Source organism: Sciurus carolinensis, chromosome 4, assembly GCF_902686445.1.
Source record: "Sciurus carolinensis chromosome 4, mSciCar1.2, whole genome shotgun sequence".
In the NCBI taxonomy this organism is placed as follows: domain Eukaryota; kingdom Metazoa; phylum Chordata; class Mammalia; order Rodentia; family Sciuridae; genus Sciurus; species Sciurus carolinensis.
In genome coordinates, this window is record NC_062216.1 from 108,133,325 (window position 1) to 108,259,289 (window position 125,965).

At 44.2% G+C, this 125,965-nt stretch overlaps 3 protein-coding genes and 1 long non-coding RNA gene across 8 annotated transcripts; 1 reads left to right on the forward strand and 3 right to left on the reverse strand.

Annotated features, from left to right (window-relative positions):
- Positions 1 to 30,509: 30,509 nt before the first annotated feature.
- On the reverse strand, positions 30,510 to 65,948 carry Rpap3 (RNA polymerase II associated protein 3). Of its 3 annotated transcripts, none has more exons than XM_047551523.1 (17): positions 64,004 to 64,057; positions 63,056 to 63,236; positions 62,184 to 62,324; positions 58,380 to 58,502; positions 57,558 to 57,685; positions 54,934 to 55,055; positions 54,211 to 54,281; positions 52,675 to 52,800; positions 50,812 to 50,939; positions 42,620 to 42,741; positions 41,147 to 41,217; positions 40,902 to 41,003; positions 36,359 to 36,597; positions 34,912 to 35,098; positions 33,970 to 34,067; positions 33,416 to 33,516; positions 30,510 to 30,850 (listed from the first exon to the last, which is right to left on the reverse strand). In XM_047551523.1, the coding sequence occupies exons 2-17, from the start codon at positions 63,203 to 63,205 to the stop codon at positions 30,765 to 30,767; spliced, it is 1,995 nt and encodes a 664-aa protein (XP_047407479.1). In that variant the 5' UTR covers positions 63,206 to 63,236; positions 64,004 to 64,057; the 3' UTR covers positions 30,510 to 30,764. The 3 variants fall into 3 exon arrangements, with proteins under 3 accessions (XP_047407479.1, XP_047407477.1, XP_047407478.1); XM_047551521.1 differs by lacking the exon at positions 64,004 to 64,057 and adding an exon at positions 63,643 to 63,734; XM_047551522.1 differs by lacking the exon at positions 64,004 to 64,057 and adding an exon at positions 65,811 to 65,948 and having other exon boundaries at positions 30,512 to 30,850.
- A 4,224-nt stretch (positions 65,949 to 70,172) lies between these two features.
- On the reverse strand, positions 70,173 to 87,814 carry Endou (endonuclease, poly(U) specific). The gene is made up of 10 exons (XM_047549965.1): positions 87,611 to 87,814; positions 82,307 to 82,429; positions 79,685 to 79,738; positions 79,106 to 79,243; positions 78,360 to 78,531; positions 77,788 to 77,987; positions 73,857 to 73,970; positions 73,144 to 73,250; positions 72,308 to 72,450; positions 70,173 to 71,444 (listed from the first exon to the last, which is right to left on the reverse strand). Exons 1-10 carry the CDS (start codon positions 87,663 to 87,665, stop codon positions 71,324 to 71,326), a joined length of 1,227 nt encoding a protein of 408 aa, XP_047405921.1. The 5' UTR covers positions 87,666 to 87,814; the 3' UTR covers positions 70,173 to 71,323.
- A 7,057-nt stretch (positions 87,815 to 94,871) lies between these two features.
- Rapgef3 (Rap guanine nucleotide exchange factor 3) lies at positions 94,872 to 118,454 on the reverse strand. Of its 3 annotated transcripts, XR_007108268.1 has the most exons (29): positions 117,924 to 118,454; positions 117,243 to 117,455; positions 111,728 to 111,781; positions 111,534 to 111,640; positions 111,231 to 111,352; positions 110,891 to 111,059; positions 110,235 to 110,319; positions 109,849 to 109,909; positions 109,675 to 109,751; positions 109,358 to 109,504; positions 108,773 to 108,885; positions 108,429 to 108,517; positions 108,060 to 108,138; positions 107,709 to 107,868; positions 107,542 to 107,624; positions 106,652 to 106,691; positions 103,662 to 103,743; positions 103,245 to 103,391; positions 101,163 to 101,260; positions 100,564 to 100,689; positions 100,292 to 100,473; positions 99,954 to 100,044; positions 99,772 to 99,822; positions 98,841 to 98,928; positions 98,461 to 98,525; positions 97,997 to 98,051; positions 97,821 to 97,892; positions 97,380 to 97,661; positions 94,872 to 96,991 (listed from the first exon to the last, which is right to left on the reverse strand). XR_007108268.1 is itself a non-coding variant. In XM_047548884.1 (28 exons), the coding sequence occupies exons 1-28, from the start codon at positions 117,927 to 117,929 to the stop codon at positions 96,974 to 96,976; spliced, it is 2,694 nt and encodes an 897-aa protein (XP_047404840.1). In that variant the 5' UTR covers positions 117,930 to 118,452; the 3' UTR covers positions 94,874 to 96,973. The 3 variants fall into 3 exon arrangements, 2 of the variants coding, with proteins under 2 accessions (XP_047404840.1, XP_047404839.1); XM_047548884.1 differs by lacking the exon at positions 97,380 to 97,661 and having other exon boundaries at positions 94,874 to 97,005; positions 117,924 to 118,452; XM_047548883.1 differs by lacking the exon at positions 97,380 to 97,661 and having other exon boundaries at positions 94,878 to 96,991; positions 117,924 to 118,449.
- Positions 117,797 to 119,451, forward strand: LOC124982356 (uncharacterized). Its single transcript, XR_007108269.1, has 3 exons — positions 117,797 to 118,123; positions 118,768 to 118,843; positions 119,398 to 119,451. It is a non-coding gene; the product is annotated as an uncharacterized LOC124982356 (long non-coding RNA).
- Positions 119,452 to 125,965: the final 6,514 nt, after the last annotated feature.

The following is a 125,965-nucleotide window of genomic DNA, read 5'->3' on the forward strand; positions in this document are numbered from 1 at the left end:
AGAAGGAACCCAAACTAGCAAATATTGTTCTTGTGTATTGGTTTTCATCAAAGTTTAGACAACACTGAAATGTTAAGTCTAATCTACAGAAGTATCATCTCCCCTATGAAATCTGCCCCAGCTTCCTCGAGTTGGTATTGGTTTGGTTCCCCTAGCATTTTATAAAAACCTCTATAGCATACATCTTACCTTAACAAGCCTATTGAAATGACCATTCCCACTAGGGTTTTCAGCTTTGGAAAATAAAACACTACAGCTTACTCATGTTTTAGGCCCAAACCTCACTCCTGGAACAATCAATGTGTGTCCAAATAAGTGAATAGGTGATTGATAAATACCACTGGTATTAAATTCACAGCTCAAACCTGACGAGTCACCTATTAAAACAAATACAGCAGAAAGGAAATAATTTTTCTTTCTTGGACACTGTGGACTTTGAAGGATTGTTTATTTCCGGTTTCCAATCTGTACACAGCTTTAGTCTGCTTATCAGAGAACACAAGTCAGTTTCCCCCAGGGTTCCTGATTCCTTTCCTTAGCTGGGGGTAAGTGTGGAAGCCCAGAGCCCCTCACAGAGACAGCGGTTCCCAGAGAAGGTCCCACAACTCAAACCACATCTCCAGACACTAGAGTAAGTATGGTTTGTGGGGGGTTCTCCACATCCAGCGTGAATGAGGGAAAGAATTTCTGATAGAGGATGGTGCTGACTATCGATTAATTACCAAGAAACTTATGTAATCAAATAAACTCAAGAGCCAATAATCTTTTCAAATGGAAGGGTATGTGACAGATCAGGCCATGCCAAGATCTGGCCTCCAACAAGACAGAGGAGCCCAACTTCACCTCTATTTATAGTTCCACAGGTGAAAGAGCCTGGACCTGGAGGAGCTTCTTCTGTGAGGAACAGGATGGGGTGGAGTTAGGGAAGCCATGTGCTTAGAGAATCAGCATTTCCTCAGATGGTGAGCCACCTCTACACAGGGCCACCTACTCCCCAGCTCTCTGAAACAGCCTCCCATGACTGCCAGTTCCTGGGAGTCAGACCTCTGTATCCCATGGCTCAGTCAGGCCTGATTCTACTAAACATGGATGGCTCCCCTCAGTGGTTGTCACAAGAGGCCTCTCTACTGTGCTCTTTCTTCCTCTCTCCATGATCTTAGGAGCTGCACTTCTGGCAATTCACTTGTTCTTTGAAATTTTCATTACATTCATGTTAGAGTCCAATCATTTAACCAGAAGTCTATATTAGCACAATGTTCAGTTTTGATGACTATGGTTCCCTTTCTGTCCCTAAGGAGGGAAGGTCTTAAACATTAAGCACTTGCTTACCAACGATACGCCTTAAGAAACCAAACTGTTGGGCTGGGGAGATAGCTCAGCTGGTAGAGTGCTTGCCTCGAAAGCACAAGGCCCTGAGTTCAATCCCCAGTACTGAAAAAAAAAAAAAAAAAAAACTGTCTTTCTAACAGTCCCCTTCTCAGTTGATGGTCATATTTATTCTGAGAAATATTTTAATCTCTTTTGAAAGACAGCATGTTCCCATGACAGAGTTACCAGAAGAATGGTTTGTTTAAAATGCCAGGAGCCACAGCTGCAGACCAAGCTGTGATGACAGTTAGATAAGTGCAGTTACCTCATTGATAAAGTAACCTAAAAACATGTGAAGATGGTTGCTCTGGACTTGAGGAATGCTGCTCTGCATGGTAAGAACTGCATTTGTTACATCAGTATTCTTTTCTTTCCTGTTCCCTCAAGTAGATTTATATACTTCTGTTAGAACAGTGAATCAGTTCTAAACTATCCACTGTGACTTGATTTCCTTTTTAATTTTAGTTCAAAATCAAAGACGCTAGCTAGATTTCTGGCTTGGTAATGAAGAATGTCAGGCTATCTCATTTGAGAGGCAAAAGAGCTTTTAAATGTGATGAAGTTAAAGAAAGGAGAGAGGCAGGACGGTTCTGGCGCCCACCTGGCTCAGAGACAGGTAAGCTGACAGAAGATTCTAAGGTGGCTTCCCAGTACTGCTGTGTACCAGCTTCTGGCCAGGCAGCTAGAAATGCCACCACAAACTAGTGCAGATGCTGCCTGGAAAGCAGAAAGTGCAAGAGCTCAGAGCACAGCAGCTCTTACACTCCACTAGTTAAGAGGTCTACAGTTTTGTACACGTAACTTGATCTCTTGAATTTCAGGTTCTTCTCCTGTAACATGGAGAAAACATAACTTTGCAAGGAGATCAGTCTGTGTGCTCAGCATGTGTCCATACCAACAACATTAACAGTAGCAACCAAGAACTGAGCTCTCCATGTGAAATAGGCATTATGCAAAGTGTTTTGCATCTCTGGGCGCAGTGGTGCACATCTGTAATTCCAGCAGCTTGGGAGGCTGAGGCAGGAGGATCACTAGTTCAAAGCCAGCCTCAACAGCTTAGTGAGGTCCTAAGCAACTCAGTGAGACTCTGTCTCTAAAAAAAATATTTCTAAAAAGGGCTGGGGATGTGGCTCAGTGGTTAAGTGAACCTGGGTTCAATCCCCAGTGCCCCAAAAAAAAAAAAAAAAAAAAAGTACATTGCATCATTCTTTCATTTAAGTCTCTAAATAAAGCTATGAGGTGAACAGTATTGAATTGAATATTGAATGACCACTTCACAGATGAGAAAATGAAGCTGGGAAGTGTCATGATTTTTTTAGTCAGTTTTTTTGCTGCTGTGACTATAAGACCCGACCAGAACAACTGTAGAGGAGGAAAAGTTTATTTGAGGGCTCATGGTTTCAGAGATCTTAGTACATAGAAGGCCGGTTCCATTCCTCAGGGCTCAAGGTGAGGCTGGACATCATGGAAGAAAAGTGTGGCAAAGGGAAGCAGCTCACATGGTGATCAGAAAGCAGAGAGAGAAACTAAGTACATCAAATATATACCCAAAGCCACACCCTAACACTTCAGTTACCACTCAATTAATCCCATCAGGGGATTGATTCACTAATTAGGTTAATGCTATAACTCAATCATTTCGCCTCTGAACCTTCTTACATTGTCTCACACGTGAGCTCTTGGGGGACACCTCGCATCCAAAGTGGCATCGCTAGTAAATAGCAGGAGCTGACTTCAGTCACACTGGCAAACCAGCTACTGTGGGGGTGGCAGGAGGCCCAGTTGTATCAATGTCAATTTCTATAGTGTAAATATCCCTGACATGACTGATTTCTAGCTACCAATGGCTCATCAACCAGTTCGCAAAATTCCTGAATACTAAACACTGGACTTCAAGAGCCTGTATAAGCTGGTTCCTGCCGACACTGCTTAAAACCAAGTCTGACTCTGAAGCCCTTTCTGCCCAAGTCTCCTGCCTTCTCTGCCACCTAAGAGTGGCACATTATAGGGTTTTGTAATCATCTTTCAAGCAGAAAAAGAGGGAGGTTTCTGCACTGAAGAGCACGTCAAGCCAGTCGCCTCCAGCCATCTTTCCTCTCTGGTCACTAACCTGCAATAACTTGATGTTTACCAATTACTTATTTTTCCTTGTCCTCACCTTACAAGAAAAATAACTTTGAAAGGACCAATCTGCTCTTTGTTCTTTTCATTTGTTTTTTTCTTCAACCTTTTCCTGTCTATAAAACCCACCTCTCCCGCGCATCCCATTGGAACAGTTTTACCATTTCATGGAAAGCAGTGTTGCTCAATTTTAGATTGCAAATAAATGCAATCAAGACCTTTAAACTAGATTTACTATAATTTTTTATTTGACATATGAAAATACGAGTGAGGCCCATATCCTCTTCCCAATGCCCCATAATATATAAAAGGCCCTTTTTCTACCTGAGCTTTTCTGCCTTCTCTAGTCTCATTTCTCACTTCCTCCCTGAACATGCCTCCTCCCTGAACATGAACCTAAAGATAAGTAGAGTTACCCCACACCTAACACATCACTTGATTTTTTCAGTTGTGTATTTGCTATCTTATTATCCATTTCCCCTTAGTAGCAAATAAGGCAATGAGACTGAGAAACTTGTCTTTCTTCTGTAGAGTTGTATTGTCAACATTTGAACTGATTCCTCAACATCTGAAAGGCAATTTTGTAAAAATTTGTTGAATGGATGAATGAATGAGTGAGGAAATGCCCCAGGCCTTTGCATGTTCTATTTTAAAATTTCTATTTAAATGTCCTTGCCCACTGCCCTTCATAATTTTACTCGTATTTTTCTTCTAAAACTCACTTTAAGTATCAATTCTCTGGGAAGTTTTGCTATAATTTCCCCTTCTTGTCCCATCACCCACCCACACTCACTAACTGTATACACACCACACACAGTGCACATGTGCACACACACACACACACACACACACACACACAAACTCTCATTACAGTTGAGACACGAGTTTTAGAGACAACTGGCCATCCACCAAAAACTAATATTCCCCTTCCATATTTCAGAGCTGTTGCCAGAAAGTGGCTGCCTTAGCCACTAGTATAGTTAAGCCCTGCAAATGGATCATGGACACCACTTCCAAACCTGGTCCAAAAAAATCTTCCTAGGCAACACTCCATTTTCCTCTTTCTTGCATCAGCTGATGGGATACAGCAGATGCAGAATAGAGCCCTGAGGCTCTGGGGATTGTTGGAGCCACAGCAAAAACTGTCTGCCAAGTACCTGCACCTCTCAGTAATACAGGAGGGAAACAATATCAGTACCCCAAGCAGTGGGGCCTGTCATAGCCGCTGGCCTTCTTGGTTTACACAGCACACCTTCACCACGGTGCAGAGGACTGTGGTTACCCTGTCTGACTGTCTGACTCCTTCTCTGAGGTCAGTGCTTCTGAAGTCAGGAACTACGAGTCACTCTGCATTTCCAGGGCCTAGTTCAGGATCTGGCAAACAAATGTGTCATTTAACTGTCTGGCAACTGATGCATGACTCCAGAAAAAGAAAAGAAAAAAAAAAAAAAAAAAAAAGACAAAGCCAACCCTGCCTTTCTCTTTCCTCCCTAGCAAACTTTCTCCTCTGAATTTCTATTCCATTTCCACTATGGAGAATTTTCACCTAGGATGCTTCGCCTGGGAACATCACCTAATCCCCTTCCCCTCCACTGAGAAACCCCGCCATCCTGCCTAGACCTCCATCCTGCGGGTTTTACTGCCAAGCTGTTCGGTTTTCACCGCTACCCAAAGAGCTAACTGATAAGAATTACTTTTGAAAGAGCAATCTATGCCTGTGATTAATTCTACCCTTCTCCAAAATGTTTTGTTTTGTTTTTGTTTTAAATGGTGCTTCTTCTTGTTAAAAATGAAATAAATGGTGCCTAATTTCTCTTCTCCTTTCCAAAGGAAACTAATCATTACTGATTCTGACTTAGGTGAATTTATCCTAGTGAGACCAACATTTCATTGAGATCCTTAAACTCCTAGGTAGAAGTTAATTACATTTCTGAAACAAAGAATAAAACCTAAATGGATTCTGAAGTGTACAATGGAAATGGACTTTTCCATTCTAAGCTAGTGCCCAGACTCACTAGCATTGTCTCACTCCATTTTGTGGTGCTATAACAGGATGCCTGGGTAATTCTTACAGACCAGAAATTTATTTCTCAAAGTTCTGGAGCCTGGGAATTCCAAAATCAAAGCACAAGCAAGTTAAAGCCTGGGCTCTCTGCCTTCAAGATGGAGTCTTGAACACTGTGTCCTCTGGAGGGGGGAACACTGTGTCCTCACAGGGCAGAAGAGAACCCATAAAAGCCCTTCTTGTAGCAGTATTAACACACCTCCCCAAAGGCCACACCCCAACACTGTAACACTGAGGATTGTGTTTCCAGCACATGAATTTTGGGGGATATATTCAGATCACAACACATTCCTAATTTCCTTCTAAGACCTTGTCAGAATGTCCCTTCCTACCCCTATGTCTACCAACATTCTGTTCATATTTATTTATGTGTTCTCTAAGACAATTGAAACTTCCTCTCCTCCTCTCCTGTTTTCTTTCTAGTCCCCAGAATCACTTTTAACAGTCCCTTCACGTCAACATTGGCATTTCCTAGTATGTCCCTCAAAACCCATCCAGCCTCTACTCTAACCAGTTCCAAAGCCTCCACGTTTGTATTAATTACAATGGCACTCCACTCACAGTACCAATTTCTATTTCAGCTAGTTTGAGCTGCTGTAACAAACTGCCATAGATTGGGTGGCTTAAAACACAGAAATTTCTCAAGTTTCTGCAAACTGAAAGTTCAAGATCAAAGCACCAGGAGCTCAGTATCTGGTAGAGTGCTTTTCCTGGTTTGAAGATGGCCAGCTCATTATATCCTCATCTGGGAAAGAGCAGACAGAGAGCAGGCTCTGATATCTGTTCCTTTTTTTTTTTTTTTTTTTTTTTTTTTTGGTACCAGGGATTGAACTCAGGGGCACTCAACCACTGAGTCACATCCCCAACCCTATTTTGTATTTTATTTAGAAACATGGTCTCACTGAGTTGCTCAGCGCCTCGCTGTTGCTGAGACTGGCTTTGAACTCAAGATCCTCCTGCCTCAGCCTCCCAAGCCACTGAAATTACAGATGGGCACCAGCCTGATATCTGCTCCTATAAGAGCAATAATTCCTTTCATGACACCTCATGACAGTGACCTCCCCAAGCCCCATCTCATAATACCATTATATTAGGGTTAGGATTTCAGCATATAAATTTATAGGTGGGGACACAAACATTCAGTCCATAACACCATTACATATGCAGAAGGGTTTACATGAGAAGCCTTCTGTATCAGAAAATATTTATCATTAGTTAAGAAAATAAATCTGGCTTCTGTGGGCTATACTCCTTCAAAGCAACTGCTTTTTAAAGAATTGATTGACTTGTACATTTTAAATTCACTGATATGCCTTGATTGCCTCTGAACAAATATAATGGGAAAAGAAATGACAAGTTCTTCAACTGGAAAAAAAAAATCAGTCACTCCCAGGGGCATCTTACATGTCAGTTCATACTCTGCAGCTTGATTGATGTAAATCTTTTTATCACCCTTCAAGTGCTATCAACAGATATTTACTTCTCCACACTCTGGCATAGCAGTTCTGTTCAGGAAAAGGCATAATTATTTCAGCAATTAAGCCCTACCAAATACTAAAAGTGACTAACAAGACAGCCACATGGAAATTGAATTTTTGAAGTCTTTAGGATGGAACGGCTTGGTAAAGAAACACAGGAGAGAAAATTTAGAAAAAAAAAAAGAAAAAGAAAAGAAACAAGAGAAAGCAGCTTAAAGAAACCTGTAACCCAAGCCAGAGTGGGTTCCAGGACCACAGAGAAGAGGGACTGGGGAGGAACCTGCTGGCTGGAGCGGCCATCAGCCCCTCACTCTTTACCTGTTGGTTTTTCCATCAAACATGAGGTCTCTGAAAAAATCACTGATAGTCCATGAAATGCAGTTAAACAAAAAATCATATTTTTTCAACAAATTCAAAAATTGTTTAAAGATTGCTGCTGGCACTACTCACATCTAGCTCCTATTTCTACCTTTCTGTGTGGTTACATCTTAATGTTTTCCTATTTTAAAAGGTATCACAGCCGCCCCTGAAACTCCCCTGCCAGGCTTTGTTTGATTAATTCTTTTTTCTCCCTCTGTGCTCAGGGATCTTGAGAGATCTGGCAAGGCCAGCTCACCATTTGCTAATGCTGTGACCTAGATTGGGTCTGTTTCATTTAATAAACAGGGAGAGTTTTAGCCGCAGGCTGTCAATACATCTAAGGCTGCAGAGGGCCCACAGTTTGTTTATGAGGGATGTTTTTGCCTGGAGTAAAACATAAGCATCAACTGTTGATTTCTTCTGAGTTCACAGAATTGGGCCGAGATTTGGGCAAATTTTTTAGACTCTTCAAAAATGCTCACAAAGGTGCTATCTCTGTCTTTTTACATACTCAGAAAAATTTGTAAATTTCTTCCCTAGATAAACTTGGCAGTCTCTGTCCCCTTCTGATAACTAACTGGAAGAAAAAGATATTACATCAGGATAGCTCTCAATAAATCATTCTTGGTTCAGTGAATCATTTCCAGATCTCCTTGATTCATTTGGATAATGTTGATGGGGACAGACAGAGTGGAGGGAACATGCAGTTAATAATTCTATAAACTGCACCCTCTGTGCTGACCCCCACATGCCTTCTCTTTTAAAAAACAATTTACCTGCATCCCTGATTGGCTGAAGTTCACAGGATATATCACATTCCTCAGTAAACTACCTGTTATCCACAGGAGAAATGCAAGCCCTAAATGCCATAAAAAGAAAATAAGTTTCTCTGCAAGGGAGGACTTTCATGACCCTGATGCAGACCAGATCAGAACTAGAGAGACAAGGATAACGCCCCCTAATTATAAAATCTGTAAGATCAGATTCCAATTAGAACTGGTCTACATGGGCCAGTGACCTAGAGTTGTCATGCTCAGTGGGGCCTCGAAAGTCTGATGTCATCCTGCTGTCAGTCAAAAGTCAAGAGGTGAAGCCCAGCACAGTGGTGCACACCTGTAATCCCAGTAGCTCAGGAGGCTGAGACAGGAGGATCACAAGTTCAGAGTCAGCCTCAGCAAATTAGTAAGGCCCTAAACAATTTAGCAAGACCCTATCTCAAAATAAAAAAATATATAAAAAGGGCTGGGGTTGTGGCTCAGTGGCTAAGCACCCCTGGTCTCCAAAGTATGGTTGCCAGATTTAGGGGGGAAACACATGTGGGACATACTTACACTAAAAAGTATGTGTTGCTTATCTGAAATTGATGATAAGTACCAAATAATATTTTTGTGTATGTTCCAATTATTATTCATTATCTGAAATTCAAATTTAAATGAATATCCTATATTTAGATGACAACCTCATCCTAAAGTCACACTACTAATGTGAGACAATGTTGGGACTGTAAGACAGGTTTTCACTCCTAAGTCCAAGGCTTTTTTCACCACACCACAATAAGGAGTCTAAACGCTCCACCCAGATTTACAAATGGACTGTTGAAAACTGCCTCTAACCAAATACTCAAATAGTCATGTAAACCAATATTTTTTCATCTTAGCTAAATCAACCCTCTAACAAGCATGACTTTCAGACCATACATGCTAATTAGAGATTTTTCTTTTACTAGTCCTTGAGAAATCACACTTTGGGGGCGGGCTTGGGGACAATATTGGGGATTGAACCCAGGGGTGCTATACTACTGAGATAGATAGATAGATAGATAGATAGATAGATAGATAGATAGATACATACATACATACATACATACATACATACATATATACATACCTATAGATAGGTAGGTAGGTACAGGGTCTCACTAAATTGCTGAGGCTGACCTGGAAATTAACATCCTCCCACCTCTAGTGACAAGGATTACAAGCATGTGCCACAACCCTGCTGAGAAATCACACTTCCCTTCAGTTTCTGGTCAGGACCTTTATTGATTCTTCAGGATCTTTTCCCTGTCCCTCAAAGTTTGGACTTTCTAAAACAAAATCCAGGAAGCTTCCCACACTTAAACCTCTCTACCACATTCCCTTCCCTGGGGTAAGGAGCACAGCACCAACTAATTACTTGAAAGCATCAGAGACAGAAGGAAATTCAGAGAGAGAGAAAAAAATTCCATTAGCATCCTAAAGAATTCTCCTGCTACAACAGAAGAGTCATGCTTGTGCAAACAAAACGTTCATGTGTTGCAGCCTCTCCATTTAACATACTGCGGTCTACAATTCACAATTAAAATTAATATAACCATCCTACCCACTGTGGTCAGATCAATTTCCCAAAGGCAGGTTCATCAAATTACTTCTTAGCTCAAATTCCTCTAAAGTCTTCCTTGTTGTCTCCAGAATACAGTTTAGCCTCCTCGACTTGATGCTTGAGAGTGTCCACAATTTGCCATTCTGTTTCCAACTCCATCTTCCACGACTCCTCAACATGGGCAGTCACTCCCAAAAAAACCGCCCTGCCTGCAAAGACTTCCTTCCTCCTATGCCCTCCAAAATTGCCCAACTGTTGCCATAGTTCTTGAGTTCATGTCCCACCATCCCTCTGCCACACCAGCCTATACCAACCCATTTCAGTCACATCAACCATCACCTCCTCCAAGCACCCTACTCTGTGGCCTTTTGGATCTCCAGCAAAGACTCGCTGCTATTTCAAACATGAAAAAAAAAAATTACATGTGCAAGTAAAGCATAGGTTAACTAATATGTCCAAATTTCTTTGCTTGCTGTTGGAATTATAGAACCTATTTGTAATAATGCTTGCTATGTCATAATGATGGATGGCTGACCAGCCCCTGGGTCAAGGAACAGCAAAAAAGCAATGCGTTGTTGTTGTTTGTTTGTTAATGCTGTTTGGTAGAATAATAAGAGGCCCACTGAGATATAAAAGATATCAAAGTTGATTTTTATAGTGAAGGTGAAAAACAACCAATCCAGACACTTCTTCAGCATACATTGAGGAAATACCTTCCACCTCACCCAAAGGTGGAAGAAACATTCATCCAATGTGGGAAGTTACCCCCTACATTCATATGTTAAATCCTAACACCCAGTGTGATGGTATTTGAAGGACATTAGATCTTGACAGTGGAACCCTTGAGGGCACATGAGTGGGATTAGAGCCCTTATGAAAGAGCCCAGCAAGTTCCTTTGCAGAGGCCACGTGAAGATGTTGGAAGAGATAGCTATGAACCAGAAAGTGGATCCTCACCAGATACCAAATCTGCTGGTGCCTTGGTCTTGGATTTCCAGTCTCCTGAACCATGAGAAATAAATTTCTGTTATGTATAAGCTACCAGTTTATGGTATTTTGTTATTCTATTGTAGCCCAAACAGTAAGCTACCTACTTGTTGAGAAGTTTACAAATGCTCACAGGAATAATCAGCAACAACCAATAAATGCATGGATATGATGAATGACACCAAAATACATATATTCTGAGAAAGAAATTGAGGAAGAGGGAAAAGTTCCAAAATTAAGTCTTTCCAGGACTTCACTCCAAATGTCCCCCACTGGAGTACTATCTATCAGTGAATTCCTCCAAAAAAAAACATAATTGGATATTTCTCATGGGCAATCTTCTGTGTGTGGTTTTACTCTTGGACATGTTGAGAACAAAACTGCCTGTCTAAATACAGAAAAATTTTCTTGGGTGGCTGGAGAAAGGTCAGTCTTTACCCCAGAACCTAGAACTGAGTGGGAAGTTCTAGGCAAGAGACAGAATTAGCAATTTTCCCTGACCTTGACTTGGAAGTACCAAAAGTATCCAGGAAAACCAGTACTGACAGCAGAGCAGCTGATTCTGGCATCAGGGAAGAAAGTGCAGATGACATGGAGGTAGTGGAGGAACTGAGGCCAGTGGACACCTATGGTTTGGATGTGTCCCCCACAAAACACGCATTGGAAAACGTCACCAATTCACAAGTGTTGGGAGCTGAGTCCTAGTGGGAGACATTAAGGTCATAAGGGCTCCACTGACTAAATGTGAGGGAGTCTCGTACCCTCTCTGGCCATGTGATGCTTTCTGCCATATTATGATGCAGCAGGAACGCTCCCAGAACTGTGAACAAAACAGACTAAGACAGGGACTCAAGGGGACACAGCAGGATGGTGCAGGTCTAGGAGTCCTGGGAGGGAGCTACTTGGGATGGCATTAAAGACCTGGATTGTGTACATTGAACTTCTTGTGTCCCTAGTACCTTCTTCATTTATAGTTTATGTTTGCTCTTGAAATTTGCAAAAGTCCTCTTGGAAATGCCAGCTTTCTAAGCTTTTTTGAAGGCAACAAAAATAAGGGGGGGGGGTTTGAATCCACTCACAGATTGAGTTTCCGAAGTTCAATCCCCCTACCCTAGGAGCCAGGTCCACAGGTGTCAGCAGCCAGTGCTCTAAGGGGAAACAAAGTCACAGGTCCTTGGTCCCACCACACACCCTCATCTGTCAGGTCCCTTGAGTCCTACAGGAGAGAGGCTCTATACTTTGCCCACAGGAAAACCATCAGTTCTCCCAGTATCCCCAACTCTGCTGAAAATAGCACCAGGCTTCTAGACTATTAACATCTGACCTTCCCAACAGTCTCAGTCCCATGTGCAAATAAACCTGAACTTCTAATCTATTTCCACCCCTAGGAGACCCCGAGCTTGCTATTGCATGCCATTCTTTGCTGAGAATCAATTTACTTATCCAAAAAAGAGTCAAACGTTCCTGAAAGGCTGAGACTCAATGCCATCATCTTTGGGACTTAGGCTTCAGAGCCCATGGGGGAGGTCTGACATTCCTGGTGGATGAAGGCTAGGCTTGAAGACAACACTGGTGTCACTGGCTGCGCCATTTCCCAGTGGCAAAGAGAAAGAAGAAGGCACCCTCAGAGCCATGGAGGTCTGAGTGAGTATGCAGAGCAGCCCGTGCCTGGAGGAGTCCAGTCCACAGGGGCTCTTTTTCAGGAGATTCAAGTTTTGACTACTATTCCAAAAATAGGACTTAAAAGCCAGAGGGCTCCCAAATGGAGTGGAGATTTCATTTAGATAGAGCATGCAGAAAGAAGCATGAAATCGGAACTGACAGTAGATAAAGGGCCAGGATATTTCCTCCAATACGTGACCCAACTCTGAACAAGGGAACGTCATTCTCCACCATATCAGATTATTGAAGCCACTCATCAGCATCCCTGACCATGGTGTGCTCACTGCCAAATCACTGCTGCCTCCACTGTAACCAAGAGCCTGATTCTAGGCTCTAGTGAATAGACAAGAGCTGCTGGGCCAAGGAAAACCTGGGTATGATCCTCCTGGTACGAGAACCCTCGGCCCCAATATCCTTCCTTCATATTGGCTTGTTGATTTGGGTCATGAGCTTAACTGGATGGGTCTGGCTCCTTAATGAAACCTGTCTGAAATGACTGTCACTTCATCTGGTGCAGCTGACCCTCCACTTCCCCTCTGGTCCCACTAATATTTTATTGTATTCCTTCACACAGTCTGTTATGCTCATATGGTATGCTCACTGCCCAGGAATAATAAAAGACAACATACATTGTCACTATGTTGCAAATCCAATGCTAAGCACTTTAGATAAATTATCTAATCTTCACTCTGTGAAGTAGGTGATATACTTATCCCCTTTTTAAAGATGACAGATTTAAAGTCTGGGGACTTTGAGTCGTGAGCTGCAGAGCCAAGACTTAAACCCCCCGTGGCTGATTCTTCGTCTAAGCTCTGGTGCTATTCCACCTTTCTAGACTATAAACACAAAGGCAGGGATGCTATTCATCCATTCAACAAATATGCAATGAACAACCGCTAGAGACTATTCCAAGCTAAAGGGTTAGGAGTATGGGAAACAGACAATGTTGCTGTTTATAAGAAGCTAACATTCTAGAGGTGGAGAAACAGAAAAGAAACAAGAAACCCAATAAGTGAAAGAGATATCAGCTCATGATAATGCAATCAGACAAGGACAGACATGCCACCTGGAGAGTGACCAGGTGCCTGTGTGTGGCCGAGAGGACAAGTATAGCTTCGACCTGGAGGCCTGGGGAAGACCTCTCTTAGGACGTAGCATTTGGGCTGAGACCTGCAGAATGATAAGGAAGCAACTGGGTGAAGATCTGGGGAAAGGGAGTCCCAGGTTAGGGGCTGAGGCCTGTTCAGGAGGTAGAAAGGAGGCTCTTGTGACTGGAGTGAGTAAGGAGTGATTTCCTGACACTGGCACCGAGGTTTGATTTCCATGCAGCAGTGAGTAGTGCTGCCTCCTTCCTCGCTGCATCTGCAGCCTTGATGATGTGTCCAAGGCTTGTGTCAACAGTCACTGAATAAGATGTCTGGGGAAAAGGTGAACAATGCAGATTCCAGCTCTAGGGAAGAAGGTACAGAAGAGTATGCCTGGTAGCAAACCTGAGACCCTGACACTGAGCCAAGGCTCAGAGTTTTTCCTTCACCTCCTCTGTACTCTGTGAGAACCTGACTGGGCAACCAGGGCTCCAGAGAACTGCAGATCGGAGGCCTTGTCACTATGCTGCATGCCTGCAACGCAAGCAGTGGATGGCCACACCATTGTGGGAGTGTGCGTGGTTCCCCTACTCACCATCTGCACAGTAGCTTCCTTGCTTGGCTGAATGCATGATCCTCTTCAGTTTCTAGAGGACAAAACGTACAGCACACAGGAGAAGCCACATCCCTGTGGACTGGAGTCCTCATTCCTGGGTGACAGATTCTTTTTTTTTTTTTTTTAACTAGGGATTGAACCCAGGGTGCTTAACCACTGAGCCACATCCCCAGTCCTTTTTATTTTTTTATTTTGAGACAGGGTCTTACTAAGTTGCTTAGGGCCTCACTGAATTGTTAAGGCTGGCTTTGAACTTGCAATCCTCCTGCCTCAACCTCCTAAGTCACTGGGATTACAGGTATGTGCCACGACATTCAGCTATGGTGATGAATTCTAAAGAGTCATGCCAGCTGCTTCCAGGGGACCCAGGTACGAGTAGGGAGACAACTTAGCAAAGAATCACACCAGTCATCCCAAGTGATAACTCTTAGCCTGGTTCATATTTTGCCCTCCCTCATGCTGCTAATGATAGCAGACTCCTCCCCAAAAAAAATAAAAATAAAAAAACTTTTCTGGTTATCTCCAAGCCATGGATTCACCATAGGAAGCAAGTATGCAGGCCACTTTAAATAGCTGCTTGGCACATTCTTATTTTACACATTTATTTTTCTTATTGCTATCAGCCTAACTAGACAATGCTTCTACCCCTCCAAGTGCTATAGAGAGAGACAAGGTCAAACAGGCCACACCTGGGTCAGAAAGGCAGTTCTATTCTCAAGGTTGAGTGTGACTTTCATGCCCCACATCTTTTCCATTTTTTTCTTACCTTGCTCCCACCCTACCTCCCAAGTGACCCCATACCACTGCAAGAGGTGGGTGAAGAGAAGCAATGTAACTTCAGAAGTAGACATGTTTTTTAATTCCAGTTTTGCTACCGTTAGCAGTGTGCCTCAGTGAGTCAATCTGTAAAATAAAAGACTCGAGTTGAGAAGATCAAAGTTCCCAAGGACTAGAGCATACAGGTCCAAATCTGTCATCTATTTGGCATTCATCCCTCTCCTTCCCATCCTTCTCCCCACAACCAAAAGTCCTGTGAAGAGTGGGCAGCAATCGCACAGAGAAGACACAAATTATTTCTTTTTTCTTTTTCTTTTTTTTTTTTTTTTTTTTTCTGGTACCAGGGATTGAACCCGGGAGCACTTAACCACTGAGCCACATCCCCAGCCCTTTTTATTGTTTATTTTGAGACAGGGTCTCACTGAGTTGTTTAGGGCCTCACTAAGTTGTTGAGGCTGGCTTCAGACTTGAGATCCTCCTGCCTCAGCCTCCTGAGTCACTGGGATTACAGGAATGCGTCATGGTGCCCATCGACAAATTATTTCTTATGAAGATGTTAACCTCCATAATTTCATGTGTTTTCCTTCCCAGTGATATTTGTGATCCAAAAAATCAGGTTTAATTCACAGTAAAGAAGGCCTAGTTCAAGGATTTCATGCCAGGTGGTCACATTGGCAGAGAGAAAGAAAGGTTTGCCCAAACACAGCACAAGCAAACTTGGGCCATGTGCAGGTTCACTGTGCCAGTACCCCCATTTCACCAAGTTGCCATCACAGTTCATTCAAATAGAGAGGCAAATGGAGGGAAAGCACAGAAAGATCAGAAAGTACCAATATTAGGCAAAGTGAACTTTTACTGACCCTTGGAGATAGATCAAAAATTCATTTATTCAGAAAATTAAGCCAGAAAATTAAGTTCTACAGCCAGATTCACTTTCATGCTGACTTTAATAAATGCTGTAAAAGCCCAGCCTGCTCTCGAACAGTTAACAACCCAGGATGTGTGTTCTTTCCAGCTTCTCTGCTTTCATATCCCTCTTCTCTCTGTCTGGAAAGCTCTTATCACCGCTTCAGCACCTGGAAAAATCCTATTCATTGAAGGCCAAGTCAAATGTCACTTCTTTGCAAAGCTTTTCAAAATCTGCATCCTACAATCCAGCAAAATTAGTCACATAATTCTTTATCTGTTAGTGTTTTGTTTCCTACTTTGGAACAAGGTTTAAAGTAGGTGATTCACATATGTTGTAGTTCGGCTGGTGGTTTGTGCTCTGTCTCTCATAGTAGACTGTGATCCATAGAAAGGCAGAGCCCTAATTCATTCTCATCTGTATTCCTACTGTCCAGCACTGTGCCCAGCATCTGAGTGCCTCCAGGCAAGTTGGTGGAATTGAACTCATTAACTTGGGAGAAGTGCTGAATGAATCTTTCCAAGTCTCAGTTCCCTCCTCTACAAAAAATCACAAAGGTATCCACAACAAAAGTCAGTGTCCAGATTTAAGGGTGTGTCAAATGTAAAATACTGTCTTGCACTCAAATGTAGATCTTTGTATATAATTAGCTCATTAGGAGTTTATTAGACCCATCTATTTAGTAAGATTATTTAGAAACTTTTCCCAGTGTATCCCAATAAACAACACAGGCAATTACAAATCCCTTGTTTATAGTAATTTGTTATAGCTGCCCAAAGGAAGTAGGGTGCTCTTCAGTGCCCTTGATTCATCATCTTTGAATCTTAATCTCATGGAGTTTGTGACTCAGAGAGAGAAAAAAAATAGCTAATGGCTAGTAAACAATAACTGTGCCAGAAAATATTAGAGATGAAGACTTTAAAGAAAGTTAAACAGGATATTGATTTTTTAAAAAAAAGGTACTTAGGTAAAGCAGGTGATATGTAAGCTGTTTCATCCATATGACTGGAAGTAACCTCATGTGATCTGGGAAGAGAATAGTCTAGGCTCTGCAACTTCAAGTGCAAAGGCCCTGAAGCAAGTATAAGATTGAAGTACTCAAGAGAAAAATGAGGCAAGTGTGATGGGAATGTTACTTAGGGGAGGAGTGGAAGAGATGCCATAGCAGAAATTGGGGGTAGATCCTATGAAGGTTTAATGGACTATGATAAAGAGTTCATATTTTATTCAAAGTGTGAGGAAAACCTATTTTAGAGGTTTCTTTTTTTTTTGTGGTGCCAGGGATTTGAACCCAGGGCCTTGTACTTGTGGGGCAAGCACTCTACCAACTGAGCTATATCCCTAGCCTTTAGAGGTTCTTAATCAGGGTAGTACAAGGATTGATTTATGTTTTAAAAAGTTTACCCTGACCATAATGCAGAAAATGAGTTGTGGGGGCAAAAATGGGACCAGGGAGACGGATCAGGAGGATCCTGTAGTAAACTATGAAGACGGTGAGTTGACCTAGGCTTATGAAGTGAAAATGAGAGGAAAGCATTTGAAAATGTTTCAAAGATACAAGAGGACTTAGCATGGAGAAGGAGGGAAAGTAAGGAATCGAGGACAATGCAAATTGTCTTAGTCCATTTGTGCTGCTATAACAAATTATTATAAACTGAATGACTTAAAAACAACAGAAAATTATTTCTCACAGTTCTGGAAGATGTGAAGTCCATTATAGAAGTGCTGGTGGATTCCATGTTTGGTGAGAGCCCATTCTCTCATAGATGATTCCTTCTCACTGCCTTCTCACTTGGTGGAAGGAGCAAAGTGACTCTCTAAGGCCTCTTTCTAAGGACATTAATCTCATTCATGAGGGTTCTGCCGTTATGACCAGTCACCTCCCAAACTACCTCCTAATGCCATTACCTTGGTGACTCAATGTAAGAATTTGGGGCACCGGGGTAAACATTCAGAAGATAGTATGGAGTTTAAAAATAAAATACATAAAATATTTTAAAACAATTAGTGGTAGATATACTTTTCCCTATTTTCTTGCTAAATATGAATTTAAAACCCTGAATACTACATATAAATCAAATATAAGATGATTCTGAAAAGCAGAAGGAAGAAGTCAGATGGACTAGGGAACATGGAACACAAAGAACATAGTATGAATTCCCTGGAATTTCATTTTGCCTCACATCCTAAACAGAGCTATAAACCCAGCACTTTGAAACATCAATGGGCATGTACTACAAAATAAGCCCCCCAAGAGCCTCTCTCTCTAGATAAAGGATCAGCTGATCATGACAGAAACTTTAACAATTTCTCTACTCCAAACAAATACCACAGAAAAATCTGTGGCCCTACCATCATTCACATAGCAAAAGTCGATGGGCTCCCACCCTCATAAGTTTTTAATGAGGACCTCCAACACCTAAGGGGGTGGTATAAGAGAATGCCAAATTAGGAGCACAAAATTTATCCCTGTTGGCAAATAACAAACACATCACCCTTCATGGTATCAGTGGACACCACATGGGGCACCTGGACTTCTACTCCTTCCCAGCAGTAATGAAATGCCCATTCCACTCCCAGATAGGGTGGTGTCCAAGGAGGCCTGTTGGAGAGTCAAGACTTTCACTCCAGCAAGAATAAGACCACCCCTACCACAGTGTCAGTGGAGACCCACACAAGGAAACAATCAGCAGTAAGGAGCCTCCAGGTCTCTTCCTCACAGATGTCAACATAGATTGAGGGGGGCCATGGACATCCACCCTTGCTTAGCAATAAAAACAGGCTGGTTTCTCCCCTGCCAAAGAAGTGTCACTTTAAATCATCTTTTGAAACAAGATTTAAGATCCAAATACCATATAATATGAAAATGTCCAGGTTCCAATTTTTAAAATCACTTATTATATAAAGAAAAGGGAAATTTTCAAACTATATGAAAAAAAGACAATAGATATCAACTCTGAGATGAGAGAGATGTTAGAATGATCTTATAAAGATTTTAAAGCAGCCAGGACAAAAATGCTTTAAAAAGTAATCACAAATCTGCTTGAAACAAATAAAAATAGGAAATAGAAGTTATAAAGAAGAACCAAGTGGAAATTTTAGAACTGAAAAATATAATAACTGAAACAAAAATCTCAGTGAATAGGAAGAGGAGGAAACATAGGGGGGAAGCAGTGAATTGAAAGATACAATTGCAAATTACTCAATATGAAAAATACAGAGAAAATAGATTGAAGAGAATGAACAGAGTCTCAAGGGCCTGTGGGATTATTAAAAAAAAACAACTATATTAATTTGTTCAGAGTTTCAGGAGACAGAAAAGATGGCAAGCCTGAAAACAAATTTTTTTAAAATATGGCTGGAAAATTCCCAAATTTGACAAGAGACAAAGACCTACAAATTCAAGAAACTAAGCAACCCCAAAACATGATAAACCAAAAAAACAAACAAACAAAAAGAATCCATGCCATCTCACATCACAATTAAATATCTTAAAACTAAATAAAAAGTAAAACATTTTAAATGTAGCCAGAGAAAAATGACAACTTACTTGTAGGGGAAAAAAAAAAAAAAGACAGATTTCTCATCAGAAAGCATGGAAGCCAGAAGGAAGTAGCAAAATACTTTTCAGTATAAAAAGGAAAGAACTGTAAATCAAGAATTCTATATCCAATAAAAATGTGTTTTAGGAATGACATAAGCCAAACCTCAACAAACTTAAAAGAATTGAAATTATACAGAGAAAAAGAAGACACAATTTGTCAATATCAGGAATGAAGCAGTCTATCCCTATAGAATCTACATTAAAGAATAATAAGAGAATAATAAAAACAATTATATGTACAAAAATTTGACAAGTAGATCAAATTTAGATTAAAGACTCAAAATCTTAAGAAATGCAAACTACCATACATCACCTCATATGAAACAGATAATTTGAATAACCCTATAATATTAAGAAAATTGAAACTGCAAATTTAAAACTAAAAAAAAAAAACTATAGGCCCAAATTGTTTCACTAGAGATTTGACCTAATGTTTAAATAAAAATTAGCATCAATTCTACATAATCTCTAACAAAACATAAAAAATATTTTTCTTTTTTTAATACTGAGGTTTGAACCCAGGGCTTCGTACATTCTAGGCAAACCACTGAGTTACATCCACCACCATTTTTATTTTATTTTGTTTTGAGACAACAGTCTCACCAATTTACTCTGATGACAAACTGGCCATCCTTCTGTCTTGACCTCCCAAATAGCTGGGATTACAGTCATGAGCCATGAGTCACAACATTTGACTCCCAATTCATTTTTGAAGATTATATTATTCTGACATAAAAACAGATCCCCCTCAAAAAACTACAGATCAATATCCTTCATGAATATAAATACAAAAAATTCATTTTAAAAATTAGCAAATAAAATTCAGCGCTATAAAATGAAATATAAACCATGACCCACTGGGGTTTATTCCAGGAACGCAAGACTAGTTCAATAGCTGAAAAGCGGGCTGGGGAGATAGCTCAGTTGGTAGACTGCTTGCCTTGCAAGCACAAGGCCCTGGGTTCGCTCCCCAGCACTAAAAAAAAAAAAAAAATCTGAAAAGCAATGTAATCAGTCATAGTAAAGGCTAATTTTAAAAATCATCCGATTAGAACAATTGTTGCAGAAAAAGCCTTTGAAATGATTCAATGCTCATTTTTTATAAAAAGTCTCAGAATAATAGAAATTGGTCTCTCCTCAATGTAATAAAGAGTATCTGCAAGAAATTACAGCTAGCATTATGCTCAATGGTGAAAGAATGAAGTCTTCCTCCTCCTAAGACTGGGTACAAGGCAAGGGTGTCGACCTTCACCACTCTTACTCAAGCAAAATGCTAGAAGACCAAACCAGCACACTCATCAGAGAGATTTTTCACTATAATTAACTCAAAATGGATCAGAGGCCTAAATGTAGAACATAAAACTTCCCAAATGGAAATTCAAAGAAAAAAAGAGCGAAAAAGACAAAATATTGAAGAACTGTAGGACAATTCAAGTAGATATAACATACACATAAGAAAAAGATAAAGGAACAGAGGAAATACTTGAAGCAATAATAACTGGGAATTTCCCAAAATAAGTAGTAGACACCTACTCTTTACTGCACCTGGTGTTCCCTAGCCAGAGCCTAGAATATCCTCTGCATTCGTCTGCTAGGGCTGCTATAATGAAGTACCACAGATGGGGTGGCCTAAAGTACAGACACTTATTTTCTCACAATTCTGGAAGTTAGAAGTCTGAGATTGCCGGGCAGAGGGGTGCACACCTGAAATCCCAGCAACTCAGGAGGCTGAGGCAGGAAGATCTCAAGTTCAAAGTCAGCCTCGGTAACTTAGTGAGGCCCTGTCTCAAAATAAAATTTAAAAGGACTGGGGATGTGGCTTAGTGGTTGAGTGTCCCTGGGTTCAATCCCTGGTACCAAAAAAAGAAGAAAAAAGGAAAGAGGGAGGAGGAAGAGGGAGAGGAGGAGGAGTTGTCATCATCATCTGAGATCAAGGTATAAGCAATTTCTTCTCAACACTTATCTCCTCAGTTTACAAATTTCTGCTTTCTGCCTGTGTCTTAACATGGCCTTCCCTCTGAACATGTGTGTCCTAGTCTCCTTTCAACGACAATAATCATGCTAGGGTTCACCCCTCAATGACCTCATTTTAACTTCATTACTATTTTGAAGACTCCATCTACAAATAAAATCACATTCTGAAGTCCTGGGGGTGAGGACCTCAACATATGAATCAGCAGAGAATTCACCCCATAACATCAGTATATGCTCTTTCATAAAAAATCCTTTCTATAATTCCCTCATCTCTTTTCAAAGCTCACCAGTCTCATTTCCTAATGCTCTATTCTCTTTTTGCTGTTTGATTTATCCTTTTGTGATTGTTTGCTATTATTTTAATAGGATCCAAGGAGAGAAGAGAAAAATGAATACCCTTAGTTCACCATCTTCTGTGAAGGAGTCCCTACCAATCCTCTTAAATGCCAACTGCAGCTCAGAAATCTTGCTGATGTCAGACCACAGTAATCACTCTTTTCTCCTAACTCCTGATTCATTTGACACATACTTCTCTTTTATTTCATTTTTATTAGTTCTTCAAGTCCACGTATAGATTTTAAGTGATGATGGCTCTTTATATTTCTATTTTACCTCCTGAATATCCAGTACCATATAGCATTCACTATTTGATAAAAATAAGTAACTTTATGAATTTATGCAACCACCTTACTATAATTCAAATTTGATTTTTGTTAATGTTTTGATATAGCGGGCCAATGAACACATTACATCATGAAATTCACAATGCACCCCTTATTCTATACAGCAGCTTATGGGAGTCAGCAGTGTGAAAATTCAGAGCAGTCCCAAAATGAAAAGCACAGTGCCATCTCCTGGACCATAGCTAATAATGCAGCCCTTAAAAAAGTCTCCAGCTCCAAGCTAAGTAAACAGCAGTGCCAGGTCTATGAAGAGGAATTAGACATGAAATTGACTCTTCGCTGTACTTATGACCTTGCGCATCAAGGGTGAGGTAGTTAATCAATGTCGATTACAATTGCAATGAAAATTTTAATCCTGAATTCAGGTCATCTACAGCTAATTAAGCTGACCTGTTAATAGGATCTTCCAGACTGGGATCAAAATTCTCTGGTGGCTAATGCTGTCATGTGGTTGGCCAGTGAAAACTTTATGCAGCTTTGCTGTATTAAATGCAGTGAGAAACCAAGTATTGAAAAATGAGATTGCAAACATCAACGCCACCTAATATCTCAAGATTGCAAAGGCTGATTTACGCAAGAGACCAGAGACCTAATTTGAACATTGTGACTATCTTACTCTGGTTATTCATATTAGGCTTTCTCGGGTGGGAAAGGTGAAAAGATGAGTAAAAAGGGGGAGGGCAAAATCCTTTCCTAGGTGCCCATTAAAATGGCATGCATGAAACAAAATGAAAGCATTAAGAAAGCACTTGGGGAATCAGAAGCATTTTCTATATTCTTATGTGCGCTGGATTTTCTTTTTCCTTTGGAAGATTCTCCCCTCGTCCTGGGAAACAGTTTGGAACACAGTTTGGTCAAGCAGATCTAAGGTAAATGCCTATCCATTTCAGTGGGAGCCTGAAACCAGGGAGCCATCCCAGCATGGAGGCTTCAGGCTGAGATGTTGATCCTTCAGACCTGAGGCCAGTCTTCATGGAGAACAGGGGAACCTCTGCAGAGACTATAGGCTGGAGGGGAGAGAAGGAGAAGAAAGAGAGAAAAGGGACGGGAGGTGTTGGGTGGGAGGGGTTTTCACTTCATCTAACCTAGGCCTGTTGGCTAGGAAGTCTGGCCTTGAGGCGGAGTGAAAAGTAGCAGCCAGTGAACCAGGGGCAGCAGTGCCTAGCTCTAACATTCTTTTATGTCCCACAATGACTGGATGGCATCCCCAAGTGTTGGGTAAAACCTTGTTCAACTCTGCCTTCTTGTCTCAGTTGTGCTGGAGAGGTGAGAGGGGTCAGGCGAGGCCCATACCCATGCCTAGTGATCAGCAGGTCTGGGAGGAGCAGTCTAAGAAACCACAGGATGATCACAACAGGGAGACTGGGGAGCCCCCAGGCAGAACTGACAAGAAACTAGTCAGGACAGATCTGCGTGTCCCAGGACTCAACAAAAGACCAATAAATGTCTTCTAATGACCCAAGAAAGGGCAACACTGGGAAAGATGACTCCCTCAGGCTGGAGCTCTTGAGGATATGCTGGTAAGGCTGTAGGGAGTAATTTGAGTCTGTTTCTCTCTCTGGATTTTGTTTCTGTCTTTCCAACATATTGGGGGTTTCGGATGACCTTGCTATTGGGTTTGCAACAGGGGCTTAAAGCAGATGGGGGTTCTTTTACAGCATCATACCCTCCTCTAACCTCAATCTAGTTATTATTGTTAAATAACTAGACCTATAAGTTAGTTATGAGTACCTAGTACTGAATTAATTTAGGAAAATGCACAGCCTGGACACTCAAAAAGACTGTCAATGCTGTGAGCTTGGGGCCTCAGCCTCTCTAGTCTGACTCAGGCAAAACTCAGGAGGTAGAAAACTTGTCTCCCTTTCTCTTCTCCTTCTCCATTTCCCCAGTTAAATACCCTTTTCACTTCTGGACTGCCTCAAATCCTTCTTTGGCTTTGGTCTCCCAAGGCTGTCTTTAGACCCCTTCAGGATCCTACTTTCCAAAGCATGAGGGTGAAAGAACTGGATCAGATAAATCATCTCTGCTAATGCAAAATTAGCACATATGCTGCCATTTTTGAATTACAGTAATGCCTGGGTTAATTTTAAAATGCTTGTCTAAGAAATCTAGGATAGGTTCTTCAAGTATTCCAGCAACAAAGCAGGGAAATGTATCTGGCCAAGGTGGCTAATCTAGAGCCAGAGTTGAGAACACAATCAAGTCTACAGTCAAGCAGAGCTTCCACACTGCCAGACTCTAGTGGTAATACTGCCCTGGGTCTTGAACTGTATAAGCTGTTAAGGTTAAATTAAGGTCAATGGCAACTTGGGCTGGAAAACGGATTGACACCTCTGTCACTGCTACATATTGTTGGGCACAATTGTGGATGTCCTTGGTTTTGGTCCTCACCATTCTAAAATGTTAATACCTGTCCCACCAACAATAACTACTCACAAAGAATTCGAGGATGTTCAGCACTCACAGAAGGGTTGGTTCAAAAGAGTAGAAAGGATAGGATTGAGTATGGAAATCAAAACCAATGGCCACAAAATTATGACATCTTGTCTTGATTTGGCTTTTTGCCATTGCAAATATACCTCTCCATAATTCAGAGCTATCGGGACTGTGCTCTGAATAAGCCCAGTGAGAGTGAATACCAAACTCACCATGTTTTATTACTTAAATGGATCCCATAAAGTAAACATCAAAACAATTTGCTGATGTTGGAAGCTGAAAGGAAAGGAAGTAGAGGAGAAACTGGTGTCTCTGGGTGCTGGTGTTTAGAACAGACCTGAGTGTCAGACAGATGCTTAGCCACTGCCACTATACACACACCTCCCTCGTTCTAAGAACACCCTTAACTGCATTTTTGTGACAACTCTTCCTCTTCAAAGTTCAATCTGGTATATTTTTAACCGCTAGAGCTCATGTGCTAAAGTACTGGGAAAAGGACTAATGCTTCCCATATTCTTTGTCTTAGATGAAATTGCATTAAAAAAAAAAAAAAAAAGACTGGGTAGCTTTTAAAACAAACATTTATTTCTCTCAGTTCAGGACACTGAGAAGTCCAAGATAAGGACACCAGTAGATTCAATGTCTGATAAGGGCTCTCTTCTTGTAGATGGCCATCTTCTCACATGGTCGAGAGTAAAGAACAAGCTCCAGACTGAGAATGAGAGGGAGAGAGAAAGCTCTCCTGACTCTTCTCACAGTGGCACTAACTTTATGAGGGCTCTATCTTCATAGCCTAATTACCTTCCAAAGGCACCACATGCAAATCCATCACACTGGGACGTAGGTTTCAACACATCAATCTGGGAGGGTACATTCACTCCACAGCACCCCTGAATCCACACTCCAATGGTTTGAGGTACTAAAATGGTGACAGAATAAAGTCTACAATTTTCATAGGGAGACCTAACAAAGGTTTCTGAAACCATCAGAGTTCTGAGTTATGTCACTTTCATGTGTCTTCTGGCAAGTAACTTAGTCTCTCTGGGTCCAAGTAACAATTGCACTAAATATCTCACTGGATGGCTGCAAGGGGCAAATAAAATACACTGAGTCAAAGTGTCAATACGGCACAGAGGATATTATTGCAACAAAACTCTTCTACTATGTCCCTGATTCTTTGGGACAGTTTCAAATGTATTCTCAGTGATATTGCAAAATCTGTTCTAGTGCATGATTGATGGAATGACTCAGCCATCTGCCCTCATGTATTTCCACCATTCTAGCTACAGAATGTTTTTTTTTTTTTAATCTTTACTGTCCACAAATGGTATTTATTTGTTCTAATTAGTCACACATGACAGAATTCTTCTGGTTGTACATGATGTAGAATCACACCAGTTGTGTAATCACATATGTACATAGGGTAATAATATCCGATTCATTCTACTTTCTTACTGCCTCACTCCCCCTCCCTTCACTCCCCTCTGCCTAATCTAAAGTACCTCTGTTTTTCCCTAGCCCCCCGCACCTTCTTATTGTGAATTAGCATCCACATATCAGAGAAAACATTCAGCCTTTGTTTTTTTGGGATTCACTTACTTCACTTAGCATGATTTCCTCCAGCTCCATCCATTTACCTGCAAATGCCATCATTACATTCTTCTTTAAGGCTGAGAATGGCTATATTTTCAGTTTTCTTTTCTTAAAATCAAACTGAGAATTACTTTTGCCTTATGTTCAAGTTCAAATCACTGCCAAGACTGAGGTAATCACACTGTACTTACCTCTTACTCAGCATACATGTACGTCTAGAGTGCCTACTGGAGACTCTGCCCTGTGCAAACTGGTCTCCACTCTGAGGGAGGAAAGGACTGCGGCAAGACTCTTTACCAAAAGAGAACTCGGCCAGGGGTTGGAAAAGTATTTAATATATTTCAGTAACTTCTTAGCAGCTGAGAAACTTTGAAATGATGACATTTGTCATGCTTTTCAATATTTCTTATTTGGCCCTACCCTAATCTGTTCATTTTTTCCCTGATTCCATCTGCTTTACCCAAGGGTTTTATAAAAGGACATTTTCCCCCACCATCAGCCTCAGGGTCATTACTAATATATTCACTGACTGGGATAACTTAAAATATCAGTCAGTAGAGCAAATCACAAGTATTTTAACAAAACCCCTAGAACTCGGCTATATGTTCCTCATTTACACTATCCTCTAAAGAAAGAGTAAATGCAAAGAAATCTAATGAGGCCTGAATATTTAGTTTTATCTATGTCAATTCCAAAAGTGTCTGCTCCCATTTCTCCCCCTAGCTTTTCAGGTTGATATTTCAAAAGCAAAACATTTAAATATGAAAATGTCCTCATACAAAATATAAGATCCTCCAGGAGACAAACTAAATGACAACTAGTTCTCCTCCCCAAGATGTCTCCAGGGCAAATAGCTCTGGGCCTTGTATGTGTCACAGTAATTTCCACCCCACCATTTTGTCACCCACCAGTACCTCCTGGCAGTTAAGATGGATCACTTGATAGAGAAGCCTTACTTTCCTCCACCTACCCAGATCCTACCTATACTGATAGGACTGCTCACACCCCATCTCTTCCAAGCCATCTCCAGTCTTCTACCCTAATTGCCAGCTTCAGGATTCTTTCAAATCCCTCCATTAAGTCTTTCATTAATCACCATCTGGCTCCTCTGCAGTGATCAGCCCAGTGCCAGTCACTGCCCAAGCACAGGACTGATTGTGTCCGCTCCAAGGAACTGTGTCCTACCTCTAATATGTTTGACTGGCATGTTATGATCACAGAAGTTAAATAAACTGAAGGAACACTGTCATTTTAAATACACTTCCTAGACACATTTCTGGATTTCAGTGTAAAAGAAGACCCCAGTGAACCTAAAAGGCCAGCCCTTGGGAGGTCCCCTCAGCACTAACCATGGCCTCCTCCAAAGCTGCCCATCCACACAAATCCTGCCTTTATTGTTTGGCCTACTACAAAATAAGGTTATACTAAAGCTTTAATCTGATCAGGATGCTGTAACAAAATATCATAAACTAGGTAGCTTTATAAACAACAGAAATTTATTTCTCAGTTCTGGAGAATGGGAAGTCCAAGATCAAGACAGATTAGGTGTCTGGTGACAGCTTGTCTTCTTCTTATAACCTCACATAACACAGTAGGGCAGGGCAGCTCTTGGGTGAGTGTCCAAATCTTGAGCCCTCATGACCTAATCAAAATAGGCCCCACCTCTAATACCATCACAGTGGTGATTACTTTTCAACATATCAACATTGGGGAGACAAAATGGCAGACAGATATGAACATTTATTAAATAAAATTATCTAGAGACTTTGTTAATTTTAAACTCCACAGTTAGCATCAGCATCAGATTTCCAGATACTTCAGTTGTTCTGATGTTAGACACAGCCTTTTTCAGAGAGGAGGGGTATTTTAACCTGCTGCTACCAAGTTAAAATGAGGACAGCATTTGAACTGCTTTGCGAAATTAAAAGGTATCACCTGCCTTGTTAAAAGTCTTAAAGCTAGATGGGTTGCAGTTGGGACTAAGCTGAAGTGAAGTTATTCATTCTTATGGTTCAGGGTTGGGGGGAATTAAAGTTTCAAATTTAATAGAACAAGCATGTTAAAATGATTTTTGGCTAAGCCTTTCTGCTATCCCAAATTATTCAACAAAACGTCATCAAGTCAGTCAAGATAATCGATACCATGTAAAGCTTCATCTTTCCTTTTTAAGTGATTACACTGAAAAACTTATAAGGGGTAAAACTCTCTAGAGAATTTGAGTTAAAGATCCAATATAAAATACCCACAATGGGAGAAGACACCCACTAATTGCAGTCTAATCTACAGAAAATGGTGGTAATCTAAACAAATTAATCAATAAACCTAGCTGAGCCTCTGTTGTGACCAAGGCAAATGTTTACACTAATAGCATATAAAACAACTTCACAACCCTCAAGAAACTTAAAACTTTGATTACATAGTCAGGATGTGCACACAAGAAAAATAAACAAATGAAAAGCAAACGGAAGGAGAATGTGGCCAGTCAACTCAAACTATTCCACACATAACCCTCCACAGTGTGTGTACTGCCACAACCACTACAGCTAGTCAAGGAGCCCTTAATTATGCCACATGAGCTTCACCTGTGCCTGGACAGGCTCCTTCCCATTGTGCTCCTGGATCATCCGCCAACTGCTGCCCCCTCCTTCCCTGCCCCATTCGGTCTGACTCAGAGTTGACCTTCCGTGCTCCATAAGCACCCTCTCCAAACCTTTTCAGGGCACTCATGACACCGTTCTACAATTGCTCATCTGACTCCCCACTGCACCGGGAGTTACTGGAGAGCAAAACTGTTTTCTCCAGGGCTTAGACCCTCAATGGGCACATTATACACACTCAAGAATGACCGAGTGACAAATGAATAAATACCAATCCTGACTTTCCCTCTTTAAACATATTTAACCCATCCTTTGAGTGACAAATGAATAAATACCAATCCTGACTTTCCCTCTTTAAACATATTTAACCCATCCTGCCTTCTCCATAGCTCCAAGGAGAGAATACAGTATAAAACAGTCACTGGGTATGCAGACTCTGAAATCAGACTAACTGGTACAATATCTTTGCTCTATTGCTTGTTAATAAGGTGACAATGGGGCAAATTATATAACCCATATATACTTCAATTTCCTCATTTGTAAAATGAAGCCCATGGTTCCCCAACACTTTCAGAAAACGGACCTCTTTGTCACTTTAACAAAGTCCTTCCTGATCTGGCTCCTACCTCCTCACCCATCTCCCCACTGCCAAGCCCCAGACACCCTCCTACCTACAAATCCTTTGATGTGCCCTGTTCTCACGCTCTTCCATTCCAGGCTGTTCTCTCTACCAAGACCATGATTTCTGCTTGGTCACCTGGATTATTCTTTCTAATCCTTCATCTCTGAGCCTAGATGTCTCCTCCTCCATGGTTACACCATCACCTCAGGTGAAAGGAAGGCCTCAGTTTAAATCCTGGTTATATCACTTACAGTTTACATTACCTTGAGGAATTAGATAGCTTCTCTTGACTTTCTGTTTGCTACCTGAAAAATGGAAGTAGAAACAACCTACCAGGTAGGGTTGCTGTGAGGATTATGTAAGGCATAAGCATCTCTCCCTAAATAAGACCACAGAAAATCTTAATACTTGCTAGTTGCTACTGGACCCAGGAATCCTAAGCACTTCTCCTATTTTAACACTCATATGATGCCTTGTAAGAAATAAGAGGCTTAGAGCTGTCAAGTAACTCCTCCAAACCTTAAACTTCCAACATCAAAGTCAAGACTTGAACCCAAGTCGGGCACAGTGGTGCACGCCTGTAATCCCAGCGACTCAAGAGACTGAGGCAGGAAGACTGAGAGTTCAAAGCCAGCCTCAACAACTTAGCAAGGCCCTAAGCAACTCAGCGAGACCCTGTCCCTAATAAAATATAAGAAAGGGCTGGGGATGTGGCTCTGTGGTTAAGGGACCCTGGGTTCAATCCCTGGCACCAAAGGAAAAAAAAAAAAAAAAAAAAAAAAAACCCAAACCCAGCACAAGCAAAAGGCTTGGCAAACAGGATCAGGGTTACAGAATGTGCAGGACTTGTTCAAGGACTCATGATCAGTTACTGCTCTATGCTCAACCAGATCTGATTCTAAAGTGATAGCTGAATTGTGATTTGAAAGGCTATGAGCTACAAGCATCATAAAATAGGATTTGGAGAGGTAAACAGGGTAAAGTCCTTCAGAGAAGCTGAGAAACCTGGCTTGATTTCCACCTGTGGATGAAGCAATTCTTTAATTTAGACAAAAGAAAGAAAATCTCATTATCTACCTAATTCCCTGTATATAAAGGTAACTTTTATTCACACACTAATAAAGCAGCTTTGTCACAATTACAAAAACTCATGAAAATATAAAAATGTAACATTTATGAGCACTAAATAATGTATCTAAATAACATTTAAAATGATTTATTAACAAAATACTGATGCTTAAAAATAAATGTCATTATTATATTTTTATTTTCAGAAAGACTTACAAATAGTTTACCAGAATACATTTCTCACTGGTTAGACCACAATTCACTTTAAATTAATTAATTTATGTCCAAAATGAGTTCTTTCCTATATGATTTTATTTTCTTAAAAACCAAAACACTTTATTTTCAGTAGAAAAAATTTACATGTGGAAGTCAAAAACAATGATTTTAGTAAAAATAGATGTCAACCACCATATCTTTTTTTGAGTTCTTCAACAGAATTATCTTTCAATCCTGATTTGTCTATGTGATTGAACAATATATGTGCAACTGAAAGAGAAAAAAAAAACTCCATTTTAATCTCATTTTTTAAAAACTAAGCAAAATGTGAACTAAAAGGAGTAATCTGATTTGTCACATAATTTTTTTTTATCTTAAAAGCAATAATTAGACTTATTTATAAATTCCAATTCATATATTTAAAAAACCAATCTGAGAATGAAAAAGTACAATAATTCAACAATGTTTCTTTCCAAAATATTTGCTCTAGCAGTACATAATTTCCCCTACATCCTTAAATGACATTAACCTTACAGAATAAACTATTAAGTTTATTCTGTACTAGCCTAAAAAGTTTTTGCTCTAACAAATACACTTTTATTTACTTATTTTTTTTTCAAATTCAGAGCATTTTATTTTAAAATTTTATAGCACTAATATAAATTGAAAATTAGCAAAAATCTATGAAATCACATTTGATGGGCTAATAATACATTTTTAGATTAAATAATAAAATACATAAATACTAAAGGTTAAAAAGGTTTGTCTGTGAATCATGAAATCATCATTCTTACCTGAGTGGTCCACACTCAACTTTGGAAAACATAGTTTATGTTTCTCAATATTAAACTAGAGAACTATTGCCATTATCATTAATAATGGCAATATAAATGTAGATAACAACAGCTATCTTTACTGAATGCTTAATTATTATATGCCAGAACCATTCCAAATGCTTCCCATATTTAACTTAGCAGAAAGTTGCGACCCAAGTATGATACAGTCGGTAGGTCGATCTACAGAGCCAGCTTGCATTCTCTGAGTACACCCTGAACATACTATCACATTAGAGGGACAAGAAATCCATTAAACACACTTTATAGTGAGAAGTTATTATGTACTAGCACTCAGGCCCACTGACCAAGGTAAACAAAGTTCCTGCTCTCATGGAGCTTTTATTCTGTTAGGGAAGGAGAAATAATAGGCATTTCCATGAAACACTCTCAGTTATGTGTTAGGAAGAAAAATCAGGCAGGGTTAGAAAACAGTGAGGGCCAATGATGGGAGGTAGGCAGTCATTTTAACCAGTTGGTGAAGAAAGCGTGAGGTGAAACTGAAAGAAGCCAGGAAGCACCAAGGTGAAGATATGTGGGAAGGTATAAATTCTAGGCTGAGGGAACAGTCAAATATAAAGTCCCTGACGTTAATAAGTTTGGCAGTTTAGCATATTAAAAAATGTAAAGCCAGATAGTTGGGGACAGAGTGATAAGGTCAGAACAGCAATATTAGTGACATACCAGGTATTTCAGGGAATGTTTTTGACTAACTAAAAATAAAGCAAAAGCTTTGGGATTAAATTCTGTTTTCTTTAAATCTCTAAATTACATGTCTACTTCCCAAAGTACAAGAGTATTTTTCTTACTGATTAATAATCATCCAGTAATTTCTAGAAACAAAGAATAAGGAGTCAACTATATTAGATACAGGAGGTTCTGAAAATGATACACTTAGCTTTTGCTAATTTTTAAAACCAAAAACTGATACTCCTGTATTTGAATGATTTCTCTCCTTTCTCTGAAACCAGAATACAGTCCAAAACTCTAAGTAAATGAAGTTTTTACACAGTTTAATTTTACTTTAATTAGGGTTTCCAAAACCCTTTAGGCCAAAGACTGACATGAAAATAAATAAAAGATGTGAAAATATATAAGGGACACAATTCTTCAAGCTCATTACTTGCCACTCTTTACCCGCTCCCCCAAATCTATAATCCAGTCACACTGCACTTTTAATTCTCTGAACTTTGCTCTTCCTGTGCAGGACTTCTAGCACCCATTATTCCCTCAGTCCAAAACTCTCTTCCCAACTCCTTCATATAACTGACTCCTGAACTTCTTTGAGAATTCAGCTGAAGTCAAACAAACTCAAAAAAATTAATTACCTCCCTCAAAATGGATTAAACAGCCCCTGCCTGGCCCAACAGTTACACGCTACATGATGGCAAGAATTCAACTACTATGCCATATACCACACTTCCAAGAAGAGCCCAGACTACAGAACAGGACGGCCAGGGTTCAAATACTGGGTGTATCTTTAACTACGTGATCTTGGTCAGATTCCTTAACCTCTCTATGACACAGTTTCCTCCTCTATAAAAGATGAATAAGTCAGGCATGGTGGTTCATGTCTGTAATTCCAGCAACTTAGGAGGCTGAGGCATGAGGATCACAAGTTCAGGCCAGCCTCAGCAATTTAGCAAGGGTCTAAGTTACTTAGCAAGGCCCTATCTCAAAATAAAAAATAAAAAGGGCTAGAGATGTGGGTCAGTGGCTAAGCATCCCTGGGTTCAATCTCTGGTACCAAAAAAAAAACAAAAAAAAAAAAACCAGCAGAGAGAACAGTAATAGCACCTACACTTGCTAATACTGTCGGGATTAACAAATATAATTTTAATTGTACTTAATTCAATTGTACTTCAATTACTAACAATGTAATTATAATTAACTTATATGTAATTGCATACACCTTATACATAATAAATGTCTGTTGTCATTTGTTGAACAATAAAGAAACATATAAGAATAAATAGAAACAGAAAAGCTTTTTAGAACTTACTCTTTTTCTCAGGTTCTGACATAAACATTACTGCCATATCAAACCTTTTTAGTTCAGAAAGTCTTTGTAAGATTTCAAAGATGAGTGATGGCTTTTCTTTCCTGAAATAATCCAAAAAGTAAAAACCAATAATCAGTTAAAAGTAACTCATTTAATTCTGTTTATTAACACAATATTTCTAATTATACGCAAGTAAGATTGTCATTTTTATATTTTCCCTGGATACTGTTTATATTTTAAGTTCCCAAATAATGAAATTTTTTAAATCAGCTGAAAACATTATAATATTCTTACATGAAAGATTTGCACACAGAAACCATTACTCTAATGCTGGTCATTTCCACATTCTACTTCTCTACAAAAAAAATTAATTCCATTTTCCTCCCACTTAAGCTTTCACCCTTTTGTCCATACTTGTCATCTCTCTATCATTTGTCATGTTAAAATTTACTAGAAAGTTAATTTTGCTATGTACAAAATGTTAATGTCAAAGAATGACTTTTCCAAATCATCACAGTATTACAATGAGAGCATAATTAAAATATTCAACTTACTCAATGTAAAAGTCATGCAGAATTTTAATAATTTGGTTAAATACATCTGGATCTAGATTCTTCTGAAACAACTTAGGGTACAAGGATGGTTCAATTTGCTTGGGAAAAAGTTAGAAAATTAAATTGTGGCAACATTCACTTTTCACAAATTATTCATATACCGTTTAAATAAAAGTAGTAAGAATAATTATAATGCATTAATATCCAATGAACGTTTAAATGCAATTCTGAGAGAACAATAACAGAGGAATTCCAAGATAATCTCTCTGTTCTAGTCAGAAAAAAAAAAAAAAAGAAATCACATGCACAGAAGATATAGACGCCACTCTACACAAGACATGTGTACTCTCAACGAGCAAGAACTAGAACTAAAAATTTTTAAAAGGAGAATTAAATGAAGTAACACATTTGAAATGACAGTTTATTACCTAATTCCAAGGGAGTTAGCTATCACTGTACTTGAAAAACACTATGCTAATCTATCATTCAGTTCTATTATTTTTAAGTTCTAGTCTAATCTATTATTAAAGTTCTTATGATTCAATTCTTTACCTTGAAACAAATAAAAGCTCATTTATTTTCAGGAAAATAATTGTCTAAATATTGTGAATTACTTGGCAAACAGAAGTCACCCAAAGTATTTCAGCTTAAAGGACGAAAGATTAAGCTTAAGCTATATGAGAAATGAAATTATAATTACACTGAGTTATTTTAGAAACCAGAATTTAACACAGAACCTATTTCCAAAGGAGAAAACAAAGGTTCCCTGGTTACAAATATTTTAAAATGTCTGGCAAGGCTGATAATATGTATCCAGCAAGGAAAAAAAGCATTTTTTAAAATTACATCAAATAAAAAAACAAACATCACACTATTATTATATAGTAACAAAAGTTCTTTGACCTTTTATTTCCAAGAGAACTACTAGTTCCTCTCTCTTACCTTTAAATACTGATACAACATATCTGGAGAACTTTTCAGTTGTCTGAAATCAGATTCAAGCTGGAATGAGTTGGCAGGAATTGGAGGCAGAGCAGATGTGACAAACTGAGCAGGTACTTGCTCTCCCTTTGTAGAAATCTTCTCACTCAAAGACTGGCTAATGTCCTGTTTCAAACTGACTTGCGGTCTGAAATATTTCAGTCAAATTAGAAGTGAATCACAAATAGAGCTCAATAGAGAAAACTGCACTAGAGATTTTTACATTTCTAATGTATTATCTATTTGTATTCTACAGGTATTAAATTCTTTTGACCAATAATATATATAGTTTTGACAAAATAGACTATGCCCTTGCAAATTTTCATATTCTGGCTACATAATGACTATTCTCATCTGTTAGGTGACTAGCTTGGTCACCCCCTGAGAACACCATCTCTACTATAAGACTGTGTCACACACACTCACAACTCAGCCTTTCATAAATATGAATTATCAGTTACGAAGTATTTCCAAGAAGAAAAATGCTTCTTCCTTTTTTTTGTTTTACAAAAGCTAGGCATTTACTATGTTTCCACAATCCATATTACCTCTTCAAGTAAAATTACCATGAACATTCAAAGTTTAAAATAAAACAAAAAACTGAAAATTCACAGGTTTGCTAAATGGCAATGTAAAACTATCTATAAAATTATATGTAAGACAAATCAAGCAGGGCACAGTAGTGCACACCTGTAATCCCAGCGGCTTGGGAGGCTGAGGCAGCAGGATCATAAGTTCAAAGCCAGCCTCAGCAAAAGCAAGGTGCTAAGCAACTCAGTGAGTTTCTCTAAATAAAATACAAAATGGGACTGGGGATGTTGCTCACTGGTCAAGTGTCCCTGAGTTCAATCCCTGGCATCAAAAAAAAAAAAAAAAAAAAAAGACAAATCAATAACCCAAAATAAATCTGTATTTATTTGTATCAGTCTGTATCTTCTGTATTTTCATATTCAGGAAACTCATATGAACTATTTAATTCAAAATTTAATTCCAAAATTTAAAGAGTGCCCAATAGTCTTCAATATTAATGGGTATGAAAAAAAAGAGAGTATCTCAATTTTTGTCTACATTTTTTATGGAGCTTTTTAAAAAAATACTAAATTTTTTTTGTTGAATTAAATAGTAAAATATGTATACTGAAGTTCTAGAAAAGAAAACTAAGAAAATCAATTCGATTAGGGCACTTTCTTATATCTACATCATCTCTGAATACCCTCCAGTAAAGGAATAAGTGACTATTGTTAAGCAAAATCTCACAGTAAAAACAAATAAAAAATATTATTAGAACCTAAAGTTGAGCAGTTCAAAAAATTGCAGTAATAAGTCAGAAATCTTCTTAGTAATATCAATTTTCTACTGGAATTATTCTCATTCTAGATGATTATCAAATAACAGTATTTCTACTCACTGCAGTGTTGAAGTATCACTGATTTCTTCTATTTTCAATACTTTTGCTCTTGGAGTATCACTTGGGGGCAAATGGTCATCTTGGCTTGAATTCTTCTTACTGGCAGTGCCTGTGGCTGCTATTATATTTGCTAGATTAATAGGATTACTCTCTGGAGCAGCAGCAGTAGTGCTATCTGGCACATCAATAGTCTGTATCAAATTACCAGTTTCTTCAATAATAACCTTCTTGAGTGGTTTCTAAAACAATTAAAATCAATTCTTTAAATCAACACATTAAAGGTTTCCCATTTTAAGGTCACAAGTTAAAAAGGCTGCTGTTCTTACAGCTAAAATCCCAGTTATAAGTAAATTCAATTTGGTGGCTAGACAGACTTAGGAATTAACACTCTGAGAATACAAAGAATAAAAGCTATGCACCTATCCTACACAAGATTAAATGGAAGAGAAAGACATGAACACATAAGTAATTACGAGGCAAGGGATGTGCACAAAAGGAGAAAACATAAAATGCCAAGAGAACTCAGGAAGGAAAGTAAACAGTGGCATCATGGAAGCCTTCATAGAAGGAAAAAGCACAGGGGAATGGCCAAGTGCAAGCCTGCTGCAAGGGCAGGGAAGCAGTCCAGTGTAGCTGGCACAAGGGAGAGGTGGTACAGACAAAGCTGTCTGGACAGTTAATACGGAGACCTGTGTGCCATGTCAAGGAGTTTGGACTTCATTCTTGAGACGACAGAGCACAGACAATACATGACCACAGCACCGGGCAGTACCATGGTTTAACTGAAGGCAAGCAGAACAAGGAAAGCCAATAACATTGTATATGAAACAGAATAACATGCAAATCTAAGTACATTCTCTGAATAGGTAGCAGATGAATTAAACCAGTCCCAGATTGTAGATTTGCCAAATAATATTTACAAAATTGGTCAGAGTTATCCATAACGGTTTTCTAATTTAAAATAAATAGCATTCAACATTTACTTTGAAGTATCAAATAGTTTCAATTTCTTCTTATACTTACAGTATTCTTTTATATTTAGTAAAATACAACACTATTCTTGACTACATCATCATATCAGACATTAAGGAGTTACTACTATACCACCAGGGGTATTTAAAAATGAAACAGGTAAGAAAAGCTCCTTCTAAAATTGACAAATATTGATAAACAGTTGTCCACCAGGGGTATTTAAAAATGAAACAGGTAAGAAAAGCTCCTTCTAAAATTGACAAATATTGATAAACAGTTGTCGCTATAAGCGAAATGGTTTACTTTCTCTACTTTGTATATATTCCAAATCTGATTTTAAAAACAGAAAAACTTCCCTTAACATACTCATAAGTGTTCGTTTCAAATGCATAGTTGAATTATAAAAGAAAAGTTATGAATATTAAAAACTCTGACATACAAATTAAATTCAATGTCAAAACCAAACATTCTATTAACATAGTTAAGAGCTAATGGTAACAACTCAGTGTTACTACATGAATGTACATAAATGAAAAAGCTAAAAGCAAATTTATAACACAATCCTGTTAGCAATTCTGTTTTTAAAGGACAGTAATATAAGGCCTTTTCTCTACTGAGAACTGTTATCAATCAGTTTTCTATCAAGACACTGACCAAGAATTGACATGTTAGTATTAAAAATGTATGAATATATAACAATAAATTCTACTGCTATGTATAACTATAATGTGCTAATAAAAATTGGATTACATAAAAATAAAATAAAAAACACAATAATTTCTGACAAGCAACAGTAAGAAGTCAATGTGGTCCCATTTAAAGTCAAATTCTTTCATTGACAAAAGATGTATAAACATGATTATAATTAATGCATTTCTTAATGGTCTCTATCCCATGTAGACCAATGGGTATTGAGAGCCATTGAGAACCACTGAAGATGGGGGCAGGGGGTACCAGGTGGAGTATGCTGGTTATAGGAGTAAACCATAAGATACTGCTACAAAAAGAAAAAATTTAAGAAAATATGAAAGGCTCAATCCACTCCTTTTTTAAAACTATGGCTAAGAAGTACAACATTTTATTTAGCTCTGTATTATGGCCATTTCAAGGGAAAATAAAGAACTGAAAGTCAAAAAAGAGAAAATGGGTCCAGGGAGAAAAAGGTGAACTTTTGACATGGAGAAACAAAGATTTTTTTTTTTTTTTTAAGTAACTAAAACAAAATAAAATAATTTAGTAGACTAAGGGATCAGGAAAAACTCTGATTTACTACCACCCAATAGGCCCCTGCAGGTCCCTGCTGAGATTTGCTAAAAGTACTCCCAGACTCCCAGGCCCTGATGCACATTCTCCTGGCCTATCTTCTCACTTGAATCATCCCAAGGCATGCACACTCTTTCTCTCCACCACCCCACATTACTTCCTTCCATATAAACTAATCTGAGTTATTCTAAATTTAAGGAGAAAAACTAAAAATAATAGGGGTTAGATAGTTTGCTCAAGATCTCAAAGTTTATAAAATGGGCCTCAAATCAAGTCTCAAAGGCATTATACCAAACTTCTACCTTCTGTTTTTTTAAATAATCATTGCTCATGTTTTTATCATAGAGATCTATTTCAAAAATAAACAGCAATTATTTCCCTTCTCAGTAGGATACTAATTTTGTTTGTGTTGGATTATTTATAAAATATTTCACTCTTAAATCTTTTATTTTATAAAGATTTTGAGATACTGCCACAAAATAAATTCATGCTGCATTTTCACGATTATTAATATAAACTGATTTTTAAAGTCAAGGAGAGGAGAACCCAACAAATTTATAAAAATCACCTAGGGTATAATGGTCATGAGACATTACATATATTGATATTTGATATACCATATGGCAAAATCTTTATAATCATGGACAGCAATGTCTAAAAAAGGACTTTTGTAAAAATGCAAAATTTTATAAATTTTTATAAAAAAAGTCTTATAAAGATGTAAGTTTCCAGGAATGGTGGCACACACCTGTAAATCCCAACAACTTGGGAAGCTGAGGCAGGATGATCACAAGTTTGAGGCCACCCTCAGCACCCAACTTAGTGAAACTCTTGTCCCAAACTCTTGTCTCAAAATAAAAAATATAAAAAGGACTAGGGATGTATCTCAGCGGTAAAGAACTCTGAGTTCAATACCCAGTACCAAGAAAGAAAGAAAAAAAAAAACGTTGTGAAAGTTTAAATCACATTTAATCACCAAGAATAGAATAGCAGCAAATGAATATAATACATGGAAGCAACTAGAGTTATGCCTAGCACTTGAAAACACATGAAACACAGCAGCAACACTGGAAAAGTATTAAATTAAGGAATCAACTATCTGCTCCAACCTGAGCTATGAATATAGCAAAACAAACTTCCTTTGTCTCACTTTTGTCCCTTATAAAAAGGATAAAAATACCTGCTCCGAATTCCTTATAAAATTGTTATTTCTAGAAAAGACTCATCCATGCACAAGAGTTACTTTTGAGGGTCAGAGAAAGGATTTTTATCAGAAATGGGCACATTGTAAGGTTTTTGAGGAAAGATAACTTTCAATTTCCTGATCTGGCTGGTGGTTTCATGTGTGCTCACTTTATAATTATTCTTTAAGTCTTAATTTGTGTTGTGTATTTTTTGTACATGTTTTATATCTTACAAGTTTGAGTTTACATACACATATACTAAAAGTACTATGTAAATGTTAGAAATTACCACAGTGTCACATCACATATATATATAACATATATATTTGCCTTAAATGAATTCAATTTTAGAGGTTCAGCACAGACCTGCTAAATTCATGCTACTCTTTCTGTTCCAATGTTGCAGGGAAAAACTAACCTTGTTGGACTTAATGATAAACTACACTATACCCAAAACAGTGTGCAAGCTATTATAATAAGAACCCAACTCCAGGAAAAAAAAAGAGCAATAAAAATAAAAAACATTTGATTGTTATAAAATGTAAAACTGGACAGGTGCAGTGAGTGGCACACACCTGTAACACCTGTAATCCCAGTGGCTGGGGAGGCCAAGGCAGGAGGATCGAGTTCAAGGCTAGCCTCAGCAACCTGGCGAGGCCCTAAGCAAGTGAGAGGGACCCTGTCTATAAATAAAACATAAAAAAGAGCTGAGACCAGAGAAACAACAGTTGTACCCTATTTGTGTATAATGAATCGAAATAAATAAATTAAAAAAAAAAAAAGAGCTGGAGATGTGGCTCAGTGATTAAGCACCCCTGGATTCAATCCCAGTACCAAAAAGAAAAAAATATGTAAAACTGTTTAAAATTCCTTTACATAAGAAAACTATGTAGAAATATTTAAATAAAATACTAAATTAAGTTATTCTAGAAAGCTAAACAGTTGACTTTTCCCTAATTTTATTATGCCAATAATCCTAAGAAGCATTTCTTAAAAGGTTCTGAAAAAAAACTCAGGAAAAAGCTTTCAACATTTTTTTTTTAATTTATTAATTCAATAGTGTGCTTCTAATTCTATTAATAAAACACAGATATTTAAACAAGAAAAAAAAGTGCTTTACTTACAACTGATCCAAGATGAGGTGCATTATCAGTGGGTTTTACCACATTTTGTCTTTGTGTGGAATCAAGAAAGACATCATCCCAATGTCCTTTCTCAATTAATTCCTTTAAAATAAATTTGTAACCATAATATCTCAATTAATTCCTTTAAAATAAATTTGTAACCAAAATTGAGTTAATTATGTAACCAACAAGTAAGCTTACGTTTCAGAAAACATGACTATATTTAGGTGAAAGAAATACCTTACCTTTTTAATTTTGGAAAGTTCAGTTACTGCTTGCTTATTTCCAGGCTCCAGAAGTAACACAGTTTCAAAATCTAAAGTGAATTAAAGAAAAACACAACAAAGTAATAAAAATACTTAATGAAGTTCAAGACATGATACTTAGTTAATAATCCCATTTTGGTCTCAAGAAGTTTTACTCAGGACACTAAGAAACACGTGAGCTGACATTTACTATGGTTGACTTAAGGACTAACATTTACTATGTGCTGCTCTATTTATTTTATATAAATTTTCATGTAACCTTCACTCCAATTTCATTTTACAGATAATACAAGTGAGGACTAGACAACAACGAATTTACCAAAGCTTACGCTGATAGAGATGACAGAGTAACTTACCAAACAAGGCAGAATTAGAAAATTCCCTACCCTGGAATATCACTCAGCTTTTTTAAAAAAAATGAAATTTTAATACATATAATGAATGAACCCTGAAGATGAATAAAGCCAGACAAAAAAGGACACACACTATTCTGATTCCACTACTATCAGATATTTAATATAGTTAAATTCATAGATCCAGAAAATAGAATAGTGGTTACCAAGGACAGAGCGTGAGAAGAATGAAGAATTACTATTTAATGTGTACAGAAGTTTAGAATGAGGTGATAAAGTTCTAGAGATGGACACTGGCGTTAGTTGCATAATACTATAAATGTATTTGATGTCAAACTATACACTTAAAATAGTTAAAATAGTAAATCTGAGTTTATGTATATTTTACCATATTTAAACACACACACACACACACACGGGTTGCAGCTAAAGTCAGATTTGGAGAGGAACTGTCATTAAAATGCACAAATTGGAAAAGAAGGCTGAAAATCAAAAGTACTGACCTCAAGAAGCTAGAAAAACAGCAAATTAAATCCCAAAAATAAAAAGTATAAATAAATAAAATCAAAAATACAAAGGAACCATGTCGATTCTTTGAAAAGGCTACAAAATTAATACCTGAGACAAGATTATGGCGTGAAAAAAGCATCAAAAATAAAAAGGAGGGCTGGGGAGATAACTCAGTTGGTAGTGTACTCGCCTCACAAGCACAAGGCCCTGGGTTCAATCCCCCAGCACTGCTAATAAATAAATAAATAAATAAAATAAAAAGGAGTATCACTATAGCCCTCACATTATCCTCCACCCACTACCTACTAATTCTCTTTTTCCTTATTCTTGCCTATTTCTTGCTTTTCCTTGCCATCTATAATTCAAATTTTTCAATAATATTAATTGGCAATTAGCCAAGAGAGTAGTATAAAGAAAAGAATAATCAGGTGCCCTATGGAAGGTGCAGCCCTTCAAACCTACTCACAAGCACAACTGTAGGAGAAAACAAAACTTTCCTAAGTTTAGCATCTTTGAACCATGGGAAAGCAACAAAAATCCCTGTTCCTTTGGAGTCTCAGCAGGATGAGTGTGTGACATAAAGTTTTACCTTGTTTAGCCTCATTTATCTTTCCCAAAAATGTTCTTGCAGTTCCTCTTCTGGCAAAAGCTTTAGAGTAAGAGCCATCTAATAAAATAGCTTGTGTGCAGTCTCTTTCAGCTTCTTCATATCTATCAAACATAATAAAATTACCAACTGGAAAACATGCAGCTTACAGAAAATTTTCACAAAAACTGAGTTTCTAATTTAAAAAACACATATCTAATTTCAATTATAAACTCCCAAATCTGTATTTGAGAAAAAAGACTATTTTTTACATTTTTCATTCTCACTAAATCTTATAACCATCTGGTAAGGAGGGAAAAGGTAACAGATTAAGGGAAAGTTAGAAGAAAGTCTGCTGGAAAGATGGAATTCACAATGGTAAACTATGAGTAGATGTGACAAAAGAATACCACTGCTGGCAGGCCATCCCCTCTCCAACCCTGGATATACACACGTTCTAAATTTATAATTGGCATTAGTCTCCTCATAAAACTTCACTAACCTTATCCATAGTATGTATCACTTGAGCAAAAACAACCCACAAAAAACTCAAGATCTAGGGCTGGGGATATAGCTCAGTTGGTAGAGTGCTTGCCTTGCAAGCACAAGGCCCTGGGTTCAATCCCCAACACCACAAAAAAAAAAAAAAAAAAAACTATACAAAAACCTCAAGATCTATTATGTACATGATAGCCTATCATAAGATACTTTGCATAAATACTACTCAGCAATGCAACCAGTAATCAAGTCAAATTAGGTTCATTTCTATAACAAAGAGCTAAAAAGAGCTTCACACACAAACACACACACACAGAAAACAAAAAACCTTCAAACATTCCTATATATTAAAATGGCATTAATGAATATTAATTTATTAAAAGTAATAATGGTATTGTGATTATTTATGAAATAGCTTTTTCTTTGGGATAAATATCACAATGTCTGTTATTTTCTATATAATAATTCAACAGTAGGCAGGGGGAGCTAAAACGAATATGATGAAGGTCTGGCCTGTTAAAAACTAGATGATGGGGCGGGGCATGGTGGTGCTCACCTATAATCCCAGCGACTCAGGAGACTGAGGCAGGAATATCCCAAGTTCAAGGCCAGACTCAGAAATTAACAAGACCCTATCTCAAAATTTAGAAAGGCTAAGGACGTAGCTCAGTGGTAAAATGCCCCTAGATTCAATCTCCAGTAAAAAAAAAAAAAAAAAAAAAAAAGAGAAAGAAAGAAAATGAACCTAGATGATGCCTACATGGACTTACTACAGTACTTTCATGAGTCTGAAAAATTTCATATTTAAAAAAAAAAAAGAACACCTGGAGATTAAACAATATGCTATTATATGATGAATGGATAACAGAAGATATTAGGAAGGAAATTAAAAAATTCTTAGAGGTAAACGAGAACAAAGAAACAACATATCAAAATCTCTGGGACACTATGAAAGCAGTACTTAGAGGAAGATTTATTTCATGGAGCACATTTAATAAAAGAAGTAAAACTCAAAAAATAAACGACTTAACACTACAGCTCAAAGTCCTAGAAAAAGAAGAACAGACCAACACCAAAAGTAGTAGGAGACAGGAAATAGTTAAACTCAGAGCTGAAATCAACGAAATTGAAACAAAAGAAACAATACAAAAAATTGACAAAATAAATAGTTGGTTCTTCGAAAAAATAAACAAAATTGATAAACCTTTAGCCACACTAACAAAGAGAAGATGAGAGAAAACCCAAATCACTAAAATTCGGAATGAACAAGGAAATATCACAACAGACACGACTGAAATACAAAACATAATTAGAAGCTATTTTGAAAATCTATACTCCAACAAAGTAGAAAAATTTGAAGACATCAACAGGTTTCTAGAGACATATGAATTGCCTAAACTGAACGAGGAGGACATACACAATTTAAATAGACTAATTTCAAGTAATGAAATAGAAGAAGTCATCAAAAGCCTACCAACAAAGAAAAGTCCAGGACCAGATGGGTTCTCAGCCAAGTTCTACAAAACCTTTAAAGAAGAACTCATTCCAATACTTCTCAAAGTATTCCATAAAATAGAAGAGGAGGGAACCCTCCCAAACTCATTCTATGAAGCCAATATTCCCCTGATACCTAAACCAGACAGAGACACATCAAGGAAAGAAAATTTCAGACCAATATCCTTAATGAACATCGACGCAAAAATTCTCAACAAAATTTTAGCAAATCGCATACAAAAACATATTAAAAAGATGGTGCACCATGATCAAGTGGGTTTCATCCCAGGGATGCAAGGTTGGTTCAACATCAGGAAATCAATAAATGTCATTCACCATATCAATAGACTTAAAGTCAAGAATCACATGATTATTTCGATAGATGCAGAAAAAGCATTTGATAAAATACAGCATCCCTTCATGCTCAAAACACTAGAAAAAAGAGGGATAGTGGGAACATTCCTTAACATTGTAAAGGCCATCTACGCTAAGCCCATGGCTAATATCATTCTAAATGGTGAAAAACTGAAAGCATTCCCTCTAAAAACTGGAACAAGGCAGGGATGCCCTCTTTCACCACTTCTATTCAATATCGTCCTTGAAACTCTAGCCAGAGCAATTAGACAGACCAAAGAAATTAAAGGGATACGAATAGGAAAAGAAGAACTCAAACTATCCCTATTTGCTGATGATATGATTGTATACTTAGAGGAACCAGGAAATTCCACCAGAAAACTTTTAGATCTCATAAGTGAATTCAGTAAAGTAGCGGGATATTAAGATCAATGCACATAAATCTAAGGCATTTTTATACATAAGCGATGAATCTTCAGAAAGAGAAATCAGGAAAACTACCCCATTCACAATAGCTTCGAAAAAAATAAAATACTTGGGAATCAATCTCACAAACGAGGTGAAAGACCTCTACAATGAGAACTACAGAACACTAAAGAAAGAAATTAAAGAAAACCTTAGAAGATGGAAAGATCTCCCATGTTCTTGGATAGGAAGAATTAATATTGTCAAAATGGCCATACTACCAAAAGTGCTATACAAATTCAATGCAATTCCAATGAAAATCCCAATGATGTACCTTACAGAAATAGAGCAAGCAATTATGAAATTCATCTGGAAGAATAAAAAACCCAGAATAGCTAAAGCAATCCTTGGCAGAAAGAGTGAAGCAGGGGGTATCGCAATACCAGATCTTCAACTCTACTACAAAGCAATAGTAACAAAAACGGCATGGTATTGGTACCAAAATAGAAAGGTGGATCAATGGTACAGAATAGAGGACACGGACACAAACCCTAATAAATACAATTTTCTCATACTAGACAAAGGTTCCAAAAATATGCAATGGAGAAAAGATAGCCTCTTCAACAAATGGTGCTGGGAGAATTGGAAATCCATATGCAACAGAATGAAACTAAACCCATATCTCTCACCATGCACAAAACTAAACTCAAAATGGATTAAGGATCTCGGAATCAGACCAGAGACCTTGCATCTTATAGAAGAAAAAGTAGGTCCAGAGCTTCAACATGTCGGCTTAGGACCAGACTTCCTCAACAGGACTCCCATAGCACAAGAAATAAAAGCAAGAATTAATAACTGGGATAGATTCAAACTAAAAAGCTTTCTCTCAGCAAAGGAAACTATCAGCAATGTGAAGAAAGAGCCTACAGAGTGGGAGAAAATCTTTGCCACTCATACTTCAGATAGAGCACTAATCTCCAGAATCTATAAAGAACTCAAAAAACTCTGCACCAAGAATGCAAATAATCCAATCGACAAATGGGCTAAGGAAATGAATAGACACTTCACAGAAGAAGATATACAAGCAATCAACAAACATATGGAAAAATGTTCAACATCTCTAGTAATAAGAGAAATGCAAATCAAAACCACTCCAAGATTCCATCTCACCCCAATTAGAATGGCGATTATCAAGAATACAAGCAACAACAGGTGTTGGCGAGGATGTGGGGAGAAAGGTACACTCTTACATTGCTGGTGGGGCTGCAAATTAGTGCAGCCATTCTGGAAAGCAGTGTGGAGACTCCTTAGAAACTTGGAATGGAACCACCATTTGACCCAGCTATCCCACTCCTTGGCTTATACCCAAAGGACTTAAAATCAGCATATTACAGAGATACAGCCACATCAATGTTCATAGCTGCTCAGTTCACAATAGCCAGATTGTGGAACCAACCTAGATGTCCTTCAACTGATGAATGGATAAAGAAACTGTGGTATATATATACAATGGAATATTACTCAGCCATAAAGAATGATAAAATTATGGCATTTGCAGGCAAATGGATGAAACTGGAGAATATCATGCTAAGTGAGATAAGCCAATCTCAAAAAACCAATGGACGAATGATATCGCTAATAAGTGGATGATGACACATAATGGGGGGTGGGAGGGGTTAGTGTTAGGGTTAGAGTTAGGGTTAGGGAGGGGAGCAAGAATGGAGGAAGGAACGACTGTATAGAGGGAAAAGAGGGGTGGGAGGGGTGGGGAGGAAGGGGAAAAAAATAACAGAATGAATCAAACAACATTACCCTATGTAAATTTATGATTACACAAATGGTATGCCTTTATTCCATGTACAGAGAAACAACATGTATCCCATTTGTTTACAATAATAAAAATAAATAAATAAATAAATAAATTCCTGATTACATTCTCCCCAAGGCCTAAATGAATGCCATCTTACCCTTAAAACAAGATTCATGTGTAAAATCAGAATTTCTAAGGAAAGAACATCTTGAATTTCTTTATTTCACTGTAAATTGTGAAAAAAAGAATATGTGTGCACATGCCCATTACCAGTTTACTTCCCATTTGCCTGACTGTATCATTCTCCCATTTTAAAAGACTTGCATGGTCCCCACTTTTCAGAATAAAGTCAAACTCATTCACAGAGAACAGTCAGGGACCTGATTCTCAGGCCTTCTCTCTGCCACTGCCCCCTCCAGAAGAGCCATGAACTATCCCACTCCCAATCTGTACTAGGACAATCACCCTGTTTCTTCACCTCACTAACTCATACTACCATGTGAGAGTTCAGTTGGGTTTGAGCTCCTTAAGTAGCTTTCCATGCACTCCCCTACCCAGATTCATTCTGTACCAGTGATTTTCCTACTGTGAACTCCCATAAGATAAGTCCTCACATCGTTATCACAGTGTATTCTAATAATTTATGGTCTCCTTTCCTGTCTTTTCCTCCAAACTTCAAGTTGCTTAAAAACAACTGTATATTTAATAAATGTACACTTAATATCTTCCATAGTGCCTATACCAGGACACCTGACGAATTCTGGCTTGATAAATGTTTGCTAAGTAAATCAGAAAACTTCCAAACAGCCCAATGCAAAGAAAATTTAGAAGATAAATGTTTAGGAAGCCATAACTGCATATTCAAAAAACATGTTCTATTTTAAAACTGAAGAAAATCCACAATTATTTTGAAACTGTGAATTTAAAAACAGGTAGATTTTTCTTTGACAATGGATTGATATGTCTTTCTTAAATTGTTAAACATCATTTGTGCACACTCAAAGTATAACCTGGATTTAGAAAAATCCAATCTACAAGCACCTCTTAGAAGATTTCAGAGAAGACAAACTAATCAAAAACAGAAATAATAAAGATGGTTAGTTCAGTAAACAGTCCTTTCCTAGTCCCTTCCTAGCTCCTGAGCTCTGAACTTCAGTTAGGTCTGCTTGCTCTATCTCTATTCCATCCCTAATCAGCAGTAGGTGACCTCTATGCTAAACCAAGTCTTAGCCCAGTTTGTTATAGCAGCCATAATTCTACCTTATTTCTGTGACCAACCCTCAATACTGTTTCCTATATCAAGTATCTAATACTACTGGGTCCTTTTCCTCTAATCATATCTCTAAATCTATGCTTTGCTCCCTCTAACAAAAGATATAAAACTGGTTCTTGTTCAATCCTCAAGCACTATCCCAAACTTCTGAGCCCATTTCTGATCTAGAGCTTCTGAAGTTCACCATCCATCAACCTCCATTCCACAACCCACCAGCTCAACCACTGTAACTCAAGGATATCATGCTGAGCTCCCTAATGCCCTACTCATGTAGACTAGCACCTCGGGAAACCATGTTCTCTAGAAACCGTGGTTGCCCAACCTAGGTGAATTTCTTCTTACTCCCTGTTAACCCCCTGCTGCCAGATAAGGCTGACTACACTACTAATTCTCCCCTCCCACCAGTCAATCTCATAAGCCTTAATTTGACAGTTTGTGGGAACCCAAGCTACAGTGTGGATGACTAAAATAAGAACTATTCAAGTTTAAAAAGTTTTTCCTTTGGATGTTGTTCATCTAGTCTGTAATACATGACAAGAGATTCCTTGTGGTGGAGAAAACTTCTGATATGAAATATGAATCTAAAAGACTTTACAAATAAAAGTAACATAATTCTTTTAATTTAAAATAATACTCTGCTAGTTTGTCATAGTATGCTCTAACATGATTGTCAACTAAAGCAATAAAACTAATACAACAAATTAGAGCTCTTATAAATGCAAATATAATTCCTCAACTATAAGAAGGTATTTTTATTGGCATTAATCAAAGCAAAGAATTCAGGCTTTACAATTTTTAAACCAATGCACAACCTTTAAAGAGTAAAATTCAAATTTTCATAAGTTAGCAAGAGATGCAATGATCTCTGACTAATCAACAAAACAATCTATCTAGTTCTAATTTAAATGAGGCTAAATATATAACCAAAATTACCTCTGCAACAGGGTTCCTAACCTGAGGTCCTTTGGTTAAAAACTTGGATGGGGAAAAAAATAACAACCTTTTTTTTCACTAACCTTTTTAGTGAAATTTCTTTCAATTATAAATACAGATAACCAACCACAGTAGTAAAAACAGTACTATAACTGCCACCAACAAAAATCAGGTATTTTCATATCATATTATAAATGCTATAGATACCTCAAAATATTATTTATGCTGACCATTATTTCAGAATCACAGCAATAATTTAACCTGCTGTTTGTCTGCATGTGATTATGGTACCCTATCTATAGACACTTCTGAGACAGCTGGTCAACTCCTGGGCAACTCTGCCCCTATCAGACATTCAGATGCCAAAGACTCAAGTCATGAGTTATCATACTGGTAACTTAAACATCTATATTGCTTTTGAGTATTCCTTATCCACACCTGTTTACTGAGCAATATGGGTCAAAGATCACCCAAAGCCTAGCTTTCATATTCAAACCTTCCAATATATGTCATTTAAAATTTTTAATTTGTCTATATTTTAAGTGCAATTTCTCATTTTATAGTGAGTTAATAACCACAAATTTTAATACTCTTAAAACTGTTATTTCAATACAACTGGTATCTTCTGTAATCCTAGCTGGATAATTATGCATTTCAAAATAATATCCTGAGAATATCATGCAATCAAAAAGGCCCATGGTACTGAATAAATTTCTAATCTCTATTTATAACATTTATAGACTCTTTTTATAAATTCTGGCACTAGTGTGTGAAGTATTATTACAAGAGACACAGAAGTGTAAGTTAGTTTCAGCCATCAGATATTATTCTACTGAGCACTCAACTCAGAGCCCCAAGCACACCCATAAAAAAGTGGTTAATATCAGAGGACCAAGGTTTAGTTACGTCATCCAGCAGCAGTTTCAATGACAGCAGTTCTCTTTTCTTATACATGTGTATATGCATATAAAACACCTCCAAGGGGCTGGGGAGATAGCTCAGTCGGTAGAGTGCTTGCCTTGCAAGCACAAGGCCCTGGGTTCAATCCCCAGCACACCCCCCCCCCAAAAAAAAAAAAAAAAAAACACCTCCAAATAAGACTTTGTCATAAGGGTTTTAAGGTTAAGAATAATTTTAAAATCAATGATTCACAACAACATCCATAAACCATATAATGTAAGACTAAATTGTATAATGTGAAACTATTAAAAGTGGGAAAATACTAAAAAGAACATTTACTGAAAAGTACTATGTGCCTACTACTATACCACATGTACAATTTCTTTCCCTTTTAAATTTTTCCTTTCATTTAGCTTTAACTAAACACTCAAAATTAAATAAACTAAACTTTAACTTATTGGTTAGCTAATATGTCAAATTATGATACATTTTTATCCTGAAAAGCATTACAATATAACCAATACTTACTTCTGAATCTTCAGATAGGCCATAGCTCGGTTAGCAGGAAGAAGGGCATTAGCGCCATCTGCTGCTATTCCTCGAGTATAGCATTCAATTGCTCTTTCGTATTTCCCCTCTTTGAAAAATGCATTCCCCTATGATTTTGAACAGAAGTATACAGAAGAACCAAAAAATATGCAGAAAAAAAAATAAATTCAAATTGTTAGAAACTTTCTTAGCATGTTGAATATTCATCAATATTAAATCAGTATAAGGTACATTTTAGTTGTTAAAAATCTAGTTCTTGAGACATGTTTTAGACTCTAGTGTAAGTTTTCTTTTGCACATTAAGCAAATCTTTTAATGTACTTCAACACCTTTTGTTTAAAACTTTAGTTACTGTTTCAGCTTAAATTCTGAAACTTCAACCATACATCCCCATGTTCTTGGTGCTAACAAATGAACCTCTTTCTGTAGGTAAAGCAACTCTTTTCTGCCATACTCACATACGTATTTTCCCCATGTGGCCTAAATAACCCAAACCAGGATAATTCAAATACAGTTAACAATTTAGGAATGAGACTACAAAGAAAACCTCTATGCTGTCCCTAGCCCAAACTCCCCTGCACAGGAAGGTGGTCCCAGCAAGTCCCCGGGCAGCTGCAGTCCTGTGCAGCAGCACATGGCACTGGACAAGGATAAAGGTAGGTGGGCAGCACTCCTCCAAGCACACACAGGGTAAAGCTGGCCCACATCCTTCCTGGCCTCTCTGAATCTCAAAGGGGCTGCAGAGGATGAGCAGTAATCCTGACCAATGATCATAACAAAAGCAAGTTCATAGTCACCTTCTTTCCCAAGGCCCCAGTATCTCCTTATAGGCACTTAGCTTCTAGTAAGCCAACTCTGAGCTCCGCAAGGTATGCCATCTCACCTCCCGCACCAGAGGCCAGTCTGGACCTCCCATGCCTACAGCACATGTTCTTTTCCTCAATGTCTATTATCAGCTCAATGCATAAGCTAAAATTATCAAACTTCCAAAGTGAATTCTAAACTCCTTACAGATGCTAGGCCCTAGGTCGCAGGCAGCAGAAGCAGTACTGCCCTAAAGCCCTGAAGCTCCACAGCCCTGCCACCGCAGCCACTGAAAACAAGTATAGGTTATTTTATTTTTAAATAGTGTTACCCTCTTTTCAGAAAAAGGAGGGGGGGAATATATCTACTATAATTCTTTGTAGCATTTACCCTTATTCTGAATATTATACAAAACATAAATGTAAAAACACATTTTAATAAAGGTCCAAATGTTATACTGTCATTGATAAATCAGAAACTGTATGTAAGAATTTCATCCTTAATTTCTGTGAAATAATGCTGTACCAGAATTATACAGTTCATTCTTCAGTAACATTAATGTGCCTAAATAGAAAATTAACCTTACTGCAATATAACAATTATTTATAATCATTCAGATATCATCAATCCTTCCATAAATATTTATTACAAATCCTCTGTGGGCTCATGAAAAGCTATAAAGACATCAAATTAAATCTCCTCAACTCATGTATAGGAATTACACTATGTGAAATGTACCCTGTGTACATTACAAGAATGAGCTGTAATTTATTACATTTATAACTATCTATATGTAAATCCTACGTTAAAATGCTCATAAGTAGTTTGTTCTATAATTATTTTAAAATTTATGTATTGTCATCAATTACTCAAATTATGAATTAGTAGGCTCCAGAGGTTTTAGTATATGTAATTCCCCCCAGTTCCTATTCAAGAATTTTAATATAACATTAAAGAAGACAGAAACAACTGACACACACAAAATGTAACAGTAAACGCTCAGCAAAACATATTTATGTTGGAATCCCTTTGGGTTACCAGATCTTTTTCTGAAATGGCCTGCTGCTTATTTTTCTGTTCTTCAATTTGTTTTTTCTCTCTATCAGCTGACTTAGTCACTATAGCAGCTTCCTTTGGATATGAGTTTTCTTTGAATGTTGTAGCCTAGAAGACACAGCAGTTAGTTAAACAAGTAATACAAATGCATACATACTTGGTTTTAAAATGTAAACTACTCAAATACATAGAATTTCTGCTACATTCAGATAACTGACAAAATATTTTTTTTCTACTCAAATTCTCTAACTAAAAAAGAAAAATGTGTGTGTTATTCTCATGTATAACAAATTTAATGTGCTTCTTATTCCCAATTAAAATAGTGTCTACTAAAGAGAGTTGTTCATTTGTTTATTCAACAAATATTTACTGAATTTCTAAACAGGTCAGGCACTACTGTAGAGGCTGTTTTCAAAACACACAGCAGTCAAGCAACATCACATCGGCTGGGTACGGTGGTATATGACTCTAATCTCAGTTACTCGAGACACTGAGGCAGAAGCATCACAAGTTTGAGGTCAACCTGGACAACTTCCTGAGACCATGTTACTAATAAAAAGGGCAGGGGGTAGGGATGTAGCTCAGTGGTATAATGCTTGCCCAGCAAGAACAAGACCCTGTAAACTCCAGTATGGTGGGGAGGAGGCAGGGGGGGTCCTCATTCCAAATTTCTCAAATTTAATATTCAATTATTACTTGACCTAAGACAATGTACACAATAATACAGTTCACATTTATAATGAAGTTGACATATTTACCAGCAGAATTTATGTGTGAAAAGTAATGGTAGTATTTAAAAGCAGATTTTCCCTAATCATTGTCACTTTTTTCTCAATGTTTCAAAGATTGCAAAACAATTGTAAGGTTGATTCAAAGGCAAACTGAAAGGAATTTGCAACTGCTCAATACTATACATCAGAGCGGAATACTGTTTGAATAATGTTACAATTACTAATGTTACACTGAAACTATTTCCTGTTAAAATTAGTATCATTTTTGCTATGATACAAACTATAAGGCTGAAGTAACTTAAAATCAAAGATATATACAAAAGCTTAGTACAGAAATCAGAGCACACACCAAAAGCAAAACAAAACAATGAGTTAAAAAATAATTGTTATTTGGCAAAAAGTAAACAGTAGTTTTAAAGTAGTTAAAAAGTAGTTCTAAAGACCTCAGTCAGCTTTTAAAAATAATGATCAGTTAAGGATCTTTAAATGCCATTACACTGCCTCTAACTTGCAAATTTTTTTTTTTTTTTTTTTGGTTTTTTTGGGTTTTTTTTTTTTTTTTTTTGCGATGCTGAGGATTGAACACAAGGCCTTGTGCCTGCAAAGCAAGCACTCTACCAACTGAGCTATATCCCCAGCCCTGCAAATGCATTTTTAAAACTCTGTTGGTACAAAAAAAAATTTTAAAGCTTTATATTAAGAAATTAGTAGTATAAAATCTATGCAAAAAGCTTTAACTTCATCAAATAAAGGTTGTAAATAATGAACTTAAATGGCTGTAATTTACCTGATTAATTTTCCTGAGTTCATTCATTGCTTCAAAGTTATTTGGTTCCAATTCTAATACTTTTTCATAATCTTAGGAAAACAGAAGATAAAAGAATTTTTTAAAAAACTACAATAATCATTTGTTGCCAAGTGACATATAGATAATTATCCTACAGCAAAATGAAAGCAGAACTAAGAAATACTGACATTAAGCTACTGAACTTTCTTCATTCTTCTAACAGAATTCTATAACAAACCATCTTCCACCAGCTCCGAGAATATTTGCCATTATGAGGTGTACAACATTAAACCAAGCAGCAACAAAATCTATTAGACATCACCTTTATTCAGACTTCGTAATTTAGACTACACATATCTATTTTTATGAACAGAAGACTTAGAATTTACAAATAAATTAAAACATGCTAAGAGCCTTATATGCACTCTCTTGCCTCACAAAAGCCAACAAGATGTTTTCATCTATTTCAGATAAGAAACTGAACATCACAGAAGATAGTGGTCACATATGGTGTGACAGTACACAGTGAAATGAGAATTTGAACCCAAGTCTGATTAATGGCAAATGAAGTTTTCTTTCCCAAAATAAGACACCTTTTAAATTACAAAAATAAGCTTTGTTCAAATATTTCCTGGAAAGCTCTCTGGGTAATTAACTGTAATCAATCATTTAGTATTCTTTTTAAAAGTTTTTAGATAATGACAACCTAAAAAATATTAATACCTTTTTTAGCATCCTCTAATTTTTGCAAAGCAAATCGAGCAGCACCTCGTCTAGCATAAGCCTTTGTATAGCTTCTACTTAAGGCAATTGCTAAATTACAATCAGACTCAGCAACAGCAAATCTGCAATGTAAGAAAATTAAAGTAAGTGAAATTAATAAAAAGCATTTATTAAACCAACATTTTCAAAGTTTGTTTCTGAAATCCCTAAAAAAGGGATATTCTTCCCAATTAAAGTCACATGTCCTGCCTCCTTTTACTTAAGACTACTTAAAAGTCGCAATTCTCTTCCTCCCCCTGCCCCCCCCAGTACTAGGTATTGAACCACTGAGTTACATTACTAGTACTTTCTTCTTTTTGGTGGGGGATACTAAGGATTGAACCCAGGGGCATTTCACCACTGAGCAACATCATCCCCAGTCCTTTTTTTTTTTTTAAGACAGGGTCTCACTAAATTGCCAGGGCTAGCCTTAATTTGCAATCTTCTTGCCTCAGCCTCCCTGGTAGCTAGGATTATAAATGTGCACCACTTCACCTAGCAAGAGCAATATTTCTTAATGGCAAAACTTTAATACAAAAAACAAGAAGGTTCAAAATAGTACTTTTTTTTTTTTTTTTTTTTCAGTATTTCACTAGAAGTCCTCAATGCAATTCCACAAGAAATACAAGGTAAGAAAACTGGGAATGAAGGAAAAAAACTAACATGATTCTCAGATGATATGATAGCCCACACAGAAAATTCAAAGCAATCTAGAGACACTGCTAAAATAATTTACCAAGGTGGCACCTTTACTATAGACCACCCACCACTACCTACCACCACCACCACCAACAAAAACTAGCAAAGACATAAAAAACACTAATGCAGAAAATTTTTAAACCATCTTTAAAGACATTAAAGAAAACTCAAGGCCAGGGATATAAGTTCAGTAGCAGAGCACTTGCCTATCACACACCAGGCTCTGGGTTCAGTATGTGAGAAGTACAATGTCCAGTGGTCCATTTTCAGAATTAAGAATTTAGTCTTAATTGGATTCATTTATAGCCATTTTAATTATAGCCCTACCATTTGCCTGCCCCAATTTTAAAATTAGCTAACTGCATAGGCTGTACCCCAAGTTCCTTCAATCAGGGCAAAGGGCAGCGAGTGTTAAGGATAAAAGCAGGAGGACTGCCCACCCAGGCAGGCAGGCTTGCTGGCCAGGTTCCAATAGCATGCCTTTCTGGCAGGAGTAAAAGGCTTGCCCACCCACTTTTGAGCACATTTGTAAGCACCACACAAACACAGGGAAAAAAAAAAAAAAAAAAAACCCTAATCAAAATCACAACAGGATGCTTCAAGGAATTTGAGGCAACGATTCTGAAATTTAAACTGCTGAGCAAAAAAGTTCAGGAATATCCAGGACACTGCTGAAGAATAAGGTAGGAGAATATGCCCTACACCAAATGTCAAGACTTATTACAGTATAATAATCAAAGATAGTATGGAATGAACAGGAACAGGCAACAGACCAATGTAAAGAATAGAGATGAGCCAGGCATGGTGGCACAGGCCTGTAATTCCAGTGACTTGGGAGGCTGAGGCAGAAGGATCACAAGTTCAAAGATGATCTCTGTAACTTAGCAAGACCCTGTCTCAAAATAAAAAAAATACAAAGGGCCGGGGAATGTAGCTCAATAGTTAAGCACCCCGGGTTCAATTTCTAGTACCTTTAAAAAAAAAAGAATGTCTTTTTTAAAAATTCTTGTGATAGGCCAGCATCCTGAATAAGACAATAACACATTTTATGTTCCTCAACATTAAATATGTCCTTAAAAGGGGTTGGGGTTGTGACTCAGTGGTGGAGCGCCTGCCTCTTATGTACTTTAGCACTACATAAAAATAAATAAATAATAAAAGGTATTGTGTCCATCTACAACTAAAAAAATATATGTACTTATTTCTCTGATAAGTGGATGATGATACATAACGGGGGGGGAGGCAAGAATGGAGGAAGGATGGATTGTACAGAGGAAAATGAGAGGTGGAGAAGGGGTGGGAGGAAGGAAAGATAATAGAGTGAGACAAACATCATTACTCTATGTACATGTATGATTATGTGAATGGTGTGACTCTACTTCATGTACAACCAGAGAAATGAAAGTTGTACCCTACTTGTGTACAAATGAATCAAAATTAAAAAAAAATAATAAAAAATACATACTTAAAGAATATGATTTAAAGATAGACAAATGTTGGAACATACGTTTATCATAATGAAAATTCTCTGGATTAAATAGTGGATAAGTAGTTTTTCAAATAGAGGGAAATTAATTACCAAACATTTTTACCCAACGGGATATTTTTCTTTTATGAATTAGGTAAATAACATCATTATTCAACTTTTAGAGGAGGACCACCTTAGTAAAGTTAGCAATAGGAGCATAGTTAGAGCACCTAGATGTTTACAATGGTATAAATAAAGAGAAATAAATAAAAAAAGAGAATTAAAATGTAAGAGTTTACAGTGGAAAAGAAATGCAATACATTTTCAATCTGTCCTATACAATTTACTATGAAAGACTTTAAAACATCAGTCTCCACATATATATAAGCCATTCGCATACTTTACGGAAAGTCCTTACTTTTTCAACCTAAAGTATGCTGATGCTCTATTTGTTGGCAACACAGGATTATATGGATCAGCATCCATGCCTTTTGTGTAGCACTCAATTGCTTCATCGTATTTCCCCTGTTTGAAGTATTTATTACCCTGAAAGAAAAGAAAATTAAGCAAAATGTTCTTTATATGAGTGCTGAAATTCACCATATAGTCATTGTATGGCAACACAAAACCATGGCAGAAAAACAAGTAAAATATCAAGTAGTATACTTTTATTGACAATATCGACCCAAAGAAACTAACAAAAGAAAGGTATCGAGATGAATTTAATCTGGAAAAAATTCCACCACTTTGAAAAGCAATATAACTGATTTTACAGAAATTAGGCATCTCAGAGGAATTTTAACACTGCAAAAAGTAACCAAAGTTGGCCTGTGAAATGGAGGGGTGGAATATATTATTTATGCTAAGAATCACACACTGACTTCAAGTTTTTCTGTCTACTACCACAAACCATGTTACAACTCCACATATGACCCAAGCACTTTGTATACAATTCATTTCATGCTTACAACAACCCACTGAAGTTTAATAAAAATGTTAATCTCACTGTACAGTTGAGAAAACTGAGGTACAAGCAGTTCAAAGAGCTTGTCACAAATATAACCAAGTAACTAATCTGGATCTAGAGAACGTACTCTTAACTACTATGTACACTGCCTCCCAATTGGGATATAGCCAATAACAACTTAGAACAATCCCTAAGCATGTTGAAGAAGTTTCAGAGTTCACATGATTTTCTATTTAACTTGCTCAACTGAAGGAACCTAAAGCTAAAACGTACCTTTTCTTTTAGAGCAAGAGCCTTTTGTGAATCTACATGAATCCCATCCTCTTCTGACTCTGATTCTTGAGACACAGAATCGCGGGTAGTATCTTCTTTATCAAGTTCATCAAGGATACTGTCCTTAAATTGTAAGGAGAAAAGTGCTCATAATTGCATGACCAATGGGGGGAAATAAATTATCCTTAAGTGAATTTAACTTATTACAACCTAAAGACCTAAAAGGCCAATAAAAGCAGCAATCTGAATAACCTCTCATGTCAAAATTACATCCAGAGAAAAAAGGTGCCCGTGTTTAGAAAACCAAAATCCAAACAGAATCTGACTTTGAATTCATAAAGTAAGCTAAGTCAATAGAATCTACAAATTACTCCTATATCAAATTATTCACAGTGAGGTATTATTGCTTAACATAAGTCTCAAGTAACTCTAAACTAATGTACGTAACACCCAAAAGCAGAGAGAAAGAGTTTTTTAAAAAATTATTCCTTATTTTACAACAAAAACCACTTTTAGAGCACAACTAACTCCTGATCCTCCTAACAACCTATGAGGTAGATACGATTACTCATGTTTTTCATTTGAGGGAACTAAAAAACAAGTTACTCAAGGTCACTCAGCTAGTAAATGACTTGAGTAGGTATCTGAATTCAGGCTGTCTGCCTCCTCCAGAGAGCTCTCACTCTCTATATTACACCATCTACCTATGTATTACAAAATATAGCTAACTCTACCAAAGCAAGTATAAAGACATACTCTTTTTCATAATAATAAATAATTTCATAGACCAACCAGGATTTTTCAAAATCACATTTTTATCACTTGTGCTAAAAGATTGATTTTACTAAAATATTTTTAAATAATTGTACTTTTACTGGACATATCATAAATGTACATATTTATGGGGTGCAATGTAGTATTTCAATACAAGTATGTGTAATGACTAAATTCAGCTAAGCAGCATATTGCACCAAATAATAAGATATCTTAAATCAATAAGCATTAAAGTTCATTAAAGCAAACTTTTTAACCATTATATAAACAAAATTGTGTTTGCATGTAATACACATACTATTTAATTATATATGTAAGAAATATACATTGTCAATAAATTACAAAGCAAAATCAATGCTTGGTTTCACTGAAAGAACTTTAAAACAGACTGAAATTAACTGTGTTTTATCATGAAGATTCTAGAAATAGCATCAGCCTGCTGATACTGCAGCCAAAATTACCCACTGTCCAATGATGACATGTAGAAAACAAAATTAGAGCAAGACACTAAAGCAGTGGCCTAGATCTACACTAGAAGGGAAGGGTAAATAAACCTAAATCACTAAATCACTAGAATCACTAAAATGACACTACAATGCAGTACAATCATGAAGGCATCGTTCACACACATCAAGAGCTTATTCAACACATGTTAAATGAGTAAATGACTATGGGAAGCATCTCTATAAGAAATCTTCTGAGATGCCTTTCACGAAAGAACATTATATGAAGACACTGACTTATAAAAAGGAACCAGCTATATAGGGGCAAAGTGACACAGACTATATGTTACTCAGGAAGAAAAAATTATATGTTCAGAAAATGTTCCCAACAGCAATAAATTCAAGACCCAAAATTATACTTCTCTTACATTGGGACAATACTGAAACAGATGGCAAAGAAACTAGTTAAGAATGTCAGCTCTCTCCTGGGTCAATAAGCCTTGGTTTCATTAAGGAAAATACAACATAACTAATTGGGAAAATGGTTCAGCAGTATCTTCTAAAGCTAAATATATGTATAAACTATGAATCAGCAAATCCCCTCTTGGGTGCTTATCTCCATAAAATGATCTGTATGAGAATGCTCATAGCTGGTTTATTAATATAAATTGGCTACAAACTGGAAACTCAAATGTGTCTCAACAGAATGGATACACAAACATATATTCACAACAGAATCTGGTCAGCAATGAAAAGAATAAACACTACTACTCACAATATGGATCAGTATCAGAAGACAAAAGAAGTCAAAACAAAAGCAAAAGAAATCAAACACAAGAGTGCATACTATATACAATACATATATCAAATTCCAAAACCAGCAAAGCTAATCTATAGTATGAGAAGTCAGAAGAATGGCTGCGTTTGAGAGGTTATCAACTGACAAGGTGGCTTCTGGGATGCTGGAAATGCTGTATATCTTGATGATTCTTATGTGTACACAGAAGCAAAAATTCAGGAGGCTAGCTGGGCACAGAGGCACAGGCCTATAATGCCAGAAGCTCAGGAGGCTGAGGCAGAACGATCACGAGGTCAAAATCAGCCTCAGCAACTTAGCAAGGCCCTAAGCAACTCAGTGAGACCCTGTCTCTAAAGAAAATACAAAAAAGGGCTGGAGAAGTGGGTCAGTGGTCAAGTGCCCCTGATTCAATCATTAGCATCAAAAAAATTAAAAAATTCAGGAGGCCATACTTAAGATTTGGGCAATTCATGTATATTATACTTCAGTAAAAATGTTAAGCCAAAAAGTACAAATGAAATAATAAACATAAAAATAAAAACCATCAATGTCTGGAGGTATGGTGAAAAAAGAAAATGGGATAGGGAAGGAGAGCACATCCACAGCTTTGACACTACTGGGGAAATTATCTTTTAGATGGTGGACTCATGTATTCATTTTATTATGCTTTAGAACATATATTTCCACATATTCTTTTGTAAGAATCAAATATTACATAATAAAAGGAATGCATATTTGGTTATTACATAACTCCCTTCCACACACGCCCCCAACCAAATCAACCCTTAAAGTGGGTAAGAGTCCCAAATAAGGTAGACCAACAGGTTTCCTTTCACCGACTGACATGACTGTGGCTACTTGAAGTTCTGGGTAGAAGGTTCTGAGGCAGAGCGTGCACTAGTGGTAATTCTCTACACTGTGTGTCATGTGTGGGACTTGGGAGGCACACATAACCCACTGTTTAATCTCAGGATTAGAAGGATGAAACACATCTTTTTGGGACTAAGACCAGTTTGCTTTTACTGTCACACAACCTCAGCTCTAAACCTAGACACAAAGGTGTCCCTCAGGAGTATTCTACAGGTCCTTCACTCTATTAAAAAAGTATTGTCAGAGTCATTTTTTTCTTAAAGTATCACTACCTTAGAATTCTGGCTGTTCAGGGGTTACAGATGACAGGGAAAATGGGTGGCTGGAATAACTACAAAGGGGGAGCACAAGGAGATCTTTGTGGTGATGTGACATTTCTGTACCTTAGTTGCAATGGAGGCTTCCTAAATCTAGGCACAATATAATGTCATACAACTATATATACATTATACCAATGTTGATTTCTTGGTTTGATTCTGTACAATGTATAGTAAATAAGATGTAACTAGTGAGAAAAAACTGAGTGAAGAGTACAATGGAGCCTCTATATGCTGTTTTTGCAAAACAGATAAAACAGGTACAGTGCTTGCCTCCCATGCACAAGGCCCTGAGTTCAATCCCCCGTACCACCACCAAAAAAAAAAAAAAAAAAATATATATATATATATATAATAGGAAAAAGGAAACGAAATCTGGCTGTTTTAGTCACCACTCAGTGAAGGAGTATTACACAAGGAAAAACTAATCTACGTAACTAAAAAGCCTTGTGATTAAATTTTTATTCCACATAAAACAGTCTATAATAGAAGACACAAGTCATAAGGACTCTTTATTATTTTTCATTTAATCTATGACTGTTAGCTAACTCCAAGAAAATTGTATTCAAATATCAAGAAGCACATGATTAGACTAACTTACCACATCAAGTTTTGCCCATGCCTCATAATCATAAGATTTTATCCTATTTTTTGTGTTTTCCTCCTTGGTTTTTTTAGAAGACTCTTTAGCTTTGCCCTTCTTCTTTTTCCTAAAATTCCCATTTCGAATAGGAGGTAAATTCTAGGGAGAAAAGTAAGTTTTAAGTACAACTAGCAAGTTGTTTAAAATTCTCACTAAATGACATTTTCATATAAGAAATAATTTATCTATTTAATTTTCAAGTGCTTTGAAATACCAATTTACCATCTTTACTAATAATGATAATTATGCTTGAAAAGTTTAATTCATCCCTTGATGAATGCTGCACATTGTTCAGTCACAAGGAAAGCATTATTACCTGGATATCCTAATTATACCATTAATTTATAATCCTAAATTCAAACTTCAAAAACTATCTGATCTCCAGACTTAGGATAATAAATGAGCAGTCATTCAAAGGCAAACTGAAGTGCTTCCACATCTTTACAAGCAATATAAAAAAAACCTAGCCATATTTAAATACAGTCTTAAGAAAACTATCTGACTGAACCTAGGCACTATCTGCATTTTTATGCCAATAATGAATACTAACATATCATTAAATATGTAACCTATATATGTCATTTTCATATGTGCACACACCCATTCCTATACATTTTATGATGCTATTTATTTACCTTTAAGTATTATCACTGTTCACTAAGATTTAAAATATTATAGTAATACAACAACAAATACTTTTTAAAAAGCAGAATTTCCAAAAAAACTGTTGACAGTGAAGCAAATTGCATCAATTTTCACAAAACACTTTAAAAAGCCATGATTTATTTGAAAATAAAGTTTTGGTAGATACTAAATTAGGAATTCTTTACCTCTTCAAGAACACCACTCTGTCTTCTTAGTTCCATATCCTTTTGTTTAATGTCTTTTTCCCAGTTTTCTAAATCCCTCATAAAGTCTTGTAATTCTTCTGCATTTTGTTTCACTTGCAGTTGTAATTCAATTGCTTTATTTGAAGTCATTATGGCCTGCAGAGCTTTGAACAACCAACCTCTGAGAAGAATTAAATAATATGACAGTTGCATCTCAATTTACAAAGGGGTTACATACCCACACCCATCATAAGTTGAAAATATTGTTAAGTCAAAAAATAATTTCACCCACTAAATTCTAAGTTTTCAATTTTGCAAATATTTTTATGAGACTGAAACACATATATTAAAATAGGTTGGAAAGCACAGAGTTTAGATGTCCTTTTTGTTTAATGAATATTTTTTCAAACTCTAATCACTCACCTATCTTCTCTAAAAATAGAACTCTACAAAAATTGTTGCTCAATTTAAGTTTCTTTTTTTAACAGTTGTTCCATGTGTGCAATGGTGGAACTCCATAGGTTAATAAACCTAACCTACTGAAGTAGCTTAGCAACACAGTACACTATAAAGTATCAGTCCTTTACCCTCCTGGTGGTGGTTGTTTACTCTCCTGGTTGTTCATTGGTCTAATCCCATGGCTGAGTGGGAGTTGCAGCTCACTGGCACCACCCAGCATTGCAGTAGAGTGTTGTGCCTCATGTGCCAATCCAGAAAAAAAAAAAAAAAATTCAAACTACAGTTTCTACTGAATGCATATTACTTCATCGCCATTATAAAACTGAGAAATCCTCAAATTTATGCTTAGAGTTGTAAGTTGGGGACTCTATTTGGTTTATTCTTCTGAAATCTAACTAATTAATCATTATTCACTATTTCATAGATGACCAATATACATGGACAGAAAAGAATCTAAAGAGATGTTGAGTCAGGGGAGGTAGTGCACACCTGTAATCCCAGCAGCTCAGGAGGATGAAGCAGGACAACCTCGAGTTCAAAGCCAGCCTCAGCAACTTAGTGAGGCCCTAAGCAACTCAGCAAGACCCTGTCCCTAAATAAAATATATTTTAAAAAGAACGTAGATGTGGCTCAGTGGTTAAACACCTGTGGGTTCAATCCCTAATACAAAAAAAAAAAAAAAAAAGATGGTAAGCTGATAGTCAAGATAGTCAAGAATCCCAAGAGACTTTAAAACTTTATCTGAAAAAAAAAAAAAAAAAAAAAAAAAAAAAACTTTATCTGGGTTTCACAAAGGGCCAGTCAAGTCACTAACGAGGAGAAGTAGAATGACAGAGTAAGGAACTATGAGGGACAATGAAGGTTAAAGAGGTAGATATGGGAAAAATTTTGAAATGACAGGTCATGAGATCTGACCTATATTCTGAAATATATACTAAGATGGTAAAACGAAAAAGAATTGATGACTGGTTAGATTGGGAAATTGGGGAGCAAATTCAAAAGTCCTAGAATTCTGGCTTAGGAGTCATTTTGAATTAGAAAACACAATTTTTTAAAAAAGAAAAGGGATTTCAGAGTTGAAGGGCCAATGGCCCCAACAAATCTATTTCAGTTTAGGATATGCCAATTTTGAGTGCTCATGGGATATCAAAAGAAAATACCCACAGATAGCAATAAAGGACTAGTGATAAATATGGGTATCACCAGCACAAAGGTTTCCTAATATTTAGGGAACAGAGGAAGAGGTGCCAACATAGTAAAAACCCGGGACAGCACCTGGAGAGCTTGGAAGAAAACAGACAGTACTGCTTCAGAAAACCAAAGAAAATGGGAGAGGTTAGCAGTGTGCCAAATGTACAAAGGGCATATAGAGAAAAAGAAAGTATATTACAGTTAGTCCTACAAAATTACTGAGTTTTAATGGGATTTTTAAAGGGTGGAAATGAGTTAAATGAGATTTGGGGGGATTAGACTAAATTTGTCTTTAATAAAATAAGACCTGCTCTTGAATACGGTCTGGATATTGGAAGTACAAAGAACAAGGAGGAGGAGGAGAGAGAATGAGTGATAGGGAAAGTCCTCCAAAAGATGGAGGGAGATTCAAACCTTAAGGAGGAGGAGAAGGTTGGAGAAAGAAAAAGAAGGGCCCGGAAAAGGAAATTATTTAGAACACTTTAAAAAGACTTCATTTCACAGGGAAGGAGGAAGAGTTACAGATACAGATGGGTCTTCTTAACCAAGCCTCAACAACTAAATTAAGCCTAAGCTGCTTTCAAGCAGTGTCCATGTTTGATTATACAAGTGCCCCTCATTCAAAAACGAACCAGTGCAATACTTTGCTGAGGACTCAAAAAAAAAAAAAAAAAAAGTCAAGCGCAGCAAGCCCCTGAGATGCCATAGGGGGGTCGAAAGCGTTTCCTTTTCACCCATCCGCCCCAGCTGCTCCCGTAGGCCACAACTGCTCACACTGAACCTGCGGCGGAACTAGGTTCTAGCAGCAACCAGAAACTTCCAGTGCCCAGGGTATCACTTTCACACCTAGTAACTGAGCGAACCCTGCACACCCTGCCAAAAGGGGACCGGCCCCTCGGTGGTCCTGTCCCAGGGTGGCCCTGACGTCCAGACCGACGCAAATGGCCCAATGCCGCTGCGAGGCTGTGCAGCACCCGGCAGCAAAACGGAACGCCCATCCCGGGTCGCGCGCAGCGAGCCCCTCCCGAGAACGCGCTCCCAGGGACGCCGCTACCCGAGGCATCGCCGCGCCGCCCCAATGCCGCGCGGCAGTTGCCAGTCCCACCTCGCACAGACCCACGGCGCGCCCTCCGTCCGCTAGGAGACTCCAGAGGGTCCCCGCAGCCCGTGGTGACAGCGGTACCCGCTCACTCCCCAGACCGTTCTCGGCGCAGCGTAGCCGCTCAGACCCGCCGCCACTCGCGCCGCCCCGCCCCCCTGAACCTTCCCATAAGGCCCCGCGAGCCCTCGCCCCGCCCCCGGGCCTGGCCGGAGCGTGCGCAGAAGTCAGACTCGCGACCTGGCTCAGGGGGCAGACGTGCTGCGCGGGACGGTGTGTAAAAGAGAAGTCTGGTCCTTTTTGCCACCTTCTAGTGTGACTAAACTAGCACGAGAGGATCCTCAAACTTCAGAGTCATCCTGACCTAATCCGAGTTCCAAAACAATAAAGCCTTAATTGAACATTTCCTTGGACCTCCCTCAGTCGTATCCCTAGTATTTGTCTTGTGTTGTCTAACGTTATGCCGTGACCTCCGTGTGTATGGTAATCATATGAGAGTAACTGTCTCTGTACAGTGAACTGACCGACGTAAACTGGTAACCTTAGCAGTATTCTGGGATTTGTGTTTTCCTTTAAGTACTTGTATTTGGCAAACCATCTGTCTGCCTCCCTTTTCTTTTTATAAGTAAATTCCCTTTCTAATTGTATGATGTGTGTCAGTGTTAAGGTCTGTCTTTATGCTCTGGCTCAGAAGAGAGAATATGAAGCGTTTAACACTTTTCACTTCTGCTTTCTTTGTGAGTGAGCCATCTTTCACTGCCATGATAACTCTAGAATTGTAAAATAAAACAAAAATAATTTTAGAAATCCACACAAGCCAGTCGCAGTGGTGTACGCCTGTAAGCCCAGCTACTTGGGAGGCTGAGGCAGGATGATTGCAAATTGGAAATCAGCCTGGGGAAAATTAGTGAAACCCTGCTTCAAAATAGAAAGGTTTGGGGATGAAACTCAGGTAGAACACTTGCCTAACATGTGCAAGACCCTAGTATGAGAAGGGAAGAGGGCAGGATTAGAAGACTACCAAAACACAAACAAAACATACTTTCAAATTGGATCAACTCTTTGATCTCAAACATTATCCCCAAAATTCCGATCAGTGATGCTCAAAACTTGATGGAACATTATAATCACTTAGGGATGGATGGATGGATGGATGGATAGATAGACCTTAGAATCTCAATCTCTCTCTCTCTCTCTCTCTCTCTCTCTCTCTCTCTCTCTCTCTCTCTCTCTCTCTCTCTCTCATACACACACACTGATTGATGAATCCTATCCCAGATGTTTTGATTTAATTAGTCTGTAATGTAGCCTCAGTTTCACAAATTTTTAAAGCATAGGATATTGCTATGCAGTTCAGGCTAGGAAACACTAACCCAGGACCTGGTCAATAAAAAACCACTTCAGGGTCCTCCCTCACAAGGTCGCCTGTTTCCCATTGTTTAATTGTTGGATATGTTTGTATTTGGAAGTCTTAGTAGTCAAATCATTAAATGCATTACCAAAATGTTTACTAATGGAATGATTTAGTTGTTGTGTTTGGAGATAGATAAATTGTTTTGAAGAAATCGTACTGTATTTTAAGATTAATAATGTCAGGTTAAAGCAGATATTAATTTATTAATGTTCTTAACAAAGCAATTACTTTATTTTTATTAATTCTTGCAAAGTTGATTGAAATGAGAGAAAAGAGGACCAACTACCTGTTTTAGTAAAACTTCATAGGCCCTTGGGTAATGAAATCTCTCTCTTCCTTCAGCTCCCTTTCTTTTCACATACTATCAAAAGGTCGTTTAGTGAATATAGAATCAAAGAGAGAAAAGTTAACTGAATGGTCTTGATGCTTGATGGTCAAGCATCACCTACTTCTGAGGCTCCCCAAGGCCAGGGGACAGTGTCTATAATGGTAGCCTTCTCCCCTGTGAATTCAGACATGGACCCTCTTCTTTTATAGAGGGTATATAGGCCTCTCAGTTTCTATTGACAATTGTCTTCAAATGGCTTCAATAAGACTAATAAATCATACCTTTCTTTTATATTTCTTTATATATTTTTGCCAAGAATAAACCCCAGTCATCTCAATTGAACTACTTAATAACAGAACAGTCAGTTTCAAAAAGACAATCTCATTTTGTAGTTTACATGTTGAAATCAAAATGATCACTGGAAATAAACATAAATTTTTTTTTTTTTTTTTTTTTTTTTTTTGCGGTGCTGGGGATCAAACTCAGGGCCTTGTGCTTGAGAGGCAAGCACTCTACCGATTGAGCTATCTCCCCAGCCCAACATAAATGTTTATATTGCAACAGTAAAATGCTGCAATTAATGATTGTGAATTGTTAATTTTATGCCAAAACAATTATTAAACTTTCAAATAGTTTAATGTGGGAAGGTTTTGACAGTTAATATAAACCTTAAGAAGTGGGTGCTAATTAATTTTAGGAAGAAAATTTATGCACCTTGACATTTCCTATTTCAGAAATAATATATATGGTTTTGATGCATGTGACAGAAGACCAAAATAAAGGTATCTTAAATATAACAGAAGATTATTTCTTTCTTATGTAAGACCAAATATAAGCAATCCAGGACTGGTATGACAATCTCAGTGTTAGGGCCAGTCTCCTAATACCTTCCTGCTTCACCACCTTCAGCACATGGCTTTCACTCACGATACAATATGGCTGCTCAAACTCCAGCAATTTTCTGAAATCAAGTCAGCAGGAAAAGGGCAAGAATGGGATTATGTCCACTGTTCTTTAAGATATGCCTCCTCTTACATGCCATTGGCCAGAACTTAGGTACCTGGCCACTCCTGGCTATAAGGGAAGTTGAGTTTTTATTCTTGGCAGTCATATGCTCTTCTAAAAACTGGAAATTCAGTAAATAAAGAAGAAAAGAAGATCATATATTGAAGGGCAACCAGCAGCCTCTGTCACAGGCCTTAAGTATTCTTTAAAAGAATAATGATTGAAGCCAGGAGTGGTGGCTCGCATCTGTAATCCTAGCTACTCATGAGGCAGGAGGATAGCAAGTGCAAGGCCAGCCTCGGCAGACTCTGTCTCAAATAAAAAATAAAAAGAGCTGGGATGTAGCTCAGTGGTAGAATGCCCCTCTACCACTGCGAGAGCTCAATGTGCAGTATCACAAAAACAGAATAATGAATAAATGAGTAGGTTCTGCTAGAAATCCAGGCTCACTGCTTCATGAGGACAAGGATTGGATTTTGAAATCCTGATTCTGCTACTTAATAATAAAGTGACTTAATCTGAATCTCAAATGTCTCAATAAAATTAAAATGGTGAAGATAAAAATACCTACCAAATGCAGAGCTTGGGACATGGTAAGAGATTAACAAGTGTTAGTTCCTACCCGCCCCCCCATCCTGCAAAGCTAAGGTCCAGACCCTGGGGTACAGTACTCTCCTACATTTCTGTCTCTCTGTCTCCTACTTATCCTCCTGGAATACCTCTGAAGAGGTCTGTAAGGAGTAACAAGTACTGACACCAGTAGATGAAGAATAAGGCTGATCGCAGGGAAGAGGAATTGCCTCTCATAGTAAAAAATGAAATCTACATAATAAGTGAGACAAATAAGAATGATAAGCTGAGTGTGATGGTGCACACCTGTAGTTCCAGCTACTGGGGAGTCTGAGACAGGAAGATCACTTGAGCCCACAAGTTCAAGACCAGCCTGGGCAACATAGGGAAACCCAGTCTCAAACTACAAAACCACAATAACATAAAGAATGATGAATAGCTAGCACATTATTTTACATTCCTTATCTTACAACAGGGTTAATATTATCCCCAAATTACTGATAAGGATAATGATTGAATAGGAAAGTTGCCCTTGTAACCAGTAAGTAACTGGATTGGTCAGAGATTGCAACTAAACTATTCTCTCCTGACCCCTTGTCCTGTCCTCTGGATTGAAACACCCCAGGAGAGGATAGAACAAGACCCTGTTTGATTCATCTGCACTCTGAAACTTGCTAGAGGTATCCCTTCTTGGCTGACTTCTTCCTAGAATTGTGTCCTAAATTATCTGTCAACAGGTGAGAAGTCCCTTTAACATCTCTCTTCTTATTTTGGTCAGCCTCTGCAGCCACAGAAACTGCATCCAGGATGTCCTTCTGTTCCTTGTGTATGTGATAGAGGAGTCTGGTTACTGCCACTGGGGCCAATAGTCGTCTACCACTCACCTCCCCATTATCTACTCATGATACTCCTTCCATGCTTCACATTAAAAGTGCACCTGGAAGATTTCTCTCCCCCTCTTAGTTAGAGGGACTTGGTGAGCCTTCAGGGACTTCACCCACATACCACTTTCTCCAAGCCATTCTGCAAGGACATGAAGGGAGAAGTATCATTCCCAGCCCAGCTCCAGAAGGTAGGGAGACCGACAGTCAAGGGAGCCATAGAGAAAGAAGAGACACGTTTCGGGTTTTGTTTTGTTTTGTTTAATAGCTTTCATTGGAGACCTGACCCCTCTAAGCCAGGGTGCAGGCCTGACTCTGTGGAGCAGGATCTGGCTCCAAGTGGGCCCAGGGGAGAAATGCATCATTGTGGTGGAGACAGGGAGCAATTTCCCTGGTCTCCCATCTAGAGTAATTCAAATTATAGCAGCTGGCTAAGCCTTAATAGAGAACAGGTTATAGGTTCCTTTCTTTTTCTGATGCTAAATCCTCCTCCTCTTAAGGGAATTCTATAAAAAAAAAAAAAAAAAAAAAAGACTATTTGGGATCAAAACCTAAGAGTGTAAATGCACTAACTATCTATAAACAGGAAGCTTCTGGAAGCAGATACTGAGTTGGCCACAAAACACTCGAACCTGAAGGAAGACGCCCCGCCCCAGCCCACTCACTGCCCCAACCATCACTCTGCTCTGTTCTATGGCAGAGTTCTCCCAGACTCTGTTCCAAAAGGATCTCACACTAGAAAAGACCAAAGGCACACTGGTTGGTTTCTGTGACCTGACGTCTTTGAGGCCCCTGACACAGGGCCAAATTGCAGTTTGCAGAGCTGTAAACAATAACAGCCATTAAAGTACTCTTCTATTTCTATCAGCAGTTCTTCCTAAGAACAATTGAAAACACCTCAGTAAATATATCATCAGGTTTGTCCTCTCGCCAACCCCCAAAATGGGAAAAGGGGTAGACCCCTTCCCTTTACGTTAGAGGGAAGCACGAGGCACTGTGAGGCCAAAGGACTCGCTCGTGGTTCCACCACACATCAGAGCAAAGAGTCATCAAGGGCTTCCACCGCCTCCATCTGGACTTTGTTTCTTAGTCTATGTTGTTAAGATACTGGATGGTAAATGTTTGACTGTTTCTCTGCATTCTCAAATTTGTTTCTTTTCTCCCTCTGTATAGGCGTTTTTGGTTTGGGGGTTCTTTTTCACTCATGTGGGATTTCCTCCCAGCCTCTTCCCTCCCTTTTCCAGTCCAGAGTATACAGCACCTCAGTCCTGCAAGAGCCCCCCCTCTGCCCTCATGGCCCTTTCTGGCTCACAGTTCTGCTCTACTGGGTGGAAGACACCACATAGGCTGTGGCAATGTATTTCCTGCCATTTCCATAGGTAGTCTTGTCCCAGGGATAGGTCTGAATGGCCAAAGGATATCCACCCAGGCTTAGCTGGCACCTGTGGGGAAAGATCATGAAATCAGAGGGGCCCACCACTCCACCCTGCCTCTTTCTCCAGGCTAGAAGGACCCAGCCCAACCCAAGCAGAAGAACTCCATCCTATAAGACAGAGCTGCCACAGATTTCTGCAGCCACTGTGCATCTAGACCTTATTTTCTGTCTTCAGAAGAAGGAGTGCTCCTCAGCATTCCCAGAGCAATATTCTAAAATCCCAGATTCTAGAACCAAAGTGCTCAGAAATTAAATGTTTGCTTCAGCTTTCAGAAGTAGGAGAACCCTACCAGGTGGTGGTGCATGCCTATAATTCTAGCAATTCAGGAGGTTGAGGCAGGAGGATTGCAACTTGAGGTCAGCCTCAGCAACTTATGAGACCCTGTCTCAAAATAAAATTAAAAAAAAGAGGATGGGGGATGTGGCTCAGTGGTAGAGCACACCTTGGTTCAAATCCAGTATTAAAAAAAAATTGAAGTAGTAGAACCCAAAGTCTCCAACTGATATGGAACCTGAGGGGCCAGTTGAATACAGGGGCCAGTTGTTACCAACTGTTCTGTTTCCTTCAAACAGCCTCAAGAATCAAAAACAGAAGCTTGGAGCCCCCAAGACAACCTATTTCTAACTTTTATATATATTAAGATCCTACATAAGATTTCGCTTGAGGGAAAGGAAGGGAGATGGTTCTACAGCTAAAATGCAATTTGGCAGCCACCAATTTCATCTAACCACTGCTCAAGGGATAAAATGGAGGCACAGCACAGTGATCCTCTCAGCCCCTGGGTGGCAGACTCCAGATCTCTTGTTGCTGTCCTGGCTGAATACAGCCTGAGGCCTGTGCCCCAGCACCGTGGTTGGCCCAGTACTTACACTTTGCCTGGCCTGGCGATGAAGCACAAGGAATAGAGTGCAAACTCAAACTCAGGGCTGCTACCAATGAAAGCTGAGCCCACTTCCTTATAGTAGCCATCCCAGTTGAACTGCATGGCTAACACGTCAGGGTAGGAATCCCACTGCAGAGAGAAGGGCAGCAAAGGGGGTTTGGTGAAGGCCACAGAGTAGCATCAGAAAGGTTCCAAATGCCAACTGTTGGCCAGTAGTTGTTGAGGATCTATGAGGAGTCTTCTGGTCAGATTGGCTTCCTTAAATAGAGGTATCTGAGCCCCACTCAGACCCTCAGTCAGGAGCTGACAGTGCCCAGGAGGACAGAGTCAACAGCCATATGACCCACACCAGAGTACCAGGGATGCAATTGCTCTCTGTTGCCTCTGCACATGGAAGAGGACAGTTCATTGTGCCCAGATTATTTGCTGGTGCAGGGCAGCAAAGGTGTCTTTCTTGTAAAATGTATGGAGTTTAGCTCAGACTATCCAGGTTCAAAACTCCCAGCCACATTTGAAGGACATTCAGGTAACGGGTAATTGTATGTCTTTGGTTCTCCCCCCTAAAAATCCTCCCCTGACCTCAGCCTCCCACCCAGATATGGTGCTCTCTGCCCCCCAGCCCTGCAGTTCTGGAGCCTTCCCTGGAAGAGAATCCCATCTTTTGGCTGGCTAAACCTGCTCTCCAACAAATGAGGACATGATATTCACAATCCCCATTGGGCTGCAGGTGAGAGTCAGGGGGAGGAACAAGACTGACTGTTCTGAACACAGTAAGGACAGGAAGTGTGGCACCAACAAATCTTTTCCTGTCCAAGTACTCACAGGTCCATCATAGATATGGCTGTAGTAGTCAACCAGGCCCTCCTTCTCCTGCAGGTAGAAGCGGATCCAGTTATGGAAGCCGGTGACTTTGCCCTTTTTGATTTCACCTATAATACAGAGTACAGGGTAGGTGATCTGGGCTTCTGGAACCACCCTTTCCCTCCAGTCTACTTCCTCCCACCCCCACCAAGGCCATCTTCCTTCTCTGGGCTCTGATTTCTAGAATGATCACCTGCTCAATCCCTTGCCTCACTCCCCAGTCCCTCACATCCCTATCCTCTCCTCTTGGCTGATCCTAGAGACCACTCTGGAATACTCCTCTCAGTTATTTCTCCAGGATCAAGCCAAGCCTAGTGGGAGCCTTATGGGAAAGCGTAGTGGGGAACAGAATATGAACCTCTCAGGAAGCAGCTGGCCAAGTGCTGGAAGCAAAGGACTGCTCAGAGGCAGACAACCTTGCCCCCAAACACTTGTTCATTCCAGATGAACTCCCTTGGGAGCTCCAGTATCTGGTCTTCTTTCCCTCTTAGATACTCTAGAGACTATCCCTCAAAATGACTTCTCAGACCCCTCCCTCTTGGCCTGATAGTAGACACGTCCCTCCCTGCCAGCCAACTTTGCTATCCATTCTTCAAGGTCAGGGCTGCCCTGCTCCTGAGCAAAGTCATTCCTCTTTGTCCCTCCCACTCTTCCTTTCCAAGCAGAGTGACCACCTGAGAAGACATGTTCAAAGCCACTTGAGTCCGCCTCTTCATTGCCTCTTGAATAGAGCCCAAACCACATATTCTTCAAGTCGTCAACAAACTCTTCTTCTGAGCTGTAGCGATCTGCAAAGAGGAACACAGAGAATGATGGAGAAGAGAACAGGGGTCAGGTGCTGGGAAGCAGAAAAGGGTTACCTGCTTCAGGACGTCAAGAGAGACATGGGTTCAATCAATCAATGATGTGTACAACTGCCCATTCAGCAATGATCAGCAAGGCACCCACTGTGTGCCAGCTCCAGATCTAAAGGCTGAGGATTCAGCAGAGAAAAATGAGGACAGGTCTTTCTTTATCTTTATAGTTTACACTACGGGGATGGGGGGCAGGGACGAATAATAAACACTGAAACACTAAATAAGTCATGTGATTTCAGGTAAGTGCTAAGAAGATATTAAAGTGCAGTAGCCTGTGATGATCAGCTAGATGGGTCTGGAGCATGCTGTTTTGAATGTGTCCCCCCAAAACATTAGAAACTTAGTACCCAATATGACACGATTAAGAGGTGGAATTTTTAAGAGTTTATTAGGCCAGGAGGGCTCTGTCCTCATGAAAGGATTAATGTCATTTTCACAGAAGGGGGTTCCTTATCAAAGGGATGGTTTCCTTAAAAAGAGCAAGTTTGACCTTCTTTTGCCTTTGTCTCACTTTGTCTCTGCCTTCTGCCATGGGGTGACACAGCAAGAAGGCCATCATCAGATACAGTCCCTTGATCTTGAGCTTCCCAGCCTCCAGAACCACAAGGCAACAAATTTCTGTTCATTATAAATTACCCAGCCTGTGGTATTCCATTATAGCAGCCTAAAACATACTGAGACACGGGTCTTCTGAAAAGGAAGGTCAGAAAAGCCCTTATGATAAAGTAGCACTAAGCAAGAGAGCCAAAGGATAAGGAGTTCACCACACAAAGATCTGGGGAGAAGACTCTTCCATGAAGAGGAAACTGTAAGTGTAAAGGCTCCAGGCAGATACGATTTTAATGTTCAAAGAACTGAAAGAAGTTCACTGTGGCTAGAGCAAAGTGCACAGGAGGAGAAGGAGCCTGAGAGATAGGCAGGGACCAGATCCTGCAAGCCATAGCAAGAAGGCCAGATCTCAATCACAGAGTAATAAGAACAAAAATATCTTAGATTGATAGAGCACTTTATGTGTGCCCAGTACCATTTTAAAGATTTTCATATAATAATATTGACTCCTTCAGCCAGGCATAGGGGTGCACGCCTATAATCCCAGTAGCTCAGACGACTGAGGCAGGAGGATTGTGAGTTCAAAACCAGCCTCAGCAACTTAGCAAGGCCCTAAGTAACTCAGCAAGACCCTGTCTCTAAATAAAATATTAAAAAGGACTGGGGATGTGGCTCAGTGGTTAAGCGCCCCTGGGTTCCGTCCCTGGTACTGAAATAATAATAATAATAATATTGAGTTCTCATATTGAATCTTTACATTAGTACTAACCTCATGCTACTAAGATAAGTGCTATTTCCAATTTAGAGAGGAGCAAATGAAGCAAATATAGGTTATAAAACTTACACCAGATGATACAACTCATAAGAGGTAGACACAGCACTCAAACCTACGCAGCCTAGCTCCAGAGACCCACCTCTTAAAACTCTATAGCTTCTTGGCAGTAGAGAGACACTGTAGTGTTATGGTTTGGAGATGATGTATACCCAAAAAGCTCCTGTGTTCATGCAGGAATATACAGAGGTGAGCTGATTAGATGATGAGAGCTGTAATCTCATCAGCCCATCCTAGTTTGAATGGATTGACTGGGTGGTAACTATAGGTAGGTGGGATATGGTTGAAGGAGGTGGGTCACTGAGGTCACCCTGGAAGGATTCATCTTCTCTTTGGCCCCTTTCCCTCGTCCCTCTCTCTCTGCTTTCTGATGGCCCACAGTGGAGCAGTGCTCCTCTGACACACCCTTCCATCCTGACCTTCTAGACATAGAGCAATGCACTTACCCGCCAAGGACTGAACCTCTAAAACCATGAGCCAAAATAAACTTCTTCTCCTCTAAATTGTTCTTGTCAGGTGGTTTGGTCACAGAGACACAAAACTGACTAACACAGAAGGAATTCAAGCACAGAAATTATGTGATCAGAGCTTTGCTTTTAAAGGATCACTCTGTGTGTGTAAAAAGGCCAATGCAGTTGTATGAGTGGAAGTAGAGAGGCCAATTTTGAAGCTCATGCTTGTCCAGGTAAGAAGTTAGAGATGGTGTACACTAAGTGGTAGTTGAGGAGAAGGTGTTATGGTTTAGATATCAGGTGTCTCCCAAAAGCTCGTGTGTGAGACAACACAAGAAAGTTTAGAGGTGAAATGATTGGATTCTGAAAACTTCAACCTAATAGGCGCTTAAATCAACTTGAATGGATTAACTGGGTGGTGACTGTAGGCAGGTAGAGTGTGACTGGAGGATATGGGTCGCTGGGGGTGTGACTCCAGGGTTTATATTTTGTCCATAGGGAGAGCTCTCTGCTTCCTGGAGGCTGAAGGAGGAGGATCTCAAGTTCGAGGCCAGCCTCAGCAACTTAGTGAGGCCCTAAGCAACTTAGCAAGAGAGTCAGGGGAGTGGCATTTGGACAGGAAAGAAGACACACTCTGTCTTCTGAGTAATGAAGAGCCTGACCTCACACTGGAACCCAGGTTCCAGAGCCAACTCTGCTTCCAACTCCTTTGTGGCCTCAGTAGTGTCTAGCTGGGCTGGGCCTCCGTTTCTCTCACTGGAAAGCCAAGGGCTCAATCCACTCCCATGTGTTTACTACAGAGAGAACACCAGGGGGCAGCACAGGATCGCATCACCTCCTGGGATCACCCATGTCAGGGACATCACCTAAAAACAGCAGACAGTGGACCAAACATAGCAGCGCCGTGCTAAGGCCGACTCACAGCCAGAGAGGGGGGACCTGGGCAGCGCCAGCCGTGAGAAATCCAGCTGCCTGGAGTTCAGGGAAGGAATCTGGAGGACACTGACAAACACAACCCCAGCCAAGAAGTCCTGCGGTCAAAACCTTTTTTGGTCTGACTTGAATGTATTTGTATCTGGAGGCATTCCGACCAGAATTCTTCTGGTAGGACGGTCCTCTCTGAGCCTTTGTTGATCTTCTGTAGCTGTTCCCCAGAAAAAAAAAAGAGGAGTCAGCCAAGCCCTTCCTGGACTTAGTGCACAGAGGGAAAAGAGTCAGGGACTATACCTGAAACGTGAAGTGACTTGGATCCACAGAGGTAGCTGAGAAGTGCCCTGTGGGGGGATCGGGGGTCTCATGCCCTGCAGAAGACCCTGAGCCTGAAGCCTGAGGATCCACAAGGTTGCTAACATTAAATCAAAAGATGGGGTGACCCAGGTATGGTAGCATACACCTGCAATCCCCTCTATTTGGGAGACTAAGGCAGGAGGATCGCAAATCTGAGGTCAGGCTTGGCAACTTACCAAGTTCCTGTCTCAAAATAAAGTGAAAAGGACTGAGTATGTAACTCAGTAACAGAGCACTTGCCTAGCATGCCCTGGGTTCAGTCCCTAGTATAGAAGAAGAAGGAGAAGGATCAAAAGGAGAAGAAGGGGAAGAAGAAGAAGAAGGAGGAGGAGGAGGAAGAGGAGGAGGAGGAAAAGGAGAAGGGGAAGGGGAAGGAAAAAGGAAGAAGGTGATCTCTAAGCCAAACAGAGGATTCTTCAGCCCCTAGTGGGGTCCATAATCTCTCCATGGCTCCCCTCTGGCCTTACTCAGTCCCTCCCAGGTGTGCACTGGCCTCCGTGTGGTCCTTCTGCTTCCTCACCTGCTCTCCCAACTCCCCCACTGTGGAGTCCTCAGAGGTGCCTGGCTCTCTTGCAGACAGACCCACATCCTCAGCAGTGCCTCATGGGGCCTGGCATGGCTCACTCACTCTGGTGGTGGAGGAAGCTGTAGAGCTCCTTCATGACTGCTGTCTTCATGATCTCACTGAGGAAGACACCTTGCTCAGCCAGCTGCTGGGCACTGAAATGCTCCCCGTGGCCTGTCGCCCGCTGGTAGTTGTTGAGCAGGTTAATGAAGGCTGCATAGGTGGGCTTGGAGAACAGCTGCTCATTGACATAGGTGAAGAGCCTGGGGCAGGAGGGAGACCACAGATGGGCCTGAACATGCAGCAGAAACTCTTCCAGAAACTTCCAGAGAGCCCAGGGGCAGTACACGTGGATTGGAGGGGGACTTCAGGTGCTCTTGAAGGTTATGCATGAGGCCACCTTTATTCCACTTCATCTCCTGGACTTTCTGCCCTGACCTCAACCCAGCCAATTCCAGAAACCCTCCCAATGTATACCCACAGTTCTTCAAGGAGGACTCTTATCTCTGGAGAACTATTTTTTCCCTCTCCCTTTCATCCTGCCTGATTTGAGGAGAAAAGAGTTGAAGCATCGGAAGAAGAAAAGACTGGGGAGAGACTCTGGGGGGAGCCAGAAGAGGACAAGGGGAGCTCACGGCTCTGGGCAGCGATCCACTTGGTCTCCTGACTCTGAAGGGGAGATGCGATTTTGGCTGTTGAGAACGATGTCACTCTTCTGGGCTTTGTTGACATCTGCCTTGTAGATCTTCTCAGAGATGCTCTGAAGCTCCTCTTTGGTTATGGCATCACTGCTGTGGGAGAAGCCCTCTGGGAGGAATTGAGGAAGGGGTGACCTCAGGGCCAGAAGGAAGGAAGGGCAGGCCTAAGGACCCTCCAAATCAGCACATCATTGTCATGAATGTCTACAGAATGTCCACCCTTCCCTAGGAAGATTCTCAAACTGTGGCAGGCATCAGAATCATTCAAAAGCTTGTTAAAATAGAGTGTTGAATCGGGCACGATGGTGCACACCTGTAATCCCAGCGAAGCTGAGACAGGAGGATCTCAAGTTCAAAGCCAACCTCAGCAACAGTGAGGTGCTAAGCAACTCAGTGAGGTGCTGTCTCTAAACAAACTACAAAATAGGGCTGGGGATGTGGCCCAGTGTTCGAGTGCCCCGGAGTTCAATCCCCATTACCAAAAAAAAAAAAAAAAAAAAAAAAAAAAGTGGTGCGCTCACCCCAAAGTTACTATCAGTAGGTGTGGGGTGAACGCCCTAGAGTTTGCGTTTCTTAGAGATTCTCAGATGCTGGTGCTGCTGGCCTAGGGACCACACTTTGAAAACCACTGCACTAGAGAGAGCCCTTGTGTATCTGGGGCTACGCTGAAGGAGCAGACTGACCGTGGTTGGCACACAGGCTCTCAAAATCCTTGCAGCAGTTCCCAAACTCTTGGCAGCGGTCATTGCAGTGGCAGGGGTGGTGCTTGTCGAAGGCTTCGCGGCAGCGGCCCTGGCAGGAGCTGGGTGCCGAGTACAAGCCTGAGAGCCAAGGAGAGGCGTGTCCCTGTCCGACCGCTAGAGGACGCACCGAGCGCCCGCACCGCTCCCTCCCTAGCCGCCGGCTCGCGATCCTTCTCGCTAGAGGTCTCCAGGGAAGGAAAACAAACAAGCCTAGTTCCTGCACACCCTTCACAGTCAGGAAGTTCTTTCTAAGGCCGAACTTTATTTTCTGGCCTGTTGTTTTTATAATCTTCCCACTCTAAAAATAAAATCTCTTCCACTTCCCTCCACAGGCCCCGGACTCTTTCCTGGTTACCCCTCCCCGTCCCTCCCATCAGGCCTCTCTCCCTCTGAGGCTGGGGAGTCCTGCAGCCTCTCTTCTGGCCAGGCCTGGCCCTTAGACCTGGCAGAGCCCTCCCCTCATCGCCCCTGGTGTCCCCTCTTTATCCTGAAGAGTCCCATCTGGGAAGGCAGTCTCACTGTTGTCCGGGCCCTCCTCTTCCAGTTCCAGGAATTCCTCTGGCTCCTCCTTGGCTGCAATTAGAAAAATAAAGTTACCAACCATCCCTAACGACTTCCCTCCCTTAAGGGGCCTGGTGGCCTATGCCTGCAATCCCCACTTGGGAGGCTGAGGTGGGAGGCTCACCATTTCTACCACAATCTGGGCAACTTAGGGAGACCCTCAGCAACTTAACCAGGCGGTGTCTCAAAACAAAATATAAAAAAAGGACTGAGAATGTAGCTCAGTGATAGAGCAACCCTGGGTTCAATTCCCAGTACAAAAAAAAAAAAAAAAAAAAAAAACTAAAATAATTCCTCCAGGTGACAAATTTCCTTCCACTTTACCATTCGGTTACCCAGTGTGCTCCTCCGTAAAAAGGGGAAGGATGAACCTCTAGACTGAAAACTCTGGTTAGGCTCTGACTTTTAAAATCGACAGTTGGACAGTCTTGAAGTTCTCCAAATGGCAAGGCCCTCACCTAGGAGCATCCGTACCTGTAATAATGCCGAGTCAGAGTCAAGGGAGAATTCCCAGGCCTCAAGAAATAAGAACTGTTCCCTGAGATACCAACTTCCCTTCTTCTCTGCCCCACTTGGAAACTGCCACAAAAGCTGTTTGCCGGGAGGGCATGTTCAGGAATGTCGGTTCCCACTGCTGCTCCATTCCTCACCCTACAAACTGAGGGACCACCCTGTACTCTGGTAGAGAGGGGTGTGGTGGGGCGGGGATTGGAAGGAATGTTCCCAGGAATCTGAGCTCCTCTGTCATCACACGGTAGAATAGCCCACCCCCACTGCCGCCCCCAAGAAATGGCCATGGTAGAGTGACTCAGAAGCTATTAGTGAGTTTGCTGGGTAGGGTTGTGTTATTACCATTAGAACCACTAGTCAGGTTATTTGCTCAGTCAACAAACATCTTCTGATCTCATACTTAGCGCCAGGCTGTGTTCTAAGTGATAGAAATCCATAAACTCCTTAATTCAGCCCCAGTTGGTGTGCATGGACTTTTGTGAGCTGAGCTGGAGTTACATCCTTTATAATATTTTTTTCCTGTGGGAAAGAGGTTCTGAGTTGCAAATCAGGAACTTAGAGATGTAGTGTGTCCTAGGCTGGGTATGGGTTCCATCCTGGAGTGTCAGTACGAGCAGGCCTTCCTGTGTCTGCTGAATGGTAACAAAAGAGAGGATACAGAGGCAGCAGAAAATGGGGGGGCTCCTATTGTGGCTCTGAGCACTGGGGTCAGGGCCTCCCCATCTGGGACTGATCATCAGGACTTCTACTAATATATATGCTGTTTTTGTGTAAATTGAATTAAGTTTCCACGTGAGTGAAAGCAGTTCCATGAGCACGACTGGTGAACAGATGCTACCTTTAGGAAAATTAAGAAAAAGGCGCTCCTTTCTCTCAGCAGATATAGATCTGCACCAGAGCATACAACTTGATGACAAGGGTACATATTAAATTTTGGGCCACTCAGCCAGGGGCCCTTGTGCTGTATACAACCTGTGCAACCAGATATGGTATCTTGCTGGCCCATGGTTTCAGTGATCATATGTTCCAAACTAAGAGTTAGGGCACATGGTTTGACAATGAACTAGCAAGCCTTCATGTCTCAAAGCAAAAGATCATTTACCTAAGAGTTTATAACAGTGCAATCACCCAAACAAGGAGACTATTCAAAAATGAGTTTTCAAAAATTATTCACTTAGCCAGCCCTGGTAGTACATGCCTGTAATCTCAGCTACTTGGGAGGATGACACAGAAGGATTGTAAGTTTAGGCCAGCATCAGCAACTTAGTAAAACCCTAAGCAAATTAACAAGATTCTCTTTCAAAATAAAAAATAAAAGGGCTGGTGATGTGGCTCAGTGGTTTAATGACCCTGGGTACAACCCCCAAACCAAAAATATAATAATTAATAATAATAATAATAATAGTAATAATACTTAAGGCTGGACCATGGGAACAGTACAGAACTATTGACTTTTGCAGGTGGTGCATGCCCTGTTTTAATCAGTGGTCTAGGAATAACAGTGTGAAGATGTGGCCACTCAGTCCACTCACTAGAAGAGAAGGGTGCATTGTAACAGTCACAGTGACACCATGCAGCCTTCCTGGGGCAAAAGGATTGTGAGAACTCATTGCCGTTTTTATAATTTTGTGATTTAAAGTGTTGACTAGGGTCTAGGGATGTAGCTCATTGTTAGAATGCTTGCCTAAGGTTCACAAGACTCTGGGTTTGATCCTCAGCACCACACACAACACACACACACACACACACACACGTTGACTAACACGTTGGAGATGTCACAATGCCAAATAGCCAAAATAGAGTTTTTACCATTTTGCTCAAACTTTTGTGATATCGTTGATCCTGATCATTCAGATGCTCCAGGTAAATGGCATCCACTATATTCTAGGTTGGGGACTTCTTAGAAAACCCGAGACAGGTGGCAGCCAAATCCCTGCCCCTGCCCCTCCGTGCTCCCTCACCAGCCCCTCCTCAGCCCTGAGCCCTACTCCAGACCGCTGCACACCAGGGCAGTGGCCCCTCAGGCAGGCTGGACTCGCACCCTGGTCCTTTGTTCCGCGGGAGCCTCACCGGTACACAGATGTTCGTAGTCGTCACAGCAGTCCCCGTGCCGGGAACACCGGCGGTCACACTGGCAGGCAGCACCTCGGTGAAACTTCTCATTGCAACGCGATGCACATGATTCAAGGTTTCCTGTGGGCCATAAATGTCACAAACTCAGCTCTCTGGGGATCCTGTGCTCCTGCTAATGGTGCCCGAGGGAGGGTTCACAGACAGGGGCGGGGCTCCCCTGGAGGGAAGGTCATTGCCCTGGCAGGAGAGAAGCGCATCTCCATGCGCAGCTTAAGCCTCCTCCCACCGCCCGCCAGATGCTCCAGGGCTCAGGGCACTGACCACATCTCACACTCAAACGCCTATTTGCGTAAGACCTGTGACATAAATAAGCCAAGTAGTAGGATATGAGGCTGGAGGAAGAGTTGTGGACTGTGAAGAATGAGTGATGCCCTGTCTGAAATTTGCATTTCTCAGTTCCAGCCAATTGCTGACTTGGTATTAACAGAGGCTCCTGATTTTCAAGAGAAACTTTTTTTTTTTTTTTTGTACTGGGAATTGAACCCAGGGGCACTTAACCACTGAGCCACATCCCCAGCTCTTTTAAAAATATTTTATTTAGAGACAGGGTCTCACTGAGTTGCTTAGACCCTCGCTAAGTTGCTGAGGCTGGCTTTGAATTCACTATCCTCCTGCCTCAGCCTCCTGAGTCACTGGGATTACATGCGTGCGTCACCACACCCAGCTGAAACCTTCATCTTTATGTGAATATTTGCCAGTTTTTAAAACTTCAGGCAGTTCAGTGAGAAAGGTCTATGGAGCCATGACCCACCGGCCCCCATTCACCTGTCATGCTGAAGGGAAGTAACTGTGTTCCAGCGCTGTCCCCTGCCCTTTTCCCTCTGCCCCACCCCTTGCTCTCCTCCTGTTCCTTTTTTGCTCTCTGACTCTGGTTCTTCCTCTCCCTCCTCTGGTCTTTGTGGCATCCACTTTTCCCCCTGTGTCACATCTTTCTATTCCTTCCAGTCTTTGGAATGCATTCAGATGAGTTCAGGCTCAAGGTGGGGAATGAGGCATTGTGGGTGAGAATGGGGCTTTGGACAGATCCTCTTCTGTAACCACAGACCACATCCCTCACTCCCGCCAAAGGGTTCACAGGAGCAAGATTTTGGTTACAAGGGGCGTATGACAAAAAAATTTGAAAGGAATAATACAAACCCGCTACCATTCTTTAAAAAAACAAGCCCCACTATGCCCCCGCCACAGCAGACAGTGCAGCTGCAAGCCAGGGGCCATTTCCTTTCACCCCATCTTCAGGGTCACAACAGTCTGTTTGCATTTGAGGTTCCTGAGGTTTAGATGTTGAGAAAGCTGGGTTTAGGGGTCAGGCCAAGAGGGTTACACAGAATGTCAAGATCAAAGTCAGAGTTACCATGAGAGAGTTACCAAGAGCATCGGGCTTACATCAATGAGGAAACTGAAACCTAACTTGGTTTTAGCTCAGGTTCGAGTTAGGTTTAAATTAAGGGCTACAGCTAAGAAGTGTCCTTGCATCAAATTTATTGATAAAAAAACAATTTTGTACTGACATTTGGATTAGGAATGGGGCGAGATTGAAGGTGATGTTTAGGGTGGGCAAATGCACCAGGATTAGAAGAGGAGAAATAACCCCAGTTGGGAGTTTGGCTCTGACTGGAATTCAATAGGGATCTAGCATGCATATTTGAACCTGGCTTGAATTGAAGGTGAATATTAGGGACACAAGTTTAGTAATGGGTTTGAATTCTTGGATTTATAATGTGTCTAATGGGAGATGGCATAGCAGGGAGGTTAAGAAACTGTTCTCTGCACCAAGTTGCTTAAGGTTAGAATTCTAATTCTGCTGCTTTCTAGCTATGTGGTCTTGGGCAAGTCATTTAAATTTCTGTGTCTTTGTTTTTTTTATTTGTAAAAGTGGGAGGGCTGGAGATATATCTCAATAGTAGAGCACTTGGTTAGTAGGCATGAGGTGCTAGTACTTGAAAAAAAAGTGAAGCTGGTACCTGTAGTGCATGCCTGTAATCCCAGTGGTTTGGGAGGCTGAGGCAGGAGGACGGCAAGTTCAAAGCCAGCCTCAACAACTTAGGGAGGCCCTAAGAAACTTTGCAAGACTCTGTCTCAAAATAAAAAATAAAAAAGACTGGGGGTGTGGCTCAGTGGTTAAGCACCCCTGGGTTCAATCCCTGGTACAAAAATAAAAGAAAGAAAAAAAAAAGATGATAAAATAGTGAAGCCTATCTCATAGACTATTTATAAGAATTATGTGAAAGCCAGGTATGTCGGCATGCATCTATAATCCCAACTACTGAGGAGGCTGAGACAGGAGGATCACAAGTTCAAGGCAAGCCTGCAACTTAGTGAGACCCTGCCTCAAATAAAAACTCTAAGGCTGGGGTTGTAGCTCAGTGGTAAAGCACCCATGAATTCAATCCCTAGTACAGTGATATTAATAATGAGGACAATTAAATGAGTTAGTGTTTGTAAAGCACTTAGACAGTGCATGACACATGGTAAAACCATGTATTTGTTAAGTAAATAAACAGCAGTAACATTCCATGCCCATCTTCAAGGTGACAAATGTTCAGACTGGCGCAGGGACCCTGCCCACATACTCCATCTAGCCGACTCCCTCCCCAGGTTCAGCTGGGCCGTGGGCTGGGCTGTCAACACACACGTGTTGCCTTGGTTTCCTGGCTGACATCATCACAGGAGTGTGTTTTCTTTACATTAGAGAGATGACAGGTCAAGGTCAACCCAGGTCTTGAGACAACTTTTTGTGTGTAGGGCTTCCAAGGCATCCAGGAAGACAGGACTCTGGTCCAGGGACTTGTCCCTAAAAGAGACCAAGCTCCAGGCCCCTTGTCCCTTCAAGCCCACAGGAACTCCTCTGGAATCTTAAAGGATGCTTTTGGCACTTGAATGCCAAGGTCTTACAGAGAAATTTTCAGCCCAGGAGGAAGGCTCCGCCAACAGCCGATGGGGTCAGCCTGGCAGTACACCCAGAATCCAGGGAGAGAATGCAGATGAATCAGGGAGTGCTTTCACGGGCCAGAGCAGCAGAGTGCAGGGAAGGAACTCACTCCATTCCAGCCCTGGCCCCGGCTGAGAAGGGCAACCAGGGAACAGTCAACTGTGAAGCGAGGAGAAGACCCCACTGGCCCGAACTGCACGGACTGTGTCCTCTCTGTCCACGTGTTTTATCCCTAGTAAGGACCCCACACCAAAGGGTCCTCCCCCGTGTCTCTGCGAACTAGTTCTGCTTCAAGGTGACCTTGGGATGTGAGGGTGGAGGGCAGGGTAGGAGGGGCTTTTCCTCCTAGGCGCCTTGCTGTGCTGCTCCAGGGACACTCAGATGACTAGTCACCCTGACTACCCACTCCAGGGCACCCACCCCGCGCCTCCTGTTGACACAAACGCTTTGTGTGAGCCTTCCCACCAAGCCGGGAGCCTGAATCACTGTCCGGCAGCCGCCTGCCCTTGTCCCTTTGCCTCGTCTCTGGCACTCTGCTTTTCTTCATTTCGGCCTCTCTTCTCTTGGTCCTGCCTTCTCCCACCATTCCCCACCGAGAGCTGTGGTGCCCCCTCCCCCATGAAGTGCCACATTTCTCGTCATCCTCTAAGACTCTGAAATGCCGCAGCCTCTACTCCCTATCGCTGGGTGGACACAGGGTCCCTGCAGGCCTGCCCTCGTCACCTCTGATGACTGAGGAGTCCCGTGTGTTTGCCTATCAGGGCTCCAGATGCTGTTTCCATGGAGACCTAGTCAACCAAAAAGCTTTATCCCCAGGACCAGCTTCCAGCCTCCATTCATTTGAAACAACCAACGTCCTTGGCAGGCACCCAGCTCAGTCGTGATGACCTCAGGCTGGCCCTGACCCCCCACACCCCACAACCCAGTGATCCCCATTCTGGCATCCTAGTCCTGCGGCACTGGGGTGGAACAGACGTGAGCAGAGCCTCTCCCCTCCTGCCTTCAGAGGCCTCACTGCTCCAGCCTCCCCGCTCCACTGGCACTTCCCCATCAACCCCACAGCCAGGTGTGATCCCCGCTGGCCCCCAGCGGCCAGGTGCTGCTGCATCCTGAAGCCACTGCTGCCTTGCCCTCAGGGACATGCCCTGGGGATTAAATGTCTCCAGTGCCCTCTCCTGAGACTGGGATATCACAAGGCTGCCAGCCACCACACTGGGCCTACGTGCTCCCCTTCCTCCACACCCGCTGGCCTGATGCTGAGGTTCCCAACCCTTCTCTCCCTCTCTGCCATTCAGGGCTAGGCAGAGCTGGGTCCTGGGCAGAGGTACACAGTCCCATCCAGTGTTGGGGGCCTGGGGTTCTTTCCTCCCAGGGCTTTCTATTCAGGAGTCCCATTAGGGGGCTCCTTATCCACAACCTGATTGGAAATGCCCCCCAAGAGTCCGTTCCTCCCTGAAATATTAATAAGCACAGTCCTAATGAAGTCAAATTCTCTGAGATCTCACCACTCCCTGGGTGGGTCTCCGCATTATCTTATTTGGTCTACCCAGTCTTGTGCAGGAGCAACCTGGGTGGGTGGAGTGGGCATCGGGCTCTGACTCTCCTTGGTTAGGGGAGGATTCTGCCCACGCCCCTCAGCTGGGCCCCCTCCCTCAACACTCCTTCCTCCCCACCCATTAACTACCAGTTAACACATCAGTAGCAGACTTTTGCACAGTTACTAAACAGTAACTGCAACTGTGAGCCAGGTCCCTTCTCTACTCTTCAGCTCCCCTAACACTGGGACCAAGACCCATTCTTCTGACCAGCCTCAGATGGGATATGACCCACCTTCAGGTCAGGGACCCTCTGGGTAAGGCCCATTTCCTAAGGCTTTACCCACAGAAAGGTCACACCTCGGACAACCTCACTGGTTCTCCCGGAGCAGTGGAGGGAATGACCAAGGACAGCCAGGCCACTCACACTCAGCAACCATAGCCCCAGCTTTACATCATACAGTGGCCCCAGAAAATAAAATCTTGGTGAGATCAAAAGTCTACTCTGAGTAGGGATGTTTGGAACTGATCCTCCAAAGTGTCAAGAAGGGGCATCCATGGCATTGATCCATCAGCCCTATCTCCACGCCGTCCAACCCACTCCTGAGAGAGCTCCTATGCTCACAGACAAGGACAGGCCAAAAGTGTTACAAGGCTCCAGGACAAGCTCACCCTCCCTTGTCCCACTTCCCTCATCCACTGCCAAGTCCCCCAACCCCATTCTTGAGGCAAGACCCCTACCCACCAAATTCCCAAGCCCACCAGATAGCAACTTACCAGCCCAGGCTAGGCCACAGAGCACAGCCACTGTCAGGGGGACACAGGCCCTCATGGTGCCCAGTTGTAGGCCAACAGGGGACTGGCTATTGGACTTCCACTAGAGTCAAGGTGAATGTCACAGCTCCTAGATGAGCCCTATTCCCCAGGTCAGTTCTTTTAAAGACATCAGGACTTGTGGATCTGGTGCATCCAGATCCTTCCAGGAAGAAAATGGGGAGGGAGGGATCCCAATGGATAGGAGGTGGAGAGAAGGTGGGGCTTCACTGCTGTTTGAAGCCAGAGAGAGGGTGATTAAGCAGGCAGGTAGTGCCAGATGTTTAGAACAGGTCACGCTAGCTGTTAGTAGCTAGAAAATAGGCCACGCAAGCAGGCACAGCAGATGAACCTAGTTGGGCAGGTTCTTTATCCAAATCAGGGATACCCATGGTTAATCTTTGAGTAATTCCCTAAATACTCGCCTACCTAGAGTCACTTGTAGCCAAAAGGCTGCAAGTCTAGATTCAGATTCAGTGGGATTATAGGCACCTCAGTGACCACCTCGTTCTGCTTTTTATATGATGCTATAACCCTCTCCACAATCCCAAGTTGTTGTCCTGCCTCCACTTGAATGCCTCTGGTGCTGGGGAGGGTGGGGTTCACCCTCTGAGGGCTCCTCCTCCCTTCACAGACCCGATTCCCTACATTAGGACTGCACAACCAAGGCACGCTGATGGAGGCAAAAGTAGAGAGTATGGGGGAAATCCACCAAGTGAACATATATCAACACATTCATGCAACAGTGACTCATGGACAAACTTAGATACCTGTATATATACAGACACAGATAAATAGACTGGATTTCAAGCAGCTTTCTCTGCCCTGCTGGCTCCACTGTTCCAAGTTCTCCCCAGTCGGGGACCACATGGGCTTTCTGCCCTTGCAAGCTCTTCCCAGAGAGCCACAGTGGGGACCAGCCAGCAAGGTGGGAGTTCCAGTAGGTGGGGTGCTAGAGACCTGGGGTGGGAAAAGGCTGGAGGAAGACGCATGAAGGAAGGTGGGGGCGGGGATGGGGATACCAAGAGGGTTGGCTCCTCCATGGCCCCAGAGGGGAGATGGTGCAGTTATGGTGCAGAGGTTTGGAGGGTGGGGAAGAAGCTCCTTGGGCAAGGGTCCAGATTCAGGCAGCTCTCAGGGATGGAAGGAATGGGAATTCTGTCCGCAAGTATTTATTGAGTGCTCGTTGTATGTTAGAACTACTAGAACGACAGGGTTTAGGCCGACCTGGAATATTCTTTTTGGAATTGATTGTTTTCTGGTGGGACAGAGGACAGCTAAGCCCAGCATTAGACAGCGGTTTGAAGTAGGCCTTGCTTGTCATTGGACTACCACTGGTGGTCAGAGGCCTGACAGGATCAAGAGGCTGAGGGAGAAACTGGCCCAGGGGACTGCTAGAGGGGACATATTACCAGGACAGCCTATTCCACCACCCTTGTCCTCTCTAAGAGAACCAGAGCCTGCAAGGGATCTGCAGCTTCCCAGCACAGTTGAGGCCTGGATTCGCCTCCCACTGGGACCTTGGCACTCGAAGATGCTGACACTCCATCCTCCACCCTAGGGGTTCTGTCCTGGCCCCGGAGAGAGGCCCGGGTGCTCAGCCACATCTGATCTTACGGAGGGTGTCATAGAAATGGCCACACGTGCCTTCCTCCCTCATTGGTTTAAAGACTAAAAGCAACATTTGTCTTCCCAGGTTTTCTCTTTTGAAGTTTGTGGGCACCGTTGATATCCAGCATCACACTCACTGCCCAGCCTGCCTGGCACGTTTGCCAGAAACGCCAGCTGAGCCCACTCATCACAGAGTCCCAGAGTCCCTGATGGCTGGATGGCCGTCCACTGCTCACCCCCAACCCACAGGAGCCCTCCCGCCTACGGACTCAGTTCTAGATACTTGTTCTGTGTGCCTTTGACCCATGGCAGCCATCGCTGATCCTCTGCTGCTGCCGCACAGCGTCATCAACCCCCGCGCTGCCATTTAACTTTCCATCCAGTTATTTCTTTAGCTCTGCCCTGAAATTCCTGAAGATGGGGATCTTGCCTCCTGAGTTCCCCCAGCTGCCACCCAATGGGTGTTAGGTAACTGTCAACGTGTGTCTGGGACCAGGAGTGAATCAGTCATAAACGGACGAGGGAACCGGGTAGTCTTACAGTCCCACTTGTACTAAAGACTTGGGTGAAGATGGTTAAAAACAGAGGTGACTAGATGGATCCCCATGAGCTGGAGAGTTTGTGTGTAGCACAGTTTGTACAGAGGGGACTGGCAGGCAGTGGAGTAGGGTCTAGGAATTCATCTCAAAGTTGTTTTTGTAGCAAACATTATTTTCAGTTATGTACAAATGTGCATTTGGGGCCAATGGAAATTTGGGTGGGGACCTAAATCCCCAAACCACCTGCTACAGTTTGGATGTAGAATGTCCCCCAAGGGTTCTTGCGTTGGAAGCTTGGTACTCTGTGTGATGGTGTGGAGCTGGGCCTAGTGGGAGGTCACTGGGAACACTGCCCTAAGAAAGGATTAAGGGAGTTCTCCTGGAACCCTTTGGTTGTTCTCCCCATTTCTCTGGCATCTTGTCTGGTGACACCATCTCTTATTCTCCAATGTGCTCCTGCTCTGATGCCATGAGCTGTTAGGCCCTTACCAAGGGAGCCAGTGATCTTGGACTTTCAGCCTCCAAAATTATGAGAAAAAGAAACCTGTTTTCTTTTTAAAGTTAACCAGCTTCCAGTATTTTGTTATAGTAACAAATCATACTAATACACTATTCTTCAGCACCACCACTGGAAAAGGCAGCCTCCAGAGAGAGGCATCTCCTGGAGGAGGGCAGACGCCCTCTGCTCCCTTCCAGATCGGGGGCTTAGCGCCGCAGAAAAGAGGAGCCACCACCACAGGCAACAGACAGAATTCAGGATTCCAGCAGCTTCTGAAGCCACATGAAATAGATGATTCAACTTCATCCTGCTTTTCTAGGATTCCAGAGTAACCACCTGCCTACACTTTTGCCAGCTGTGCTAATGTTTATTTTCAACTGCCCAATAGTGATGATAAAGTAAAATTGCTATTGCAGGTCCTCAAACTTCAGCAGCTTTGGAGAGCATCTAGAGGCAAGCCATGAATAAAGACTAGTGGATGAGACAGGCAGACAGCGATAAGGAGACTTGGAGAGACAGCAAGGGAGCGAACAAAGGGAGATTGAGAGATTGAGACCTGCCGGAGGCCAGACAGGAGCCAGGCTCTGAGAGAGGCACCTGGCTGACTTCTTGCCCCAAGTGTGTTGGCACAACTGGGCTGCTCTCACCTCACAAAGACAATAACAGGATAACAGGACTGGGAGGAGTGGTTTCTGACCCATGTGTGAAAATCTGCAATCTGTCAAAATCATCATAATTATTGTGCTAAGGTAGTTGGGTTGTGGGAAGCTGCCCCATCTCATGCATGCATTCATTCACCTGACAAATAGTAACTGAGCTCCTGTGTGCCAGGTGCTATGCTGGGCAAAGCAGATGCCAGGGTTAGAGGCTCAACATCCAGAGGGAAAGAAAGACGACCAGCACAGTGCACTGAAAGTCGTGGTTGGGAGGCAGCAGGGCATGATGCTTACACCATTGATTTCGAAGCCACACTCCCTGGGTTCCAATCCCAGCTCTGCCACTCACTAGCTTATAACCCTGGGAAAGTCCCCTGATCCCTCTGTGCCCCGGTGTCCCCTACAGATGTAAAACAGCAAGTAAGAGTACCTAACAGAGCTGTTGTGAATGAAAGAGTTAATGTTCACAAGGCTTTTAGAACAGTGCTAGCTAGACATGGCAAAACCAGTGTTTGTTAAAAAACAGGAACACAAAGGGCCCAATTTAAAAGGATAGTTAGGGAAGGCCTCCCTGGAAAATATGGCATTTAAAACAGAGACATGAAGCATGAGAAGGTGGCAGCTTCTTTAAACTCTCCGTGATGTAATATTTCCTCCGTATTTCCCAAAATAAATTTAAAGTTAAAAACATGCACTCAGTTTTTTCAGTCCTTTGGCATGGATGAGTCGCACTAACTCACCTGGTTTGATGCCAAAGGTAACCTGCTGGTTTCTGGGGGTGTGGCCTGTAGCCTGAGGCACTGTGCTTTGCTGGGGGAAATTAAGAGCTTCAGTGGGGAGCAAATCCATGGCTCCCACCTCCTAAGCCTTGAGCCATTAGATGAGATCACCTGAAGCTGACCCGTGGAAGTCAAGAACCAAGAGGAACAGAGGTGGCTGACCTTGCTGTGAGCCACCAGGAAACCCCTCCCACACATGCCGCCTCTCCCTCTAGGACACAGGATGTTCCTGTGGGACTCAGCCCTAGCAAAGCTGAGCAGGTGAAACTGGCCCCCTGCCTCTTCTTCTGATTCCCACCTTAGGGTGCCCTGTGATCCCCAGGGCCACTGCAACACTCTCCCTCCTTAAGTAACACTCAGGATTTTGTCACCTCGCTCTGCCTTGAAAACTTCCCTAATGCTATTGCCTTAGGTCTTCTTCTATTTTTCTTCTGAAAGTGACCATTAGGGGTATTCCTTAGAATCTTTCCAAGTTGTGCAGCCACATAACAGGGTCCTTGAGTTCCAGAAGAAGGTGAGCAGTCATGCACCTGGGCAGGCTGTGGGGAGCAGTATTTAGGGATAGAGAGCCCTTTAAATAAAATTGCATGCAGTGGGCTCGCCCTTCCACGGGCATCCCTGGCTGGAGACCACCCCTGGGAAGGTGCTCAGAGGGGTCTGCCCCACTTCACCCTTGTGACACATTGAGCTGCCAAGACACTAACAGTAGGAAGCCAACACCAAACACTTGTAGTTTGAATCGCTGTGTGTCAGTGAGAAAGCTGAGGCCCAGGGAGAGAAGGGATTTGCCCAAGGCTGGCTGGTTGTTGAGGACTGAGGCTCTGTCCACCTGCACACGTGCCCGCCTGTGCTGCTGCCAGCTCTGGTGGATGGGACACTTTTCTAGGTGGTTGAGCAAGCTTAAAATGTCCTGTGGTCAAGGCCCTAGCAACAAGTCACACTATCTCTACTGGTCTGTGACTAGAGTCCCCTAAATGCCAGGAAAGCCTCAACCGTCCTCTCTTCAGCAACCCAGAAACCACTCCAGCTGTGCATGAATCATGCCCCAGTGAGAAAACTGAGACCTGAGCACTTCCCAGTGGCCAAGAGCAAGGTGGGTACATGAGGGCAAGGCCCTAAGTCTCTAGCTCCCTGGCCCAGGGTCCACACACACAAGCAACCAGAATCCCACATCTCCTAGCACACTGAGCGCAGCCTTTTTCCTGCTTCTGGAGGTCACCAAGGCTCCTTCTCGGTGTTCTACCTACCCCAGGACCCCATCAAGGTCACCTGCTCCCCAGGTATAGAAGAGAAGACGCTCAGGAACAGCTGAGTCAGACTCGGCTTCTTAGAGTAATCCAGTTTCATCACCAGTGGAAGTGAAGGCAGCCTCCCATCTTCTGGGCCACAGCTCCTTGAACCTCAGGTGCCATCGGACTAGGCTACAAAAGGGCTACAGCACATGTTTTGAAGAGTGTGGGGGGATCTGAAAGAAGGATGCCTGAACTGATCATGCAGACCACCCTGAAAATCTAGCTGGGCAGGCCCAAGTGTGTACTTACTTAGTTTAGGCCCACGGCCTTGCCAGATGCACAAGAACAATACTTTGTATATTGGGCAGGGTATAAGAAAATGTTTTGGAAACATAAGTACTTTCTGGCCTATAGATCTGTGGGAAAGAGGGAATAATTAAGAACAACTGCCAGGTCAGAGTTAGCTCCAGCCAACAGCCACCATTCCTATCTGAAACTTGGGTGGCTTGTACCAGTGGTAAACTGGGAGCACACCAGCGAAAGAGGCAAAGCTGTGCGGGCTGGTGGGGGGAGTGCTTGGCTGGGGCTCTGGACCCACATTCCCAACATGGGAGCAGCTCTAGGCCTTGATGCTTGGGGCTGACATGGCAGCCCTAGGTTTCTACCACCCCCTGGGCTTGACTCTGAAGCATGACTCCATGAGGGCTAAGACTGCCCACCTTGTTCACAAAACCCCTGCCAGGCCCATAGTAAGCATGTGAAAACAAAGGGTCCTGGGAGTGGAGAAGGGAATTTCTCTGACTGCATCTATCCCTACATGAGAAGAAAATATTGGGGTTCAGGGAGGTGATACTGAGTGCCAGGGCACTCCCAGGGCATGGCTGATACACATCCAGTTACTTCATCCAGCCACCCTGTTATTAAAGTTATGTGACCATAAGCAAATCTTCCTGTGCTTCCATTTTCTGTGACTATCAGCAGCATCTATTGTATCATCAGGTTGAAAGTAACACAACAGCTGGGAAAGTGTGAGGATGGAAAAGAACGGACCCACTCTTCAAACCTCTGCCTATCATTGAGTCCTGTGAATAATGGCAACATTAAGATGACTCTGTGCTGCTTGGGAAGCACAGCAGCCTGTTCCATGAGGCCTGAGAGAGCCGGCCTGTCCCCCACCAGCCTAACTCAGTTGAAAAGGGGCCAGTGTTGGGCTCTGGCCATTTCTCTGTACTGATGGAGTTCCAGGGAGAGGGCAGGGCTGGCTCCAGGGAGAGAACTGGAGCATCCAAGGGTTTGGAGCCCCCCAGACTGTTCCACCCCTTCGTCAAGTTCTGTCCAGCCTCCCAGAGAAACATGACCCTCCCTCCCTAAGAGGATATGAACCTAGCCCTGCCTGCCTCCACAATCACGGGGAAGCCAAGCCGAAGGAGAAGAGAGAAGGGTGTGTGTGTGTGCGCGCATGCGCGCGCGCTTGCACAGGTGCAAGAATGACCCCCTCTGTCGTCTTCTCCCCATGTATACACACACACACACACACACACACACACACACACACCCCATTTTCCCTCCTTTTAGGAAACTGGGGTATTTTCAAGGCTGGATCTCCGACTGCCCTCACTCCCTCCCTCCCTCATTCTTCCCTCAATCAGCCCGTGAATGCCTCCACCCACTGTGGCTTTCCTAAAGCCGGGACAAAAACAGGAGCCCCTGCACATAACCTGGGCTGACAGGAAGCAGAAGGATTTGCCTCCCTTCCCTGCCCTGTACCTGGGCAATCACAAGGCCGCCATAACCTGGAGCCTTGTCCTCCTCCTCAACCTCCTGTCCTTGGGTGCTGAGCTGCCTGCGTCCCAGCTTCTCCTGCTCCTGTAACCCTGAGCACTGTTTCCTGGCAAGGCCTCTGTGCCCTGCCTGAGACACAGGCAGCTCGGAGGTTGCAGGGTTGTTCAAGGTGGCAGGAAGACCCATGTGTGGCCCAGAAATTCTGTCAGGACATAGGTGTGACTAAAGAAACTGGGGAAAGACAAAAGCCTGTCACATGTTTGGACTGCTGTAGCATCAGGTGCCAGGCTGGTCTCACCCTGGAGTCTGAGAAGATGGCGAAGAGCCATGGCTGGGTGACTGGCGTGGGTTTGGCTGAAACATGGACAGACAATGGGCTCAGAAGAGAAGAAGGCTCCTGGTCCTCCTGACTCACCGGTGCTTGGTCCTGGAGTCAGGATTGCTCAGCTCAGGAAGCTTTGGTACCCTGTCAGCATCCATCCCTGCCTTCAGGCAAGGGAACCGGCTAGGTTAGCCATGCCCTGGCTCCACCTCAGAAGCTACCTTGGACTTCAGCCAAGGTGACGCTGCCCCTCTGTGGGACTGCCCTCCACAGTCATTTCTGCCGCAGAGGCAGGAGCTACAGTTTTACTTGTGCATCATTAACAGACAGATGACAATCATCACAGCCATCTTGCAAATGGAGAAGTGAAGGCGGAGAACTGTTCATTGATTTACATTCTTTAGAAATCCAAGGTATGATCCCAGCTGTGCTGCCTCCTTGTCAGGACTCTGATCCTTTCTGGGAGCAGCTGGCATGTGCATCCATGACCTCAGGGCTGAAAGGGGTCTGGCAATGGGGAGGTCAGGAGGAGGCAGGGTGTGTCAGGGTGTCCAGCCTGAGCCTGGGTTGCTGGATCTGCAGAGCAGGTTTGGGGGCCACACCAGCGCCTCCTCTCCTGTTGCTGTGGGCCCGCTGCCTGGGAAGCCTACTCAGGTCATCCTGGAGGCCTGGGCCTCTCAGGCCTGACAGTGTGTCTCCCGCTGCCAGCTTCAGGGCAGAGGGTGGGGTCCTTGCCTGGGGCTTCCTGGCAGGAGTTCTGCCCCACAGGCAGGTTCACAGGGATGTGCTGCAGGAGAGGGAAGATAGGACTTAACCAAACAGAACTTGTGTGACCCTTCTCATCACTGATGATAAATCCTGATTTCCAGAAGACTGTTAGTTCTCAGAAGGTATCAGATGTCTTTGGGAGCCTTTGCCCAGCATCTTCTCTATCCCTGGCCACCAAGATGTGGTCAAGGGCAGAGGAACAGGGATTGGAGTTAGGAGGAAGAGGGCAGAAGATGCTAGTTGCATCTGGACTGTAGCAGTCTCTACCATGGAGAACTGGTAGTTTCCCGGGATTGGCTGAGACAGGGCCTCCGGGCCTGGGAGGCACATGTGGGGAGCAGCCAGCCATTCTGGAGCCCTGCTGTGGTCCCAGAGACCTTGCAGGGGCAGTGGGGCTGCTGTCAGCTGCTCTGGGAGCACGCTCTTCACAGCTCCTTCCCAGGGGGCCCGGTCTGGCCTTCTCTGCCACACCCCCACAGCTGGCTTTAGAACACACATATCTTTGTTAATTTATGGGAACAATAAGGCTCCTCAGGGACCACCACTCCCAGCCAAACAGTCCTGCCCACACCCAGCTGTTTATCTCAGAGGCTGTGGAAAGAAAAGCAGGACTCCCCACCCCCACGCAACAACCCGCCACACACATGCCATACATATGCAGTCTCTTTCAGTTCACTGTGAAAACAACCGCCAGGGCCTGGAGATGGCTGGACAACAGGGCCACGAGGACAGAAGCTGGAAAGGCCTGGTGTGGAGAGCTCTCTACTGAACAGAGTCCTGTCTCTGCCCGGCTCTCCCACTCACTCCCAGGGTCTCGCGTCCCCCATTCCTCAGCCTTGGGCCCCGGCACAGATCCACTCTGAGGTCCTCCTTAGCCACCAGTCATCATGGGGACAGCTGCCTCCATGCTGCCCGCTCCAGGGCCTCGAGTCACTCCACGAAGAGCCCTGCCCAGCTGTGGCCAGCCTGCGGGCCTCTTGGCCCAGGTCTGCTCTGTCTTTCCCCGAAGGAAGTGCCTGCTTCAGCCTCAGCTCCTCCTCATGGCTCCAGCTCCCGGGAGAGGCGGGAGAGTTCACGCTGGTTGTCGATGACCTTCAGCTGCTGGACATAAGCCCAGGTGCTGGCTGGACTCCGGGTGCTCAGGGACTGCTCCGAGCCTGGCGGGGGGGAGCTGTCAGGGAGGTACCATGGCAACTTCACAGAACCCACCCCGACCCCACCACGGAGCTTCCCTGTCTCCACCACCACCTGCCACCGCTTGTCACCAAGGCCCAGGACTGCCAACCCTGCACAACCCCCACAGATTTGGGGGACAGATTAACACTGCAATTAAGAGTACAGTTTGAAAAAAGCAGATTTCCATGATTTCACACAGCAAAATATCTCTTTTACTAAGTTCAAAGGTAACTAGAACTAAAAATTACTTTGTCATTTTACACACACACACACACACACACACACACACACAATTTCAAAGGAGTGTGTGAGAGGGATAAGGCTATTCTGAAAAACAGTGAATGATTCGAACTTCAGGATAGAGGTTACCTTGAGGAGGGAGAGGCAAGTGGATGGGGGAATATAAGTCACTGCCGATGTTCTTGTACTTGACTGGTCCAGTGGTATTGAGCGTATTATCAGAATACAAGCACACATAAAACGGGGCAAGGAAGGCACTGTTGTCTGAACCATGGGTCATGATTAACCCCACTTGATGCAACTAAGGTCCAATCAAACAGATGCAGGCTGGAGTCGAGAGCTCGGGTCCAGCTCCATCACTACCACACTGTCCTTCAGCAAGCTGTTTCAACGCTCCAGCTGCTTCCTCACCTTTAAGTTGGGATAACAGCATCACCTGCCTCACAGGTGTTGTGAAGAGGTACCCATACCAGCAACACAAGGGCTTGGCTCTGACCTGGCAGTGGCAAGTGCCCAGGAAACGTCAGCTACGCTAACTGTGGTCAACATCCACCCTCGCCCCACACTTACACGTGGAAATCCTCGATGCCTGGCTGTCCTCGTGGAAGTGGGACACTCGGCTTCTGAGTGGTGAGAGAGGCACTGGGTGGGGTGAGAGGGGGGAGTCAGGGAGACGGGGCCATGCCAGAGCCTGGCAGGGGACATAAGCTGGGGAGGGGTCCCACCAACGGGACCAGCCCTCTCACCGGTGCTGTGACTTCGGCAGTGGTGTAGCATCCTTGCGGCTCTGGCCATCATTCGCTGTGGGCAACACAAGGGCATGGGATCAGGCCTGCAGGACGCCAGCCCATCTTCCCCGTGCAGAAACTAGGAATCTGAGCTCCCTTTGAACTGGGTGCTCCTGGGGACTAGCAGGTGGCTGCTTCACCCTGGTGCACCAGAGAAGGCACCAGGCAGAGGATGGAAGGGAGGTCAGGAAGGCCTTAGAGAGAGAAGGGACTAGAAGGGGCTGTTTGAGGCTGACATTCCAGCAGTTCCCAAGGGAGAGTAGACCCGCCAGTGTGCTATGGAATAGAGCAGGGGCTATTTAACAAGTATTCATCTTTCTATTATTAACAAGTCTCAACCACCTCCCACGCTGCCCCTTCCCAGGCCATCGTCATACGTCCCCATCACACCAGTGGCAGATGGCCTCTCTGCTTGAACTCACCATCTTCTCAAAGTTGATGAGATTCTCCACTAGTGTGTGGTTTCCCTCGTGGATGAAGGTCATGTCTGCAAAGGGATGGTTTTGCTTGTAGGTTCCCAGACTCCTTTCCCCTCTGTAGCCCAGGAAAGGGGAGGGACAATAGCAGGGAGCCTGGCCTGTTCCGCCCACATGGCCCTCTGCCTCTATCTCCTCTTCCACCTGCAGCTCTTTCCTGGTTCCAGGCCTCAGATCACAGCCCTCCAGGGTCACCCTATTTGCCTTCCCATCTCCTGCCTGGGAATTCCTAACCCACCTCTGTGCTCCCCGGGGCATCGGCGCTTGAGAGTCTAAGAGGGCTGGAAGGGCCCCGATGGCTCAGGCGTGAGCGCTGGTCCCCTTACCTTTGAGGAGAAGGGGCATGAAAGGGATGACAGGAGGGGAGAGCTTGGTGAGGGCCAGTCGATACACTCGGTGGTTCCACGAGGGGTCCTAAGAGGAGGGAAGCCATAGAGGGAGGGCCCTGCAAACCACAACCCACCTCAGACCCCAACAACAGAACACCCTTCCCCACCTAGAAGGGGCAGAATGCCCATCCACATGGCCACAGCAAGAGGCTCCAGGCACAGCCTCTCCTCAGGCCCAGAAGCCACTGAGGATGGGCTCTGTGGCAGCCTGGCGGGGGCCTGAGACCACTGTCACTGCCAGTCTGCATGCATGTGGCCTCCCAGGCTCCCACTGGCCTAAGGGTTCTGGGAAAACTCTCTGTTTCCTCTGGTGGGTAAATTCCTCTGCACCTCTTGAACCCCATGAGGCGAGTTGTTTTCTCAAGAGCTCTGGGGCTATGCAGATAACACCTCGGCTGTGTTCTCTCTTGAACACTTCAAAACCCTCAAAAGTTCCTGGAGGTAGAGGGCTCAGGCTCTCAACTTATTCCTTACCCTACTCTTGGGTGTCCTAGAGGGGCCTCTGACCAGGTCTGGTCCACAGTGGGCACTTAGCACCAGACCTACTTCCTGGGTTCTTGAGCAGAAGACCTGTAGCCCAGTGTCTCCCTGACCCCCCCTAGCAACTAAGAGCCAGGCCACGCCATGTGTCCATCCTGATCTTTACAGGGGATCTCCTGTCCTACGTAGGCCCTGAGTAATCTGACAAACCATGCAACCCCCGTGACAGTGCTACACACCCAGTGCCTTAGCCAGCTCCCCAGACTCAGACCAGGGGAAACTAGGCCCTCGGTCAGCATCAGGAACTGAAAGTGACTGAAGACAGGCAGAAAGGCTACTGAGAAGCTGACCTGGGTTTCTGGAGGAAGGAGCAGAACCCAGCACTCACCAGCAGCCTCTCCAGGGCCGAGTATAACTTCCGGACTTTGTGGGGCAGTCGCTGTGGAAGAAAAGTGGGTGAGCTGTCACCAGCGGGATAGGACTCCATGGGGGAAGTCCCACCCCTAATCAGGACTCCCAGAACAGGAAGGAGGCCTGAACTTAGGACAGGGGTCCTCCAGGGGCACCTACCTCCCAAGTGTGGGCCAGGCGACTGATGGCTGAGTTGCTGAGGCCAAACATGATGGCAAAGAAGGAATTGAGATTCTTTTGCTCCTTGAGGCTGTGAGCAGAAGACCCAGAGACCTTCAGGGGAATCAGCCACACCCACAGGGCCCCCAAACAACAGCTAGGCCTGGGCCCAGGACAGAGCAGGCCAGCACGGCCTCTGCAGGACAGGATAGGAGGCAGAGCCTTTGGGGGATCCAGGACCAAAAGGGATGACAGATTTGGCAACACAGTGAGCGGGAAGGGGGGGTTTAAGAAATGGTGGCCTCAGGGCTCCAACCACACACCCAACAGACACTCACTGAGCCGCCAGCTTGATAAACTTCCTGAGCAGCTGGGCCCGCAGGCCAGGCACAGGGCACAGACAGAGCTCCGTGGCCACCCAGTACTGCAGCTCATTGAAGCGGCGCATGAAGCGCTCCAGGTTGGCAGTAGTGACATCCCGCAGGTGCTGGGGGCCCAGTACGTAGTGGATCAGCTCCACCTGGACGGGACAGAGAAGAGGTCGGAGTGTGCCAGGCCAGGCACCCAGCCACGACCTCTTCTCCCTGCAGCTCTGCCTCCCGCGACGCACCTGGTGAATACTGTTGAAGAGGTTCCAGTCGTGGTCTGTCAGCTGGCCTGCCAGGTCCTTGGCGCTCACTGTGTCCAGCCCCTCAGCAGAGCCCACAGTGGGCCCCAGCTGCTCCGGGTGTGGGGTCTACAGGTGGGAGAATACTCAGAGGGTGCCTGAGGAATCCAGGAAAGGGGTGGGGTGGGGAAATGGGGCTTGGGGCAAGACTCTGCTTGTGTTCAGAAGGACTGTGGGGCAGGCAGGGGTACCGCGGGGAGTGGGGGGGTTCTTGGGGCTGCAGCAGGCACAAAATGGGGCTTCCCAAGGAGGCATCTCTCTGACAGTTTCCCCAATGCTGCAGCCCTTCCCTGTGGGGTTCCTGTTCCCAGGTGTACCCTGACTACAGCAGGTCCGCTCTCCTTGGGAGATCCCACTCACATTATCATCTCCCCAATATTTGGAATCTCCCCCATCATCCCCTCTTTTCTCTTCCCCCTGAAGACCTAGTAGCAGTCAGAGCTAGACCTCTCCTTTCCCTATGGCCCCTCCCACGGAATCCACTCCTTCCACCCCGAAAACACAGTCCCCCCGCAGGCTCTGGCTCCCTGCCTGGTCCCTACCAGCTCATGCACTTCCTGTGGGTTGACAACAAAGAGCCGCTCGTTGAGCCCCAGGGATGTGGCCACACCACGGGCATCTGGCTGCAGGCCAACGGCATCTGCAAAGACAGCAGAGGCTGTGCTGGGTGGGGACAGGGAGGCAGGCCAGGGACCAGCTGGAAGCCCCACAGAGGCCTGCCAGGGAGCTTCCTTCTCCCTCGAATGGAGGGCAGGGCAGATGCTGTGAATGCGCAGGTGACGGTGCCCTTCTCTCTACACCACCCATAGCAGCAAACCCAAGGAGGTGACAGTAGGACTTGGTGACAGAGGCTGACCTTGGGCAAGGTTTCAACTTCCCTGGGATTCAGTTTCCTCCTTTGTAAAATGGAGACAATAAGACTTGCCAAGTTAGATGAGTTAACCTATGTAAACATGACTGAGTTAAGTATGTGATGCATATAAAAATCCTGTTGAAAATTGGGAAATGTCATACATGTCGTGGCATTGATTTTTTTTTCAGTTATTTTTATTTTATTTATTTTTAGGCAGTGCTAAGGATTGAACTCAGTACCCCACACATGCGAGGCAAGTGCTCTACCACTGAGTTACAGCCTCAGCCCTTGGCATTGATTTTTATCAGCTCCTTGTAGACTGGGACTGTTTTTAGTCATGTTTGGGTCTTCAGTTCCTAGACCACCAAAGTAAAGAATACTTTATGTACATGGAAAACATTAGCTCTTCTTATATTTATTGTTCTCATCTGTTTTACATTCCTATTTTGTGTATAACTTTATAATTATATAATATTAATGAGGTGATATGTACATATAATTTATAAACAAATATATACCTAGTAGGAGATTTATAATAAAATATTGATTACTGACATGGGTGTCAAACAGTGGTCTCGAGAGCAGTGGTCTAAAATGTGCCTAGCACATAGTAGGGTCTCAATAAATGTGGACCTTGGGAAACTGCAACTCACCAGGTGGCCACCAGAGGGCAGTGCTTCCCAGAGCAGAGCACACGGGTGACCTCATGAGTCTTTCCTCACTTCCTGAAGGGAGAAGGCTTTTCTCCCTTCCCAAGGGGTGGAGATTCCACCCCTTGCCATTATTCCCTGACTGTCCCCAATTCCCATCACCCTGGGCCCTAGCTGTCTGGCCTGGGCTGCACCTTTCACAGAGAGCAGTGTTTTTAATGTCCCGAGTTCTCCAATGGCAGATCTTAATAGACCTGATGCAACCATAGTCTAAGTACCGACTTTGCCAGGACCCCTGCTGCTTGCTTCGCACTTATTATCTATAGTCTAATACCCACCACAATACCAATTGGTAGGTACAATGATAGTGCCCATTTGACAGACAAGGAAATGGAGGTTCAACTTGCCTAGTTAGCAGTTGGTCTGGAATTCCAACACAGACATGGGCGTCCAGACTATAGTCTTAATCATCCAGCTGATCAATCCTGTCTGCCTTGGTATCTCTATCAATAGCTGACCCTCAAAAATGTTTGCTGAATGACTAAATGAACAAGGACTACCTAAGTCCAAAGGCCAGCTACATTCTCAATGTACGTATGATCTTGGGGAAACCACTTAGTTCCCTTGACCTTCAGTTTCCCTGTCTAAAAACAGGATAAAAGTACCTATGTCACCGTTTGTTATTAGGAGTAAATGAATAAATCATGAGAATGATAACGGTAGCAGCTAATACTCATGTGGCGCTGGCAGATGTGCCACGGACCATCCTATTCACTTGTAGATTTGCTCATTTGGTCCTCACAGTTCCTCTAGGAGGCAAGAACTCTTATTATCCCCATTTTACAGATGATGAAATTCATCACAGCAACTTAAGGGCCCTGACCCAAGACACACAGCTAGTGAGCTAAAGGTCTAGAATCAGTCACAGGCAGCAGGCTCCGGAGTTCATGCTCCTAAGCGTTCCACGCAAAGCAGTCTGAAGAGATGGAATAAACTTTCTGGAAATGCTGCCCATCACTAACACTGATGACAATGGTAAGATGATAATGATCTTAATTCAGGGGATCTGGACATGGATCTGAGGGGCACCCTCCCTTGGGGTCCTTCCAGAGACCACTCACCACCTGCAGAATTGACCTTCACCAGCACCTGCCCCTTGGTCCAGCCGTCCTTCTGGGCCAACGCTGCCAGCACCTCTCTCACGGAGGCTGTCACAGGTAGCTGCAGGGTCAGCACGGAGTGGTCCGGCCGGCAAATGTCATAGGGGACTGGAGAGGAGGATGGGGCCGAGCTGTGGGAGGAGGGGCCTGGCCCCCACCCCAGCAGGGAGAGGGTAGCAATTGCCTCAGTGGGAGGGATCCCCAAGAGGTGGGGAAGGGCAGGTGTGGGAGCCCCTGGCGGGTAAGCTGCATGCAGCCAGGTGTGACGGCACAGGAGGCAGACCCGCCAGGCAGCCTGGAACCCCCTCAAGGCACCCTGAGGTCAAGGAGAAGGGAGGCAGAGACAATGAGGGCAGATATCAGGCTCAGATCACCAACCTTTGTCCCCAACTCGAATGGCACAGTTGCTACTGGGGAGTGGCTCGTCCTGGCTGGGGAGCCAAACAGGCACATTCCGGGCCTGGGAGGAAGAGAAAGTGAGGCTTGGAGGACACCAGGGAGAGTGACAGGGAGGGGACAGTGAAGGGTATCACTGGGGGCAGGAACACACAGCACCAGAGGACTCTGCTTGCCACATTAACCTGAGCCCAAGTAAGGCACGGGGACTCCAGAGAAGAGACAAAGCAGGTCTCAGGGTGGACACGAGTGTGCCCTGCACTGTATGCTCTTCCCTCTCTGACAAGAAGGTCCACAGCTGTTCCAAGATGGAAATGCCTGAGCTACTGACCCCGCTTTCTCTTCCTTTCCCTTCTTCAGCTGCCATCTGCCATGAACCAGGCACTGTTCTAAGTAAGTATTCTCAACAGCCCTTTGACAGAAGCATTATTCTCATTTTATGGATGAGACAAATGAGGCTCAGAGGGGTTAAGTACCATATCCAAGGCCACACAGCAGAGTTGGAATTCTAACTCGCCCCTTCCTCCCTCTGTACTCTTGTACCCCATCACTGTGTCAGCTCCCTGTCAAGCCCCATGGCAGGCACACAGTGAGCTGCTACTACTGCGGAACTTCTGCTGCCGGAGCTTCCCTGACGTGGGTTCTTCTCCCCTGCCTGACACTGCTCTTCCCTAGATTCCCCAGTCTCAGCCCCGTCCTGGGACTTGCTCACAGCCCCTCGCACCTGCTACATATGGATGACACAACACTGCCACCGGGTGTGATCACGGTCTGGAACACCTCCTGCACTGTTCCACACCCATGATCCGTGGCCCCAACCTTGCACACACCCATGGCATCCCCTCATCTGCCTTCAAGACCTCACTTCTCCTGGCCGCTCTCCTGGGTCCCAGGATCCTCCCCAGGGCCTGTCACCTTGTTCTAGGGTTCTTGGAAATGGGTCTCCGGCACCCTCTTCTCCCCAGCCCAAGCTGACTCTAGCTCCACCTGCCCACAGGCCTCACTCTGACCTACCATGATGGCCCAATGGTTCTCCTCCCACTGACCCCTCAGGTGCCTCTATCCTTCCTACTCCAATCTGCCTGGTCAGGGCCAGCTTAAGCTCCTAACTGGCTTAGATGACCATGGCTGCCTGCTGGAAAAGCCCAGGTTATTCAGCTGACCTATTCAAATCACAAAGCAGATCTTGTCAGTCCTTGGCTCAGACCCCTCAAGGATTTGCACTGATCTTAGGACAAAGACCAGGCCCATTACCAAGGCCCAGGGAGTCCTTCATGCTCTGGCTTCTGCCTCTCCAGCCTCCCCTGGTGCCCCCCCTCTGTCTCCCTCCTCCAGGGCTACCTTGGGTCCTCTTTCTCCTCAACCCTCAACCTCTGCAGCTCACAACTTCAAGGGTCACTTCTCCAAGGACACTTTCCCTAATCCTGCACATCCAATCAGCTCTTCCCCATCTCTGCTTTCAGAGATCTCAGGCTTCATCTTCATAGATCATGAAGTTGTTTCTCAGATCTGCCCCTCACTCGACTGTGAGTCCCTGGCCAGGGGCAGCTCTCCCAGCCCAACACCAAGCAAGGGCAGGTAGCACAGGTGCTGGAGCTGGGAATGTGAGGCAGTTCCTAAATGTCCTCCAGGAGCTGGGCAGAGCACGAGCACAGGGGAAGCAGGCAGAGACCCCACTCATCAAGCTGACAGGCCAGCGGGATGTGATAGATCAATGGGCGATAGGGAAGTAACAAACAAAATGATTCTACAAGGCCGCATGCCTCAAAGAAAATCATACAGGGCATCTTGGGCATGAGGAAAGGAAGGGGTGCTCTGGATAGGGAGATGGGAGGGGGCCTCTCTGGGAACCCAACATTTTGACTGAGATTTGAAGAAGGATCCATTTAGGCCAAAAGCCAAAAAGAGTTCCATGCAGAGGAATGTACAAAAAAGGCCCTGAGGTGAGATCAAGAGAAAAGGAGGCCAGCTCCCAGGCATGGTGGCCCACACCTGTAATCCCAGTGACTCAGGAAGTTGAGGCAGGAGGATCACAAGTTCAAAGCCAGGTTCAGCAATTTAGCAAGACCCTAAGCAACTTAGTGAGACTCTATCTCAAAATAAGAAAAAAAATTTTTAAAAGGGCTGTGGATAGAATTCAGAGGTAAAGCACTCCTAGGTTCAATCCCCAGTACCCCTCCCCCTAAAAAAAAGAAAATGAGGCAGAAGAAACCTACAGCAAGCAGTTGGGGTGAGACAGATGAGATGGGGCAGGTTGCTGGGCAGGCTGAGGTAAGGCAAGCTTTCCAGCCCTTTCCCCCACTACTCTTCAACAAAATCTCAGCTCCAGGCATGCCCCCTCTGCTCCTCCCATCCACAGTGGGAATGACGCTGACCACCTCCACTCCCTGGGAGGCGGGTGTCACCTTCCTCTGGCTTCCTCCAGTACTGGCGCCAGGAACCCTTAGACCTCAGGGCTGAACTCAGCCACCACACTGCATCCCCTGACTCTGTGAGCATGAATTATCTCTCAAAGGAAACAAAGCCCCTCAGAGTCAGGTGCCGAGGCACATGCCTGTGATCCCAGCGGCTCAGGAGGCTGAGGTGGGAGGATCGAGAGTTCAAAGCCAACCTCAGCACTTTAGTGAGGCCCTAAGCAACTCAGTGAGATCTTGTCTGTAAATAAAATACCAAAAAGAGCTGGGGATGTGGTTCAGTGGTTGAGGGCCCCTGGGTTCAATCCCCAGTAACAAAAAAAAAAAAAAAAAAAAAAAAAAGCCCCTCAGGGTGGGAGGGGGTGTCTTAGAACTCAATGTCTCCCCAACAGGTCCCAGTTTGGGAGCCACACACAGCAAGGACCCAGGAATGTCTATCACAGACTCAAGGGTGTGTCTGTGGGTGGGGAACCCTCCCACATGCAGCCCCTCCAGGCAGGGGCCAGGGGCTGAGGGAAGAAGCGGGAGCCCCACTGAGACGTGATGCAAGGCAGGTACCTTCATCAGAGGAGAAGCATTCCCACAACCATTTTCCAACCTGTGGAGAGAGAAGGGAGGTGAGAGGGAGGTAAGGCATCCCTGGGGGCAGGATCCTTACAGAGTCAGGAGCAGACACCCCGGCTCTGGACCCCACCCCACCCTTACCAGCAGCTCAGAGGGAAGTGAGACTTGGTGAGTAGGCTGGAGTGGATCAAAATGGGCTTGACACCAGGACTGAGTTCCGGGACTTACCCAGGCCAGCAGGGGAGGAGAAAAACTAGAGGGAGACACAGGCTCTGGGCTCCAGATGGAGCACTGTCAATCAAGCTCTCACCCACCTGCCAAACCCCAGCCATCCACAGGAACATCTGGGTAGGCAAAGTCAACTCTAGGAAATTTACCAGGCGGGGCTGGTGGGGACTGGCACCGAGGGGATTGGGTAATAAATGTGTGCTGAATGGAGGAAGTGAGAATTGCAGGTGGCGCTGGGCAGAAGGAGCAAATGAAGAATTGCAGGACGCTTGAGAGCGGATGGTGAGCGTGAACAGCAAGGGGACTGATAAGAACAGCTAGCTGAAGCCGGGCGTGGCGCAGGCCTGTAATCCCCGGCTCAGGAGGCGGACACAGGAGGATTGGGAGTTTGAAGCCAGCCTCAGCAACTTAGAAAGGCCCTACACCACTCAGCAAGACCCCGTCTCTAAATAAAATATTTTAAAAAGGGCTGGGGATGTGGCCCGGTGGTTAAGCCCCCCTGGGTTCAATCCCCAGTACCAAATAAAAAGAACAGCTAGTGGAAGTGAGTGATGCCCTGGGCTTCTAAAACCAAATGCCTGCCCAGAGTGTGGGCCCTGAGTCCCCTCTGCACTGTCAGGCATGAACAGGACAAGCTAACATGAGTCAAAGGGCACCTGTGGTGTCGCCGCCTCTCTGGCCACTGCTCCCTCAGCAGGTTGCTAAGTCGGGCATCCCTGCTCACCAGGTCTGAGAGTTTCTGTAAAGAACCAAGATTCCCTAAGATGGCTGTAGCTGCGCCAACTCTGGGCAGCCTGGTCAGTTCTGCCTCACTCCCGGGTACCTGGAGGAAGCTGGTGGCCACGGGGTCTGTGTGGAGCATGGGGCCATAGAGAGCCACCCATTGGCTGACCAGACGCAGAATCTGCTGCCTCTTATTACAGACGTAGGTGCTGCGCTCCTGCTCGTTGCCTCCTGCAGGCTCGGCTGGCTCCACATGGAAGGTGGGCACCAGTCAAGGGAACCACAGCTGGCAGGCAGAGTCACCCTCCACACCCGAGGCAAAGGAGGGGCAAGGTGCCCAGGGTCCACCCACAAGCTGGGCCTGGCATGAGGCTGGTGCCTGGGGAGTTCATCCCTCACTCCATGCGCCATCCCACCCTCGACACACACCACCCCAGCACCGGAAGGATATTGGTGCAGGAGGGCAGCACAGAGCTGGGCGCTGGGCATGAAGACACTGTGGGTCAGGAGGAAGTCACTGAGGAACATCTCTGTTGGACAGGGTAGGGGGACATGAGGGATTTCAGAAGCCAAGTCCACTGATCACTGCACAGCTGAAGCCTCCCTTCCACAAGTTCCAGCACAGGCAAGGTACCAGCAATACCCAGCCTGTGACAGCGCTCCCCACCAAAGCCAAGAGCATGGGGAAGAGAACTTCCTGCTAACTGGCTGTGTGGACCAATCCAGCAGCCAGTGAAGTCAGGTGCGGGGTTCCCGGCCCTCTCCCAGGCTGCACTGACCCCAGTGAGTCAGGGAATAGGCAGGGTGTCTCCTGCCCTACCTGTTGGGTCATGAGCACTGGAATCCGGTCGCATGGCTTCCAAGAGAAGTTCTAGGATCTTCTCTGGGGTGCCAGACATCACTGTATACCTAGCAGAAACAGCCAATCTATAGCACTTTTATGCCACTCCTCCCCATTCCCACACCCAGGACAGGCATCAATAAAAAAATCATATCTCTCCTCCTAGTTTGCCAACCCTGCCTTACCTTGGGATGTGGGGGAGGTTAATTCAGGGCTTACATCCTAGTCCCTTGATACCTCCCCACTCCCAGGTGCTAGAGGGCAAGGGTACGATACAGAAGGAAGGAGAAAAGTGCAAAGAGGGAGCACGGTGATTGTGTTACCGGTTCCTGCCAGGGGTCGGGGGGCGAGAAGGGCCAGTGCCCTGGGAGGTTCTCTCCAGCACCAACACTACTTTGCCATGTTCTTCCAGCCTCATGGTCTTCGCTTCCACATCCTGGAAAACAAGCCACACCTGGCGCTCAACACAAGCTGGGTTCCTCTCTGGACCTTCTCCTCCACCTCCTCCCTCTAGACCCTGAGCCCAGGAATTTCCCACAAGGCCCCTCGGCACTTCTCTCCCATCCCGACTCCTTACCATACACCTCAGCTGCCCATCCCCGAGCCCGATCCCCCTCCTCCACCCCTCTCCTCTCTGGACCCTGCTTCTCCATGGCACTGCCTTCCCTTGTACCCTAGTCCCCCACCCGTACACCCCACCACTCCCCTGGCCTCCCACACCAAGCCTGAGGTCTCACGGAGCCCCTCAGCTTGCCACAGGCATTGACCTCCTCACATGCACCTGAGGTCCTCACTCCTGGTCACCATACCCCAGAACCTCCTCAAAGGCTCTCTCTGGTCCCTATCCTTTGTCCCACACCAACTCTCTAGGCTTATGTCCCCTGCTCCCCCCATCCCCACAGCGGCACCTTGACAATGCGGTTGAAGTCTTGCTTGTCCACACGCAGGAAGTGACAGTTATCTTCTCTCAGGATGATGGTGGCCGCCCGGGGTGCATCATTCACCAGAGCCAGCTGTCCAAAGTCATCTCCCTCATGCAGTGTGGTCACCAGCCCCTGCAGCCAGGTCTCAGTCACAGCCCATCCCACTCCCAGTCCGTGGGACAGACCCAGAAAGGAAACATGGGGGATCTGCAGTCTTGGGATTGGCACAGGCACTGCCCACAGGACAGGGACCTGGAAACAGTTACAACCAGGGCACTGGGGTGGGCAGGAGGAGGACTCACCTTGCCATGGGTCACCACATTGACAGACCCCTTCCAGATAATGTACCACGAGGTGCCCTTGTCACCCTGGCTGAACACTGACAGACGCACAGATCAGACACAGTCCCTCTGTCACCCCACCACTCCTCCATGGCCCCTGCGCCTGTCCAGGCCCTTATGCCCAGCCCGACTTACACACAGTCCCCGCCTTGCTGTGTGGTTCAAAGAGCAGAACTGCTGCCAATTCCCGCTTCACCTGTGAGTAGGGAGAAGAGGGTCAGTGGGGCAAGCTCAGCTGGAGTGTCAGGCTCAGGGAGAGGTGAGCACTAGGTGACCAATGTGGCCAAGCCAGGCATCCCAAGGATGCAGCAGGAGACACAGCAAGGAGATGAAATGATCAAGAGAGACAGGAGGGTATTCAGACTAAGGGCTGGACCAGAAATTAGGCTGAAACCAAGCCATATGCAGAGGAGAACAGGCTGTCCCCTGGTCCAGCAGCTGGAGCCTCAGAGGAGTCACAGGAAGAGGAGACTCTGGGGAAAAGGCAGGCCCAGCAGGCGGACTGGGGAAAGCAGACTGACCGAGTTGGAGAGGTGGGCCACAGCCTTGATGTGCAGCAGCTCCTCAAAGATGAGGTCCAACTCCTCATCCGTGCGCTGACCTGGGCTGTGGGCACAGGATTGACAGGAGCACATGCTGAACTGTGGCCCAGGGCCAAGAAGGGAAGCCGCCCCACCCAGCCAGCTTGCACAGGGCCAGATGGCACCTCCGTCATGATCGTTATCAACAGCGGGCTAACCTTTGCGGAGTGCACCCCAGGTGCTGGACATGGTGCTAAGCACCTAATCCATCCTCATAACAGCCCTGTGACGTGAATACTATTATCCTTTCTTGACAGAAGAGGAAGCTGGCCTCCAGAGGCTAGGCCACTTGGCAAGTAACTGGTTGAGTTGGAATTTGAACCCCAACCTGACAGCAGATATCAAAGCCTACTCTCTCTCAGCCATGACTGCATCTCACAGTGGGAAGGGTCCTCCAGAGACCCTCTGGCCCAATACCCTCACTGATAGAGGAAGAAGCAGGATAGGGGTGGGGGTCTCAATATCAGACAGCAAATTCATGGCAGAATGTGGGTCAGAGGTCAGGTCTTCTGGGTTTCTTCCCTCAGAGATGAACCTGGAAGCCATTAGGGTCCAAATGTAGTGTGGGACCTGGCATTGTGGGGTGTAGGACTTACGGCTTTCGAAGTGCCACAGTGAGCAGGGCATCAGGCCCCCTCTGGGACAGCAGGGTCATTGCCTCTACCAACTCCTCCTCCATCTCATGAGCTCCCACAGGCTCCGGCTCTGGCCCAGGGAACCGGTAAAACTGGGCATCTCGGTCCTGGAAGGTCCAGTCGTGTTTCACTGGGAAACCAAGGCCCAGGCATGGGGGAGGAGAGGAAATTGAGGCCATATAGGTATGAGGTCCACACTTTGATGCCAGCCCCCTCTGCAATCCCCACTGGTGCCTGATTCCCAGCTCTGCCCTGTCCCATTCCACCCGCCCTGGATGCCCTGTCCTAGGCTCAGGCTCACCATGGCAGAGGGCACCCTCATCCAGCAGCACCTGGCAGATGCCCACAGCCTGGCTCCGAGAGTGGACCCCAAGGCCCAGGGCCAACACCCAGTCCACCAGCTCTCGACCAGAGCAGCACTGTCTGTGGGAAGTGGAAGGAGGTCAGAGAATCAAATAGAAGGTAGGATGGGCGGGCCTCCATCCAGAAAGGCACCATTGGAGGCCCAAGCCCAGTCCTTCCCCTAGAAGCAGGACTAGCAATAGAGTCGCAAAGGAGAGAAAACAGCAGAGGCAGCAGGCAGGCAGGCAGGGCCTCCACTCACCGGTAGAGCCTGAGATGATACTTTCGGTCACGGATGAGGCTCGGGCAGGTGGCCAGGAGATGTCGGTGCAGGTGCTTCCCAGCCCTGAGCACCCGCTCGGTAGAAGCCTTGGAGGGAGTAAGGGCATGGCAGCCTCAGGCCCTGAACCCCTCAGCTGGTGGCCCCCTTCCAGCTCCACCCTCCGGCTCTCATACCTGCTCCAGGTTCACACTGAAATCCAGGGACTCCTCACTATTGGTGAGTGGCGTCTGAGGGCAGTGGGGAGAGTTTGTGGGTCAGTGCAAGGCTTTCAAACAGCTCTGGGATGCCTCACTGCCCCCTCGCTCCCACCCTTGCCCAGCCCCAAATGCACTCGGTTAGCCACACGTGCAACAATTACACATTTGCTGCACACCTTGTGCACCAGGAATCACCTCTCCCCACACGGCCATTCTTATCCCTAGACCCTTTTCTTCCTCCCACTCCCAAGCACTGTAATTCTGCTGGTGAGAGTCCCAAGATCCCCATTCCAACTTCCTGGGGCCCAGTTATGCCCAGGCTCCCAGGTAAACAGACACTGTGTGGGGGAAGGAGCTGGAAAAACATGAGGATATGATGTAAGAAGACCTGAGACTGGCTGGGACAGGAGCAGTTCAGGGGACCTAGGATCACTTGCTTCTGAGCTGCAGCTGCAGGCTGATCCCAACCCCAGGATCATGGGCAGCTCTTACTCCCTCTATGGGTCTTGGTTTAGTGTAGTAATTAAAAACAGAAACCCCAGAGCCAAACTCTCAGATTCAAATTCCTAACTCCTCCATTTACAGGTGGTGTGATCTTGAACAAGTGATTTACCCTCTCCCTGCCTCAGTTTTCTTATGTGGGAAATCTATAAAGCACTGATATTACAGTGTACAAGCCTTTGGAAGGACTGCATGAGTTAATGCATATTGAATGTTTAAGCCATTGCCTGGCATGTAGTTGTATATACATGTTGGCTATTATTCATCTGTGAAGCACAGGGTGGGGTTGCTTGCTGGAAGGCTTCTGCAAGATGCTGCGAGTCCATGACCCTGTGAGAGTGTGTTCAGCCTTGGCAGCACACAGGACTGTTCGGTAAGATGGGGCTTATTGGAGAAGCATTGGTTAACAAGGTTTCCCTGTCCTTGGTATCATCAAGTCCCCCAGACTCCAGATCCTGCATACTCTGCCATGTCAGTCATGAAAGCCCTCACGGCCCTTCTTTTCTAGTCACCTGAGAACTGGAGTTTGTAAACAGCTCTGGACTGGATGCTCTGCCCTCTATGAGCCCTCCCAAAGGCAAGCACTTCACAAAATATGTGAAGTTTACAAAATATGTCCCACCTCCTTGATGTCATTAGAACCTAGGTAAAATAGGATCAGGTGTGAAATAGGCAGAGCAGGTATTATCTGTCCTATGTGCCTTACAGGGACACAGAAGTCTGAGGTGAAATGCCCTGTGTAACTGCCGTGCATGCTCAGGACCACCAGCCAGCTATGGATAAACGGAGTTCCTACCCACAGGGCTCACATCCTCGATCTATTCCATCCACCACACCTGCCTGTTTCTTCTTCCTCCCCCTTCCTCTCACCAGCAACACCTCTCCTGCTTTCATATCTGCACTCTGGGTCCTGGAAAAAAATCTGGTCAGGGAGCTGGGGCCTGAGCCCCCTGCCCTGAGCTGGCAGGTCCCTTGTCACAGGCATCATAACACTGTGCCTAGGCAAAGGCCTGAGGTCTGGCATGCACAGGCGCCTGGCCCAAAGCTGGGCGGAAGTTACTAGGTGTCCCAAGGGTATCCCTGCCCGGGTCATGGGGCCCAGTCCAGTGCCAGACACAGAGCCCTAGAGACTTAATGACAGGAAATGAGGAGGAGGAGGAGCCAGGAAAGGAGGAAGGGCAGGAATGCTACCCAGCCAGACCCCTGTGTCGGAACAAACAGTGCCCGAGTGCTGATGACTTGTTGTTCATGTCAAAATGCCCAGGTTGGCCCAGTCCCTGCCCCAGCTCCCTTTGGTGCCCACAACCCAGGTCTCAGCACTGGCTCCTTCCTGGCATTATTCTGACCTAGGGGTGTGTAGGGGCGGGGGTATTCCAGGTCATGTGAAGAGGCTGGTGTTTCCTGTCCTACCCCAGGGGCTGAGCACAAGGGTCAGAAAACGCCCCTCCACGCCGGCACATGAGGGCTCAGGACAGGACCTGAAGGCATCCCTCTCATTTCACCAAGGAAAGCAGAAGTCCAGAGAGCTGAAGTAACTTACCAGTCACACAACCCCTTAGAAACTTAAGATTCTACTGACGACTGACCCTAGAAGTAGGTATTTGCATCCTTTTTCACTGCTAGAGAAAAGGAGACGCAGAGGTTGCATAACATGCCCTGCAGTTGGTAATCACACTTCTGTCCATCTGACTCCAAAGTTCTTAGCACTGCGCCCCACTGTCTTCTGTGGCGCCTAACCCCAGCTTCCTCTGCTTTGTGGATACAGAGATATAGCAGAAGTATTCTGCCCTCAGGAATGTTCCATGGGTAGGTAAGTTTAAAAAACATTGTGTTAAACAAAATTAGACAGGCTTGTTATGAGCCCCTCTGGGCCCCTGGAACATTCACGTGCATAGGAACCTCTGGGGTCGGGCCAGGAGGGGACTATTACTCAGAAGCAGTGAGTGCCAAGTGTGTGTGCTCCTAAATCAGCCATATGTGTTCAAATTCTGGCTCTTGTATTACTATCTGATTGTGTGACTTTGCGATGATTATTTAAGCTCTCAGTGCCTCAGTTTTCTGATCTGTAAAATGGGTTTGATGGTTAAAAAAATACCCATCCCATAGGGTAATTATGAGATCAAGTGAGTTAATGATGTCAAGCAAGCAGAGCAGTACCTGGTACACAGTAACTGCTTAGTAAATGTTAAGTACAATAACGACAAAACTTTATTTTTTCATGATGGGCACCTATTACCTGGACACAGTGCAAAACAAAACAAAACAAAAACAAACACAGTACCATGGCTGGCCCTGGACCTGATCTGATCACCCTAAGTGTCAGTTTAGTGGTTCTCAGTTGGAAAGAAGTGGCTGGTGTGGGTCAAGGTAAACATGCTTGCCCACCTCCTCTTCTCTGTAATGGACAAGAATAATTCAGGGTGGAAGAGGAGGTGCTAGGTCCCCTGGCACCAACACAATGGCCTATCCTACCTTCTCTCCCTGTCACTGAGTGTCAGAGCAGGGCTGAAGGGACAGGCACAGAGCCAGACAGCATGGGGACCTGTCAGACCAGTTCCCTTCGGCCATGGCTAAGGTCCCAGGCCAAGCTGTGCACCGTGGCCAGGGAAAGGGGCATGGGGTGGGGATGTCATGGGGGTCAGTGCTGGATCCAGCAACTGGAGAAAAGTACAGCAGGGCAGTGTGGGCATGGACTCCACAGCCAGATTGCCATAGCGTGATGCCCAGCTCTGCCACTTAGCAGGAACACAACCCTCCCCTGTCACTCAACCTCTCTGTGCCTCCATTTTCACGTCTATAAATGGGGACAATGACATTAGGACCCATCCCACAGGGCTGAAGTGATACGAGCGTCATTTGATATGACAAAGGCAAGGCTCTTAGCACCCAGGACATAAATACAGTTACTATTAGCCACCATCATTATTTGGGCAGGTTGGATGAAAGTATGTTTTCTGTTTAAGACAAGAGGGTCACTTTCCCCCAAACAGTCACTCCTGGGCTTCCCTGAGGCTGTGGAACCCACCAGAGGTCACCCTGATCTTACCCTGTCCCCCAATCTCAGATTAGATCTCGTTTCTCCCTCATAATTTCCAAGGAAGATGCTCTTCATTCCTTCTATGTCACCTCTGCCATCGTTGCCAAGTTCTTTCTGTATCTAACCTCAAGTCCTCCTGCTGTTTTCATTTCTACTTGTCTTGGTCTACCCAGAGACAGAAAGAGCTCTCTTCAGACCTCTTCTCTGGGAGGTTGATGGGTTTTCCCCTGGGCTTTGTGAGAGGTAGGTGTGTTCCAAATAATTCCCAATCCTGTCCTGAAACTGCAAGCTTACCTCCTTCAGCTCGGTGTGCACTCTCCCTGCTGGCACTTTCTCCTCATGGGATCCCTCCGTGGGTCAAAGGCACCAAGAGATAAGAGGTGCAGCTTTACAGGCACCCAGAGCCCCTTAAACATGGGCACGAGGGACTGAAAACTCCCCAACCCCTTCCCTGGGGATGGACACCAGGAGAGGGTGGGCCTCTACCCCTAACAATGTAAGCTCCCTCCAGTCACCCACTCCCACTACCCCCCACCCCCACCTGGCATGGGAGAGGCCTTGATTCTGTGCCTTTGACCCCATTTACACTCCAGCAACTCTCACCCCCACCCTTCCGGCTTCCCCAGCAGGCCAGTCCTTCATTTCTGGGGGCTCAGGAGACAATGTGGCGGCCTCCTCCGCTCCCTCCCAGACTTTGGATCCCAGGAGATCCTCCAGTGACCTCATTGTCCTAGTACCTGACCTTCCCCCTCCCATCCCCTACCTAGTCTCTACAAGCTGGGAAGGGGACAGGAAATGTACAAGTAATTATAGCCTGAGAGGGAAGGAGGGAGGGAGGAGGGTTCCAGCCCATTGGCTCCAAGCAGTAGCTACTGCTATGACTGGAGAGCCAAGAGGTAGGGGAGCACAACCAGGCCCAGAGGCACCTTATCAGGAAGTTCAGGGACAGAGGAGTGGGGGAGAGCTGGGACAGACACTTGGATTCCCCTCTCAATTCTAATTGCAAATAGGACCCCTCATCTTGACAGGCCATGTTTTTCTCAATTCAGTCTCATGTTTTGGTAAATAGAAATGGCAGTTAGGCAAGGTAGGGGGAGGGAGAAGGTGGTGGTGGTTCTACTTGAAGGGCCTTGCTGATAAGAGATGAGGTCTCCAAGTTTGTCATTGACTCCTGCCTTCCCTAGACCCCTTTACCTGGTACCATCCTCCCTGCCTCCCCTGCCCTGTTCAGTGGGAACACACAATAGACACATGACTGACTCTCAGGTGAAGGGACTCTATTAAGCCTGGGTGGTTGGAGAAAGCCTCCACTGAACAGACTCTACAGTCATTATCCAGCCCCCTTTCCTCCCCAGCACCCCACTTCCCCCCTCCTGATCCCTCTTTCATTCTTTCAGCTCCAAAGACATTTTTTCACTGGCAAAAAGAACTTCAGTCATTCTTGATTATCCATATTTCTCAGAATCCTCCTGAATTGCCCAAAGCCAGATGCCAAGCATTGTCCACATGACCCCAAGATCAAAAAGCAGAATCAGCCAAGTTCAATTGTTCACTAAAGGAGAATGTTGCCACGGTGATGTCAAGAGCGGTAAGCAAGCTTACTTCACCTCCCACTTGAGCTGGCCCCCATATTTCCCACCCCCACCTGCAGAGAACACACAAGCACCTACTCAATGCCTGGCACACACAGGTTACGGATGTGTGACAAGTTTTCTTTCCTTTATCCCCATGCCCAGGTGGGGGTACTTGAGTACCACAAGCACACACAGACACAGGTTGCAGCTGTGTGAGCACCCACGCACACTGCAGCCAGCTTCCCCACCCTCCATCTGCCCCAGCTGTACCACGCTGCACCCCCAGAGCAGCCAGACCACAAGCAGCACTTGGCATTACAGCCCAGGCCCCCTCCAGCCCAGGCAAGGGGCCTGGCCTATGCAGAAGGAGGACACTCACCCAGCGAAGCCCCTGGATGCGGCTTGGGCGCCGGTGCTCAAGCAGCAGCTGGTAGGAGCAGCTTCTGGGCCGGTGCATCCTCTTCAGCACCATGTTGAGCAGTGTCCCCTCCGGCACCAAGTCGGGGAGGCCCCCCACCTGCGGTGCTCCCAGAGCTGGGCTATCCTCCACAGCCGGGCCCACCTGCCAGCGGCTTTCACCTGGCAAGCCCACCTGTGAGGAGGGGAGGAAGGTAGACAGCCATAGATAGGGGCTGGGGCAGCTGGATCACTGCACAACTGCCCCAGGCAGAAACGCTTCCTTAGAGTCCTCTGGACTGGTCAGGCGGAGGTGCTGCTACCGTGCCAGGAGCCGGGGGAGGGACAGGAAAACCTTCACGGAGCCTGCTGGTCTGGCGTACTAAGGGGTCTCCAGCTGGCTTACTGAGAAGACCCGGCCCTTCTTCTCGGTCTCTCTGGAATTCTGCCCCACCTCACTGCTCGACCCTGCAGGGATCTCCACTCCTTCCAGTCCGAGGCTGTAGACTCACTGGATCCCCCAGAAATGCAGTTTTGGCTCAAATCCTCCTCCCCCTTCTCCCTCCCCAACCAAAGCTCTTCCCCCTCAAACTCCCCACCGTGTCGGCTTCCTCTCCCGCCCTCTCCAGTTCCTCCTCCCTGACCCTGACCCCACCTTACCCACCTTCATGTTCCTTCTCAAGCTCGCACAGCCTTGCAGGCTCTAGCCGACACTGGGGGATCACCAGTCAGCTCCAAAGGGGGATCCTGGACGGGTGCCGGGTGCCGGCGCAAGTCCGGGGGACAGTGAACAGGGCCAGTTCCCGACTGGAACCGGCTCCGAGGACAGCAAAATGCAAGACTGGGTGCAGAGGCTCGTCTTGGGTGAGTAGAGGGTAGAGGGTGTGGGGGGAGTACCCCCCACACCCCGGTCAGCGACTAGGAGCCCGGAGCCTCCGCCTTCGTCCCAGACGAAAGAGCCAGCTGGCACAGGGCGCTGAAGCGAGGCTGCAGCTGGCACTAGTCCGCGAGGGAGCTGTCACACCCCCTGCGCTGCCCGCCCCCTTCCCCTCCCTAGGACCGGCCGAGGGGGTGGGGAGGAGGCGCCGGGCCTGACCGTAGTGGAGGACGCGGGGGAAGCGGGCGGGCACCGGCGTGGGGTGGAGTCGGCACCCGGGGGTACGTACAGAGGGCACCAGCCAGAGCCCGGAGAAACCCCGGAGGGTAGGAGCGGCCCTAGGGTGTGTGCAGGGGCCGCGGAGGCTGGGGTGTCGAGGTCGGGGCGGTGAGTGGCGGCACCGGTCGCCACGTGGCCGGGAGGAGAAATGCAAACAAGGAAACCGGGGGAAGGGGAAGGGGGTGAGTCACTGCTGCCCCACCCGGGAGGGAAATCCGGGCTGGGGCCGCTTCCCGGCCGGGGGCGTCCTGCCTCCTGTTTCGGTTCAGGGTCTCCAGCATGCCCGGGGAGGGACTGGGCGACCTTCCCGTGGGGAATCCCGCTACTGAGCTTCACACCGCTGCGTTCCCAGACACACACACGCGGCACGGATGGGAAATTGTGGCTGGAGAGGAAAGACCGCTCTCCGGATGGACCATGGATGGATGGTGAGGGACAGAGATATGGCCCCAGTGGAGGTCGGATTTCTGGCAGAACTTTGTAGAGAAGGGGTTTTAGAGAGCCACGCCCCCCACCGCGGGCTTCCTTGTGGCGGGGCAGGTGGAGGCAGAGACCTGGATTCCATCCTGCCAGGCGGGCTACGGAATAAGTTCAGAAGCCCTCCACCTCCCCAAGCCTCAGTTTCCCCAACCGCACAGGAAGCCAAACACCGCCTTCTGTTGCACTCATGCTTGGGAGAGGGCAGAGACTGTGACCCTGGGACAGCGACTTCCGTGGCGCCCCGTAATTGTAATTGCTCAAGATGATAATAAGGGTTTAGGAGAAGGCTCACAGCCCGCCCCCAGCTTTCTAGGACGCGCTCCCTTTGTGGCCCCTCTCAACCTCCTTCCCACTGCAGTTGAGCCTCTCAGTAATGGGGAAGAAACATCGCAGACAAGCAAATCCCCTCTGCTTTTGAATGCTGGGCCCCCATCCTCCACTGATGATTATTGTCTTGAAGCGGGGAAGGGAATTTTAATTGTAATTAAAATTCCAATTTCAGCTGGGAGTGTTTGTGCACGACTGTAATCCCAGAGGCCCAGGAGGCTGAGGCAGGAGGATCACCAGTTCAAAGCCAGCCTCAGCAAAAGTGAGGTGCTAAGCAACTCAGTGAGACTCTGTCTCTAAATAAAATACAAAATAGGGCTGGGAATGTGGCTCAGTGGTAGAGTGCCCCTGAGTTCAATTCCTGATTAAAAAAACAACAACAAAAATTTAATGTTCATGTGTATAAATTTTCCCCAGGAGTTTATTAAAATGCACATTCCAATTCCTCAAATTCAAATTCAGTTTTACTGGAATGAAATGGAAGATCTTTGTTTTGGACAAATATATCAGGTCATCTGCAGGGTCCACACTTTAAGAAACACTGGTAGAGTTTTTAATGCCCCTCCAAGGATGGATGGGAGCCTAAGAATACCTTGTCACAGATCCAAACCCACCCAAGTACCTGGAATTTGGAAAATGGAAGACTGACTTGGATACTGGCAGAAAAGAATGATAGACTGGGGGGGTCTCAGGTGTGAATGGGGAAAAGAGTTGGGATGGGAGGAGGGGTGGAGTAATGAAGTTTCAGGTTGATGGTGACAAAGACCTGGTCTAGAAGTTCTTGCAAGAGTTTCTTGAGACCTGACAATGGGGTCAGAAAGTGTCCCCTATTTCCTATTCCTGGTGCCCCTACTTTGGACAAGTGGAAAAGATGCCAGGGGAGTGAGGCAGGACACCTGCTTATCTGTGGGCCTTTCAGTAGAGCCACAAAAGCCAGTCATGTCCCTTACACTGTTCCCAAGTGCCTTCCATGTATTTAATCCCTGTCCCAATCCTATAAAGTAGATACTACTACCATCCCCTCCTTACACGCGGGGAAATTGGGCCTCCGAAGTATCGAGGTCATATGGCTAGTGAATGACAGAGCTGGGGCTGGGACTCAGGTTGTCTGGCTCCACTTAACCTTCATGCTATACTGCATGAACTCTGCACTCCATTCAGTCTGCTAGACTGTCCTGCCTAGGAGAGGATGCGATGCTAAGGAAAGGTAAGTGGAATGTGGGCACAGCAGGGAGGCCTGGCTGGGGGCAGGCATCCAAAGAAAACCATTCAAATAGGTAAAAATGAAACTGTCCCAAACCCACATACACACCAGTCCCTCTCTCCTGAGAGACTGAGGAGATGGCCTGAGTTCACTGGTGGCCTGGAGACACCATAGAGATTGAACTTCCCACTTGTGTCACTTTTATTGCAGCAGGCGAGGCCCCTAGCCTCCTGCCATGGCAGGTGATGGGGCAGGGTTTTCCTTCTCTAGATGGGGACCAGACAGTGAAATTACTGCTCAGTAGATATTTGATTGAGGCTGAGACCTGAAGAAGGGCAAGAGACTGAGGAAGACATCCAAGTCAGATGGGGAATCATTTTGGGGACAATCACGTCATGTTCTGGTGCAGCCTCCACCCTACTCTGTCATTAGATGCCTGGCAGGTATGTTAAACAGAAAAGAAATAATAACAATGTAACATTTGTCAGACCTATACTCTATACTTTATATACATTCACTGATTTAATTGTCACAACAACTCTATGTGATAGGTATTATTGTTATCCCATTTTACAGATGGGGAAGGTAAGACTTGAAGAGATTAAATGGCTTACCCAATGGAAGTAGTGAGTGATTCTAACCAAGTGGTTTTGAGTTTGTGTGCTTTTCCACTTTACAGTCCTTCCTCAGAAACATTCTGACAGCTCCTACAAGAAAAGCCCACATCTGGATCATGTCCCAACACCTGGTGCACTAGCTCCACAGGTAGGAGATGAATAAGCAGATGGTGGAAGCTGCACAACACGCCCCCTTGACATAGTCTGTCCATGCAGTGAGCTTCTGTCAGAGCATGAACCTCCTCAGCCCCTTCCCGTCCCTTCAGGCACGTGACAAGGGCCCACAGAACAGTCAAGAGTAGGGATGAGTGCGGAGGGCTAATGGGACCCTGGCTCTGACTCTGGACTGTATTTCTCCCACCTTGGCCTCTTTGCTCAGCTCTACACACATTAAGCCTATAACTTCCTGGATTTCCACAGGGCCCTTAAACTCCATTTGTCCAAAACTCCCTTCCTGCTCCAGGGCCCCCTCCTCCTACCTCATTTTCCTTGACTCTTAGAAACCTGCACTGCCTAAGCAAGGAACCTGATAGGCTAGGCCTTCCTTCTCCCACATCCAATCAGATACCAAGCCCCGTCGATTCAACCAGTGGAACATCTCTTGGGTACCTCCATTATGCCCTTCTCCCCTGCAACTGCTGTAGCCCAGTGGTGGTTTCTTCCAGTACTTTCTGTCTACAGCCTGCTGTGTTACTGTGAGGTACTTTGTAGACTTCTTTTTATCCTCAGAACAACTTATTTACAAGTGAAGAAACTGAGGCACAGAGCAGTGAAGTAACCTGACCAAAGTCACACAGCTAGTAAGCAGTAAGTAGAGTCAGACTCAGGCACTCCAACTGTAGAGTCCATATGCTTAACCACTATTTTGTACCACGGCCCCTCCCACTTCCATACCTGATTGCTGCTCTCAGTCTTGCCTTCTTCAGTCATTCCCATGCCACAGGCATCTCTAAAGAATCTTTAATCTATTCGACAACATTTACTGTAGGTGCCAGGAACTCTGCTGTAAAATGGGGCAAGAAGATCCGGTCCCAAATTTCCAGGCACAGAGAGTCTAGTGGAATTATCTTTATCTCACTAACACACCAATCTCCCTCCCCAGCATAATGTCCTCCCTTGCATAAAGTAGGTATTTCATGATTATGAGTGGAATGAAATGAAGAGGAACCATGAAAGTCAGCTGGTGCCTGCTGTGGGCCCAAATGCAGGGGAGAGTGGGAGGGAGAAGGGCCAGTCTCCAGTTCATTTTCAAGGTGTTTCCCTCCATCTCCCTCGTTCCTTGCTACACCCTTGCCTCCTAGTCTTTTCTCCTTCTGCCCTGTGCTGCAAACTTGGCTCACAAGGTTCAGGCGTGTCATTTGATGTTGGTTGGTAGGATGGAAAGAGAAGTTGGAGATAGTTTGACTAATAGACCTCCAGTGGGACTGTGAAGAGCCAGTGTAGAGAGGGAGGATGTAAGACCTGCTGCCAGCCTTTACCCAAGATCCCTAACCTTCCCTCTTGGCTGGGGTTGATCAATGATAGGGAGAGACTGAGATGAGAACCCAGGTATCCTCATCTGGACTCCACCTCCTGGTTCCGCGCCTGCTCTAAAGTGCCCTGACTTCTGCCCAGGTTCCTTTCCCCAGCGGCTGTTCCAGTTCAGTTCATCTCCTCCCCTGCCCATTCCTGGGGTGGGGAGCAGAGGCAGGGAGCTGGTGTTGATGGGCATCAAGCCAACCTTCCTGGGGCAAACAGGCCACGGCCAGCCACTCACAAGCCACTTGCAACGGTGATGGGTAGCAGAGAAGAGCTGGGTTCCGGCCTTTTCTAGATGGGGGAGTGGGTAGCCTGGGGCTCACAGTCAGGGTTGAGGGCCAGCTGGGAGCTTGCTGAGACCAGAGTGGGGAGGCAGTACAAGAAGCCACTTTGCTGGAGACACATTCTTCTGGCTGGTGTGCGAGCTACCCATGTGTGACAGGGCAAGGACACAATTGCCGAGTAGATCTGTGGTGGTTATGGTGGTGACTGGAGGGTGGGAGAAGGCAGGAGAGCAGGAAAGAGGACAGCACCAGGTCTGGAGGTGCCCAAAAGTGGGAGCAGGCCTACCTCCTATGCAAATTTGGTGTTATCTGACTGTGCAGAAATTAATCACCACTTTCTCTTCCCAGTCTTTGCTTCTCAAGGAGGGTGTATGTGTGTCCTGAGTACCCAGGAGCCACTGCAGCCGACCTTGAGTGGTCAGTGCTCTGAAAGAGCTGCATCATTCCAGCTATGGCCACTGTCCCTTACACTCACTCCTGGACCTGCATGCCCTTCCCCAACCTATACCAGTTCCCAGCTTTCCCCTTCGGCCAACCTACTACCTGCACTACCAACTACCTCTTCCCACAGATCCCTGCCTTCCCACAGCACTCCACCCAAGCACTCCCACCCTCCACCCCATCCTGGGCTGCAGCCTCTGTTCAGGATGCAAATCATACACCCCCCTCCCCACCCCAGGCCCTCTAGTTTCAGAGTCATGGCAGAGGTAGCCATAGGAACCTAGAGGAGGGATCCCAGTAGGGTCCTGGCCCCTGCTCATGAGTTACCCAGTTCTGTCTCCCAGGGCCTGTGGATCACTCTGGCTGTATCCAGAGCACTGGTGGAGGTGGGGTGATGGGCGGGAAAGGACATGTTTATCAGGCAGTCAGACCAGGAATAAGGACCCCTTCCTAGCGTCACAGCAGACCCCAATCCCGCCCCCCAAGCCCACTTGGGAAGTGCTGGTACCAGAGAGGAAGCTGCACAGTCCAAAGACTTCCTGGCACCAGACTCACTGCCTATTTCCTCCTTTCAGAGAGGACCTAGTGAAAGTTCAGGGGAGAGTGCAAAGAATGGGGAGCCAGGGAGGGAAACAAAAAATAGGGGTCCAAAGAGGGAAGCAGATACAGGAGGGGAAGTCTGCAGTTCTGACTGAGACAGACCCAAGCCACTCCCTCAGTCTTTGTCTTGGGATGAAGAAGCAGCCCCAGCTGCTTAGACTTCCGACCCAGGGGTGCAGGAAGTCCTTCCTGATCCCCAGCCTCCACCCTTCTCCTCAGGGCCTTCACCTCCAGTGGATGTGGAGAGTCTGGTCTATGTGCGCCACTTGGGCACTGCAGGGGTGCCCTGAATCCTGGTCTAATCTTCCCTGACTGTTCCAGTTCTGCCCAGGCCTGGCTTTGGTGGAGGGGTCTGCTGGGCCTGAGAGCTAAGCAGCTAAGGCCAGCCTGGCTCCTCTCCCATCCAAGGCCACACCTGCGTCAGGCTTCCCCACAGGGCCCTATTCCCATGCCTCATGCCTGGCACTCACCACAATGAAATTAAATGCTTGTGCACTATCTAGCAAATCCTTTCTGAGAATGTAAGCAGCCAACAGGCAGAAACTGACCCTGCCTTGCTTGAGGGTACATACCTCATTGGTCATTGACTTTGTACATTGAAGCCTGAAGGTAAGAGTCCCTGATTTATAGGTCAACCTATTTCCCTGCTCGTGCCACAGGTCTTTGTCACTTCCCTGGTAGCTCCCCCAAGACCTGTCTTTCTTCCTGATACCTTTCCACCCACTTCTTAGCGTATCTCCATTTCTTGTACTGCCCGAAGCCATCACTGGTCCATCCCTTCCTCCTCCAGAAAGTACCATCAGGTGTAGCCACCTGAAGCATATCTCTGGGATGCTGTTCTTGGGTCCCTGCTCTGGATTAAGCACAAAAGATGCCTTATTGCTAGTCTTATTTTACCCAGTGACCTGGCAACTGGACTCCAAGTGAGTCCACCTATACTGAGGAAGCCCTTGCAATAACTTTCTCATTCAATAAACCTCAACCCTAAATTCCCACCTAAAAGCCAATATTTTTTAACCCCTGTGCCGGGCTTTGCCCTTTGAAAAGAGTTAATGTCTGCTCCTGCACTCACACCTTGCAGGGTATAGCCTGCCTTTCCCGCTTGCAGCCTCCAAGGAGTCACCTGTCCCAGGCTCAAGTTCATGCTGAAGTGAACTGTAGGCTCCACCTGTCCCCTCCTTTCCCCATCCAGCAACAACCACCAGTAAGGGAGGAAGAGAACTGGAGCAGGTGTTCCTGTGCTTGGAGGATTCAGACCAGACCAGGAGAAGGAGGTCCCCACAGAACTCCAGGAGAGGGGCTCCATGCTGCTCTCTCTAGGCTGCCACGACCAGACTGTGACTGTGTCCCCTTCCCTCTAATGCTCTCTTAGCTCTTGCTCAAAGGCCTGTTGCTTTTGCCCAGCACCTTCTCACTCAGGGTCACACTCTCTTCATGGACCCCTTGGCTGTCAGTGGACAGGCAGAGGAAGTGGGGACTCAGCAAGAAACCAGACTCCAAATAGTTTCACTCTATCCCTAAGAAGTGAGGAGATCCCCTTTCAGGGGCAGAAAGCAGCCCCAGTTCTGGGGAGGAATATTCTGGGGCCAAGGTAATCCCCAGATCTGGGTTTTTCTTTCAGCCTCAGAAGCTGGTGATGGAGACCTCCCTGCAGCCAACCAACTGCTGCTTCCCTCTGGGACAGCCTTTCTGCTCTGTGGTCTACAGTTCTGACCTCAGGAGGAAGATGAACCTGTGGAAGGGGAGAAGATGGGCTGGGAGGGGAAGCTACCTGTGTGTCAGGCACAGCTTCCGGCTGCCATATCCAAGGCTACTCTGCCTTGAACTCTGCAAGGATTAGGGAAGGACTGGGTGATCAGGTGAGGTCTAGGGAGAATATTGTGGAACTCACCAACTAAATTCATACACAGATTTTAGCTCCGCCTGCAGTTGAATTTGAAGGCACAAAGTTAGGAAAGGCTGCCCTCTAGAGACAGGATCAAATATTTTTTTATGGACAGTCAGCCATTCTTTATTTTTGGTACCAGGGATTGAACTCAGGGGCACTTGGTCACTGAGCCACATCCCCAACCCTATTTT

Coding starts and splice junctions, on each gene's coding strand:
- Rpap3 (XM_047551521.1), bottom strand. CDS start 63,734: ATGCTGGGTGGTGCCAGTGAGCTGCAACTCCCACTCAGCCATGGGATT. Junction 54,282..54,933: donor ATTAGAGGATGCTAAAAAAG/GTATTAATATTT, acceptor TGTTTTCCTAAG/ATTATGAAAAAGTATTAGAA. Junction 35,099..36,358: donor AGTGATACTTCAACACTGCA/GTGAGTAGAAAT, acceptor GAAATATTTCAG/ACCGCAAGTCAGTTTGAAAC.
- Endou (XM_047549965.1), bottom strand. CDS start 87,665: ATGAGGGCCTGTGTCCCCCTGACAGTGGCTGTGCTCTGTGGCCTAGCC. Junction 79,739..82,306: donor CTACGAACATCTGTGTACCG/GTGAGGCTCCCG, acceptor TTCTAATTGCAG/CCAAGGAGGAGCCAGAGGAA. Junction 77,988..78,359: donor GTGGATCGCTGCCCAGAGCC/GTGAGCTCCCCT, acceptor CTCCTGCCCCAG/GCTCTTCACCTATGTCAATG.
- Rapgef3 (XM_047548883.1), bottom strand. Junction 107,869..108,059: donor TGTGCTGCCCTCCTGCACCA/ATATCCTTCCGG, acceptor ACTGGTGCCCAC/CTTCCATGTGGAGCCAGCCG. Junction 98,052..98,460: donor TCATCAACTTTGAGAAGATG/GTGAGTTCAAGC, acceptor TGTTGCCCACAG/CGAATGATGGCCAGAGCCGC.